The following is a 125555-nucleotide window of genomic DNA, read 5'->3' as shown; positions in this document are numbered from 1 at the left end:
GAAGAGGGGACCTGGCAGTGTCCAGTCAGATGTACTGACTGGACACCGGGTAAGCGCTGGGTGATTAACCTGCACCAGCCTCTGCTCGGCCGGGGCTCCCTCCTATCTGCAGCCAGGCTCCTTGTCGGGCTTCAGCAGTTCCCATCCCAGCCCCGGAACAGAGGGAGCCCAGCTTGGGGGGAGAGGGAGGTGGAGATGGTCCAGAGAGGAGGAAGGGGCGGGCAGAGCCGTGATTTACAGGAGGAGAGGGGAAGAGGTGGAGCAGGGGCAGGGCCTCAGGGGAAGAACCAGAGAAGGGGGCGGGGCGTGGGGGAAAAGGTGGTGCAGGGAGGGGGGTTCGGGGGCAGAGGTGGGGCGGGGGCAGCGCCTGGGGGAAAAGGCGGGGCAGGGGTGAGGCCCGGAGGGAAGAGGCAGGGCAGGGGCAGAGCCTCAGGGGCCCAGTTATCAGCCATTAGAAAATTTGCAACCTTAACCTTTGGCCTTATGCTTACAGTTACGTTAAGGATGAGTTCACACCAAACAATCTCAATGGGGTTTTAATTAATCCAGCTCATGACAATACTTTTGAGGATTTGGCCCTTTCTCCTAAACCCAGCTTTTCTTTTCAGAGCATTGCCCAGCCGCTCGCCTCCTGGCCCTATCTATGGTGCTGCTAGGGCCCTCATCCCCACCATCTAGCTGGGAGGCAGGGCTATTCTCCCCATTTCACAGATGGGGAACTGAGTCACAGAGAGACTTGCCCAAGGTCACAATGAGAGTTTGTGGGAGCAGAGATGTGAACGCAGGTCACACAAGATCCATGCGTTCTCCCTAACTGCTAGACCACGCTTCCCCTAAAGCTAACTCCCTGCTGGCATCTGTAGTGGCCTCTGTGTCATTGCCCCAAAGCAGTGTCAAACTCAGTCAAGAAGACAGAAAATTCCTCCAAAGAGCAGGTTTGCAGAGCTGAGAGTCGCCAGGCATAACAGGGCCAGGGTGTGATCCACCCCGGGCTTCATTTTAAAGAGACAGGAGGGCATTTGTGGTGGGCCACTGCACTGGGTCACAGCAGCTGAGAGGGTTCCCTTGTGGGCAATGCAGCTAGCGAAGTGTCTGTTGACCCTGGCTGACCCAGGACAGTCCTGGTTTCCCTGTGTCTCGGGAGCAACTCCGGGGACCCTGGAAGTACCCTGGTTTTTCATTTCAACAACTGAAACATTTTGGATATTTTAATACTAAATGTTTGTCCAAGAGACGTTTGCACCGAGCGGCACTGGCTCGGCTCTGCCAGGAGCTTGGAGCCCAGCGGAGGACTGGAAGGAGCATTCAGCATGGGTCCAGAGAGGAGTGGAATGAACATAGGTGTCAGTCTTTCGCTCAGAGTGGCTGTAAACCGCCCTTGGTAAACTCATGAAGTTGGGGAGGATTTTCCTCGCTTGGAGAAATCTGTTCCTGTCGCTGGGGCTGCAGCTGTGTGTGATTTTTTTAAAAGGGCACCTCTGTCTGCAGGGAGAGTTCACAACCCTACAAAGTGGCCCTTCAAATCACCCAGGGGTTTGATCTCAAAAATAGGATCCCTTTAGCAATCAGGTGTCATCCTGGGACTGTCATAGAGGGGGTGAGTCATCCCTGAACTAGCTGATTAAGCCACAGGCGGGGATGAATCATTCCTGTGTTAGGCTCCTGCCAATCCATGAGCTGGTCTGGTGGCTCTCAGGGCAGGTATATAAGCCTCACAGGTGAACCAGCTGCTCAGTCTTATCAATGAGGTTCTTCATGGCTTAGAAGGGATGTCGCCTCTGCTGATAGCAGGGACAGCCTCCACAGGCCTCAGCCTGCTCCAGCCAGGCTCTGGCTTCCAGCCCTACTCTGGCCTCGTGCCAGCCCTGCTCTTGACTCCTGGTTCCAGCTCTGACCTGTAGCCCGCACTGCCATTGCTCCAGCTTGTAGGCCTGACCATCTTCGCCTCAGTTTCTGGCAGAGAAACCCAGAGGAAAAGGACAATTTCAGAAACACCATGGAGCTTAATGAGGCCTCCTCCTCCCTGGCCCTACATCTTGTGCGGTCACTTACACTACTGCAAAGCACTACCGTTCTGGTAGCATTTTATAACCGATTTGTACTGGTACAAAGTGTGGGCAAATGTTGACTCCAGCCCGGCTACTTTACCTCCTGAATGGAGGCAGGACATAATAATAACAACAACAATAATCCTGAACTCTTCTCTGGTGCTTTTTAATCAGTAGGTCTGAAAGTGCTTTACAAAGCATTAGCCCCATTGTTTTACAGCTTGGGAAACTGAGGCATGGCGGTGGGGAATGTGACTTGCTCAAGGTCACCAGCAGGGCCACGGCTGAGCTGGGAGTAGATCCCAGGTCGCCTGAGGCCCGGTCCTCTGTCTACTAGGCCACACTGCCTTGTGTGTACTTATATAGCATCAGTCCTCCAAGAATCTCAGAGCCTTATTAATTCAGCTTCACAACCCTTCAGTGTGGCGAGCTGTATCGTTTGCCCCATTTCACAGAAGGGGAAACTGAGGCACAGAGACGTGGAGGGGCTCGCCCCATCTCACCCACTAAGTCAGCGATACAATTATATCCTGTCTCTTCCCTATCAGGCTGGTGCTCTAGCTGTTATTGTTTGTATTACAGTAACACATCCAGGGCCCGGCCCAGCAAGGGTAACCAGTCTGCTTGGTGCTGTACAAACACTGATAGATTATTGGGGCCATTACAATCATGTAGGGGACAGGCCCTGCCCTGAAGAACTTACAATCAAAAGAAACAAGGCAGGCCAAAAGAACCAGAGAGAAACTGAGGTCTCCTAATTCCCAATTCTTGTGCCCCTACCCACTGGACCACACTGCCTCTTCTATCCATCAGCACCACGCTCTAGGCTTTTGCATTTGTTGGCTACGGGCTGTCATTTCTATTACATAACATGAACACAGTATAAATAAATGAAAAGGTCTGAATGGGCATGAGCTAAGTGGCTTTTGTTGTTCCCTCTCTCTCCTTCTAGAAGGAGCATTCACTGTATCAGATGCTGACACCAGAGGAGGTTGGGAGAGGAGCTGGTCAGGGATTTTTCAAAGAAACTTTTTCCCATCAGAAAATGCCCAGACGTTGGACCAGAACTTCTCCGCAGGAAATGGGCCGATTTGGCAAATTGCTCAACTCGAAAATCTTTTGGAAAAGACGTTGTGACAGTGTCGGGATGTTTTGTTTCGAGATTTTTCTAAACAAAAACAATTCCCGTTGCCCTTCGAGTTAGAGCAGCTGCTTTGTGGGTGACGATTGCTGCTTCCTCAAGGCAATTTCTTCCCATATTAACGCGGCAGCTTAATAGCTGCCACCAAGATGTTAGATCTTAGTGTCTTGGTCCAAATATGCACCTGGAGTTTGCAGGCCTGGATCGCTGTGGACCTGCACGTGTCATTCACACTGATGCACAGCAAGTGTGAAATGCCACCAGATCTGCAGGGTGGCGTTTTACCCCTCCCTGGCCTGGTTGTAAATGATGACACAAGTGGCAGGGTGACAGCGAACCAGGCCCGTGTAAGTCTATCATTTCACAGTTTAAGGCCAGAAGGGACCATCAGATCATTGAATCCGACCTCCTGCATAGCACAGGCCTTCAGTACCCCGCGATGAGCCCGATAACTTGAGTGGGACTGACCTGTGTGCCACAGGCAGAGACCCAGGGGCCACCAATGCCTCTTGCCCCTGCAATGGCAGGGAATTGATTGCATGAGATGTACACAGATGATACCAGCCGGCGACCCACACACCATGCTGCAGAGGAAGGTGAAAACCTCCCCAAAGTCCTTGCTGCTCTGACTTGGGGGGAAATTCCTTCCTGACCCCAAATCTGGTTAGACCCTGAGCACGGCACACCAGCTTGGCATGTAGAAGGAGGATTCATTGGATCACCCCAGTGTATCCCCTTCCCTGTGTCAGGCCCCCAGCTATGGGGGTCCGTGTTGAGGTGGAGCCTGGGTTGGGGTGGACATGGTCTGAGTTCAGTCTAGGGTCAACACTCCGTACTAGTGTCACGCTGTAGGATCAGGCCAGAGTCCAAGTCAGTGAGCCGCAGCAGGTCAGAGTGAAGTGAGTTAGTCAAAGTAAGGTTAGCAGAACAGAGGCAGGATGAGGGGTCAGGGGCAGAGCTAGAGACTAGAGCGGGGCCAGGTATCAGGAGCAGAGCTCGGGCCATTCTTCATCCTCTTATACAGATTTGAAACATGGGCATTGCTTAAACAAGACATCAGGCACCCGAAGGTATTTCATACGTGTTGCCAGTGGCAACTACTGGGTATAAAAGGGTTTGCTTTGATCAGTAAGAGGGATATGTCATTGAGAACTGGCCTTGAGAGGATTAAAGTCACCATCAGTCACCGCTGGCTGGCACTTTTTGGTCACTTAGCCCATCTCAGAGACAAAGCCCCTGCACATTGAGCCCTGACGTTAGGACTCAAAGTCAGAGGGAGACGTTGCCCAGCCATAGGCTGGCAGCAGCCATGTGGTTGTCCACAACTGGCGTGGCTGATTCAAATAAGCAATTCCCTGGTGGAGCTTTCAGATGCCTGAAACAAAGCCAGGTCGTGTGGCCGTGGCCATTCAGCACACCGGACCCTTGTCTAAGCATGTTGTCGTTGTTGCTAGGGCTCTACCCAGGAGCAAAGTGAGGTATCAGGAGTGCACAGCATGGTCTGTTTGCAGTGGCAAGCCAAGGATGCACTAGGTGCACAGACAACCTCCAGGCACAGGTGCTGGAAATAGGGGGCTGCTGCACCCCTGGCTTGAAGTGGTTTCTATCATATGCAGGGTTTACAGTTGGGTTCAATGGCTCTCAGCACCCCCACTACAGAAATTATTCCAGCACTCCTTCCTCCAGGGATTTTCCCTAGGGCGTAAATCTTGTACCTGGGCCAATCAGGGAACACAGCAGGCTCTGCCAGGTGGAGCCTCTGTGGGCAGGACATCCACTGCTGCTTGAACCCATAGGGCGCATAAGCTACTGTTCCCCACTTCACCAGAGCTGTCGGGCAGCAGCATGGACATAGCTGGCGCCCAGAAACCAGCAGACCCATCTTCCAGGCCCATGCATCCTCACGCCATGTCCCATCTCCAGCTGTGGCCAATCCCTGATAGGAAGCACTGCCCCCCACCCCAAGTGTAGCTGGCCAATTGTTCATCAGGAAAAAAAAATCCCGCTGACCCCTGCAGGTGACCGCATACTCTTACCTGTTTGAGCCTTTCGCATGAATGTTAGCTTGAAACCACATTACCCAGCTGGTTATTACATGCTGCTTCCCTTGCTGCTGCGTGATTCAGCTCAAGGAAAAGGATGAAACTTGTGTTAAAATTGCTGGGGCCACACTGGACACAAGCAGAAGTGCATTCAGCATAATTCCATTTGCTCAGGGCTGCAATGCAAAGTTGAATCTGCTGGCTCAGCCGGGTTTCACAGCCCCCGCTACCACAAGGAGGAAAATGGAAGTGCTGCTTTGCTTTTCATAGTACGCTCCGCCAGAGGGCAGGCAAACACACCGTCCCACACCTAACATGGGGGATGATGATGATGAATTGTCAGTGGAGGAACTATCCACAGTCGGCAGGAGCTGCATAGTGCGGGTCAGGATACAAACTGCCCCAAAGTTCACATCAAAGTAGAGTGACCAGACAGCAAATGTGAAAAATCGGGACGGGGTTGGGGGTAATAGGAGTCTATATAAGAAAAAGACCCAAAAATCGGGACTGTCCCTATAAAATTGGGACATCTGGTCACCCTACCTCAAAGACCCATCTCTGATTTACAGTCCTGCCCCTTCATCCAGCCTGGCTGAGTGAGACAATTTCAGTCCCCTCAGGAAGTGCTTGGTGCAAAGGTGGAAAATAATCTTAATAAAACAGAGAATCCAGGAGGACTGAAGGCATGAGGGGTGCCGTGGGGAAGTGTGGATCAGGACTGAGGGGCGTCAGCAGAGGCAGGAGGGAAGGGGGCGGACTGGGATAACAGGAGCAGGTCGGCTCAGCACAGAAGTGCCTTGGCACAGCTCTGTGAGGTTGCAGGCCAAGAGTTTATCACAGATGCTATATTGAGTAACAGCCATGTTAGTCTGTATTCGTAAAAAGAAAAAAGAAAAGGAGTACTTGTGGCACCTTAGAGACTAACCAGTTTATTTGAGCATGAGCTTTCGTGAGCCACAGCTCACTTCATCGGATGCATCCGATGAAGTGAGCTGTGGCTCACGAAAGCTCATGCTCAAATAAACTGGTTAGTCTCTAAGGTGCCACAAGTACTTCTTTTCTTTTTTCTTTTTGCTATATTGAGTGTTGAGGGAGGAGTCTTTTCGCCCTGTGGGACTGCATGCCCATGGCTCAGTAATGGGGTATGGAGCCTTCCGCCTGTAGGTCACCGGCACCGCTTTGGGCTCTGTATTAACTTCCAGTGGGTGGCGTGTAATGAGCTCCCTGTCTCAGTCCAGGTGCTCAAGGACACCTGTCAACTAGCACTCCTGGTAGCTGGCCTGTGATGGGGTAGGTGGGCCCCATGCAGCCAATAAGGCAGACAGGCTCCCCGCTGGTGAGGAGAGGGTTAAGGAGAGCCTGTGGACCCATTTGACCCCACCCTGCTTAACCTGCAGCCAATAACAGGCATGGAGAGGGGGTGAAAAGAAGGAGACCCAGCCCCGTTCAGGGCTGACCAGGATGGAAGGAGACCAGATCTTTGCTACTTCCTAGGGAGGGAAGCCCAGGACCCAGCTAAGACAGCTTCCGTTTGGTGGATGAGCCGACCAGGCCCGGGAAGATGGACAAGAAGGGTTTAGCTGCTCAGAGACAAGCCTGGAGCAGAAGGGTGGGTTCTGGTCAATGAAGCCGCAGATAAAGATGATTTTTTATTTCTCTGTTTTCCTTTTCGTTTTGGACTCTAACGGCCTGGAAGGGGTCGGACTCCAGTGTGTATTAGCCAGAGGGCACCACGGCATTGCGGGCAGCACCCGACTGTTGGGGACCCACAGAAGGGAAGTGATGCCATGATGGGCCACAAGGGAGTGCTGCCTAGACAGCCCAGTTACACGGCCATATCTCGGTTCCGGGGCGTCGTCCGGCTCTTTGATGGGAAGCCGGCCCTCCTAGGCAGTGGACTGATTCCAGGCTCTCCCTGCTTGTTGTGTGGAAAGAAACAGCTAATTGCATGCTGCTGCTTAGTGCCTCTTCCCTGAGCTGCAGGCTGCCTTCTCCACCCACCTTCCTTCCTGCTCACCGAGCCAGTGTCAGATGGTGTAGGGCTGGGCTCTGAGGCTACAGACCCGCCTGGGGGGACACAGCCATTATAGACTGCCGCCCTCTAAGGAGGTCACACACCTGTTCCCTGTGAACCAAAGCCACTGGGCTTGGCTGAGAGGCACCCAGAGAAATCCCTGGGCTGCTGCTGAGATCCCTTCAGCCAATCATTGGTACCCAGACACTGAAAGCCGCAGCTGGGACCAGACTTCCAAGGAAGCCCAGCACTCTGAGCCCTTTGGGAAATCTGGCCCTGAATATGGGCACTGAGCTGCCTTGAAAACCTGACCACTAGAGCTGGACCATGTAGGAGATCCAGCAATGCTGGAGACAGTAGGTGAGATCCTCACAGGTACTTAGGCACTTAACTCCTATTGAAATAATGGGAATTAGGCACCTAACTATACCAGGGCTAGTTCTGCTAAGGCCTAGAGAAGCTTCCTCCCAATTGAGGGGGTGGCTGCTCTCACCGAGATGCTGCACAGCCCCTGAGCATTCTCTGTGCTTTTGCAACATCACCTGAGGCCCAGAGAGGCGAAATGACACTCCCAGGGTCACCCAGTGAGCCAGCTGCAGAGCTGGGAGCAGACCCCAGGAGTCCTGGCTCCCACTCACATACTCAAACCACTAGACCCGCCTCCCTCCAAGGGTTCGGAGCAGGGTGCAGGCTGTTGAGACGCCCAGTCCCCTACTCTCAGCACTGAGAGCCGCCTTTTCTAAACCACCCAGATCCCAACATGTTGAGTAGTTTCTACATCTGGCTGCTTGTTTTGGAGGCTAAAGGAGAGCTGAGTGTTCTCTGAAAATCTGGCCCTGTTTGCAGGCCCCAAGCACTTGAAAATCTGCCCCCCCACAACCCCGCCTGCCCTTTCTGCAGGGTAAAGCCACACGCTGCCTCCTGCATGTACTCCTCCCCTGTAGCTTGGCCCCAGGATGTTGAATGTTACACATTTTTAAACCATATTTTAATCTTACAAATTCCACAGAGTGGCCTTGAGTCTTTAATCTGCGGAGAGCTCCTTGGAGGTGCATTGCTGTCACTTGCATGCTGCACGCAGAGTTGGGTGACCAAATGTCCAGATTTTATCAGGACAGCCCCTATTTTTGGGTCTTTTTCTTATATAGGCTCCTTTCACCCTGTCCCAATTTTTCACACTTGCTGTCTGGTCACCCTAATGCAGAGGCATGCGCTGGATTCGGCGTTATTAGAGCAAACCTTTCCAAGGTCCCCTTTTCAAACACTGGCCCCATTTCTCTCCTAAAGCTCCATCAGAGACTCCTGTCGGCAGGGCTGGGGATGAAGTTATTTAAAACATGGAATCAACTGTGTGAATCTCGTCTCTGCGAGTGTGTGTGTGTGTCGGGGAGAGAGTTAAGAGTGCTGGGGTAGCTTAGGAAATGACTATTTAGTCAAAGAAATTAAACCTCATAGGGCCCATTCCTGCAACCCTTCACTCATGCAGATGGTCCTTCCCCACACAAGAAGTCCCTAGGAATTGGATAGCCTTATTCACAAGAGTAAGGATGTTGCCACTGAGTAATCCACTGAAAGCCAGGTCACAACAAAGGAGAAATCGCTTTAAGCTCATACATGCTCATTCCTTGACAAACAGATAGTGGGTCAAACTCTGATCTCAGTTATGTGCTCTAAATCTGGAGTAATTTAAAGTCATTTTTCCCTAGAATAAGCCTATGCTTGCCCACCCCTGTGGAAAAGAACATCTGTATCTTCCACATTTATGTTGCTGAAAATCTATTGCTAGCATCATACAAAGACACATTTCTCTCTGTATTATAGGGAGGAAGGACTGACTTAAGGGGGGAGGGATAAGGTAAAAAGTTTGGGGTGGGGACCCCTGACTTTCAGCATCCCTACTGTAAAAAATGTTCCAGCACCACTGGACTTCTCCACAGAACAGGAATGGCACCCAAAAACATAGATGCTGGAACTAGGGGTGCTTGGGGTGCAACAGCACCCCCATCTTGAAGTGGTTTCCATCATATACAGGGTTTACAGTTTGATTCAGTGGCTCTCAGCACCCCCACTATACAATTTGTTCCAGCACCATTGCCCAATAGTGTTGATTCTCTCTCTGCTGCTCTAACCACTAGACAGAATTCCCCTTGTTAAGGCAGTCAGTAGAATCACTTATAAATACCTTAGATAAATAGACATCCCTCCAGGTAGCATGGGAGCAGGGGTGATCTTATGGCTAAGGGACAGGATGGGAGTCAGGAGCCCAGCATTCCAATTGTCTATCACTGTCACATGCTTCCCATGGGAGCTTGGCACTACCACTAACCCCAAGCGGTCAAAACCCATGAGACAGGCACCTAAAATCATGAGATTGGGATTAAATATAGTAAATATCAGGTTATTTTATTTGCTGTGTGTGTTTGTGTGCGTGATGGTTTCAAGCTCTTCTCCAAAGCCATGGGAGCTAGAAACTTACTTTTTTCTACCACAGTGGGGTCCTCAGCAATGACTCGGGCTCCTAGGTGCTACGGTCAGACAGCTAATCATAAAGCTGTGAGAACTAGCAACACTGCTGTCAAGGTCCCTCCCCCACTCTGAACTCTAGGGTACAGATGTGGGGACCTGCATGAAAAACCTCCTAAGCTTATCTTTACCAGCTTAGGTCAAAACTTCCCCAAGGTACAAAATATTCCACCCTTTTGTCCTTGGATTGGCCGCTACCACCACCAAACAAATACTGGTTACTGGGGAAGAGCTGTTTGGACACGTCTTTCCCCCCAAAATACTTCCCAAAACCTTGCACCCCACTTCCTGGACAAGGTTTGGTAAAAAGCCTCACCAATTTGCCTAGGTGACTACAGACCCAGACCCTTGGATCTTAAGAACAATGAACAATCCTCCCAACACTTGCACCCCCCCCTTTCCAGGGAAATGTTGGATAAAAAGCCTTACCAATTTGCATAGGTGACCACAGACCCAAACCCTTGGATCTGAGAACAATGAAAAAGCATTCAGTTTTCTTACAAAAAGACTTTTAATAGAAATAGAAGTAAATAGAAATAAAAAAAAAATCCCCCCTGTAAAGTCAGGATGGTAGATACCTTACAGGATAATTAGATTCAAAACATAGAGAACCCCTCTAGGCAAAAACCTTAAGTTACAAAAAAGATACACAGACGGAAATAGTTATTCTATTCAGCACAATTCTTTTCTCAGCCATTTAAAGAAATCATAATCTAACACGTACCTAGCTAGATTACTTACTAAAAGTTCTAAGGCTTCATTCCTGGTCTATCCCCGGCAAAGACAAAATATAGACAGACACACAGAGCCTTTGTTTCTCTCCCTCCTCCCAGCTTTTGAAAGTATCTTGTCTCTCCATTGGTCATTTTGGTCAGGTGCCAGCAAGGTTACCTTTAGCTTCTTAACCCTTTACAGGTGAGAGGAGATTTCCTCTGGCCAGGAGGGATTTTAAAGGGGTTTACTCTTCCCTTTATATTTATGACAACTGCCTTGGACAAGCCACTGAACAAGTCACTGACTCTCTGCCTCAGTTTTCTCATCTGTAAAAGAGGGTAACACTTCCCCCATTGATAGTGGTGTTAGATACGGTTACATTAACTGATGGTTGTAGAGTATTTTGTAATCATAGGAGCGGGCATGGGGTCCACCTATTCCGGCATCCTGTCTCCAACAGTGGTCAGCACCAGCTATTCGCTTCTCTGAACGTCCTTATACTACACTCATTACCAGGCTAGCTGAGTGCCTTCTAGGTCACACATTAAGCAGCATGACCACACAGATTCATAGATTCATAGATATTTAGGTCAGAAGGGACCATTATGATCATCTAGTCTGACCTCCTGCACAACGCAGGCCACAGAATTTCACCCACCGCTCCTGCGAAAAACCTCTCACCTATGTCTGAGCTCTTGAAGTCCTCAAATCATGGTTTAAAGACTTCAAGGAGCAGAGAATCCTCCAGCAAGTGACCCATGCCCCATGCTGCAGAGGAAGGCGAAAAACCTCCAGGGCCTCGTCCAATCTGCCCTGGAGGAAAATTCCTTCCTGACCCCAAATACGACCCCAATTCAATGTCCACAAGACCACCCACCCCACCCACACACAAGGCACGAGCACATGTCTGCCACATGTCAGCTGCTTCACAAGGTTAGACACTGAGGCATGGTCAACACCTAAAACTTAGGTCAACCTAGCTACGTCACTCAGGGCTGGAAAAAATTTCACATCCCAAGGGCCGTAATTAGGTCGACCTAGCCTCCACGGTAGACTTGGTGAGATCAACAGAAGGATTCTTCCATGGACCTAGCTAACGCCCCTGGGAGGTGGACTAACTGCATCACCAGAAAACCCCCTTGTGTTGCTATAGGCAGCATCTACACTATGACGCTACAGTGGCACCGTTGCAGCACCATAGCTGTGCCACTGTAGCTCAATAGTGTAGACACACACGAGCTGTTCCTGGAAGCAGCAGGCGTTTAGATATTAACCATGTCATGGAAATCACAACACATTTCCCCACAACACATTTTCCAAACAAAAGGAAATAAGATCAGGGTTGGAAGAGACCTCAGGAGGTCATCTAGTCCAACTCCCTGCTCAAAGCAGGACCAACCCCAACTAAATCACCCCAGCCAGGGCTTTGTCAAGCCGGGTGTTAAAAACCTCTAAGGATGGAGATTCCACCACCTCCCTAGGGAACCCATTCCAGTGCTTCACCACCCTCCTAGTGAAATATTTTTTCCTAATATCCAACCTAGACCTCCCCCACTGCAACTTGAGACCATTGCTTCTTGTTCTGTCATCTGCCACCACTGAGAACAGCCGAGCTCCATCCTCTTTGGACCCCTCTTCAGGTAGTTGAAGGCTGCTATCAAATCCCCCCTCACTCTTCTCTTCTGCAGACTAAATAAGCCCAGTTCCCTCAGCCTCTCCTGGTAAGTCATGTGTCCCAGCCCCCTAATCATTTTCGTTGCCCTCCGCTGGACTCTCTCCAATTTGTCCACATCCTTTCTGTAGCGAGGGGCCAAAACTGGACGCAGTACTCCAGATGTGGTCTCACCAGTGCCGAATAGAGGGGAATAATCAGTTCCCTCGATCTGCTGGCAATGCTCTTACTAATGCAGCCCAATATGCCATTGACCTTCTTGGCAACTAGGGCACACTGTTGACTCATATCCAGCTTCTCGTCCACTGTAATCCCCAGGTCCTTTTCTGCAGAACTGCCACTTAGCCAGTTGGTCCCCAGCCTGTAGCGGTGCCTGGGATTCTTCCATCCTAAGTGCAGAACTCTGCACTTGTCCTTGTTGAACCTTATCAGATTTCTTTTGGCCCAATCCTCCAACTTGTCTAGGTCATTCTGGACCCTATTCCTACCCTCCAGTATATCTACCTCTCCCCCCAGCTTAGTGTCATCCGCAAACTTGCTGAGGGTGCAGTCCATCCCATCATCCAGATCATTAAGATGTTGAACAAAACCGGCCCCAGGACAGACCGCTGGGGCTGGGGCACTCCACTTGATATCGGCTGCCAGCTAGACATCGAGCCGTTGATCGCTACCCGTTGAGCCCAACGATCTAACCAGCTTTCTATCCAGCTTATAGCCCATTCATCCAATGCATACTTTTTTAACTTGCTGGTAAGAATACTGTGTGAGACCATATCAGAAGCTTTGCTAAAGTCAGGATATATCACGTCCACCGCTTTCCCCATATCCTCAGAGCCAATTATCTCATTACAGAAGGCAATCCAGTTGGTCAGGCATGACTTGCCCTTGGTGAATCCATGTTGACTGTTCCTGATCACCTTCCTCTCCTCCAAGTGCTTCAAAATTGATTCCTTGAGGACCTGCTCCATGATTTTTCCAGGGACTGAGGTGAGGCTCCCAGATTCTCCTTCTTGCCTTTTTTTAAAGACGGGCACTATATTTGCCTTTTTCCAATAGTCTGGGACCTCCCCCAATCGCCACGAGTTTTCAAAGATAATGGCCAATGGCTCTGCAATCACATCAGCCAACTCCCTCAGCACCCTCGGATGTATTAGATCCGGCCCCATGGACTTGTGCATGTCTAGATTTTCTAAATAGTCCTTAACCTGTTCTTTCATCCCTCAGGGCTGCTCACCTCCTCCCCATACTGTGCTGCCCAGTGCAGCACTCTGCGAGCTGACCTTGTCTGTGAAGACTGAGGCAAAAAAAGCATTGAGTACTTCAGCTTTTTCTGCATCATCTGTCACTAGGTTGCCTCCCCCGTTCAGTAAGGGTCCCACACTTTCCCTGACCTTCTTGTTGTTGCTAACATACCTGTAGAAACCCTTCTTGTTACCCTTCACATCCCTTGCTAGCTGCAACTCCAATTGTGCTTTGGCCTTCCTGATTTCACCCCTGCATGCTCAAGCAATATTTTTATACTCCTCCCTAGTCATCTGTCCAAGTTTCCACTTCTTGTAAACTTCCTTTTTGTGTTTAAGCTCACGAAAAATTTCTCTGTTAAGCCAAGCGGGTCACCTGCCATATTTGCTATTCTTTCTGCACATCGGGACGGTTTGTTCCTGTGCCCTCAATAAAGATTCTTTAAAATACAGCCAGCTCTCCTGGACTGCTTTCCCTCTCATATTAGCCTCCCAAGGGATCCTGCCCATCTGTTCCCTGAGGGAGTCAAAGTCTGCTTTTCTGAAGTCCAGGGTCCGTATTCTGCTGCTCTCCTTTCTTCCTTTTGTCAGGATCCTGAACTCGACCATCTCATGGTCACTGCTGCCTAGGTTGCCACCCACTTCTACTTCCCCTACCAATTCTTCCCGGTTTGTGAGCAGCAGGTCAAGAGGAGCACGGCCCCTAGTTGGTTCCTCCAGCACCTGCACCAGGAAGTTGTCCCCAAAACTCTCCAAAAACTTCCTGGATTGTCTGCGCGCTGCTGTTTTGCTCTCCCAGCAGATGTCAGGATGACTGAAGTTCCCCGTGAGAACCATGGCCTGTGATCTGGAAACTTCTGTAAGTTGTCTGAAGAAAGCCTCGTCGACCTCCTCCTCCTGGTCTGGTGGTCTATAGCAGACGCCCACCACAACATGACCCTCGTTGCTCTCGCCTCCAAACGTAATCCAAAGACTCTCAAAGGCTTTTCTCCAGTTTCATGCTGGAGCTCTGAGCAATAGTGCTCCTTTAATTTTCTTCTAAGGGGGAATCAATTTACACAGGGATATCGATTAGCATAACTGATAACAAGGACAAAGCCAGCCAGTCTATTTGAAGCTAGATGGGACAAAGGGCTGGATAGTAGAAAGTTGGGAGCAATCGTGAACTGGCTGGCGAGATGGATTAGGTGGGACCAGAGCTGCTCAAAAACATGGCCGGGAGGGCTGCAAGGGAAAAAACAACCCACCAAAAATTGTCTATTTTTTTTCACATTTTAAATCTTTTTTAAAATTTTAAACTACTTCTAGTAGGGGGCTTATAGAAGCCTTTCCTCTAACTTCTATGGGCCTACAGTTCAATCAGTCATATAAACCCTTGTTCTTTCAAACTATGTAGCATAAAATACTGTGTCTTCATTATTCCCGCCTCCCCACCCCATTTCCCCCCTGGGTGGTCTTTAATTTTAATCACAGCTATGATCCAATCTGAGCCTTAGGGTTGGAATTTTGATACTTCAACAGGATACAAACGATGGGCTGGAACCAGAACCTGGGGTCCAGACATTCCTGCATTTGGGGAAAAAATATGGATCGGCATCTGAATTGAACCGCTCAGGCCCATCTCCATCAGAAACTACAACTAGGAGTTCTAATCAAGGACCAACACTCCATGGTGCTAGGCACTGCGCAAACACAACAAAAAGACTGTCCCTGCCCCGGCAATCTTACCATCTAAGACAAAAGACAGCAGAGGGATAGGCAGATAGATGGGGGAGTATAAAGAAACAATGGTTGATAATGCCACCCTTTTGGTTTTTCCCCTAAGAGGAGACAGGCTGTTAGCAGTAATTCTCATTACGATGCATTAGCTGTTTGCTAATTTGTTTACACTGGGTTATAAACTGCAGTGCCTTCTTGGGGATCTTGTATTGCTCATGCCGGAGCCCATAACTGAAATATGAACAGGCTGGGGTGAGGTAGGTGGAGATATTGGCACAAATGGTAACCTTTGCCTCCAGAGGATGCCTGCTAGAAATGTACATCAGCAAAAGCAGAAGGTGACATTATTTATAACATAAAATCAGGGCTGCTAGTGTCACATAGGAACAGAAGTGTAGAGCTAAGGGAAGGCTCTTGTACATTAACCTGACAATGAGTGAGATCAGGGTCTTAATTAGGGATGATCCCAAGCAGATTTCACACCAACCAAAGTTTGGGAGTGGTGTGGCATCCAAGATATTGGTTCTATCCCAATTGTTTAGAAATCTTTATAATGAGCTGAACCAAATAGGAAAGTCTGTGGCCCATCTCCATCAGGAACCAAAGCTGCCAGGTTCCTCAAAATGTAGAGTGTTTTAAAACCAGATCAAGTACAGTACTGGATCCAAGTTTTGTAATCTGAGCCAACCCGTGTTTATGGGAATTTGGCCACAACTGGGTCTGGTAGCTCTTCTCTCCTTTGTAAGCCTGTTAAGGTTGTTGACCTATGTCTCTGTGTCAGGGAATATTTTGATCAAACCTTCAGCTTGAAAAGGGAGGAGAGTTTTGTAATCTATAGAGGAAAAGAAAAATTGGGGTTTTGCCCTTTTTTGTGATGTTTAAATACTTTTAAAATCCAAAGTAATTCCCCCCATCTTTTTTTATATTAAAAATGTCAGGAAAGTGAATTCTGATTTTTCCAGAAGCCTCACTGTAGATCTCAGATGGGGATTGAGGGCTTTCATAGTCAATCCTTAAAGGTTTGATCCTGCCCCTCTGCCAGTCAATGTGAGTTTTTTCATTTATTTGAATGGGGGCAGGAGCATGCCCCAACTGAATGAACAGGGGATGACGACTTTATAGGTGATCTGAATAAAACAAAGCAAGTAAACAAACAGAGGACCTGCATCATTTCCTCTCTCAATTAAGCCAGTTTCACTTACAGTTCCTCTGATGTCACAATCTTGTTAGTGCTCCAGCTGTACATAGATTCCTTCAGGCAAAAACAGGGTAAATAAGACCTGAACCTTGTCAAAAACATGTAGAAACAAAAAACAAAAGGTAAAAAATTGTTCATCCTTTCTTTATCCATACAAAAGAAGCCAAGGAGGACACAGACTTTTTTACCTGTAGAAGGTCATCTTTAAATTCCTGTCCTTTTGGAAGAAAAGGACTGGATGGAAGAATGGGCCCTAATCATGTATTTCTTAACTCCACATTTCCCTTTACTCTGTCACTCTTTATCCAGAGCACCACCTGCCTTGTAAAAGAGACATCACCTACTCTGGAGAGCACGGCAGCTTTTGTCCTGTGCATGCACAGTGGGTGATGTTCCATATTATTTTCTGCTTTGGAGAATTGCTAGCAGTAACTCTGATCAATAGGCTTAACACACAATGCCACTCAATGGGAGAAGCAGCATTACATCTGCACTGCATACATCTCTCCTCATGGTGCTTTGCAGGGCCAAGATTTTCAAAAGCAGCTAGTGATGGTGGGTGCCTCAGAGTTGAAGTGCTGTCATAGACTCATCATTCTGGAGTGCTCCCTCTTAGTGTGACCTGCCTGGCATTTTAGCAACAACGCTCTGAACCTCAGGATGTCAGTGTAGATTTTCGACCGGAATATCCGGTCAAAAAGGGATCCTGGTGGCTCCGGTCAGCACTGCTGACCTGGCCATAGACTGTCCAGTTGGCGGCGCAGTGCAGCGGGGCTGGCAGGCTCCCTGCTAGCCTCCGTGCCACGTAGCTCCCAGGAAGCTGTGGCATGTCCCTCTCCAGCTCCTACGTGTAGGGGCAGCCAGGGGGCTCCACACACTGCCCCCACCCCAAGAGCCACCCTCACAGCTCCCATTGGTTGGGAACCACGGCCAATGGGAGCTGCGGGGGCGATGCCTGCAGACGGGACAGTGCGCAGAGTCGCCTGGCTGCGCCTCCACATAGGAGACGGAGAGGGGACATGCTGCTGCTTCTGGGAGCTGTTTGAGGTAAGTGCCACCCGGAGTCTGCACCCCTGAGCCCACCCCACCGAGCTCACTCCATCTCCCCCCGCCCTGCCCCAGCCCTGATCGCCCTCCCGCACTCCGAATCCCTCGATCCCAGTCCGGAGCACCCTCCTGCACCCCAAACCCCTCATCCTCAGCCCCACCCCAGAACGTGCACCTCCAGCTGGAGCCCTCACTCCCACCCGCACCCCAGCCCCCTGAGCCAGCCAGGTGAAAATAAGTGAGTGAGTGAGGGTGGGGAGAGTGAGCGACAGAGGGAGGAGGAGATGGAGTGAGCAAGGGCGGGGCCTCAGAGAAGGGGTGGGACATGGGCGGGGCCTCAGAGGTGGGCAGGGGGTGGGGCAAGGGTGTTTGGTTTCGTGTGAGCAGAAAGTTGGGATCCCTACATCAGAAGTCTAGTATAGTCATGGCTTGGCCCTCCATCCAAGTCAGGTTTCCCTCCTTCTGAGGAATCAATGTCCCTTCCACCCTGCCTGGCTGCCACTTCAGTTGCCCTTCTTCTGGAGTAGCAGCTCCCAGGGCTTCTCTCTTAAGTCCCTCGCCAAAACCCCCAATCAGACAAAATACAAACTAAGCAGCTTTTACCCATCTCAGGCTTGAGCCTTTAATCCCTTTTAGCTACTCCCATTTCTCTGCTCTTCTACAGAACACCAAAGCACAGGGATGTCTCCCTGGAGTCCTGCTCCTTTTTCAAGGGCCGCCACAGGAGTTCACTCCACTCCTGTAGCTTTCCCACAGTTCTGCATCTGCCACGTTCTTGTCAGGCTCTTCCCACAGACCAGGAACTCCCAATGCTCCTGGATCTCCCTCCTCCAAGGACTCTAAACTCCTTCCTTATACCTCCTCGCTGAGCCGAGGGCTCCAGTTAACGCCTTCTCAGCCAGTGCAGGATTCATATACCCCATGACAGGTGCCCAGTTAAGACATCTTAAAGAGGTCTGATTTTCAGAAGGTGAAGGCTCAGCATTTTCTGAAAATCATTCTCCATGAAAGTGACCCAATTTAGGCACCCAAACATTGCACTGCCCAAAGCCACTAGTCACTTTTGAAAATCTAAGTGGCTCCAGGGGCCACTTTATGTGTACATTTTTGGTGGGGTTTAACTATGACGTGCCATTTATGACTTAGTGTTGTGTGTTTGTGTAACCCACACATCTCCTGGGTGCGGTGTTCTGTCCCATCTAATGGACTAGATGACCTCCTGAGGTCCCTTCTAACCCTGATATTCGATGATTCTATGGCACCGAGACCACTTCGAGAGCAATTCATGAGTCCGCTCTACAACCTTAGCTAACAGCCAGTTGGCTTTTAGTTCATGCTGCAGAGGCTCATGCACTAAGCTCCAGAGATCCCAGGTTTGATCCCGCCCACCGACTGGGGTTTGTCAGTGTTACATTTGCACAGTGTGTAGCACAAGGCGGTCCTGATTCCGAGCAGGATAATAACAAAATAATAATAAAATAACAGCAGCACAACTGTGGCTTTGAAGCTGTTGAGTTTAGCTGCGGCTGCTTTTGTATCCACCACTGGCATGTACATTTGTGCCTTTTACACCCTCGGAAACTAGCATTTTGGCCCCACCTGGATTCTTCATCTGCAGGAGCGGATTTGGATTATATTTATTATGTTGTCAGTGTTGCCATTGGTATTTATTACTACAGAACGGATTACAATATCATGCGTTATCACGCCCCTGTTATGATTATGAATGGCACACTCATTCATCCAGCCCTTACAACGTACCAGGCACCTGACAGGACACCCAAGAGACCTGGCGCTCCGGCCACACGGCCGGCCGGCCCGCTCTCAGGCCGGGAACGGTGCCTAGGCCACAGCAGGGGTAAACGAGCTCAGCTTTGCTCGCAGCAGGATGGTGGGGCTGCGGGGGGGGGGAAGGGGGAGCGTCCCCGCATCGTTGTGCATGAAGGGTCCCGATTCAGCAAAGCGCCTAAGCACGTGCTGACGCACACCCCTGTTCAGCCAGAGCTGTACGGCCCTAAAGCGAAGCAGGTGGTCGGTAGGAGCAGGTGAGCCTGGGGGGGGGTCACCGGGCTGATCCCTCTCCACGCCCCAGGAGGGTGGGGGCCAGGGGGTGGTGAGCAGCGGGCGCTGTTCCCCCCCCCCTCGCCCCGCCCCAAGGGCTGCTGGCCGGGTGACGTGCGGGCAGCGGCGGGGAAATCACCGCTGGGGGGCGGGGTCAGGGTCAGAGGGCGGGGTTAGCGCCCCCCCGGGGCCGGGGAGGAGAAATAGGCGCGGCTCCGGGACCCAGGGGCGGAGCCAGAGGGAGCAGTGACGCGGCCTTCGGGAGAGTGGGCGGGGCCAGACGGACGGGGTGTGGGCGGGGCGGAGGGGGCAGGGGCGGGGCTAGCGGCGGTGAGGGCGTGGCGCGGCGCGGCGCGCCGCGCGGCGGCCCGGAGTGGGCGGGGCCGAGCCCTCAGCTGACCGGCCGCCATTTTGTCAGGCGCTCGGCGGAGCGGAGCCCGGAGCGAAGAGATCGCCGCCGCTGCTGCCTCCTGCGTCCCCGGGGCGCGCGCGCCGCCCGGCCCCGAGCGGGATGTGAGCGGCCCGGCCCGGCCCGCCTCGCCCGGACACACACGGCAGCGGCTGCCGCGCCCCGGCCCGGCCCCTCAGCCCGAGCGCAGGCCCCGCCGGCCCGGCCCGGCCCCGCCGCCGCCGCCGCGATGGCGCTGAAGATGGTGAAGGGCAGCATCGACCGCATGTTCGACAAGAACCTGCAGGACCTGGTGCGGGGCATCCGCAACCACAAGGAGGATGAGGTGGGCCGGGGGGGGAAGGGGCCTGGGCGGAGGGTCGGGGAGCAGGGGCCGGGGGGAGGCCTGGGCGGAGGGTCGGGGAACAGGGGCCGGGGCCCGGGGGGGGGGAAGGGGCCTGGGCGGAGGGTCGGGGAGCAGGGGCCGGGGGGGGCCTGGGCGGAGGGTCGGGGAGCAGGGGCCGGGGCCCGGGGGGGCCTGGGGCGGCTGAGGAGGGCAGCGTAGGACCTGCTGAGAGTCATGGGGAGGGGAGCGGAGGGGAGTGGGCCGGGGGGTAAATTCCCGCTGTAGGATCCGGGGGTGGGGGGTGGGGATTGTAGAGTGGGAGGTGAGTCTGAAACAACCCCCCACCCCACAGCGAGCTGAGGAGGGCTTGAGATTGCTCCCTCAGAAGAACTAAACCCAGGCCTTTCCCCTCCAGGCTCGGGGTGTGTGTGGGGGGGGTGGAAGTCCCCCTCCTTTCACTTTGCCCCCCCCCCGTAGAGTTTTGGGGGCGGGTGGCAGCTCCCTTCCTTCTCCTCCTCCTCCTCCTTTTCTCTCTTTATCTGGGGCTGCCCCCCCCCCCCCAGTAGGGTTTGGGGGAGGGTGATGACTCTCTCCCATTCAGACCAGGGCTGCCCACAAAGAGAATAAAAATCTAGTGGGAAACTCTGGACTTGTTCCCTGTGCATGGTTCAAGAGGGGGTGAGTCACATCTGCTGCTCCTCTGTGGGCTGTGAAAGAGTCTCTTTCTCACACCTCTTCTCCCCCCCGCCATATCAAAATAAAAGGTGTGTTTTTCATGCAGAAAAGGGGATTTTTTCAAGGGCGAAAGTGCAAGTAGACATGAAAATGAGGAAAGAGAGTCTTGTGGGGGTCGGCCAAAGCGGAGAGCCAATTCAGGGAAGCTGCCAGAAACAGTGGGGAAAGAGTGTTAAAAGGGAGAGGGATCTGGCAGGTGGGAAATCTTTGTTCTTGGTTTAGTATTTGGTTATATTGTTAGGGGAGATTGCTTTGGTGTTTGGTAAAGAAATTCCTGTCTGCTGTCTCCAAGAGATATGTGACTAGTTTCTAGGGTGCGATTGAAGTATAAGAAAATAGAGTTCAAGTGTACTTAAGCTTTTTAGTTAATATTATTTCATTTAGCTTCTGTCTAAAACACATTTCCATAGATGCCCTAATTCATAGGCTTATTTAAGGTAGAAAGCCTTGGATGTCACCACCTGATAAATTCTGCTATATTTGAGTAAGATCAGGAAACTGATGGAAAGTAAATAATTGCCCATCAAGAACTGGTTTATGTGAGAAGTGAGAATTCTTTTATCAATTGTTGTCATGTGGTATACGTTAATCAGGAAGTCCAAGACACTGAGGAAGTCCTTGGAGGCTTGGCACAAGCAAACTTGATGTTGGAAACTTTTATGTGAACAACTTTCATAATTACCTTTTTGGCAGAAAATTAGTAACTTGGTTGGAGTTTAGTATGATATCATATCACAACTTCAAACTACAGTAAAGAGCAAAATAGTACTGATTGTGGAAGGGATTAAGAAACAAATGTAGATCTTGTTTCTAGAACAAATATTTAGGTTGTAAAACTCATTTGTGTTGTTTGTTCTTCATCACTTGCTGATGTCAGGATGAAATGCAACATTGTTTCCAATAGACATTAACTTTCAGATCCCTTTAGATTTGGATATTTCACACTGATACTTACAAGGCAGCATTTACTAAAGCCACATACCACGAAAAACTACTGAATTCTTCAATTTCATAATGTAGTTTAAATACTATTTGGTATTGCTTTGGTGGCATAGGAAGATGTAGTTGCTATCAAGGACTTAGTGCCCTGGACAAAAATAATAGCACCTAGCAGCTTCTAGTATTTAATGAAAGACAGCTTTTGTTCGATCATATAAGAAATTATTTACAAGTGTTTATGTGAATGTTTGTTGTGGAGATGGTGGTATGTATATTAACCTTTTATTCATGCCTGTGTAGTTCATGCTTTGAGCTATTATTATTTCACACAAAACTGGGATCGATAAACACTTGATGAATAATTCTGTGGAGATTTCAGTTAGAAATTTCCTAGAGGACATTTAGGCCTACTAAGATACTGAGCACCATATTATTTGGCAGTAGATCTCTGCAAATATCAATGCCTTTATAGTCTTCATGCAGGTCCTATGCCTTACTTTGTGACTCCCATGATCTTTGTCGAGAAGGACTGAATATATTACCTTCAGTTCTAGAATAAGTACTTGACAAGTAAGTCCTTTTGTAGGGATCTAGATAGTCAAAGAATGAATAGTGTAACTCTTAACCATTTAAAACTAGGTAGAACAACTTCTGTTCTAGATCTTCACATGTGCAGTAGGATAAGAACTGATCAAGTTTCAGCAAACATATATAGGTTATTGATTGATTTAAATGCATATTTCCTACTGGTACTGTTCTCTAAAGATTCTCCACAATATACAGTCCCTCTGGAGGGAGACCATCAAAGATGCTACTTACTCATTGAAAGAAATTGCTGTTAAACAATGTAAGGTATTTTCTCTTCCTTCCTTCCCCTGCCTCATCTCACTGCAGAGCAGTTTAAACACGTGCTAGTTTTGAGTGAGGTATTGGGAACTGAACCAGAGCTTCCCAAATGATGATGGTAAGCACTGTATTTTTCCAATCCATAATATTCAAAATAGTACTTTAGGAATGGCAATTAAAAACTCTTCTGTTCTTCTCCATGTAGTCCATTGTTCATAGTGTTTAGGAAGTGTCATTGAGACACTGACAAGTCTGGTTGTACATCTTCAGATTGCTTTGAGACAAGACTATCTAAAAGGCAACTAAAGGGTTTGGCCTGTCCAAAAGAGCAGATATTTACTAACACAGACTTGTGAACAAATATTGACACACACTTTGTGCTGGTGTCTATTATTGTGTTTGCTGTTGAATAGCAATTAGTGTTATAAATCATGGATGCCTGGCAGTGACTCTTAGGCCTTGTCTACACTAGGATTTCTCTCCCTAGAACTTCCCACCATTAATAACTGCAATTTGTCTCCACCCTGGGTAGCAATGGTGGAAGCATTACTATATACAAAGTTTGCTGGTGACTGCCAGCATCTTTAGCATTGCATTGGCTAGACCTACTTAGAGCCCCTTCTATGCCAGAGCTCTTACTAAAAGGAAAAGGAGTCCTTGTGGCACCTTAGAGACTAAGAAATTTATTAGAGCATAACCTTTGGTGAGCTACAGCTCACTTCATCGGATGCATACAGTGGAAAATATATGGCTATATTTTCCAATGTATGCATCCGATGAAATGAGCTGTAGCTCATGAAAGCTTATGCTCTAATAAATTTCTTAGTCTCTCAGGTGCCACAAGTACTCCTTTTCTTTTTGTGATACAGACTAACACGGCTGCTACTCTGAAACCTGTCAGAGCTCTTACTGTTGCTGCTGGAGCTGAACTATTGGGATATACTAGGAAAAAAACTAGTGGAAACACACAGTGAAAGCAAATATTAAAATGGAAAACCAGATGTTTCTTGCCTTTTGTCTTCACGCGGGTTTTGTAATGTTTTAATGGTTGTATTATAATCAAAATGAATGGACCAGTTAAACTTTCCTTACTAGATTGCTGGCAGACAAAAGTGTCTATTGGACAAATCATCCTGGAAGTGGTGACTCCATGGCCCTTGCTTTGTGTGCATGAAGAGGTTTGTTTCTCTGGGATTTTCAAAAGAGTCTAAGAGTTAGGCACCCAGCTCCTATTGAACTTCAGTGGGAGTTAGGCATGTAAGTCAATTAATCTCCTTTGAAAATCCCATTTCTAATGACAAAGCCCCTGTCCATATTGGGAGCAGGACCATACCAGTGACAAAAATGTTTGAAAACAGTTGTTCAGCAGTGATCTGGGGAAAAAGTGGCTGTAGCAAGCATACTTTCGGTGTCCATTGTGGAAAAGCTTTCTAATTAAAAAAAAAAAAAAGCTTTATTCTATTCCCCCTTAGCAAGGCTGGCGTCTTATACTTTATCTTTTAGTTTCATGGCTTTGTATACGGTACTTTGAAGCAGGCTTAATTTGTCTAATTCTGGTTTCACTTACTTTATTTTAACTGTAGTAACATATATGCATAAATTAGGGGAATTGAAAAATGTATTGGGAAAGTATAAAAGCATTTCTTCCCACTGACTGTGCTGCTGAACAGACTTCCTCATTAATATGATCAGGAAGATAAAAGTATTACTGTTATAATGTTGCTTATTGAATAGCTTTTGAAGGTGAGATTCCCTCTGTTTTCATTTTGTAGCATTAACTTTTTTGTTTGGCATTACATTATATTTTCATCTAGTTTCTGCCAAAACAAAACGTGTGTAATATCAGCCTATTACAAGTAACCTGCTGCCTAACCCTTGAATCATTTTTTAATTTTAAATATATAAGAACTTTTTCTTTACCATACATTTGTAGTGGAACATCCTGGGTATGGTACACTTTGGCCTGCTTCCATAATTCCATCTGTGAGAAGAAGGTATAATGGATGTTAAATAAAAATGTATGAGATTGAATGAAAAATGTTGTCCTGCCTTTTATCTGTGTGGTCAGTTACACTTTATGAAGCATGTTTCTTTCTTGGCTAACTTTCATTTTGTGTTGATACTTGTCTTCTGCGGAACAGTGGGTTACATGTAAAATCAGCATGTAGCAATTCCACCAAGCAACACTTTTCTCTTCAAATTTGTGCAGTGTTTTCTGGTTGAAATAAACCTTATAAGCTTCCATCTTTCCAGTTCTTAAATATGACAGCTCCCCTGTCCTCTGCAGGAGCTGACATTTGCCATCATAAGTGCAATTTAATTAAGTAGATCAGTTCCATTAGTAAACACCGTAAGAACGGCCATACTGGGTCAGACCAAAGTTGCACCTAGCCCAGTATCCTGTCTTCCAGCAGTGGCCAGTGCCAGGTGCTTCAGAGGAAATGAACAGAACAGGTAATCGTCAAAGGACACCATCCCTGCCCATCCTGGCTGATAGCCATTGATGTACTATCCTCCATGAATTTATCTACTTCTTTTTTTGAACACTATTATAGTCCTAGCCTTAACATCCTCTGGCAAGGAGTTCTACAAGTTGACTATGCGTTGTGTGAAGAAATACTTCCTTTTGTTTGTTTTAAACCTGCTGCCTATTAATTTCATTTGGTAACCCCTAGTTCTTATGTTCTGAGGAGGAGTAAATAATAATTTCTCCACACCGGTCATGATTTTATAGACCTCTGTCATATTCCCCCTTAGTAGTCTCTTTTCCGAGCTGAAAAGTCCCAGTCTTAGTAATCTTTCCTCATATGAAGAAAAAAGAAAAGGAGTACTTGTGGCACCTTAGAGACTAACCAGTTTATTTGAGCATGAGCTTTCGTGAGCTACAGCTCACTTCACGAAAGCTCATGCTCAAATAAACTGGTTAGTCTCTAAGGTGCCACAAGTACTCCTTTTCTTTTTTCTTTTTACGAATACAGACTAACACGGCTGTTACTCTGAAACCTTTCCTCATATGGAAACTGTTCCATACCCCTAATAATTTTTCTTGCCCTTTTCTGAACCTTTTCCAATTGCAATATATATTTTTTGAGATGGGGCGATCACATCGTCACACAGTATTCAAGATGTGGGCATACCATGGATTTACATAGAAGCAGTATGATATTTTCCGTCTTATCTGTCTCTTTCTTAATGATTTCCAACATTCTGTTAGCCACAGGGGGCTGAGGGCAGCGAGCAGGGTCTTGGTGGAAAGGGGCGGGACAGGGGCTAGTCTCCCCAAGGGGGAAATTCACCTGCTTCCCGTGCCTTAGACCCCCTCCCTGCTGGGCAGAAGCCCCTAGCCCCACCACCTTGCTGGAGCGCAGAAGCCCCAAGCTCCCCCACAGGCTGGTAGGCGGAGAATGCAGGTCTGTGGGTGGCTCTGCGAGCTGCACTTTAACTGTAAAAGAGCCGCTTGTGGCTCACGAACCATGGTTGGCCACCCCTTGCATATCATCTTTACTTTTGAGGAATACATGCAGTGGCATGATGATCTCTGCAGCATTTCCCTGTACCAGGATAAAATTTTAGGGAAAAGCACGCATACAAGCAGGGAAGAAAAATAACAATCTGTCCCATTCTGCCATGCCAGTCTTTTTCTGTCTTGTTTGTGATTCACCAGGGAAACACATCCTACTGGCGGTGAGAGCGGTGGGCAGAAGTAAAACTTAATTTTATCCTTTGTGGAAGGTGAATTTATACCATATGGAATAAGTTATCACAATAGGTGTCCATTTCTTGAGGATTTGCAGCACAGCTGACTAAAGGAAGAAGTGGGTTGCTGTGTCTGACAAAACTTTTCAAGGAATCTGTGCACCATATGATATGAAAATGTATTGAATGTTTGCTCTGGGCCTTCCTAGCTGGGACCTGATGTGATTAAAGGTACGTGGTTCTGTACTTGAAATCTGCTTGCAGGAGGCTTTTGGCACTGCAGTTGTTTAGCTCTTGCATATCACTTTGCATCTTCAGTGTGTTATAAATATTGTCACCCCCATGAGAGAGCAGTATTATCTGGTACTGTGATAGATACTGTGGTGAGGGGTGCCATTATATAAATCTGATTAGATGAAGCAACTGGGGCAAAATGGTAAAGAGACTTTTACTGAGGAGTTTTACACTCTGACCATGTGTGTCTGTAATTCAGGTACTTAGGTTTATTGGAGTGGTCCCGTGTATGTGTGGCAAAATCTGCACAAAAATGTCTGAAGGCTTGTCATATAACTGGTGGATAAAATTGCTCTTATGCGCTGCCTTTGTTAGGACAGACTTGAATGACAGGGTTAGGACTTCATATTTTTTTCAGTTGACAGCCCTAAGAAAAAACAGTTATATGGAAATAGGATCGATTTGGCCTTGATTGTACTCTAGAGCTAGTCAGAAGCCATCTTTCATGTCAGAGCATGAATTTTCTTCAGTAGGCAAAACTGAGTTATGAATCCTTCACATAATTTTTCTCAACATAAAAAGTATTGAAAACACATCTTTTCATGCATAATGTAAAGTGATAAGTCAACAATGAGTAATCTGAGGAGTTGTAGCTCCTGAAAGAGACAGGGTACAAAGTTACAAAATCCTTTACATAACCATCTTAAGAGGAAGGGAGCAATCAGTTTCTGGGTGGAAACACTTAAGATATGAATTAGAATCAACCCAATGGTCAAATGCAGGGGTTGGCAACCTATGGCATGCGTGCCATCATGAGCCGATTTTTAATGTCACGCTGCTGCCTGCTGGGTCCCAGCCGCCAGCCCCACTTAGCCCGCTTCCGAACCCAGGCTGGCAGCGGGCTGAGCGGGGCCAGGGCCCCGGCAGGCAGCAGTATGCCATTAAAAATCCTGCCCGCCCTGGCCCGCTCTTCTCCGCCCCCCCGCAGAAGCTTGGTCTGTGGCTGCTGCTGCAGGGCAGGCAAGCTCTCCCCTCCCCTGCCTCTTCCCCCAATGTGCTGGGTTCCTGCCCCTCCTCCTCTCCCTCCCTGCAGCCCATCAGCTGATGGCCCTTGCGAAGGGGGAGAAGGGAAGCTGCAGTGTGCTCCCTGCTCTGGGGAGGAGGTGGGGAAGGGGCCTTTGGAAGAGGGGGTGGAATCAGGGCATATCCCCTCCAGCCCCCTCCTGTGAGCTGCTCTCAGCAGGGGGCTGGGAGCACCCCCATGACCCTAGCCCACACCCACAGCCCTCTGCCCTGACCCCAGCCCCCCCCACACCACATACCCTGACTCCTGCACCCCTCTCACATGCCCTCTGCCCTGACTCTTGCACCCCCCCATTCCCACCCCCACCCTGAGCACCAAATGGGAGCTCCTGCACACACACACCCCCACATTCCCACCTGCACCCCTTGCACCAAATGGGAGCTGCCCAGGTAAGCACTCCACACCCAAACCTCCTTCCCCAACCCTGAGCCCCCTCCCTCATTCTAGCTCTTGGTCAGGCCCTACACCCCAATCCCCAGCCTACTGCTTCACCCCCAGCCCTGTGTTCAATGCACTCCCACTCTCAGCTCAGTGCAGAGAGAGAGGAAGAGAATGGGATAGAACCAGGGAGAAGGTAGGTACCCACTCTATTTGGGCAGGGTTGGAATCCTGGACCCGCAGCCACTCAGCCCACTGCTGCTCTGGGGTCCCGGCCGCTGGCCCCGTTCAGCCCGCTGCCAGTCTGGGGTTCTGGCTGCTGGCCCCTTGCCAGCTGGCATCCCGGCCACAGGCCCCACTCAGCCTGCTGCCGGCCTGGGTGAACGGAACCCCAGACCAGCAGCGGGCTGAGCGGGCCGGCGGCATAAGATCAGCATTTTAATTTAATTTTAAATGAAGCTTCTTAAATATTTTGAAAACCTTGTTTACTTTACATATGACAATAGTTTAGTTATATAATATATAGACTTTCTAAAAAATGTTAATCTATTACTGGCACACGAAACCTTAAATTAAAGCAAATAAATGAAGACTCGGCACACCACTTCTGAAAGGTTGCGGACCCCTGGTCTAATGGGAGTACTCCACACTGAATGGTGGATTTAATTGCCAGAAAGAATTAGGTGGGTTGTGGTGAGGCTGCTCCCCTTCTTGATGTGTATTTGGAGACAATGGATTTGCCTTTCTCAAAAGCCACCCTTCATGCTGAATAAAGACCTGTATTGACTGATTGCAAAGTTTAATCCAATTGTCTTCAGATGGAAAAATGCCAGACTTAATAGGGAGTTCAGAGGCATCCTAAATTATAAACTCTTTGGGATGGGGATTGTCATTAACTGTTTGTGGATCTAGCACAATGGGGCCTTGGCTGCTTGGCCTCTGGGGACTACTTTATTATAAATGTTACATAATAAAGGGCACAGGGTGGGGTATAAAAAGGGAAACTGAGGAATACTAGAAATATGACTGGAAAAATATTACCAGTAGGAAATAAGCAATTTGTCTGACATGTCTGTACTTAAGTTCACTGATACTTGATCAGTTCCTATCTGTCATATCATATGTCTTAAGATCTTTGAAGGAGATCATTATTCCATCTGCTCTTGACTGGGCTGAGAGTTGCTGCTATTGTTAATTATTTGTATTTGAAGCCCTGCAAAAGGCAAAGGAGTTACTAGTCAAGTACTTTATCCCAGAATTGGAAACACTACACAAAAGAGAGTTTAAGGACCTGACAATCTGCAAGAATCCTGGTCTCCACCCTAGAAGGGACAAGTGGAGCCAGTGTCCCTACTTAGCTCTTCTGTGGCATTGGCAAAGGGGAGGGTTCTGGGAACAATAAGAAACAAGTGACTTTGTGTTGTATAATTACAAAGGGTAATGTAGAGTTTAGCCTTCACTGCATTTCTGCTTTCATTCTATGTTGAACCTTGTGTGTGTTGACTGAGGCTCAGCTAGTACCCATAACTTGCTCTGGCCATACAATAACGATTGCTTTATCAGGGAGTAAGAGCCTTGAATCAGCCGGGCTAATAGATCATTTTGAAGCTCTTTCTCCTGTGTATTTAAAACAGCCTAGCAAAATAAATTTACTCATAGATTAAATAAAGGTGGTTCTTAGGCAAGCAGGTGAGGAGAGCTCTGCAAAACTTCTTGCTAGTAGCTTGTTTTAAGAAGTTTGGAGAGCACTTAAGACAAATTTTGCAAGCTGAGGAGAAAAACCTTCCAGAAACTTTCAACAAAAATAAGATGTCAACTATACCGTGAATACTTAGTACAACGGCATTTCATTAATTCATGCTTTGTAACCTCCCCCTTAAAAACTAACTTCTAGACTTGTGATTTATTAAGCACAGATCTGCAGGATCCTGGTGGGGCCGGTGTAGGTGATTACTGCATCCAGGGTGCCATGCTGCCTTGTATACACCTCCATCATTTGAAGTCCCAAAGCAGGTCTACTTATGTTGCTGCTCCTGCATTCTCAACCTTCTTGCTGGTGTTGCTGAGATAGACACTGCATCCATGGCTGCTCTTAAGGAGAAGAAAAGGCGTACTTGTGGCACCTTAGAGACTAACCAATTTATTTGAGCATGAGCTTTCATGAGCTACATCTCACTTCATCGGATGCATACTGTGGCATACTTTTAGTAAGTAATCTAGCTAGGTACGTGTTAGATTATGATTTCTTTAAATGGCTGAGAAAAGAACTGTGCTGAATAGAATAACTATTTCTGTCTGTGTATCTTTTTTGTAACTTAAGGTTTTGCCTAGAGGGGTTCTCTGTGTTTTGAATCTAATTACCCTGTAAGGTATCTACCATCCTGATTTTACAGGGGGGATTTCTTTATTTCTATGTACTTTTATTTTTATTAAAAGTCTTCTTGTAAGAAAACTGAATGTTTTTTCATTGTTCTCAGATCCAAGGGTTTGGGTCTGTGGTCACCTATGCAAATTGGTGAGGCCTTTTATCCAACATTTCCCAGGAAAAGGGGGGTGCAAGTGTTGGGAGGATTGTTCATTGTTCTTAAGATCCAGGGGTCTGGGTCTGTAGTCACCTAGGCAAATTGGTGAGGCTTTTTACCAAACCTTGTCCAGGAAGTGGGGTGCAAGGTTTTGGGAAGTATTTTGGGGGGAAAGACGTGTCCAAACAGCTCTTCCCCAGTAACCAGTATTAGTTTGGTGGTGGTAGAGGCCAATCCAAGGACAAAGGGTGGAATATTTTGTACCTTGGGGAAGTTTTGACCTAAGCTGGTAAAGATAAGCTTAGGAGGTTTTTCATGCAGGTCCCCACATCTGTACCCTAGAGTTCAGAGTGGGGGAGGAAGTGGCAGTTTCCACAGTATGCATCCGATGAAGTGAGCTGTAGCTCACGAAAGCTTATGCTCAAATAAATTGGTTAGTTTCTAAGGTGCCACAAGTCCTCCTTTTCTTTTTGCGAATACAGACTAACACGGCTGTTACTCTGAAACCTTAAGGAGAAGCTGCACATCCAAGTTCGGGAGTAGGGAGCCTTTAGAAAGGCGGTAGACTCAGTTTTGCTCTTCAGTGATGGCTCTTCAGCGAGCTGTTTTGTGTTCCCTGTGGCTTGCTGATGCAGCCACAGGAGAGATTAAAGATGGTAGCTGTCTCTGCTCTATGTTGAGAGAGAGGTTCTGTCGCTTCTGATCTTTCTTCGTATGGCACTTGTCCACAAACCTCATTAAGGCTCCTCCTCTTCGCTGCAGATTAGAGAAGATCTTTCATGTACTTAGATTACTTTAGAGTAGTTAGTATAGAAATGTTCTTCAGCAGCATATTGCGTTTGTGTGGCATAATGAGCAGCAGGGGAGGTATTAAACTATTTGCATGCACCAAAAAGACTGAATCATGGGACCAGTCATAAAGAAGCCTGTGTGTTCACTAACTTATTAAAAGCTGACAGTATCTATTTTGAAAGATGGCACTGAGGTATATTCTGAAGATAATTAACGTGGTGTGTGGTTAAATAAAAGTGGTACAATTAAGGAGATATTTGAACAAGGAAAACGTACAGGGAGTATATGGTTAACAGCACACCAGTGATCATTCATTGTAGTAGAAGCTGATAGTGGTATGTTCTTATGAGAAAACACGTTTAAAATGGCAGTGACATATATAGCAATATCCTGCAATATCTTTGAGAGACATTACTGAATTAGCTTTAAAATAGTTTGAGTCCATTGTACTATAAATGCAAAGTTTAGGTAGTATTATGGGATTGTATGTAACTTGTATATGGGGGAAACATGACCAATGTAAACTCTGGGAAGTGTTATGAGTTCCAAAGGACTATTTGAAACAATGTGCCAGGCAAGAATGAACTTTTGGAGCAAACAGGTGGGTTTCCTAGGAAATCTCTAGGGCAGGGGTCGGCAACCTTTCAGAAGTGATGTGCCAAGTCTTCATTTATTCACTCTAATTTAAGGTTTTGCGTCCCAGTAATACATTTTAATGTTTTTAGAAGGTCTCTTTCTATAAGTCTATAATATATTACTAAACTATTATTGTATGTAAAGTAAATAAGGTTTTTAAAACATTTAAGAAGCTTCATTTAAAATTAAATTAAAATGCAGAGCCCCCCGGACCGGTGGCCAGGACCCAGGCAGTGTGAATGCCACTGAAAATTGGCTTGCATGCCGCCTTTGGCACGCATGCCATAGTTTGCCTAACCCTGTTCTAGGGTGAGGTGTATGCAAATACACGCCTTTCAGTTATGCAAAGACTTAGCTTTTCAAAGTTTTGCCCTAAGGAGGGGACCTTTGTCTTGTCATCTTCTGTTACATGAGGACAAAATCAAAGGCACAAACTGTATAAAGTTCAAAATGAACTATTCATGGGGTTCTTGTTCTGTGCTAACAGTTGTTATGAACTTGCAACCACAGGAAAAAGCCCTTGGTGGGATTTGAAGGACTGATCACCTTCAGATCTCTTGTTGGAATTGGGGGTGATCTCTGGTTAGCTTATTAGTATCCATTTCGGTTCATTTATTTTTAATGTCTTCTCTGTAGTGCTTTCACTTTAAGAATAAATGTGCTTGCTTAGAAAGGCTGTGTGGTGTCTTAAAACTAGAGGCAATTATGCTGTTTATAGCCTCTGAGGAGAAAGCAAAACAGGCCTCTTAGGCAGTTTGACTTGCTGGGGGACTCATGGTAGGTGGGGGGACTGTGCGGCCAGGAAAAATACTGGTCAAGAAGGAGAGAGACATGGGTCATCACCCAAGATGGCTGGCAGCTGAGGAGCTGGGAGCCTAGAGTCCTTGCGATTGGTGGACCATGAGCAGAATATACAGGTTCAGTTGCCCTAAACTGTGAAAATGGCTATGGCAATATTTTAGAATCACGTTAAATATATCTGAAAAAGGCTTCAGGAAAATAATATCTAGGTGACTCTAACCATTGGCCAAAATGTCAATTACAGAAATAGTTCATGGAACACAGTTTAGCGCTATTATTTTACCCTTTATCACGTTTCTTTGTTTCGTTACACAGACAGCGGAGGCTAATTTGTTCAGATGAGTCTTTCTTTGCATTGAGTTTTAGATACTGTTGATCTAATAGTTAAACTTCACTTTTCCATCCCATGTAGGTTTGTATTTGATAAAATGTTAGTCGTAAGTGCATGTTAATATAGCTGGATAAGAAAGCTCTTTAGTTTTTATTGTTTTTCACAGTAAACATAAGCCTGAATGAATTGTATCACTTCCAGCTATAACAAGTGAGTGACTTGTCTTCACTTTATTAAGGACTAAAAGTTTGGTTTGAACAGGTGAGATAATTGTCCATCTCCTTGTTCTACAGACTTGAATTGTAGAACTCAGCAAAAAAGCATTTGTAGTGGATAATAAAGAACAGCCACTTGACATGAGCCATTCTTATTTTCATTGTCCAGCTCAGCTTTATGGTTTACAAAATCTAGTGGCGTAGCATGTATTTCAAGCAGTTGTGTGATGAGAACAATATAGATTACTTTTTTGGACGTGATCTTTTCTGCACCCCTAACAAAAGGTTTATTTGTATATGGCTAAGCATACTTTCACCAAAGCCTGATATGCTGTACAGAAGTGTAGAAATCTATCTGGCTCCATGCTGCTTAGTGGAAGGTTCAAGGGAGTCAGAAAACTCTGATATGTGAAATGGTTTTTCTTAAAAAATCCATCCACAAATTGTTGCTCATTTGGGAAATACTCAGTTTGATTTTCTGTTGGCCTCGAAGTTGAGTCTGGAGATGGAGAATAGCTGTTTAGTTTAAAAAAAAAAAAAAAAAATTCACCTCTGTAATATCAGGCATGTCAGGTCTTGTTGTCGTCCTTTTGTAGAGGACTCCTTGGTGGACCCAGAGAAGCTTTCCCAGGCCTTGATTGATAGCAACTATAACTGAGGTCTTTTGTTATGCTTTTGGGTTAAATAAGGCATTTAGAGCTTTAAAGTCTGTGTGATTTTTTTGATTCAATCAGATTTCACTTGCTTGGTAACTATCATAGTCTATTACTTCCTCAGTTCTCCATAGCCTTCCCAGAAAAACAAGAGAGTTGTAACCATTTAAAATGCTTCACACAAACCCTTTTAGAAAGAAGCAAAGAAGGTAAAACTAACTTTTGCCTTTAATCTGTTGCCTGAACTGAAATGGGTTTTGTTCTTCATTTCATTTTTATTTTACCTACCAAAATGAGCAACCTGTTGCCAGTGAGACATTGGGATATTTGTGAGAGGTAATTGCCATTCTCAGTTTCTTGAATTATTTTTCCTGAGCAGAATGATAGTTTCCTATATTGGTTTTTCTTCTGTAGTAAGTGTGGGCATTTCTGGTGTGCTAATTTTACTAGTTCTGCTTTGTGTCTTTATACAGTGTTTGTCTTTGCATTTTTTACTGTTAAGGGTTCATTTTGAGCAAATGTGCTTATTTGTATAAACTGTACTGAATTTATAAACTTATTGCTTCTACATGTGGACATCTTTGACTCTGTAAAATAATACAGAATTAACAAATATATGTCTGAAAATACTCTGTACAACCACTCATATTCTTCTGCAAAATATTCCAGAGATCAATTAAAAGCTTGATCAAACAGATGTCTACAATGGTAGGTGCTTTCATCTGCCACATATTTGGAAGGTTTTTTCCTGCTCTAGTGCAAAGTGGGGAACAACTAAGACTCTTGAGAATTGTCTAATAGGAATACTGATCACTAAATCAATTGCTATACACTCAAGTTGACAGCTATTGGAGACTTATCTGTGATTAAATGGTATATCCTAAATTTATTTACAGTGTTCGTTTGCAGACTTATATTACCAAAAATGACCAATCAGTATATTCTTAATATGTCCATGAATCTAGGCCTCAACACATAATATGGCAATGGGCAACTTAGAAATGAAGATGATACATTGTGAAAAATAAGAACATCCTTCAATTAGACAAATTACTGTCTTTTAGGAGAGATTACATAGAGGTTAATGTGATGGATATTTTAGAAATTCATGTAGGTGGATGATTGTCTAGCGAGGTTGGTGCCATATCCTGTTGCCATTTATAGGAAAGAATATATTGTGAGAGCTGTTACATGGCATTTAGATAACTTTTTTTTCCTCTCCATTCAGAAGAGAATCAGAGAAATAGAGGTGGAAGATACCTATTAGATCATGTTGGTGTTCTGTGACCAGTATTATCTCATTGTTTCCTTGTAATCCCGTCTGTATCTATCTGTTGTCTCTTGTTTTGTACTTAAATTGTAAACTCTTCAGAGGAAGGACTGTCTGTTTGCTCTGTATTTGTACAGAGCCTAGCACAGTGAGGTCCTGGTCCGTGACTGGGGCTCCTGAGGGTTACGATGATGATGATCTTGTCCATTCCTTTATTAGAATTGTTCTCTATCTAGATCACAGATTCTTGTGCTTTGTCCAGTTTATTCCTAAAGTGCTAAAAGACGGGGCTTCCAGCCCTTTCCTTTGGATAGTATTCCACAATCTTAGAGCTCTTTACCTAATTTTCCTTTTTTTCGTAAAGCTTGGAGAAATAGGATTAATAGCATTGCTGTGTTGCTCAGACAGTATAAAAAATCCACATCCCTGAGTGGTGATGATTAAATTGACCTAATCCCCCGTGTAGACAGTAGTAGGGGGAGGGGTGGGCGGAGGGATAGGTCAGTGGTTTGAGCATTGGTCTGCTAAACCCAGGGCTGTGAGTTCAATCCTTGAGGGGGCCATTTAGGGATCTGGGGCAAAAATTGGGGATTGGTCCTGCTTTGAGCAGGGGGTTGGACTAGATGACCTCCTGAGGTCCCTTCCAACCCTGATATTATATGAATGGAAGAGTTCTTCTGTCAACATAGCTACCGCCTCTTGGGGAGGTGGAGTGCATATACCCACAGGAAAACCACTCCAGTCAGTGTAGGTAGTGTCTACACTGAAGCATTACAGCGGCTCTGCTGTAGCCCTTCCAGTGTAGACAAGTCCTTAGCCTAAAAGCATCCAAGCAAACATTTAAAAGTATAGAACAGCCTTGGAATATTGTGGTAGGCCGAAAAGTCACTAAATGAAATAGCCTGTCAGCCAATGTCTTTTATACTTGGAGGATAGAAATACCTTTTTAATTAGGCATTGGATAAAATGTGGCATTGGGAGGACAAATATGCCTCCATTTTCCCCATGTAATTCAGAGCCTCAAATGTGTATTGTTACTGGCAGAACTTGGAGCCTTACACTTAGCTCAGTGGCATTCCTGTTTGCCAGTATGTAACACAATAAGTGGGACTGCCATACCAGATCAATTCTGACACCTCAGGGAATGTTCTAAGCATCAATGGGGGAAAATGGGAGACCTATGAAGCCTTTGCCAGCTATTTAACACAACCACAAAGAGGTGGTGGAGAGTGTACAGCTGCAAGGTATCCCTGGTGTGTGCAATAGGCTCAGCCTACACAAGCTGTTAAATAGTATGTGACTTCCCCATCGTGCTTATATCACTATTTGTATATTGCTTTTCATATTAATATTGGAATTGTCTTGTTAAGAATTATTTTGCCTAGCATATTCTCACTTGATTTATTAGTATTCTACAAATATTTTGTGTTTTGCCTGTTCCACAGGTGTGTAGCAGTTTGGAAGATTCCTAATCAGCCTCTTTAAGTGGGAACTGAACTAATCTTTCACCTGCCTAATTGTCTCAAATCTACTGTTGGGAAAACATTAGTGTCTGTAAACTCTTGACTTTTCTTGCAGGCAGCTTCTAGTTTACAAGATACTTTAAGATAAAATAGTTTTATAATGAAATATTTGTTTTGATTGAAATTTCACCTGGGAATCAAATAAGCAGTTCTTGTGTAAACTAGGCCATTTGTTGTGTGACTGCAGACTCCAACACCTGTTTTAAAAGGTAACACATGTGCTGTCTTTTATAATGGCAGGTGGTCCCAACAATCTCACTTTATATGGTCTCTGGGTTTTTAGAGTAACAGCTGTGTTAGTCTGTATTTGCAAAAAGAAAAGGAGGACTTGTGGCACCTTAGAGACTAACCAATTTATTTGAGCATGAGCTTTCGTGAGCTACAGCTCACTTCATCGGATGCATACTGTGGAAATTGCAGAATACATTATTATATACACAGACACCATGAAACAATACCTCCTCCCACCCCACTTTCCTGCTGGTAATAGCTTATCTAAAGTGATCATCAAGATGGGCCATTTCCAGCACAAATCCAGGTTTTCTCACCCTCTGCCCCCCCACAGACAAACTCACTCTCTTGCTGGTAATAGCCCATCCAAAGTGACCACTCTCTTCACAATGTGTATGATAATCAAGGTGGGCCATTTCCTGCAGGAATCCAGGATCTGTCACCCCCTCACCCCCCTCCAAAAACCACACACACACACTCTCCTTACAACGTGCATGAAAATCAAGGTGGGCCATTTCCAGCACAAATACAGGTTTTCTCACCCCCCCACCCCCATACACACAAACTCACTCTCCTGCTGGTAATAGCCTATCCAAAGTGACCACTCTCCTTACAACGTGCATGAAAATCAAGGTGGGCCATTTCCAGCACAAATCCAGGTTCTCTCACCCCCCCCCCCCCCCACACACACACAAACTCACTCTCCTGCTGGCAATAGCTCATCCAAACTGACCACTCTCCCCACAATGTGCATGACAATCAAGGTGGGCTGGAAGTGGCCACCTGGATTTGTGCTGGAAATGGCCCATCTTGATGATCACTTTAGATAAGCTACAGCTCACGAAAGCTTATGCTCAAATAAATTGGTTAGTCTCTAAGGTGCCACAAGTACTCCTTTTCTTTTTGTGAATACAGACTAACACGGCTGCTACTCTGAAACCTATATCATTATAGTAAAAGTAAAACTGGTCATTTTTAGAGCAACATGCCAGGAGTCACATTATTGATTTACAGTACAGAAACTGACATGCTAGCTGTCAAGATGTAGTTGTACCTTTAAAAAAAAAAAAATAGTACTGAACATCAGTTTGTAGGTGAAATAAATCAGTTCTTAGAACTTGGCTTCACTTCCTGTGCACCAGGAATTGTGATTAAGGTTTCTGATGCAATCCTGAGTGGTGGTTGAAACATTCAACGCTATACTTATAATATAAAGTTAAATGTAACGAGCCATGCAAATGTTGGCTTCATAGTGACCACAAATTATGCAATACAGCAAAGATGACAGCCTTCCAGTTTTTAGTGCAGCTGCCTTTCAGGAAGACACCTCTTAAGTTCTCTAATTCAAAATCATGCTGTATTTGAGAGAGAGGATAGAATGAAGCTATGTCAACACTTAAAGCACTACAACGGCACAGCTGTAGAGTTTCAGTTTAGACAATACAGCGACAGGAGGGGTTCTTCTGGCACTATAGGTAATCCACCTCCCTGAGATGCATTAGCTAGGTTGACAGAAGAATTCTGCTGTTGATCTAGTGCTGTCCATGCTGTGGGGGGTTAGGTCGTCATAACCCTCACTTGGGTGAGGATTTTTCAGTGTAGACCAGCCCTGAGCCTGCAATGTAAAATGGCAAAGGCTGACCTTTAAGTATCAAACATTGATCACTGAAATATAATTCCTCAGTGTACTACAAGAACATTATATTAATGCAGAATATTGAAAAATTCTGTAGGGCACATGAATAATTCCCTGAGATCCTAAAGATTAATTTTGGTAGCAAACTCAGACCTACTGCAAAAGGTACAATAATATAAAATATTTCTCCCCTTGGAGAACACAAGTGTGGCCTTTTTTAAAAAGCCCTCTCCAATCTGAACAGAAAATCTAAGGTTTCATTGATTCGGCTTGTTTTCCATCGGTTCACGTTGACAGCTTGATGCTAGTCTAAGGAATTGATGCTGCTCCATAATTCTACTACATTTATGTTCTATCAACTTGCTTAAAGTTCCCTGAAAAGTATAGTAAAGTTCCTGTATGTATCTCTGTGGTTGGCAAATAACTTGTGGTGTAGACTTTTGAGTCATAAAGGTTTCTTAAGGAAGGATCCTGTCATCTTCTTTCTTGAGGGCAAGTAGTACAGTTAATTACCTTTATTTCCAGCATTTTAAGAGGTTTAGAGGGTACCTGGAATTTCTAAATTATAAATTCTTTAGGGGCAGGGATTGTATTTCATTATTTGCATGTACAGCACAATGGGGCTCCAATCACTGAGTGAATTTGCTACTATAATGCAAATAAAGTAGTCTTGAGGCCACATCTTCAGCAAATATAAATTTTCATAGCTCCTTTGGCTTCACTGGAAGATCTAGCCCAGTGTGTGCCCAGGATGAACAAAAATTGGCAAAACTTCTCTTCAAAAGTGAGTGCGATTTTCTGATAATGCATCAAAACTAAATCAGACATAGTTGTGGAACACCTTGGAGTAAAAAACAATGAACAAATTTCTCACACAGTATAATATTTGACAGTGTTTTTTTTTCTATTTTTAAAGTTAAGACATAACTATCTTACAGCTATTGTTAATGAGAGAAGTTATTCAAACTACAGGTTTTTAATCTAATTTATTTAGCGCTGTTTGCTGTTAACTTGTATTTCCTCTGGACAATGAAAATATGCTGATCAATTACTACTTAATTTTACCTTTAGTTTCTCCTTCCCTATCTTACTGCAATGTTTCAGTTTCGAGCACTGTAGAGGATTATTGGTTTGTGTAAAACCTAAATTTTGAACCAGATTTGTTCTGATGATGATTGTGTGTCCATATGAAATGCCCCCTTCTTTGAGAGAAGCCAAGATACTTCTGTTTCAAAGGCCATACAGGCAATTTCTGCTGTTTATTTACAGCCCTGCTTCATTGGATTATCAGGCAGCAAACATTGTTACCGGCATAGATGAGACTATATTTTGTTTAAAGCAGAAGCAGTTTTGAGAGTGGTTTTGCCTCCAAGCATTGTAGTACTCTCAAATGGCTAGTATCCAAATATTTCTTAAGGCTGTCAAATAGACCCGATGATGATTTCTTGGTTGCCATTGCTATAGGCTTTTCAGAAATCATGTGATGGGTCATGTGATCTCATGAATCAAAGCTTCCACATTGCTGAGAGTCACTTTAACTTTAGACAAGTCTGAGTTCTATAGCATTTCTCCCCCCCCCCATCTAGAATTTTTTAAAATAAAAACAGATGACACATGAATGAGGTTTTATAGATGACCTCAGTTCTTTGTTCCCATCTTCCTACTTATTTCTTCCTCTCCAACTGTTGGCTGTCTAAGTCATGATATGGGAACCACTTATTTGAGAGACCATCTCACTTGTTACCATGTTCACTACATTAACCAGTATTCACTGCCCCTCCCAGAAAACAAACAACCCTATGCCAAACAGAGTTTTTCATTCTGAAAATAGAGAAGAGTCAGATACTCCATGAAGTATTGCTCTTACATGGAGGGCACTTGGATACCACACTGATGGACAGCAGTGTAAAACCCTAAGACAAATCAATAGTGGCAGATCCAATGGGGTTGGGGTCTGAAGAACTGGGGGGAGGGATAGCTCAGTGTTTGAGCATTAGCCTGCTAAACCCAGGGTTGTGAGTTCAATCCTTGAGGGGGCCATTTAGGGATCTGGGGCAAAAATTGGGGATTGGTCCTGCATTAAGCAGGGGGCTGGACTAGATGACCTCCTGAGGTCCCTTCCAACCCTGATATTCTATGATTCTGTGATACTAGGGATTAGTGCAAGACCTTGACTTCAGACCTTTCTCTGCCTCTGGTGCTTTGCCAGAACATAGCAGCCTTAAGGGCATGATGCAAGTCACACTTAGTTTAGCAACTTTTGATTGTTGTGTGGTTGCTTGTACTGTTGACTTAAAATTACTGACAAGGGTCGCATTAATGCATTAAATTTTGTGTAAGTTGCCATGGCGATGTGTGCTCTAAAATATTGGTGTCCTTTGCAGCTCCTCTGAAATACTGAGTCTTAAGCAAATGAGAATAGAGACTTAAATGTGAAGAAGCACATACTCTGGGATATAACTGTTAAATTAGACAGTTCAGTAAATGTTAATCAGCTACAAAAATTCACCTGCACTTCAGATGCTTCACTCTTGCCAGGATGAAGTGTGATATTGCAAGAAAAGTGTGACTTGTGAGAAAATGAAACACTGGGGAAATGAAAGTCTTGAGTTTGTGCTTTGGTTTCCTACAAAAACCTGTTTCGAAGGGATTGTGACAGTCAAAGATGGGATTTATGCATCCCGTCTTTGCCTCTCCAATATAATCAATTTCATTTTTCTGCATTAATTTAAAATATTTCCGCTTTCAAGATGAGTTCTTGAAATTCACAGGATTTAGGCAGTTTCTTGAATCAGTGGTTGCACATCTTTAAGTGTGGAAATAATGCTTACCGTGTGTGTGTATATATATATATATTAATGCTTACCACATATGTCTGGGGAGGTGTGTGTGTGTATACATACATAATACCCCTCTCCTAATACATATATAAGGAGAGGGCTATTCTGACTTCATGCTTTATCCCCAGTTTTGCTAAGTAATTACTGTGTACATCTTCATTTTTCACTTGAATTTTAGCTATACTGCCATGAAAATGTTTCTGCAATCTTTTTTTCCCTTCTGTTTTCTCATATGGTTCTCAGTCACCAAGGTGATTGCAGCAGTGTTTTGCCTGGGGATTGTTCCTCTTGGGATACCAGCCAGATTAAAGGATCAGAAGTATTTTTACCTTTCACTTAATATGAAGTAGTCTTTTCCCCATATAATCCAGTCAAAAGTTGAAGGATACAGATAGAAGTTGTCCATCTTCTGCTGGATTTGCAGTGATCTGCTAAAGCATAGAGGTCATTCTATTAGGGCTTGCTGTTTGTGGCTCCTCAGGTTTTTAACTGGCTCAAAGATTGAAAGGTCTATTTTAATTACTTAGTTTGTGCCCCAATATATGGTGGTCTTACATGCGGTGCCTAAAAGGCAAGATATATAAATATCATAAAAAGAAAAGGAGGACTTGTGGCACCTTAGAGACTAACCAATTTATTTGAGCAAAAGCTTTCGTGAGCTACAGCTTATGCTCAAATAAATTGGTTAGTTTCTAAGGTGCCACTAGTACGCCTTTTCTTTTTGCAAATACAGACTAACACGGCTGCTACTCTGAAAGCTATAAATATCATAGGTGTTCCAGTTTAACTAGCCAGAAAACATGAGCAGCTGACTAGCATGCTTGGATCACTTAAAAAGAGGCTTTTATGGAACCAAAAACAGAATTTAAAAATTGAAGCAGACACCATTGTTGAATATGATATTTAAGAGTGTAGTGTGTTTGCCCTCTCTTGTAGGGCTAATCTATACTTGGAAGAAGTGGACCCCAAAATAAAATGCTTTAAATGAGCTCTGCGTACTCCTTTCTGAAAAGCACTTAGCTACATTTAATGTAGAGCACCTTTGATCACAAAATCTCAAAATTGCTTCAGAGAAGTCTAAGGGTATGTCTGTACTGCAGCTGGGAGCATGCCTCTCACCCATGACAGGCAGATGTGCACTAGATCTGCTTGAGCTCATGTGCTAAAAACAAACATTATGATCGTTGCATCATAGATTAGCTGCTCAAGTACAGACCCAGGGTGTCCGGCAGGCTTGAACTCAGACTGCTAGCCTGTGCTGCAGTGTTCACACCACTGTCCTTCACACAGTAGCTCAGCATATGTCTGTCTACCTCAGGGGTCTCAAACTCAAATGACCATGAGGGCCACATGAGGACTAGTATGTTGGCCCGAGGGCCGCCCCCACCCCTTCCCTGCCCCCATTCCATCCCCTTCCCTGAAATCCCTACCCCAACTCTGCCCCCCTCCCTGCCCCCAAGGGGTACAGGAGGGGTGCAGGGTGCGTCAGGGGACTCAGGGCAGGGGGTCGGGGCACAGGGTGCGGCAGGGGGTTGGGGTGCGGCAGGAGGGGCATCCTTCTCTTACCTAGTGCTGTTCAGTGCTACGTACCCCGCAAGCTGTACACTCGGGGTTTGTCTACACACAGGGCTAGTCTACGCTGGCAACGTTAAGTGCTGCCGCAGCAGCGCTTTAACATAGCTTGTGTAGTCGCAGCAGAGCGCTGAGAGAGAGTTCTCCAAGCACTCTAGAAAAACCACCTCCACGAGGGGCGTAGCTCCCAGCGCTGGTGCACTGTCTATGCTGGCGCTTTACAGCGCTGAAACTTGCTGCACTTGGGGGGGGGGGGGTGTTTTTCATACCCCTGAGCAAGAAAGTTGAAGCGCTGTGAAGTGCCAGTGTAGACAAGCCCAAAGGTTGTACTGCTTTAACTCTACTGTTCATGTGGTAGAGGAGGAGTCCTAGTATGGACAATATGGGAGTTTTCTGTCTCTTGTGGATGTATATAGTGAATGATGGCATAGGTTGTAGACTAAATGAAATACCTTTCTGTTCACCACTACTCTTGTTCTTAAACACTTGAGGGTATGTCTACACAACAAAGAAAAACCTTTGGCTCTAGAACCCTGTGGGGCGGGAGGGTCCCAGATCTCAGGCTCCAGTCCAAGACCAAAAGTCTACACAGCAATGAAACACCCCTGAGCCCGAGCCCCACAAGCCCCAGCTGGCTGGCCTATGCCAGGGGTTTTTTCTTTGCTGTGTAGACATAACCTGTGAGGGTTAATGAAGGTCTGTATCCCTAGCTGGCAGCTTTCACTTTGAATGTGCTCCTGAGATTCTTTCCTATTCGAGTATTTTTGTTTTTAATGGACGTTTATAGTCAATTTGAAAAAAACTATCAGCAAATGGACAAAATTAGATGCACTGATCGGTTTCTTTGCTTACTACTCGTGCTAATTTGAGTTATATATAGCTGCCCGAAAGAATGGGACTTATTTGGTACTCTGAGTAACACAAGATGAACTGGGGTTTCTTTTCAAATTCTCCTTGTGGCAAACATCTTGTCACCAGACTTTTGCTGACATGACCTCTATTTGCTTCATAACAGAAGAATAAAAGCATAAATGAGCACTAAAATATAATAGCCCTGGTATTAATGGACCTCTAGCACTTTGAGACTTCCGGCCAGAAGCAAAATGAGTTGAGCTGCCAGAGGTTATTAATGGCAATTAAATATATTTCTTATCTTCTTGTCTTTGTTTCACTGCACCCTTTCATTGTTAGATATGGGTTGTGAAAGAGGACACTGACTCACAATTTCATGAGACTGAAATCTGGAACCGCAAAGTAGGGGATTAGCTTGCATTTTCAAAGATAACTTTGGCATTCCAACAGTAAACTCTTAAATCAGATGTCAAGATTCCATGGGTTTGTTTTGATATTGCCCCCTGACCTAAAAACCCCACACTTTATTTCCTTGATAAAAAACACTGAATAAACCTGAGAGTGGAAGTTGGGAGGATGAGTGAGGGCTGGCAAAGGTTTTCTGAAACAAAATACTCTTCAATAAGCTCTTTGGGGCAGGGACTGTATTTGTGTTGTGTTTGTAAAATGCCTGGGATAATGGAGTCCTACTCTATATGATTGGGGTCCCTAGGTGCTACTATAATCCAAATAATTCACTTGTAAGCATATTTATTCCTCAAATGTAAAAAGGCACACATTGGCCAAAATGAAAAGGTTGCAATTCTGTAAGTAAAACACAAGCACAATAATAGCCACTAGTTTACAAACTAGTTAGGCCTGTGTTTTTTGGACCTGCGCTTAGATTCTGATATATAGTAGACCCTCAGTGTTACGAGCACCTCGGGAATGGAGGTTGTTCGTAACTCTGAAATGTTCATAACTCTGAACAAAACATTATGGTTGTTCTTTCAAAAGTTTACACGTGAACATTGACTTAATACTGCTTTGAAACTTCACTGTAAAGAAGGAAAATGCTGCTTTCCCTTTGTTTTTTTTTAGCAGTTTATATTTAACACAGTACTGTTTGCTTTAATTTTTTTGCGGGGGGTCTCTGCTGTTGCCTGATTGCGTACTTCCAGTTCCAAATGAGGTGTGTGGTTGACTGGTCAGTTCATAACTCTGGTGTTTGTATCTCTGAGCTGCTATTGTGCTTCCAGATTTGTATGATTTTTCAGCACCTAATCTGTTAAAGGTTCAACCAAGCCAATCCAAATGTGCAAAAAAACTCTTCATTGCTGATCTGAGAGGACAGGAGTGCAAGGGTTGTAAAAATAGCCAATGTTCTGTGCTCAGTTTCATAAACTTCTGTAGCTTTCTGTCACTTTGATGCAGTGAACTACGGCACAACCACATTCACAAATATTAATTTGAGGTAGAAATCTGCGTTTTCAATTTTTAATGCTACAAACGAGGAAGGGAATTGGGAACTCAGGATTTTGTTCTTGTCAGTCATGTTTAGATTGAGCCCAGATATGTAAAAGCCTGTGTTCTTTTCTGTTTAGGAACCTGTTATGAAAACTTACCAAAGACACATGCAAGCCATTTAATCTTTCAATTATGGTTTTCTTTATTGACAGCGTGGGGGATATTGACTTTCTCACAGGGTGGTGTTAGGCTTAATTTAATGTCCATAAAGAGTTTTGAGATATTGCTAGGATGGTGTCTGTTTTCTTGGGCTGAGGAAGGAGGATCTGCATTGTAGTCCTGGCATTGAAAGCTAGCACTGATGTTGCTTGCCAAGATACAGGAACTAGATACACACGTGAAAGATTCAATGACACCTGTTCCAGCACACTGCTACATGAACATAAAATATTTAAGGCAAGGTACGATGTATGGCTTAAGAGTTCAGTTGCCCATTGTATAAGACAATCTGTCAGCATCTCCTGTCAGTGCATATTTATAAATATCAAAAGTTTTTGTTTAAACTCTTAAATTATGTTTTCTCTCCAATCTGTCTGACTGGGATTGTTTTCTATATAGTCTTTCATACTGTGGATATTTGAAATATATTTACAAAGCAATTATTATGATACTCAAAATGCTATGTATGAAGGCAGACTTGCATCCTAGGACATTAAAACAGTGTGGGTGAGACAGTGAGGTCATAATGTTTAAATTCTCCCTGGATAGCCCTGTAGACAGAGGAAACCTCTGTAGAATGAATAACTTAATTATAGCGACCCAGTGGTTAAGGTTTCAGTTGAGATTCGTGCTTTAAAGCAGGGCCAATCCCTCTGTCTTGGGCATTTATGAATGAATTTGGTCTCCAAATTTGGAACAATGATTAATAGGAAAATTTTCAGTGTAATATTACTAAGCAAATGTTGGGCAGGCAAAGGAAACATTTTAAAAAAAAACTCTCCTTTTTAAAAAATGTGCTTGACTTTGCATTTTTTGGGGTTCCTCTAGCTAAGCAATCACAGTTACCACATGCTGCAAACTTCACTCTTACCTGTTCTTGAATTATGCAACTTTTGGACTTTTTAAATTTAGTAAAACTTTTTTCAACTTTTGCTTAATTTGGACTTGTTCGTTATCTCATTTTATCAGAATAAACTTATTACAGCGTTAGGTGACATTGTTTCGGGCCTCTAGATCTTGTCAAGGTCTTTCAGCAAAGGTAGGGAAGTGAAGACCCGATATTTTGATTTTTAAAGGGAAATAAAGTACGAGGGTTTTGTTTAAGTTGTAAAAGGCTAATAAACTTTTTTGCTTCATAGTTCACCTTAAAGGGAAACTGTCAGTTTAAATCACATTATAAACACATTTCAGTACTACTGATACTAACAGTTTAGATTGAGTGAAAGAATTTTAAGTGATCTCCTTCATTATTTATGCTGTATTCTGTTTTGCATTTGTGTGGACAACGAAGTCGCTTTCACTTTGTTTTAATCTGCTTCATTTTAAAGTACTGCAAGTTAGAGGTTCCAGACAAAGCTGGGGGAAGTTGCTATATAAGATCAAAGCTTTACAGTGGGCATTTTAAATAAAAACTAGGTTTTTATTAACTTTTGCTTTTACAAAAACTGAGTTTTAAATCAAACTTGAATGTAACATCCCTTTAAAACCCCTTTGAACATAGTTACAAGCTCTAGAAATGGAAGCCAAGTTCCAGCCTTAATTCATCATTCTTTCTTTAAGTCAAGATTGTCCCTTTTGTTACTTTTATTTTAATCTTATTTTGAAAGAGAAATACTGATAGTAAAATAAATTACTAAATTACAAATGTATGCTACTGAAGCTTTTGTCTTGCATAATTTGCTTAAAAAGTATAGGGCAATTTTTTGAGATTCTTTTTTCCCTAAATGGCTTGTATATGTGGAAGGGAGATAGCATTCATTTTTCATTCCCCTCCAAACTTCTCACTGCACTACCCAATGGCTGCAAAACTGTGAGGGCTAGCTGAACTGACTAGAATCAGAAGTGATCAACTTCTGTTTTTATTTCTTGTAACTTACAAAGTTTGTAACACTTATTTTGTGAAGATGGTGAGCCAGCAGAACTATTCCCAGATGGATCTATGCTTAGTGATCTTGTATCCTGACAAAGATTTCCAATGTAAATGGTGCTATACCTTTAACTATAGTTGTGTGAATGGTCACCATAATGCTGCTGCTTTGGAATGTGAACCCCTAAATTAATACAGTTGCTACTTGCCCTAACTAGGATCACTCCATGGTTTGTTTTTGCACTACAAATGTCTTTTTCTTGTCTGGATCTGCTATTTTAGTAAAGATAATACAGCCTCCCTACTTCACTATCTAGTGATTAAATCCCATGACTTGAACCACAAGTATCACTCCAGCATTCTAAAAAAAGGCCAGAGAACCGTCAGGATTATGCAGTAATTCCAGTATAAAGAGAAGAAATATTAAGTAATGGCAGCAGACCAATGGGTGTCCATATCCAACACTTCTCAGATGTAACTTGCTTCGGAAGTAAGTCGCTAGGGGGAACTACGTATGAATACTAAATAATTCATATATCTGTATCTGTTTTTGACTAGATTCCTCTGACAGTTAATTTATATGGAATTATAAATACCCTGGTGTGCATGTGGCTTTTTTTAGGGAAGGCTTTTTTTCTCCTTTGAAATCTTGGGTAGTATCTTGTAGATGCCTTTATAACATTATTTTAATCAGAGTTAATCATCATGAATTGAAAGAATATCTGACTGAATTAAAGCCAATGTATAGAGTAAAATATCTGCTTCAACAGACTTCTTAAAATGAAGTCTGTGTGCAGGAAGGACATGGCAAGTACATGATCCTTTAGAAAGAAATAGTCTCCAAACATTTAGCTGTGATGTAACATTTGGTTCTTTGGAGTTTCTGAGATATACATATAAGTAAGCAGGTGCAAGAGATATCAAGTAATATAAAAAGGCAAAGTTATCCCTCTCTGACTGTAAAACTATCAAGGCAGTAGTCCATATACTGCTGTCTAAAGGGAAGAAATCAGATGAAATTAACAGTTGCTCCAGAATTACCTCCTAAAACTCTTGTACCTTGGCCCTTTGGTAGGAATAATGGGAATGTGGGCTGCATATTTGGGGTGCTGAATGTATAAATACGCAAAGAAAGACTGGGTTATTGGCTCCCTCTGGAGCTGGTGGCTTATTCAGGTTTACTGGGAAATCATTTGGGGGTGGGAAGACTGAGAAACAAATGCCTTAAGTTGCTCAATAGTGACCCCTTCTGCTGTGCAAGCAGTAGCATTGAAGGGCTCTAAAGTCAGTCCTGTCTAGTTTTCAGCCAGAACAATTGTGGTTGTGACATGGATAGTTAAAGATGTATCATGGAGGATTTGAAAACGGGATCCTCAATGTGTTGGGGGTTCTATTAAGAAAATATAACTGAGTAGCCTACAATTATTTTTAATCAAGGAAACTAATATTGTGCTTTCTATAGTGCCTGGCATCCTGAATTCTCTTGTCACGTAATAAATTGCCCAGTGGGGCAGATAACTAGTATGATCTGCAAATGATGAAAGTAGAATCCTGATGCTAGACTTCTGCTCCTGCTGTTATATACACAACCTCCTAAAGCTTCTTTCCTGTTAAGCTTTTAAAGAGTGGCTCAGGGCTGAATTGATTTATTCACAGGAAATTGAAAGTAGATTTGAAGAAACATTTCAGCATACTTTTGGCTGTAACATTTAGCATAATGGTTTTGATTGGCAAGTAGTTTCTTCAGAATTGAATGCTTATCAAAACAGTGGGTTATTAAAATTTGTGATAAATTGGAAATGAGCAAACAAACACTAAGGTCAGGTCCTGCTAAAGTACATGCAATCTGCAGGATGAAGAGTGGTTCATGTAACTGAGTATGAAAATAATAACTTTCTCTTCCCTCAGGCAAAGTACATCTCCCAGTGCATCGATGAGATCAAACAGGAGCTCAAGCAGGATAACATTGCAGTGAAAGCAAATGCAGTTTGCAAACTTACATATGTAAGTACCCTGCTAGGGTATAATGTAACCATACCTTTTATTTTACTCTTGCTAACTGCCAACTGACTGTGAACTGTGCCTTCAGTTACTTTCCTTAGTTTTACTTATGTAATATGACTTAAGCATATTTTCTGAAAGTGATTAAAAGGGTCACCAACTAAAAAAAAATCACTCCTCTCTGGAGAATATTTACCTACTGGTGTTTACAGTATTTTTAGTGCTACTTGAATCTGAAAGGTTAGAGTTTCTTCATGTGTTTTGACAGCCCTTTGTACATAGAAGGTTTTGCCATTTTTTTCTCTATAGTCAGTCAGCTTCTCTTTGCGTGGCCTTTCATGCAGCAGCAGGTAATAGAAAAATTTTAAATACGTAATGTAGAGTAGGTTTAATACCCGAAATTACTCTTTTTGGACACTTGCTTAATTAAAAGGGACTTTTACTTGAAGCCTTTTTACAGTAACTCCTCACTTAACTCCATCACTTGTAATGATGTTCCTAAAAAATGCAACTTTAAGTGAAACGATGTTAAACGAATCCAGTTTTCCCATGAGATTTCATTTAAATGTGGGGGGTTAGGTTCCAAAGAAATTTTGGGGGGGCAGACAAAAAGCATTATATACTGTACTGTGGTTGGGAAGTGCTCCTGGCTTACCCACACAGCCACAGCCCGCTGCAGGCAAGGACGCTAGGAAGCACCTTCCCTGCAGCAGCAGTGGCAGCTTACCTGGAGAAGAACAGGCGCCAACTTTGCCGGGGGATGCTCCAGGCCCGCTTCTTCCCACCCCCACTCCACCTCCTCTCCGGAGCATGCTGCATCCCCGCTCCTTCCCGCCCTCCCCCTGAGAATGTCCTAAGCACTGCCAAACAGCTGTTTGGCGGTGGGGGAAGCGCTCGGAGGGACGGGGAGGAGGCAGAGAAGAGGAACTTGTGCAATGCTCCCTTGTAAAGTCGCTGCTCTTCCACAAAATCTTACCAGTGGTGGACAGAGCAGGCAGCCAAACGATGTTATAAGGGAGCATTGCACAACTGTAAACGAGCATGGTCCCTAATTGACCAGCGACGTATCTTTGAAACAACGGTAAGTGGGAGGATGTTAAGTGAGGAGTTACTGTATTCTAGGGGTGGGAGAAGATAAAATTAAATAGCCATGTGACTTTTCTGCTGTCCAGAACATATATTCTATAGTAGTATTATTGTACATCTTCAACCTGTAACAGTACCCTGTTCTTTTTAAAATTTCCTTGTTGTATTGGGTCTTGTATTTTGAAGTGTGATTCTTTTTTTTTGGGGGGGGGGCTCCTTTTCCAACAGTTACAGATGCTGGGCTATGACATCAGTTGGGCCGCATTCAATATTATTGAAGTAATGAGTGCATCGAAGTTTACATTCAAAGTAAGTGGCCTGTGTATTTGAGTATTCTGGCCAACACGTCCATTATCAGCTGTATCATTCAATATAGATTGAAGTCATCCTACCTTTGCTTCTGGCAGTCAGACAGGACATAAAACATCAACATTACTTTCTTCAACCAGACATGCAGGGTGTATCCTTGTTTGTGATAGCCCTGGTCTCTATTCTTCTGTGTCGGTTGCTTAAGGCTGCTCATCAGTTGGTGTATTTTCTTTTATTCATTATATTTTTTTGGAATGTTTTTTCCACGAGTTAGCATCTGAGGCTGGAAAAGGCCACAGTCTAGCCAAGGAAGGCTGGACAAAGCTTCTAGGCTTCTAGCTGTTGCTAGAGTATTTCTCAAGAGTTAGGAAAGTAGGCCACCTCTCCAAAAGAGCACTACCATTCCAGCCAGAGTGAGGCAGAGAGTCTGAACCAAATCTGCCATATAACTGCTGCTGCTAGGCCACCAGGCAACTTTCTTTAAAGTAAATTCATTGCTGGTGAATGGTACTGAATTGACAGCCCAAGAGAGTGAAGCCCTCACGCCACCTGGCACACTGGCAGCAGAAGTGCAGCATTTCCCAGTTCCTCCTCCTGATGAGCCTGTGTTATTCTCGGGGGCCATCAACAGTTGGGAGAGTGGAGTTCAGTCTCCTTGGCTCCTTGGAGAAGCCTTGACCTCTGTAATGAGATGGACAAAGGAGACCGTGCCAATTGGAGTGGTGGTTTTAAAACCCTTGTGAGGTAGCTAAATTAGACCCATTTTACAGATGGGGAAGTTCAGAGGTAAAGTGACTGTTCTAAGTGCACACAAGCAATTTGTGCAAGGACTGCTCTAACCATTAGATGACACATTCTCAGTATATAATTCTGTAATATTCTAATTCTGCTGAAGGATTATCCAGTCCAATCTTTGGAAGATTCTGTGGAAAATCAACACTTGTGAATGACTCATTTCCTTCTGTTTTTCCTAATTGTGCAGAGAATTGGTTACCTAGCTGCCTCTCAGTGCTTTCATGAAGGGACTGATGTAATTATGCTGACTACCAATCAGATTAGAAAGGTAAGGTATTCGCTTCAATAGGAAGGAATTGAGACTGTTGTAAGGTGTTTATTCTGTCTTCCCACCTGGCATCTCAAAGCTGTATAAAATCTGTTTAATATAGAATGTAGGTATGTGAGCAAAGTAGTTGTCATTTGGCTCACATTCCAGCCTGATACCTGAGTTTGTCAGAGATTGATCTGAAAATTGACAGCCATTGTCAGATTGTTTTCCCCTTGGTGCATGCCCAACTGTCTGGGCTTGTTCAGAGTGCAAAGTGAACATGAAGACCCTAACTTTTCTTGGTGCTCCCAATATCACACATGCTAACACAAGAAGTTAATGGGTGGGGAGAGTGCTGCAGTATCTGAAAGGAACTGTGTAATTACCTAGTTACAAATGAGCTGGCTTTTTGGATCCACGAAAGGCTGCTTCGTCCAGCACTGACAGACCCTTGACCTTCTCCCACATAATTATACAGAAAACAGGTGAACAGCAGCTGTTTCCATTAAGGCTGTTTATTCTTGTACTAACATGCTCAAATGTGTTATCTTTTGGTTTGGCATGGCATTCATTTTGTTACTTGTATTCCCTTCGGAATTAATGGATCTGCATTTTTCCTGATCAGCTACTGCAAATAGAGAAGAAATCTTAAAACAAATGTTAATTTAGTTTCAGTCTTTAAAATAAACATCTTTTTAATTTGAGGACCCTAAATACTTGGACAACTTTTTCATCAGATACTAATCTGTGCTTAGCTCTGTTATAAGTGGCTGAACATGGTTTTCACTTGCTCCAGAGAAAATTAGCAGAATGGGATTGTGTTCAGACTCTAACCTAAAGAACCAGTGTTCTTCTTTTAATTATATTTTAAACTATGTTCAGGTCTGACAGATAAGTCCTTTATTTTATAACTGTTCAGCTCTTTGTTATGAAGACTCCGCTATACTGGTATTCTCTAAATCACATTTTGTTACACATCTCTTCCATTCTTTTTATGGATGTTTTTGTATTAAAACTATCTTTGTTTAGGCTCTTCTATGCTCCATTGACCTAGCAACTGTGTATTTAGAAGAGGGGACCGTCACCTTGCCCAAAGCATTAAAACCAAAATGAACTGTAGAGCTTTCACTTTCATTCATTCCAAACTGTGATTTAATATTATTGCCAGCCTAATCTTTTTCCTTCACCCGCTGTGGGGTACTGAAATGAAGTGTAAATTGCACACTGCCCCAAAGTCTGAACTATATGTCTGGAACTCCCAATCATTGGAATGGGAATCTTAAATATTAAGCTTGCAAGTTCATATGGAAAACTTCATGCATTTTTATTCAGGTTTTTATGCACGAATTGCCATATTTTTTAAGGACTGATCTTTTCATGACTGCTTTGTTTTTAAAATCCTTGTCAGAATAAATTCAGGTACAAGTATAATGCAAATCTTAAACAGTCCTCTCAAATTGGAAATATCTAAGAGTATACAATATTTAATAAAACAAAATAAAGAGAAAATCGACAAAATATGTATTCTGCAGTTTAGCTGGTATCCTGTCTTTACTGGAAAGATAAACTGTAGTTAATGGGGACTTAGAAGACTACACTTATTATATTAGTGTAGCTGTATAGGAAGGTTAAACCAGGACACTATATCAAACAATGGGCCCCACTGAAGGCAATGACAAAACTCCCACTGATTTCTGTAGAGTTAAGATTTCAGTCAGGATTTTTAATGACCCTAAACACTAGGAAAAATTTCCGTGTTTTCCAGAAGCATATGCAGCTTCTGAAATACCATGTGTGTTGTGCTCCCAATATTCTATAGTTTAGTTATGTAGATTATTACATGTATTAAACTAGTGCCTAACATCTCCGAGGATGAGTACTAATGAAGTGACAGTCTCATAAAAAAATCAGATAAGTAAATCCTCCCAAACCTGTCAGAGCAAATATCCTATAGAAAGGAAGCTCTGTTCTGTCTCTGTTAAACAGGGCAGTTTTATTTATTTATGTTTGAGATGTTTTTCTTTTACCCTGAGTTTTCTTTGAATAAATCGGAAGTTTTTAACCCTGTCTTTACTCTTTTAGGATCTGAGTAGCCCTAACCAGTATGATACTGGAGTAGCACTGACTGGTTTGTCCTGTTTTGTTACTCCAGATCTTGCCAGAGACTTGGCAAATGACATCATGACTCTGGTGAGTTGATAAAAAGTGAGCAAACCTTTTTTCCATATGATTGTGTCTAGAATATATTTAGACTATTAGAAGCATACTCTTCCTTGTAAAATTTACGAGTGTTATGCCTGAAAACTTGATAATTGGTTGTTAGCAGTTCTTGTGTCTCGGGAGCTTTACAGCTCCTGACTTGTGTAATCTCTTTCGCAGTTCATATCTCAAAGTTAGCAAACTAATTGTGCACCCAGAGTTCATTTTAGAAACTTGTCCAAGTGGGACCACAAACTACCAAGAACAAGTAGGTGACGTGCTTTTAAAGTGAGAATCATGCATTGACTTTACTATGTTGGGTCAGGTAGTATAGTCCTCTTCATCACTCCTACCACTTCACCATGCTCAGCTTGGCTCTTGAAGAGGAAGAGCAGCTTTGAGGACTTGAATAACTCAGCCAGAGGTTAGGGGTCTATTACAGGAGTGGGTGGATGAGGTTCTGTGGCCTACAATGTGCAGGTCAGACTAGATGATTATGATGGTCCCTTCTGACCTTAAAGTATCAGTATATTAGAGGTGATGTTTCTGGTATAAGATCTGTTCTTTGTCCTCTTTCACGATGCGTACTCCGTTCAAGCGTTATTACCGTTGTATGCTTCAGATGGGTCAGCAGCACTAGGTTTGCATTTGGGTGACCCAACCCCTTCAGATAGGGTATGGTAATGGAGATAAGCATTAATACATCCAATGAGATTGCTACTCCATAGGTGAAGGTGCTATTTAATGGTGAGGGAGGAGCAGTTTGGTTAAACAAGTTCTTTGATGTTTGAGACGCTGCTTCTTTCCTCTATCCTATGTCACTATATTAACTTGATTGCGTCTTATCACATCTGCCCCTGTTGGCTGTACTTGAGACTGGATATGTTTCTGCCTTGAAGATCGCTGTTTGATGCTACTTGTTAGATTGAATAATAGGACTGGTTGAGTGCAGCGAATTTAAGAACAAGGTGACTGGCAACCTCTCTTTATCCTAGGCCAGTAGGGAGTACGTGCTCTACAGCACATTCAGAGTGGGAGTCTTATGGTTGATCCTTGAACCCTGGTCTTTTGTAAATCACACATCCTTGGCCAGCCCAAAGGGACTGCTTTGACTATTTGTTTTGACTTGCATGACTGACAATGTTTTGCTTTTTATCGTAAAATGCTCAGTGCACTAAAAGAGCAGCTGCATGGAAAGACTGCCCAACAGAATCAATTTTTATAGGTATTGCTGTGGAGGCGTTGACTAAAAATGATATCTTGAAAGAAACCTCTTGGGAAAGTGAGCATGTTAAGAGTCTGTGGTTGTTTCACTAACAGATGTCTCACACAAAGCCTTATATCAGGAAGAAGGCAGTGTTAATCATGTACAAAGTGTTTTTGAAGTACCCTGAGTCCCTCCGTCCTGCATTCCCTCGCCTTAAAGAGAAACTGGAAGATCCAGATCCTGGTTAGTGAATTTTAATAAACTACTATTATTACAGAACGGGACCTCAGTGAAGACATGAATTTTTAGTGGTGGTTGATTCATGGGAGGTAAAGGAAGGTAACTGGTTACATGTTATAAATTATTGCTGTACCTGTGGGCAGGCACCTGAACACTTAAAGGAATGTGATCAGATTAAAAACACATTTTTGTGTTTTTAAAAAAAATTAAAAAGCCATTACTTGTTACTAGGCTGAATTAATGGATTAAATCTTAGTGACGTAAAACCATTCTTACATTTTGTAGTTCACATAGCTTGGCTGCTGAAAATACAGTAGTCAACTTCGGGTTTTTTGCTTCTCATGCCCTAGCCCAGGGGTGGGCAAACTACAGCCCCCGAGCTGTTTTAAGCCGGCCTGCAAGCCACACCATGCGGCTTGGCCCTGCTCTGGCCGGGGTGCTGGATTGGGGGCCACATCACGTGGCTCCCAGAAGCCACGGCATGGCCCCGCTTTGGCTCCTACATGCTCCAATGGGAGCCCCAGGGGCAGTGCCTGTGGAGGGGCAGTGTGCAGACCCACCTGGCCGCGCCTCCGCATAGGAGCCGGAGAAGGGACATGCCACTGCTTCCGGGGAGCTGCTTGAGGTAAGTGCTGCTTGGAGCCTGCACCCCCTAAGCCTCTCCCCTAACCCCCTGCCCCAGCCCTGATCCCCCTCCTGCTTTCTAAACCCCTTGATCACAGCCCGGAGCACCCTCCTAGACCCCAAAGCTCTCATCCCCAGAACCCGCACCCCAACCCCAATTTTGTGAGCATTCATGACCCGCTATACAATTTCTATTCCCTGATGTGGCCCTTGGGCCAAAAAGTTTGCCCACCCCAGTCCTAGCACAAAGCTGCAGTGATTGGGTTGTAATATCTGGATGTAAACGGAACATTTGAAATATTTCTCATAATATAACAGGAATCTCTTCCATATTTTTTTTAATGTTAATACTACAAGACAAAAGGTAAAATACTGTGGCTAAATTCTTGGAGAATGTGTCATAGCTAAAGCTACGTTTTAGTCACGGGTATTTTTAGTAAAAGTCATGGACAGGTCACTGGCAGTAAAAAAAAAATAAATAAATAAATAAATAAAAATTCATGGCCGGTGACCTGTCCATGACTTGTGCTATACCCCTGACTAAATCTTGGGAGTGCTACTGTGGGGGGGAGGTGCAGGTGGTGTGGGGGGCGTGCTGTGTCCAGTGGGGGCGGAGGCAGCGCGCTGAGCTAGGAGCTGAGGGAGGGACATGTTGCCACTTCCAGGGAGTCCCCCCAAGGTAAGCGCTGCCCAGAGTCCTCACTCCCTCCCGTGCCCCAGCCTTGAGCCTCCTCCCACACCCAAACTCCTCCTGCTGCTGCTAGAGGAGGGGGTGCGATAGCCTGAGACTGCCCCAGCAGTGGCCAATGCGACTGGCCCAGGGGCTGCGTGGGCAGCCCCGGAGCCAGCCACACTGGCCTCTGCAGAATTCATGGAATTCCGTGACCTATGTGACAAACTCGCAGCTTTAGTCATAGCTAACACAGCTAGGAAGCTTTCTTTATGTCGAGCAACTGTAAGAATTATTGTTCACATTTCTGTAGCCAAACAGTCTTCCCAGAATTTATTTAGGATGCTTATTTTTCCCCACTGGATGGAAATGCTGTATATTCATTTTGAGAGTTCCATCTGAGACTCAAGCCTATGACTTTCAGCTGATTTTTGTTTAAAGAGGGAGAATGTAAATAGAGTCACTGGACTGATTTGATTAGGGTAAGGCAAGACCTGCCCTCCAGTGAAATAAGCAAGAAAGAATCACTCATGTTAAAAGGGAACCTGCAAAGGGGGGAGGAGGGAGCTGTGATTTTGCTCTTTTTGAGGTTTTGTGATGGATAAACCATGAAAGGCTCTTCAAAACATTGCTTGTTTGTTTTACATTAGGAAATCAGGTTCTGTCTAGACTGCAAAGTCTGTGATCAAAAACCAAGCCTGTGGGAGTTGGAATAAATGAAAAGGGATTTTTAGTCACTGTTTACCTTTCTGTGTCGCGTATAACATCTTTTAACTTAAAGAAAAGGAGTACTTGTGGCACCTTAGAGACTAACCAATTTATTTGAGCATAAGCTCACGAAAGCTTATGCTCAAATAAATTGGTTAGTCTCTAAGGTGCCACAAGTACTCCTTTTCTTTTTGCGAATACAGACTAACACGGCTGTTACTCTGAAACCTATCTTTTAACTTAATTGCCTAATGGATACTTAGAAGAAAGGAAGCTTTTTGTCAAATCTTTAAGGTGTGAGCTTTAATAGTGGACATCCTGTGTACCGCCACACCCCCTGAACAAATCCTCCAAAAGACACAGGGAAGACCAGAGCTAACATTCATGGTACTTCTAAAGGTAGAAAACATATACAGAGGGGGAAGAAAACTTTCATGCCCTTTTACATTATAAAGCAACCAAAAAAGGCACAAGCCCAGTTTCTTAAAATCATTTGCAGGTTCCATTTAAAATACTTGGAATATAATTTCTTCCATAGGGTAACTTTGCAAATGAGGATAAGCAATAATTCCAGCTCCGTACTAGTCTAATCTGTAGCTGCTCTTGTTCTGTTCATTTTGAGTATGAAAATCAAGCTACAGTTGAATTGTTGATTGGACCCCTTTTCTCCCACTTCTGTTTCCCAGGTGTCCAGTCTGCGGCAGTAAATGTTATTTGTGAGCTGGCCAGACGCAATCCCAAGAACTACCTTTCCCTTGCTCCGCTCTTTTTTAAATTGATGACGTCTTCAACCAATAATTGGGTCCTCATTAAAATTATAAAATTGGCAAGTATTCCAGTTCTTCTATGTTAGCTCTTTTCCAGGGCTGGCGTGCTCATTAACAGCACCTTGGGTGTGAAAATAAAGCTATCACTTAGAGGGATAATTACTAGTAAATCCAAATGACAAGGAAGAGAAGCAGACATCTGTTATAATGGGTGGGAACATAACAACCAAAAGGGGAGAAAACATCTCCTTTTAATTTTGTTTCGTTGTGTTGTGCCACATAAATGACGATAGTACTGTTTTACCCTGGCGAAAGCTAGCTGTTAAAAGAATTTCCCTTCCTCCTTTTCTTTTCAAATAGTTTGGTGCTCTTACTCCATTAGAACCTAGGCTGGGAAAGAAATTGATTGAGCCACTTACCAATCTCATACATAGGTAAGTCTGAAAATATACTTGTTTCACCTCCTTAATTCTTCAGCATTGTTTGTGGTAGCATGAATGGAGTCCGCCTAGGTTTACTGCATATAGAAATGTTTGGCTCCAGACATCAAAAGTTAAAATTATGTCACTGGAACGGCCCCAGTATAAAATATCCTTTTAAAACTTCTTGTGAATGTGACTGGCAATTGGAAGAGACCTGAGAGAGGCCATCTAGTCAAGTTCCCTGTGCTGAGCCTAGAAAGGTGTGTAAGTTTAGACAAACTGGAGAAAGTCCAGAGGAGAGCAACAAAAATGATTAAAAGTCTAGAAAACATGACCTCAGAGAAAAGATTGAAAAAATTGGGTTTGTTTCTTTTGGAGAAGAGAAGACTGAGGGGGCATGATAAATCTTCAAGTATGTAAAAGGTTGGGATGAAGAGAAGGGTGAAAAAACTGTTCTCTGTATCCACTGAGGACAGGATAAGAACTAATGGGCTTAAATTACAGCATGGGAGATTATAGGTTAGACATTACGAATACTTTGTAAACGTGAGGGGAAGTTAAGAACTGGAACAAATTGCCTAGGGTTGTGGAATCCTCATCACTAGAGGTTTTTAAGAACAGGTTAGATGAACACCTGTCAGGGATGGTTTAGATAATACTTAGTCGTGCTTCAGTTCAGGGGACTGAACCAGATGCTGTATTGAGGTCCTTTCCAGTCCTGCCCTTCTGTGATTGGGAACCCCTGTTTTAGAGGGGGTGGGAGAAGAGGATCTTTTCTGTTAAGGCTCACAGTAGTCATGATAGGATTGATTGTTTATGTTGAGGAGAGAGGAAGTGAGCTGTGAGTGAGCAAGTTCTCACACATGTACAGTATCATCTATAATAGTGGAGGGGGTGGTGCCCAAACAAACCACTGTTTGTCCATTTAACATTCTTTGAGACTGCTCCATGGTGGAAGCTTAATTTTGTGTTAACAAGACAGTTAAAGGCCCATGGATTATAAAGAAATATTACTTAAAGTTAACAGTATAGCCGATAGTAGGGGCTGGTCAAATGGCTCGAAAAATTTGTGCACAGACCTAGATTTCACCCCACTGGGGCTGAGAAGTGCAGCCGGCACCTGTTATGTCTCCAATGGATGCCGAGTCCCAGAAAGATTCTTTCCTGAGAGGTGCAGGAGGGAAGTCAGGTCACATTGCTGCCACCACCCTCCCTCAGGGATTCTGCAGAATGAGCGCTAGTTTTCTGAGAGCTCCCTAGAGGTCCCAGGCAACAGGGATGCTCTGAAATGGTCCGTTGCTTGGTCAGTATTGCCTGCTTTTTGAATTGTGGCAGCTTCCTTTAGACGGTCCTATGGCCACCCAGAAAGGAGGCTGCAATTGCTTTGTGCTGTCAGTGTCTCCCTCAAATAGGCGTTGTCACCATGGGTTCTGTGTCCATCTATGTGCACCCTGCTCTTATTTGATCTCCCAGATTTCATAGATACTGTGGAATGCATTTTTGTCAGATTCCTCTTGCAGCCATTTACTAAGGATACCTCTATTCTAGAGGGTTCAGTTGAGCCCTAGGGTAAACAACAAACATGTTTGGAGTGTCCAGAATAGCATTTACAAAAAGTTAAATTGAATTAATTGGCAGTCAGTTAACTCAAGTTAAAAGTCTCAAGAGCAGTCAGACCCAAAGTGTTGAAACTCTGTATCTAGTTCACCGGCAATCATTGTCTTAAGTGTAGTTAGTAACTTTAAATTAAAGCATTACCTCAGTTTCCACAGTTCATGCTGCTAGAAGAGAAGCCCATTTGTTACTAATTATAGACTAAGGAACGAAAAGTGTCTGCTGTAACCCATCTCTCTCTCGAACAGCCAGCGGGCTTGCATCCAAATACCTAAAGAGGGTTCAGTTCATTGCAGCACTGGCAAAAATAAAAATTTAGTACTACTTCAAGAAAAGCAGCGAGATGGACAGTATGTATATCTATACCCCCTCTCCATCCCACGTCCTCATCCTGCTCCTGCAATAGTTATTCATTTAATTAGTTGTGAGGACTTTAACCTGAAGTCTGGTTGGTTTCCATCATATTAGTCATGATGTTCCTGGGCCAGTGTTATCTAATGCATAAGGCAAGAAACCTGCCACCAACTGCTAACAGCATAGACAATAGAAAAATCTTATCCTGGACCTGGGTGTACTGGGTTTTAGATCCTTTGTGCTTGTGCCTGGCTGTACTGGGTTTTTAGATCCTATGTGCTGAGTCATCTTTATAGTGTCATTTGTGACTGCTACATCAGGAATTAACTTGGTAGTTCATTACCTCAGTGGATCATCCCTCTGGGTTCTACTCCTACCATTATCATTCTCACTGACTCTGGCAAGTCACTTCACCTCTGAGCCTCAGTTTCCACCATGTGTAAATGAGGACACTAGCTGTGTAAAGTGCTTTTGAGACACTCAGTTGGAGATAGCATGCTGCGTGCAAAGTATTGAGAGCAAGCAGAAGTTTTGGGCGCGGACCCAAGTAGAGATACATTTTGGGCAAATGATTTTTAAAGAAGCAGATTTTTCTCTAGTAGAGGTGAGTAATGGACACAATCCAGTAAATTTCTGAAAGGATCAGTTACTTGAGCAGCATTTAATGGTCTTGGAGGAGAGAGATTTCAGGGCTTTCTACCAGCCCTTTGTTTCACATGCATTAGTGGTCTTAATTTGATCCTACCCTTATATTTGCTTAGTTCTTAGCCAAGTTTGGGTCAGTGGGCTGTACTTGATGCTGAGATCTTGAGTTTTTAGTTTCCCCTTACCACTCAAAATGGTGCTATTGCTTCCTTGTTTCCCAGAGGAAAAATGGTGTAAAGTAGAACCATGTGGATTTCTCAGGTGTCAGGAATATGGATTGAGAAACTCGTTGTTTACCACCCCACCCCCATAAATTTAGCTGGATTCAGTGAAGACTGGGTATTGAATGTTTTGAAGAATAAGAATTATTTCATCTAGTTCAAACATATATGGAGGAGGGAGGAAAAGGTTGGTAATTTCTGTGTAATAAAAGGTGGTGTTTTTGAGAACTCTTCATAACGTGATATTTTTGTTCTTTATCTGAAATACTTGATTTGTTTCTTCCCTGTAGCACCTCAGCCATGTCTCTTCTGTATGAATGTGTGAACACAGTGATAGCAGGTGAGAACTGAAAGTCAGCCTAAAATAGAACATGTTTAACTTTGGCAGCAGTTAAATAACGTCCGCCATAAAATCCATTTTTACCTGCCGTTTCAATTAACTTAGTATAACCAAATTAAATCGCTTAGTGAACTTGGCTCACCACGTAATTGAAACTGAAATCTTCTGCTGTCAATATATAGGGGATAAACTAACAAAACATAAATCAAACTTGCTAAAGGTAAAAGCAAACAAAACTTAGCTAGCAATAATAAAATAATATACACACTCTTTTAAATAATGCACAAACTGAAACCCACAAAACCCAGCAAATACAGTATGAAGCTATGTACCTATATGCAGCACCCTCCCATACCTCCATGCTCACAGACCCTCAAACTAAGCCAACAGTTCTCTTGATGCATGAGCCAGAATAGAATCCAGCACCCTCTCCCAGAAATGTTGGCTCTGCAGGGTTAGTGGGAGTAAAGAGAAATAACTCTCAAGTGACTAGAGTCCACAGATATGCCTGAATATTCATAGGGAACAGACTGGCTGAGTAAGAAGGAGCTTTCTCCCTGCCTTTTAATGCCTCTTCTGTTGCCATGGACATGGATGCACTTTATGACAGGAGGCATGATGACTGAGTTGTTTGCCATGGAGTCATGCACTGCCAAAGCTGCACAAATGTCCCCTGTAATCAACAGTAAAGCCTGCCTTGCCCTCTGAGGCTCTTGCTAACTTGATTGGGTTTGATGTAATTACTCTGAGTAGGATTCACTGCTATGTCATCTTTTCAGGGAACTACAGACAAAAATCCAGTGGTACAGTCACTGGTGACCTTTTAATTAGTGTCCGGATTGCTAGACTGAAACTGTAAAAGAGAGACTAAAGCTACCCTGACAAGAGCAAAGCATCATGAAAACAGAGCTCTTTGGGAGGCTTTGTAAAAGCTCCCCCATATGCCTCCCTTTGTTCTGCAACATCACACTCCTCTGTTCTTGGGGCCTTGCTAGAACAGACTTCACAGCTGTGTTGACATTGTACCAAACCATGCTCTTTTGTGAGTGGCAGCCAGAAAGCAGTAGGGCGAGACCACCAAACATATCTTCATGAGGGCTAAGCCAGATATCATGTATTTAAGTTTTATCTTGTTTATACTTCGTTGTGTGGAACAAATGTAACGTTAATGCTTGTGTATTTCAGTTTTGATCTCTTTATCCTCTGGGATGCCCAATCACAGTGCCAGCATCCAGGTACAGCACTTCTCTTAAGGTTTTTATTTTGCCACATTATACCTATTTATTCTGGAAACGGGGGGGAAGAAATACTCCAGATATTTGAAGTAGGAGCCTGCTGATTGGACAGCCTTGCTTATTATCTGGCTTTTATTATTTAGTTATTTCTCAGATAGGTTCCTAAACTTCCTTTCCTCTAAAACTCAGATTCTGTGTGCTGTCTTCTGCTTCCCCTATCCCTAAAGGATGTGTGGAGCAGGGAAGGCCAGATGCCTAAGAACAAGATTCAGTTTCAGAGGCTTTGCTACTGCTTTTGATCAATTGCTGCTCAGAATACAATTACTGGAGCTCCATGTTCCCTTCATCTTATGATCCGTTAATGTAACAATACTGTCTTACCGGTGGTCACAGATCCTGGTAACGCTGCTTTGTCATGTATTGCACCCACCCAGTATAGCAAGTAATCTCCATTAACGGAATATTTTAAATAGTAGTCTTCTCAAAGCTCATGTTAATCCTGACTTGCACTTTCTTCCAGCTCTGTGTTCAGAAGTTAAGAATACTAATAGAAGATTCTGATCAGAACTGTAAGTGTTGCTTGTCTTCCTTGAGGCTTCAGTGGTCAATCTGATGGGGCTAAGTGGCAGTGGTATTAAACACAATGAGCAGTTCTAGAATACAACCTGTTCAGTATTATAGAATGCCCAGTATTGTGTGAATTGGTACATGTGTACTAAAGAATTTCATATTTATGATTTTCGCTATTCATAAATATCATGTACAACTAGCTGTTCTTTAAGTAGATGAGTAATAGTGCCATTTATGGTATGTTAAATCTAAAACAAAAAAAATTTTCTTTCCATCTCCTGGGTTTTCCCTTCATAGATCTTCCAGTGAGGAAGCACATCCAAGAAACACTAGCTATTCCATAGACTAATGGTAAAATCCAAGACCACCAGACTTGCTAGTGCTGGGAAATGCACTGGCATAAGTTACTTGTAGCTAACACCATTTAAATCCTTCTTAGTGAAGAACCTTTTCCAAGCATCTGTAGCGAGAATATAAATGTCATCTTCACCTTCAGAAGAGAACATTCCCTTTTCCGTATAGTAATTCTGTTTACCTGATGCTGCCCTGGCAATACAGATGCTCCTAGCACCATAGTAATTTTCAGTACAGAGTGATCTTGCTATGCCCGTGCAGCCTGAGTCTCTTACTATCTGCAGCAGTTAATTCCTTTATGGTACCAGCTACCGGTGCTATTTATATCAGGCACCTCTCCAGCAGCAGTTGGGGGGAATGGTTACTTCCTTTGCAATAACTGTGGTTCTTTAAGATGTGTTTTCCACATGGAGTTCATGACCTGCCTTCCTCCTTTGCTGCTATGGAGGAATGTTGGACCTGCTTTGCCTTTTCTGTCTTTGAGGGTGACAAAAGAAGGTGGTCAGGGCATGTAGGGTGCAAGCACTCCAACCGACACTGCTGGCCAAAATAATCTAATCTTGCACACACAGAGTGCGTGCATAGATCTCCGAGCCACAGTGACTTCCACTCTTTACAGATGGTGAAACCTGAATGGGTGTGGCTTGGCTGAGAGTACACACGGGGCTGGGGGGGGCGCAAAGGAAGAAATAGATGCTTAGGCTGTTCTTTTTGTTTTCTAACTGGTAAGTGTGCTCCCTCTGTCAGAGTTTATCCCAAACAATATATCTGGGATTTGAGGTTAGATGGGAAAGTCAACCTGTCTTAAAATCCCCTGTGCTTGCAAGAAACAGTACAGTATTTATGTATGTGGAAAAATTTTATTTTGTTTTTTTCCCCCCACAGTGAAGTACCTGGGTTTATTAGCAATGTCCAAAATCCTGAAAACTCATCCTAAGTCAGTTCAGTCCCACAAGGATCTCATTCTCCAGTGTTTGGATGACAAGGATGAATCCATCCGACTCAGAGCTTTAGATCTCCTATATGGCATGGTATGTTTCTGTGCATTCCTCCTCCCCTCCTTACTTAGCACTTACAAAAAATCCCTGGGGTGAGATCCTTGCCCTTACTTTGGCCCCTTTATGCAGGGTGAAGGGGCTGGCATGACATGAAAAGATTCCCTTGATCACAGGCACTATAGAAGACATCTATAAGGCTGCCTTCTGAAGACCCCTTGCAAACCTTGGCATAGACCATACCAGATAACCAGCGGGATGCTGAGGGTGAGGGCTTTGGAAATTCCAGGCACCACTACTGTCTGTACTATAGGTGCTCTAACTCAAACACTACTCCAGGGCTGTCTAAATTATGCTGAAGTTGAGAAGCAGCATTAGATCAGGATGCAAAGTTGGCTTTGAGCTATCTTAGTATGCCATGCCCCACCATGTCCTTCTGAGGCCCTGAGGTGCGACACACAATCTCACCCCAGGTGCTTGTGCCTCTGTTCCTTTGTACGTGTGTTGTGTGTTGCTACTTTTCAAGGAAGTTTTAACAATGCTGTCTAGACTGAAGAAATACAGCTTAATGGAGATAATCTTGTAGATTTTTGAAGACACTGTGGTTACAACCTTGGTGTATAAAGTGCCTTTCATCCAAAAAGCTCTATGAAAATACATTCACATGGGGTGGATCGTGGCAGACTTCATTCCTAAAATGCTGTGATATTTTGGCAGTGGAGGTAAAGAATATTGTGTCCCGTTTAAAGTGTTTTTCTGGTTGTTTCATAGTTGGGCAGAGAGTATCTAACCAAGTTATAATTGCTTGGGAGTCTTGACAAGAGGTCAAGATGTTTTTTTACATATTCAAAAGACAGCCCTTCCAGCAATGCTGCGTAGCATTCTGCTGGAACACTGACTCAGAAGGAAGAGTACCATATACTAAGTCATCAACGGCACTTCTGCAATACCTACGCTTCCTGGAAGGTCTCCATCTATATACTGATCAAGCCTGAGATGTGCTGTGATCGTAGCATGAGGTGATATGGCTGCAGACACTGGTGGTCACAAATTTGCACTGAATTCCCTACTGCTTGCTACATGTCAATATATTAGGTTCCCAGAGCATGTTAAAGTGCAGTTATGCTCCGATAAGTGACTTATAAAGTTAGCATTGTTTGGGTGGGAGGGGTGTTTTCATAAGTCTATCAAACTTGCTCAATTTACAAGTGTAAAATAGTCTTTTCAAGCCATCAGCATGGCAACCGTCAGCTGTGTTCCTTCAGGTTTCTTTGTCATTGCCATACTGTAATACTAATTCTGAGTTCTGTTACGGCTCGCTATTGCAGAGCTGTATTGGATCTACATTGCTAATAGGAGTGAGAAGTAATAGCCAGATTTTGATTTTCAAATATGACTCTGCATACATGCATGGGGCAGATCTGTTAAAGAAGTAGTATCATATTTACATAGTCACACTTCTGCTTATAATGCACTTTAAGGGGTGGAAATCTGAGTGAGCAGTCATTGGGAGAATATTGAAAATTAAAAATGCTCTTAAAGCGTATAGGGTTAGCCTCATATTTAAAATGTGATTTATGATATCCATAACATATCACCATAGTATCCTTGCAGTTATGGATTGAAAATTATTCTGATCTAGTGGTCATGGTCTTACCAAGTTCAGTCCTGGGCTTGTGCAAATAAACCTCTGCTAGATCAAGTGTCCAATGACAGGTGTCCGGCCATTAAACTGGCACAAATGCTATCGAGACGTGCCCCAACAAACAAATTCAGTCTCTGGCTGCAGCTAAATTGTCCAGCTGTCCAGAGCCAGAGGTGGTGTTAGTATCTCTGTATTCTTAATACCTGTCTCACCCAAAGACAGATACAGGTACAGCTAATAAGTATCTACTACTTTCCTCAGCTTTTATGAAATGGGTAACACCTGGCAGCAAGTCTGCATTACCTGTCTGTGGCTCATGTCTCATTTCACTCTTAAAACAGGTGTCCAAAAAGAACTTGATGGAGATAGTGAAGAAACTGATGATTCATGTGGACAAAGCAGAAGGGACAACATACAGAGATGAGTTGCTGACCAAAATCATAGACATATGTAGCCAATCCAACTACCAGTACATCACAAACTTTGAATGGTCCGTACTTCTGCATCTAGACTTTGAAATAAGTAGTGATGGCACTGTCTGCTTGCCTGCTGTTAAGAGTGTATGACTTTCACCTCCTGTAGGTACATAAGCATCCTGGTGGAACTGACCCGGTTGGAAGGTACTCGGCATGGTCACCTTATAGCAGCTCAGATGCTGGATGTAGCTATCAGGGTTAAAGCCATTCGTAAGTTTGCTGTTTCCCAGATGGCCATGCTCCTGGACAATGCCCATCTGATAGCCAGCAACACCCAGAGGAACGGCATCTGTGAGGTGCTTTATGCTGCTGCCTGGATATGTGGGGAGTTCTCAGAGTAAGTGCAAAGGGAAAGTTTTTAAATCACGTTTGAAAGGTGAAAAGCAGAATGTTTGCTGATTGAGACTCCTCTCACTCGAAAGTGAAGGTGTCTTGGGTGATGGAAGCTCAGAACATGCTCCATAGAGCTGACAAAGCAGTATTTCAGAGTGAGCACTGCTTTTCCCAGACTAATGCAGCTGCTCCTACCCAAGATGGTTACTACATGTGAAAAGCTGTTGGGCTAGTCCGTGTCTCTTGCATCCATATCCCTGCCAGTCGAGAAAGTAAGGGATGGATGTGGGTATAAGCGATGTAGCAGAGGTAGCATGCACATTCCCTGGGAAAGGTGGTGTTAACTCAATAAATCTTGGTCTGATTTAAATGGATTCTGTCAACTCAAATCTCAGAGGCATAAGAGGTAATAGAGAACACTTTCCTGTTCAGTTTGTAACTTCCTGCATTTCACAGAATTTTATGTATAATTTCCCCTACGCAGTCAGCCAGCTTCTCTTTTTTGTACAAGTCTTCCACACAGCGGTGGGAAGAGACTCCCTTTTAAAAAAAAAAAAAAAAAAAAATAGGAAAATGTAACTTGACCCACAAAAACTGGCAGTGTAAGAGCTGGATTCTGTTTTTGCTTCTGCGTTAATAATACCACTTACTAAGTTCCATTCTGTTTAATAGGTGTGCACAGGTATAACCAAACCTTGGTTACTGGCGATGTATAAGATGGAAAAAACATAGCTTTACTGCTGGATCCTAGGCTGAGTCTGCAGAGCAAACGCTTATTTATTTAAAAAAAAAAAAAAAACTATTAAATTGAGCACGCTTTTAATAGAGATCACTGAAATGGAAACGAAAATGTAGATTCATAGATATTGAGGTCAGAAGGGACCATTATGATCGTCTAGTCCGACCTCCCGCACAACGCAGGCCACAGAATCTCACCCACCCACTCCTGCAATAAACCTCTCACCTGTCTGAGCTATTGAAGTCCTCAAATCGTGGTTTAAAGACTTCAAGGAGCAGAGAATCCTCCAGCAAGTGACCCGTGCCCCATGCTACAGAGGAAGGCGAAAAACCTCCAGGGCCTCTTCCAATCTGCCCTGGAGGAAAATTCCTTCCTGACCCCAAATATGGCGATCAGCTGAACCCTGAGCATATGGGCAAGATTCACCAGCCAGATACCCTGGAAAGAATTCTCTGTAGTAACTCGGATCCCACCCCATCTAACATCCTATCACAGGCCATTGGGCCTATTTACCATGAATATTTAAAGATCAATTAATTGCCAAAATCATGTTATCCCATCATACCATCTCCTCCATTGTAACAATACCCATGACTAAATCATAGCCTTAGTCATGAGAGTCTGAAACAAAAATGATGCTGTCTGACTAGGAGTAGAGTTAGGCCAACACAGAGTTTTGCTGAAAATATTTTAATGTCTAAGTAGTTTTTGTATATTTACATGAAACTTGGTGAAATGTCAAGCTTTTTAAATGGACTCCGCTCTCTTTCTGCCTTCATTTGCATCCATTCAATGTCTTTCAGACACCTTGAGGAATCAAACCAGACCTTAGAAGCAATGCTGAGGCCTAAAGTTACCACTCTACCAGGCCACATCCAGGCAGTTTATGTCCAGAACATGGTAAAGCTTTATGCATCCATCCTACAACAGAAGGAGCAAGCTGGGGAAAAGGAAGGAGCCCAGGAAATTACCCAGTTGATGATCGACCGTTTGCCTCAGTTTGTACAAAGTGCGGATCTAGAAGTACAAGAGAGGGTAAGGCAGCAAAACTATCTTTGGTTTTGTCAAAATGATCTTTAAACCTCTACTATCGGTTTAATTTGTGATAGTGAATTAACATCATCTTGCATGGATCATACATGTATTTTATATAAATACCTGTCATACAAGATCTCTGCTAGCATTCTGTACCTTGCACACCTCAGTGATGCAGGTGCATAAACAATCCTTGTTTTATAGACGTGGATACTGAGACACGGGAAGATTGAATGACTTGCCCAAGATCGCTTGCACAGCAAGACTGTGGCAGAGTCCAAATCTGACTTGCAATCCTGTGCTTTAACTGTTAGACGGAACTCAATCTATATAAATAGTAGTTTGCAGTGTTGTAGCAGTGTTGGTCCCAGGATATGAGAGACACAAGGTAGGTGAAACTTCTGTCAGTGGAAGGTACAAGCTTTGGAGACCCGAGGAAGATCTCTGTGTAGCTCAGAAGTTGGTCCAATAAAAGACATGTAAATAATATGCAGTTACATCCTAAACCAATCATGCAAAGATCTAAATCTATAAATGCCATGTTCGTGTTTGCATATTGAGCAGCATCAGTCTCTGTGATTTCATACCATGCCACACTTATCACCCTATCTGAGCACCTTTGGGGTGCAACTCTTCATAGGAGGCCATTCGAAATAAGAGGTGACTGATGCGAACATTGCATTAGTGCGTATTCCAGAAAGAATTGCTACAAATTTTGATGCCTGAAGTGGTTTGTCAATCAGTGTTCTAAAAACTCTCTCAGCCTCTGATGGGGTGTACAAACCCCACACTGGGCAACAAAGGGGTTAAGGGATTATTTTGGGCTCAGCCGGCCCTTCCCCTTTCCGTAATACACACATGCAGCAAATGCTCCATTTGCTGAAGGAATTAAAAGGCAAGGAATTAGCTCATTTGGGTAGCAGACCTGCAGCCTATGGCTCCAGCAGTGCAGAGAGGAGGGAAGCTTAAAAGCTCTGACACAGCTGACCAAAGGGGCCCTCCCTGAGGAAAGGGAGGACCCACCCCAGAGACAACCAGAGGGGGAAGTATCCTGTGGATCTTGGACATTGGTAACCCCCTCCCTGCCCCCTTTTCTTATTTTGGTTTGGATTTCCCTATGTTACAGATGGGGGGGCGGAGGCACAGTTTGGGTTGTATGCCCAAGGTCACGTACTGAGTCTGTGGGAGAGCTGGGTAAGGAGTCCTGACTCCCAAACCCCTGCTCTAATCCAGCCGCCCACAGTGCCTCCTGTAATCCTCCTCTGCCAGTCTCTGTAGCTTCAAGGATGTCTGTACAATTATAAAATGCTAAATCTTACTGCAGCTGTCTACTCTTTTTTCTGGTTCAGTGACTGTCAGTGCATTGAGACTAGTTCTTAAACCATTTTTTGTATTTGGTTTTCCAGGCTTCTTGCATTTTGCATCTGATTAAATACATTCAGAAGCTACAAATGAAAGAGGTGCCTGTAGCTGAGGAAGTGATAGCCCTGTTCGCAGGCGAACTGAACCCAGTAGCTCCTAAAGCACAGAAAAAAGTCCCAGTTCCGGAAGGGTAAGATTTTTTTCTCCCTCCAGTCTTTTAATTGTAAGCTCTTAGAAAATGGGAGTATGCCTTCCTACATGTCTGCAAAATGCTTAGCACACTGTTAAAAAATTCCAATAATAAAGCTTACTTTGAATGATTAGAAAGACTACACATGGCTATGCATGTGGACAAAGCTATATGTTGTAAGTAAATATATTCTGACCTTCCAGTCTGAGTCTATGATTGTTGCATTTGTTGCCAGTTTGGACCTTGATGCCTGGATCAATGAGCCTCCATCAGATAGTGAGTCCGAAGATGAAAAACCCAAAACAATTTTCCATGATGAGGAGCAAAGGCATTCTAGACATAGACAGCCAGAGATTGATGAGGAAGAATTGGCCAGGGTAAGTGAACATAAAAATACAGTTTATGTATTTTAAAAAATGTGATAAAGTGGTATTGCCAACATCATTAGAGAAGTTGGAAATGTTGCCATAGCTGCATAACTCAGATGGGAGCTATGCCTTTCTCCCCACTTGGGAACATCTTATAAAGCGAGTAAGGATAGAAGTCATTGCATTCAACTGCTTAATCATTGCAAACTGCTCCAGAGCCTGTATGCAAATCCATATTTCTAATAATAATGTTGTCTTGGTCCATGCTGCTTTTCTCTTTCAAGCTGAGAGCAAAGTTTTGTTTTGTTTTTTTTTGCAACAGATTTTCCAAAGAACTCAGCAACCAATGTGCGGAGTTCTTCTGAAAGTCTAGTGGCTTGCTTTTGTGTCTAAATGGGAGCTGAGATGTCTCCCAAACTTGGCCCCAGTTGTGAGTGCTGAGGTCTTCTGAAAAATCTAACCAGTAAGCTCTGCAGGTATATATTGTACTGACTTCTGCCAAGAAGATGGACAGACTTTAAAAAAAATTTAAAAAAATAAAATCAAAGAAGGAAATGCCTAGTCACTCGATTGAAATAGGAGTGTAGGTTTTATTTACTGTAGATGTGCAACCCTCCTCAATTTGCAGTTGACTTTGAGGCTTGTAGCATTGTGCGAAGTCTGTTAGAGGTGGACATGATCAATATTGGGAGTTCTGTGTTGGGCTTTGTTACCTATGTTTTTCACAAAAACTGTGCAGGAGAGAGTACACACACTTTTGGTACACCACCCATCTCTGCAACATGTGCTATTTGTACCATAGGAAGATGCAGGGATTAAATAGGAGTTGAAGCCAAGGTGCCTCCTCTGAAACCTGTCCAGAATTTGCCAACTCTTAACAATTCCTGTTTGCAGTGCAGCTGAGAACTGTCATGCCTATAACTCCCTGCTTCTGGCATTTTTCCATTTTGATCAAGAATTACTTTTTAGGCTGGAATAATTCCCTCTTCCCACCACAACTGCAAAACAGGGATAGAAGCAACCTAACTGACATCAAAACCTTGTTGCCTTCAGGAAGTTTACATCTCTCCTAGCATAGAAGCCAAAGAATAGAGGGCAGGGATATTTGTAGGTTAGTGCTCCCTATCAGCTGTTTCCTAGTATCTATTGCAACTACAAAACTTGAGAACTAGATAGCTTTAGACCCCAGTTATTTTCCCAGAGCCTCTTGAGAGTTGTTTGCAGTGCTACCAATATGCAGCAAGAACACACTTTGTAATATCTGGAAATAAAGCAGAGAAAAATCTTCAAATTTATAACTACAAATACTTTTTTTAGCGCCGAGAAGTCCGGAAACAGGAACAAGCAAACAATCCATTTTATATTAAAAGCTCTCCTTCCCCACAGAAGGTAAGTCTAGCTTGTTAAAAAATTCTCTCGCTGTCTGTGTATGTAACAGTACAAGGACCCTCGACTTTCATAGCCGCATCTTAATAGACTGTCTTGTGGATCTCTTCCCCCTCTTTGGGAGCACTCCAACAACTTCCTCTCCCCCATTTGTGATCTCTTAACAGGTTAACATCGTTGTGGCAACTGGAGCAATTGCTTCCATGGCAGAGTATCATAAGGATGATATTTAATGTCGGGTGATCTTTAATGCAAAATTTTTAAATTACCATCTCCTTTTGGTCTCCAGATCTGCCCCTCCCGCCTTGGCTGGTCCCCTTTCTTGTTCCCTTCTTGTGTTTACTTGGTCCTCTCTCCCGCCTCTTCTCTCATGCTTTACTGTGGTTTGGGTCCCTTCTCCCCTGCTGTGTGCATGCTGCCCTGCCCACTTCATCGTTTACTCCCACTGCTTTGTGGGCATAATGCTCAAATGCTGTGTCTGCTTCTCTTCTGAATCACTGTTCTCTCCTGCTAGTAGCTTTGGTTCCTGAGGGCATCTCCAATCGGTTGCTTTAATATAGCACTGGCCTGTAGTCTAGAGGCAGCTGGGACTGACTCCTCCTTGTCTCCAGCTATTTATAGGCCTACTTTGTGTTGAAGAGCCTGAAAACCACTAGAATCAGCTGGCTGAAACAATCAGCACAGTGTGACCAGCCAGTGCTCCGTGGATCTCCAGTAGGCTGCAGTTTGGGAACTGCTGTAGCAGTAATTGCTGCTGTTCCTTTTAGACAGAAGTTGAGAATCATCTTAATAACTTCTTAAGTAAAGCCTAGAATTTAGAATCCAGCTCGGAAGAGCAGCCAGTAAAAGTGGAGTAAATAGCTGCAAAGAACACAAAATAAGACCAGTCAAGTGAATCCACTGGCTTGGTGATTTGGATACATGTTTTCCTTTGTAGATCAGGATAATTGATTTAATCTAAACTCCTTTCCCACTCCCTCCCCCAAAAATTCCTGTGCAGGCAGTTGGACGTTCTGTTGAAAGCAATGAAATGATCCAGTGAATACACTTGGCAACATGGCAGCTATGCAGATAGCCAGAAACTGAGCTTGGTGAGCAGTGGAGGTAGGGGGAGGTAGATAAGTGCACCTGGTATTGTCAGCAGCAGTGAACTCAGCAGTTAATTCATCAGACTGGCTGGCTTGAATGCACACACAATGTGTCTGTTCTCTGGACCAAAAGTGTCAAAGAAGCATTAATTAAATTGATTTGCTGCCTCTCCCTTCTTTTAGTCTCTTCTTTCTTTCCCCCACTTCTCCCGGGCTGGGGCTTTCTCCATTTCCCCATTTCCCATGTCCTGGACCTCAGCATTTACCTTTGAGGTGGTACGGAATAGAAACTTCCTCACGTGGTTTTTCTCAGTCAGTTCAGTGCTTTTCTTGGATGTAACAAGTAATGTTAAAACAATCACATTTCATATGCACCTATTGCTACTTGATTAGCACCAATGAGCCAAATAGTTTTTCAGGAGGTCTTATTTAATCTGCCCTTTGAAATGTTCACTTCACAGGTTAAACTGTTGTTTATGTTTACTATTTCTATATAATGGAGACATTTTCAAATGTTGAAGATACTCAAAATGTAATACATCAGAATTGATTTCTTGTTTGGTTGCATATGCTGATGTACCTAATCAAGCTTTGAAATGAGGACAATAACTCAGTATGCTCTCCTGTTGTAGAGTCAATACTAATGTGTCGAATCTTCCATTTTCCCAGCAATACCAAGACACCCCAGGTGTGGAGCATATACCTGTGGTCCAGATAGACCTTTCTGTTCCCTTAAAAGTTCCAGGTGAGCACATTGACCAAACCAATTTCAAATTGGAGATGAAGAATTTAATAATTCAACAACAAAAGAATAGTAACTTCCTCTCCATTTTAGAGGATAGGGAACAGCTTTAGTCTTGCATGTCAAGTTCCCACATTGCCTGTCACTTCTGAGTGTGCTGGAAGCTACAGCTATTAAACTTAGAACCATAGTTTCCACTGTCCTGTGCAATGTAAGGCAAGCCTTCCTTAAAGTGTTAAGTTCAGACAAATAATAAAATAACCCTACCATTAGGTGTAATACACAGGCTGACTGCATAATATGAGAACAAACCAATATTCTGTCAGGAAACATTCATCTTCAGAATGTCCACGCTCTGCAATTTAATATCTGAGACAAAAGGCTGTGACCAGAGCTGATGGGTTGGAGATAAAGTGAATTTGAGCTGTAGGCCGCTTCTGAATGGCAGGCGGATATAGAACTGAAAAACTATGGCGGAAGTGCAGCATATGGTAGAGAATTTCTAAATACTCAGCAGCCTTGCACAAGTGACTTCTTTCATACCAGTTTTACAGCCTTAATGTTTGCCTAGGATTCAGCAAAGGGTTTCCCAAGGATGAAAAATGCTGTCAAATGTTCAGATTGAGAGTAGTCTCAAGGCCAGATTCTTCCTTCAGTGATCTGTCTAACTCACAATAAAGTCAGCAACAGTTGTGGATGAGAGTGGGAGCAGAATTTTGTCCACTGGCTTACGAAGGGGTGTGAAGTTGGTTGGAGGAGGCTTTTATTGAAGGCACTGTGGACAGCTGGGAGGTGAAAGGGTAGTGTGGGGCTTTGATCCTTTGGGATTCCAAGTCAGGGGGCAAAACAAATGTTACCTCCTAACTTTCTAATGCGATGGTCAACCTGTAAGCAACTCTCACCTGAGAGCAACTTGTGTCCATGTGTTCAGGAATGCCCATGTCTGACCAGTATGTGAAACTGGAGGAGGAGAGGAGGCATAAACAGAAGCTAGAGAAAGACAAGAAAAAGAAAAAACAGAAAAAAGAGAAGAAAGGCAAACATCGCCGCCATAACTCCCTGCACACAGAGAGCGACGAGGACATTGCCCCAGCCCAGCACGTGGACATCATCACGGAGGAGATGCCAGAGGTCAGTTGCCTATTCAATCGTCTGAGCTGTGGGACTTGTTTGCATCCCACCAAGGCATATGTTAAGGTTCCCCATTTCCCTAATGTCAGCCTCACTGGGTCATTGTGACGTGTGGGTCCTGACTTTTCTTTGCAAAGCTGCTTGAATAGCAACATATGTTGCTTCCCCAGTGAAACCTTTACCTGCCTGTTAAAGGGATGGGAAATCTATTGGTGCACAGAGCCAAAGGCTGCAGTTGACCCAACAGAAAAACGAATGACTGATATTAAACCCACAATACACGTCTGCTGTAGAAATAATGCTACCCACGTAGCTGTTTCGTTTATTGTGCCTCACTGCTTCACTCTGAGTTTAACTCTCATCCCAGTCAGCAGGCTTTCTGCTAATATAGTTAATTGTACCTGCTTGTGCCTGTAATCTGTGTTCCAATCAAAACCAAATTCATCGGTAACTGAAATACTGGGGTTTATGAAAAATAGCTCTACTTTAAATTCATCTGATAAATGCCTGAATGCAGGATTAAATTGTACAATTTGTGACTCCTCATGTCTAACTGTGTAAGGAGGCCTGTGTCACTTGTATCAATCCGGTGAGATTGAATTTGGGATGAGACTGTTCTAGTTTTGGAATTGTGCTCTGCTTGTGTCTTCAGTGGACAGTCAGTTTTTCTTTCCCTCCTCACCCAACTAGAATGCGTTGCCCAGTGATGAGGATGACAAAGATCCCAATGATCCATATAAGGCACTTGATATTGATCTGGATAAGTAAGTACAAAACTGTGATATGTGGGTTTTCTTGCCTGTTAGCCTGGTTACATGAGGGTCTTGGAGGTCAGTGCAGACCTACAAAGGTTACGGTGATTAAAGCTCCTACCGTAGGGTCTAGGTTCTGCTCGCACTAAATGCGAAAGCCAGTGTGGCAAAGCCCATCAGTCTTCACCCACCCCGGCCTAATCTGTGCACGTCGGAAAACCACCACACATACCAATAACTTGTTTCTTCTGGGATTTCAGAGACCAGGTGCAAGGAACGTAGTGAATCAGCTCTGCCATTAGTAGTAGTTAAGAGCATGGCTGGATTCCTGTTTGGGTGCTGGGAGGAATGGGAAATGGGGAGAGTCGCACTTATAACTACTACACATGTACTAAGCAGTTGCTCTTCCTTTGTGTGTCTTCCCAGTAGTTCTTCAAAATGCTTTATTGGAGAGCAGGTCAGCGGATGGGGCTGGCAACTCCTTCCACCAGCCAATCTATCCCAGCCCATTGACTAGGGAGCAGTAGAATGCTGGGATCCTCAGGTGCCCTGCTGGAAATCTTAAACCCCCAAAGGGCATGTAATAGCTACCATCAGAGGCCAATTATAAAATGTTGCCTGTGGCGGTTTTTCTGCTGTTCTGGAGAATCACGATATTGGATTCGTTGTAGTTGCTGGTTTAGGACCCACTGATGCCTCCTGCAGAACGTTGACGGCTGTTCTGTTCAGAGCCTGCTCTACGTTTCCCTCTGGGACAGTAAAAAAAAATGGGGGAGAACAGACTTCTTAAGGAATTCATCTGTTTCTTCATGAAGTAGTCATCTTTCTGTTTGACTCCAGGAGGAATAAGTAGGAAATGAATTCCTAACAGGAAAGATCCTGGTTGCATGCACAGGCTAAACAGACCAGTATGGAAAACACTAAGCCGAGCCGTTTCTAACGGAGTGTTCCGGGAGGTGTCATTGGGCCGTCACACCATTTCTATTCATGCTCTTCCCATTTACACACAGTCATTGTGCTCTTCTGTCATGTTTTCTCATATCTCTGTCCTCTCTCTCTTTCTCCCTGTGCTTGCACTGCTATGTCTGTGCCACTCACACACACACAGTCTGGTTTCAGGGAAGCCTACCAGGTAAGCGTATCTCACAAAGTTGATGGTCTTTGAAAGGTTGGTTGATATCAGTGAGCAGTGTGAACCTCTCCAGGATCATGGATGTATTAAACCATTGCCTGCAAAATATGAATGAGACTCCCCCAGGAGGTCAGACTAGATGATCATAATGGTCCCTTCTGACCTTAATATCTGTGAATCTATCTGTGAATCCTTACTGGCTTTCTTTGAGCCTTGACCTCTGTCACTGTACAACTACACATGAAATTGTTTTAAGACTGAGATCTGTTGACTGCTTGATCAGACATGATCCTGTTGCTTTACAGTGTCTGTGTTTGAAGTAAAGTTAGATCAAGTCCAGTCCTTCGTCCAGAATCTTCCTGACCTTGTGCTTGCTGCTCAGCAAACATGCGAATCAACATGGAACAAAAACACAGATCTGAATGTAACAGTCCATGTAGAGGCGATGTATGTGGGGGTCAGGTTCCTACCCAGATATGCTGCTTGGCTTGTACTTAGCATGCTCAGTAACACTGCAGAAGCCGGCTGCCCTCACCCTGCCTCCCCACTATCAGCAGGCCCTGGTCGTCTGAGTCCGTGGACTCTCTCTCAACTGTCTCACGTTAGTATGACAGTACCAGGGAAGCTGATATTATATTTGTCTCTGGGCATAGAATATAAAACCAAGCTATTCAGCTCAGTTCTGTTGCGATATGGGTGTTCCAGTTTAGAGTGCAAACTCATTTTAATTTTAATGCTGGGGCTTGTGATTCACAGCACAACCTTCCAAAGTGAAATTGCTTCTAAGTAATGCTAAGAGAACTCCAATTGCAATCATAGTGATCCTGTACAGAGGTTCAGATACAAGAAACATTGAGTCCTTGTCCTGGGGATTTGTTTGAGTCAGGCTATTGCTTCATAAGATACAATTCATTGCTTGGCTTGTCACGTTTCTATTGCAAATGTTTCTTCCTATTTTACATCTTCACTGGTTCCTCAAGGATAATTTCATAGGTTTGCAACATAATGTGTGTGTGTGTGTGTGTGTGTGTGTTTTTTCAATTCTTCAGTAAGCATTATTTAATCTGCAAGTGCGTCACTGTCTTTTAAGTGCCCAGGGCTGACAGCTCACAGTAGCCAGCAAAATATTTTAATCTAACTTTTGATGCCTGGAGGCATGGTCTGTGTGGTTGCATAAATGAGCCTTTATTGGGATTCTGAAGTATGGGTCAGTTGTTTTTTTTTTGGTACGTGATCTTAAGAGAATTCTGCATGATCTTTTTTGAGGTGGAGTGGGCGTGAGCGTGATGGGAGGGGAGGAGAAACTTGTCTGGGAATCTAGTAAGTGCTCTGTGCAACAGGTAAACTGCCGGCCTTCACTGGAAGGTAACTAATCATCTTTTTTTAAGACCCTTAGCGGATAGTGAGAAGCTGCCTGTGCAGAGACACAGAAATGCTGAGAACCTGAAATCGCCAGACACAGAAGCTCCCTTAGTAGGAAAAAAGAGCAAGAAACCCAAAAAGAAGGAAAAGAAACACAAAGAAAAAGAAAGAGAGAAAGAAAAGAAGAAAGAGAGAGAAAAAAAGGTGGCTGAAGAAAGCAAAAAGGTAATCATCTAAGAAATGTCCTGTTTCAAAGGTGCTGCTGTAGACCATATACTGCCAGGTATTTTCCATGTCAGTGGTCAGTTGTGACTGGTACTAGAACACACACAGCTGATTATTTTTACTTTGTTTCACTTCCTTGGATTTCTACAGTAATAAAAGCCATACCTGCCTAGGTGCCCCTGCCACAAGTTACAAGTACAAAAATAAAGTAAAGAGCTACTTGACAGCCTGCAAAACGCTCCTCCTGGCAGAACTCACCGAACTCCTCCCCAACACAGATCTAATGAAGATATGTCAATACAGTGAGCTGCTTTAGCAGGGAAATCACCACTTGAACCCCACTTTTATATTTAGAAAATTAAGTGAATTTCCTGCTGGCAAAAGTTGACGCCAGTTGTTGGCTGCTGCTCTGAAGGCTCAAATATTCCCTGCACACACCGGTTTACGGTGAGAACAGCAGTGGCACAAGCTTCCCCAGACATGGCAGCCAGTGTCCCTGGTCTGACCTAGAGAGACCACTTGTGGGATAAGAGGGTACTCCTGCCTGCAGAGTGACTTGTTCCTAGCCTCTCTGCTGAGACTGCGTACAAAGGTGCTATTTAAAGCTAATTGTGCTGATGGCTTTATGAAGTGGAAACACATCTTCTAGAAGCTGGATTTGACCAACTGATTTCATGGGGGCCATCAAATGATAGATTTGTGGTTACTTCCAACCAGGGCCAGGTTTGAAGTGTGAGCTAGAGGTGAAATGGGTCCTGAACTCACTTTAAGGCCCCAGAGCCATCTGTTCTACCCATTTTTACACCTATTGCAGCATCTTCCATTTCAAGCAACTTGCTCTATGGCTGTACATGAAAGCAATACAATGCAAATGTTAAAACGTAAATCCACAGACTAATGTTAACGCAGTGGTAAAGGTTTGTTTGCTTTGGTGTGTGTCAGGGGGAAGACTTGGATTTCTGGCTCTCCACTGCTCCACCACCCTCCTCTATTACACAGACACAGGTAGGTCTCTTAGTAGGCCCCTCAAAAAAGCTTTTCCTTGCGGTTGAAAGTACAGTTGCAAGCTCTGAAATGAACTCCAGTGTTAGTGCAAAGAGGGAAAGGAGATGAGGGCTCCAGCTCCTTCTGATGGTCCTACCAGGATCCCTTTGCTATAAGGTAGTGGAAGTTAGTCCCTTCCAATTCACAATTGCTCTGTGGGGTGAGGCTTCAAGCCCAACTACAGAGGGAGATCTGTGGGTTTGAAAAGCACCTGTAAATGCATGGAAATAAAGGGGTATGCTGAGTCAGCTACCTACATTGTGTACAGCATGTCGCTAATCCCTCCAGACTAATTTAATGAGCTGAGAGTGTCTGGAAACGTGCAGGTCAAGGAAACCTGGGTTTCTAAGGTGGGTTCCATCCTCACTGCATCCCATTCTTTAGGGATATTGCAGTGTTCGTGGCATGTCTAGATCCCCCAGAGCTTAGCAGTAACAAGACAAAACAGGGAGAGGGGTTGCCAATCCTAGGCCGTAAAGAGTTTGCCATTAGATTACTGGCCAAAGCCTTGCTTTGCAGTGTGGAATCAGAGCTAGCAATAGTAACGGCTTCAGACATAGGCAAGGTTTTGAAAAAGGAACCTACTGTTACACTTTCAACTGACAGCTTTAAGGAGGGAGAGGAATAGGGATTTTTAGCAGGCTTGTTTCTAGGATGAGACCTTGTGTGTCTTGTCCTGGAGCAGCTGCCTTGTCCCTAAACCCCTAAAACAAACATGTTAGCAGACCTTTAATAACAGCAGCTCTAAGATAGTACAGCAGTAATTGATCCATTCTACCCAGGACTTAATTGTTTGCGTTATCTGCATTCAGTTAGTATCATAGCCCTTCTGATTGCTTCCTGTCCAGACTGAGCCTGAAGGGAGCCCTGTCCTAGGTGAACCTGAGGAGAATGAAGACGCAAAGAAGGAAGAGCAAGAAGAGGACGATGATGAAGGAAAGGTGAGTGGTTAAAGAATTGACACCAGCAGTCTTGATCTCAACGTAAGTACTACCGGACTGGATCAAACCACTGCTCCATCTGGTCCAGTATCCTGCAACCAACAGTGACCAGTACAGCTGCTTCAAAGAACGGTGCAAGAAGCTTTGCGGTAGACAGTGATAGGATAACCTGCCCCAAAGGATCTCTGAACCCCCAATAGTAAGTGGCTGGGTTATGCCTCGTAGCAAAGGGGCAATTAACTGACCGTGTTCAACACTGAGCTTCCACCCGTGGCCATATGTTCCAGTTTTACAGATTCAGACCTCTGCTTGTACCACACTGCCTTGGGTTTGAAGCATTTGCAACTAGGAGGCAGGCAGCAGTGGCGCCCTGAGGATTATTCCTGAGGTGTAGAGCAGGAGCCTAGAGTTGAAGTATTAGTACTAAGGAAACAATGATAGTTTTTAAGAGCACGTTGCTGACGCTTGTTTCCGTTGCATGGTAGAAATCCTCCAAGCATAGGAAGAAAAAGCACAAGAAGGAGAAGGAGGAGAAGTCCAAGGACAAAAAGAAATCCAAGAAGAAGCATCATCACGGTGAGGAGGAACCAGCAGAGTCAGTACAGAATGGAACACTAGATGATGAACCACTACCGGTGAGGAGTTGTGCAGCTCTGGCTTTAGGGCTGAGAGGGAGGTGTGTTTGCTACATTGTACCAGAGCTGCGCTTGTACCTATTTCCCCAGCATCTTATATTTCCCCATGTCTTATAGACCCTCCCATAGGCAATCCAATGACCTTGTGGCAACTACAGAATTCCCTTCTATGGATAATTAGAGGGTTTAATGTATTTTTAGCTGTCTCTTCCTACAAAGTGAGGAGGAGCCATCATGAGACCAGCCAGCTGTCCACAGACCGTAGCTTGGGAACCACGCCCTGGTGCTGTTCTAGCCGAACATCCTTTCCTCCTCAGAGTTAGAGGATGTTTCAACTAAGCAAATGTTTCCCATTTGGTGCTTGGAGAACTCACTTCACATTGGAAATAGAGAGAAAAACTAGGCCTGAAAACCTTGGTGTTCAGGACTGCTCAGAGGCATGTGGAAATGAAGCGGCGATTTCTAGGGCTGGTTGCCAACAATATCTGCATTAAGCACTCTTTTTCTGAGGGGCTTTTGCTGAGCTGGTTGTGTTAATCAGTGAGCCCATCGTAGGTGGCTTCCCTTGGGGTGTGTCTCCTATTTCAACTACTATTTCTGCCTCTTCCAACATGATTAATATGAGCTCTTGATTTGCTTTACCTCTCGGGGTAGGACTACACTTACAGCACCGTATAGAGTATGGACACTGCACACCCAGACAAGCATGGGTATAAATAACAGTGTAGATGGTGAGGCAGTGCGTAGGTGAGAAGAATACATACACACCAGATCCCTGTGTACTCTTCATGACTCTCTAATGCCTCTCATGTCTACACTGCTATTTTTAGTGTCCCACTGCCGCAGGGAAAGGCTCTGACACAGGAGGCAGCAAGGAAAGGCTCCAGCAGCTCACTTCTTCTGGAGCCTTTCTCTCCTGCCTCCCCCACCAGGTGCCTTTCACTGTGGCGTTCAGCTGTGCAAGGGAAATCGGTGAATTAATTTCTTCATATTAGGAGCCCCTTAAATTTAAACAGAGGTTTCTGTGCTGCCTGCAATAGTTGGCTGCTGTTGACACTCGAACTTGAACTTAGATATTCTCGTACTCTGGCAGAGCTATTACAGTTAAGTGCAAGCAAATGCCCCTCTGTTCAGAATTATGCCTGGGAGGGAGGTCTGCTTGCTTTGTAGAGTTCTCTTTCATACACATGGCTCTTTGTATAACTTTGTGCTTGTTTTTCAGCCTATGTCCAGTTACTGCCTTCTTGCTGAAAATTCATACATTAAAATGGTGAGTAACTCAGTTGTTAGTGTCTCTCTCTAACTTCCCTCCCGCTTGCAATTTCTCAGCACTTTTGAGAGAGAGCCCTGGGACAACTTACAGATGCATTGGTTTTGCTAAGCAACATTTAACTAGAGAACCATCCCAATTCCTGCAGCTAGAAACTATCAGGCAGATATGTCCATAGCAAGATCCATCCCTGTCCTTTTAGTTATCAGCGCAAAAGTATGGGTAAATCCTACTGCTTGAATGTCCTGCAGTGCAGTTAAATGAAGCCTCAATGCTGACCAGCGGTAGGGATGTGTGTAATCCCTAAATTTGTGTTTAATCCACTGCTCTCTGGAACCTGTCAATGTGTACTGTAGGCAGCTTCTAAAGCTTCCCTGTGATTTCTTCTTTCACAGACATACGACATTCAAGGAAATCTCCAGAATGATAGTCAAGTCACTGTCTCCGTGATCTTTGAAAACAAGAGTACTAGCTTCCTGAAAAGCATGGAATTAAATGTCCTGGACTCGCTCAACGCTAAAATGCTGCGGCCAGAAGGGTCATCGGTACATGATGGGATACCTGTGCCGTTCCAGCTGCCCCCTGGTATGGCCAGTCTTCAGCTCTGTCTGTGGGTCTCAGTATGTCTAGTCCCATGCTGCCCTCTCGTGGGGAGACTAACTGAGCTACTTGCTACTTTTCAGAAAGTAGCTGGTGGTGATGCTTAGTCTGCATGCTAGGTAGACCCTCAGCTTGACTGGAGATGTGCCCACGCTCCAGTAACTGTACTTACAGGTAATGGTAGACTGTGCTCCCGAGTGGCTAATACATAGGACTGGGAATCAGGCTACCTGTGTTCTTTCCTGGCTCTGCCACAGACGATGTACTGTGGATGTCATCAGGGCTGCCCACCTCAAACACTCAAAAATGACTTGGCTTAAAAATTTTTTTTTTTAATAATACGGGGCTGTTTGCTTTCTGGGTGCTGAACCTTTAGGTTGCACGTTCTCAGGCTTTTCTCTGCGACCATGAAAGCTGAGGTTCTCACCTAATCACCTGAATCCAGGTCTTAAATTTACACCGAAGATTGCAGATGCGTGATAAGATCACAGGGGTTGGCTGCTCTGAGGCACTGAACTGCATTGGGCCTCAGTTTCACCCCTGGTAAATTGGGGGTTAATTCCCTCACAGGAGTATTGAGGATTAGTGAGACTACAGTGCTTTCAGATGAGTGAATGGAAAGCGCTATTGAAGGGCAAAGGAGTAATACTGTTACATACTGTTAACATGCAAGCGTATGTAGTGGATTTTTTTAATAGCTAAGCATGAGAAATAGGAACATCCCTCTCATATTTAATATTTGTAAAGTGCTTTCACTGCAGAGTATTACATGTAAATAAGTATAGGACAGTAGATTCTGCTTAACAACTCCTCGGTTGCCAGCAATAAGGTTGCTATTATCAGGCAGTTGCTAATTGGCAGAAGGCACATTTGCAAGGTAGCAGTCAGGGAAGGAAGCTGCAACTCAGGGATGTGACTTCCCTAGGTGCAGCCCTGCAAACCTGCTTGTGGGTAGGGTAGCTGCAGGCATGGGTGCTGCAGCCCAGATGCTGCGGCTTTCTATAGGGAACAGGGATGATGGGAGCGCATGGGGGCTGCACCGTACTTCTCCCTACATTCTCTGGTGGTCAGAGCTCAGCATGTCCCAGTGCTTCCTTCACTGTGTGCTGTCTCCCGGCAGGGTGCAGCCTGGAGAGTGCAGGGAGAGGTCCCATGCAGCTCCAGTCTGGGATGCAGTCCTGCTGTTGCCCTGCCACAGCCTCCCCTCCCAGCCTGCATCCCCTTACCTCCTGTGTGGTTCCAGCCGCAGGCAGGTTTGCCAGGCTGCAGCCCCAGAAGGAAGCACTGGGAGGGTCTGAGCACCAGCTGCAGACAGGTTTACAGGGCTGCAGCCAGGGAGGGCACATCCCAGCACTTCTTTCCCTGGCTGTAGCCTCACAAACATGCCTGCTGGTGAAGCTTTTTTTTTTTTTTTAAAGTAAGTTGCGAGTAAGTGGCATGCCATCACCAGTATCTGAATCCCGTTATAACACTGGCAGCAGTATGTTGCCAGTAAGTTGAATCTACTATATCGCCATTGTGAAATATTCTGCCAGGAGGGGTCATTGGACAGATATCAGCTAATGGTGGTAATCGGCTTTAGGCTGGGGTTTTCAGTGACCCAAATGAGTTAGGTGCCCAAATCCTATTAATTTTTTGTGAGTTGGCTGCATAACCCCTTTAGGCTCCTTTGAAAATCCCAACCTCAGTCGGGGTTCAGAACCAGGCATTGGTTAAGCTCAGTGCCTATCTCCCGTGCTGCTGCATAATGCTAATGACTAAAATCTTAGCCACATAATAAAGAGACACAAGTCACTTTTTATGTCCTCACTCCACCCTCTCCTCTTTTCACACTAGGAATCTCTAACGAAGCCCAGTTTGTGTTTACTCTTCAGAGCATTGTTATGGCTCAGAAGCTAAAAGGAACGTTGTCCTTTATAGTGAAAGTAAGTGCAGCTTTAAACTCCCTACTTCCGCCTTCCTTTAGAACTGCGTAAGGGAGCCTGACATGGACAGAAGGCACTGCTTTAGGGCTCCTCTGAAGCATCATTTCACTTCTGCTACACCAGCCCATTGTGCAACCTGAGAAGTATTTTACATGATGTGCAAAAAGCATCCTGAATATAAAACGAGCATGTCCTGAAGTGTCACTCCTGGCAGCGTGTAACAGTTTTCAGATTGCGTTGTCAGCTAGCGGCTTGCTGCAGGGAGACATCTGCCTGGGAAGGAGGGGAGGTCAGTCTCAATGTCACTGGCCAGCCAACAGCAGGAGATGCAGCCCAGGGGCTGTTCTTTCTGACTTCAGCTTTCCCTGATCAGTTCTACACTGACACCTAGGCTCCATAGCTCTAAGGGCTGGAAAAATGGCTAGTAATTGGGTGTAATGCTGAGAGCAAGAGTGGAGCTGGCTGAAGAGGTTTAAGTACCAAGCTTTGGCCTTTCAAAACATGCTGTTTCTACTCTAATGGCAACAAATAGTCACATTAGTGAAGTATTTGAACATAAAGCTACAGCCCCAAATCCAAGTAGACGGCCAACTCTGAGAGAGCCATCGTTGTCTCAGTTTTCTATTTTTTATAAGCTTTGTTGCAAATCCACCCTTTTCCTAGGATGGGGAACAGGAAATGTTAGTTTGCTTCTCAGGCTGCTTCCCACATTGTGAAAGTTGATCTCAGTGTGATAGACCAAATTCAGTCTGTTCAACCTTTATTTCAGCGGGACATGGAGTTTCAAACTTGGCCAGATCTGTCTGGTTTACTGTGTTTAAACTGTCCTTTAACTCCTCTACGTGCATAGACAAAAAATTCAAACTCCTCTCTCTAAATACGCTGGGTGGCCCAAAGTCAAATTCCCTAATCGTGGCAGTAACTCCACCCCTCAGTCCCCAGGTAGCCCTTCAGGCGTGAGCCTTAATGGGATGCTAAACCTGAGAGAGAGTCAGTGAAATCTCATCCAGGCCTCTGCGTGGTAGGTTGGGGGTAGGCGCCTTCTCTCGCTGTCTCCGGGCTCCCCTTCATCTCCTTTCCTTTGACCTGTTGCAGAATGATGAAGGTTCAACCCATGAAAAACTAGATTTCAAATTGCACTTCAGTTGCGCTTCATACTTGATCACAACGCCTTGCTATAGGTAAGTGCCACCTGAGGGGGCTCCAACATCCCCTCTGCACCTCGTGGCATTGGGGCCTTTGCCACCCACGTGAAGCTTTGGCTGTGGGCCGGCTTTGCAAGAAGTGCAGCATGTTCCTGACTTTCCCAGCCAGTGGTTGCTTCTGTTCGTACTTTGTTCTGGGGAAAATGTACCCTACTCCTTACTTAAAACATATGTCCTCCCACCCCCCATTATCCCGACACCACAACATGTATCGTGGTGGGCTGGCAAAGTAGGTTGCTGAGTAAGCCTTGCATTTTTCACTTTCTCCCTGTTTCAGAGATCATAGGGATACCCTGAGACAGACTGGAGGGTATATCCCTGTTCCACTCCTAAACCTGAGTCTCCTGCTAGATCTTAATTGTATATGAGCTGCCTCACTATTAGACTTACTAAAGCCTGCATGGTGCTGTCACGAAAGAGTTTAATATGGGCGTGTAGCCTAAGTGCATACCATGATCTCTCCTTCATGTTTTTGCAGTGATGCTTTTGCCAAGCTGCTGGAGTCTGGGGATCTGCATATGAGTTCTATAAAAGTAGATGGAATCAGCATTTCTTTCCAACATCTACTAGCAAAGATTTGTTTTTATCATCATTTTTCAGGTGAGTTCCTAACACAGAACCTGCTGCAAGGTTTCTTGTTCCGAAATTACTGCTTAAGGGACTAGCTTGGCCTAGGGAAGGTAGATGCTGTTTGGCTCTAGATCATTGATTCAAATTCAGTCCAGCTGAAACCAGTTTGGAGGAAGGCATCTTGGCCCCATTTTAGTAGACAGGTGTCCCTGTCCAGAAGGAACTAATTAAAGCCTGAACAATTCGAAATGAGCTCCCATTGGATCCATATCGTTTGTCCAGTTCAGTGAGGCACATTGGGAGCCAGTGCTGCTGGCTCTGTGGAGAGAATACCTCAGCCTCCAGTGCTGTCAATCTGATCTTTCACCAACACTAAATTTTTAATTGGAATGGGAAGAATTTAGCTTTATATATTGGAGTAATTGCACATTCTAAATGACTAAACTAAAGTGGAATGTCTTCACCACATCCTGGGGCCCAGCAATTCTTCACCAAAGCTGCTTGGCTTTAAAATGGCCAGCATTGGTTAGGCTAAATTAACAGCTTTTGGATAAATCTGCTCTTTGCTGCAGGAAGGTCAGTTTTGTGAAGTCCCATCATCATTAAACTTAATATACCAAAATAACCCAAACATTTGAACAAGCAAATAGACAGTTAAGGCATCCAACCACCGTAACTCCTGGGGCAGGTCGCTGTCAGCAGGATGGCCCCAGACAGCGGCTGTATTTACTCTTTGAGGAGAAGGTAGAAAAGGCTGTTAAATAAAAATGGCTGCTTTCTTCTGTAGTTGTGGAACGAGTTGACTCTTGTGCATCAATGTACAGTCGTTCTATCCAAGGCCATCATGTCTGCCTACTGGTAAAAAAGGTGAGTGCTCCATAGGGTTCTGCAATGGTGCAGTCAAGTGGAAACTAGCTTATCTGGGAGCCTTTTTACTGGTTTAAGGCAAAGGTGGAAATATTCCCAGTTCATAAAAATCTTAGAGGGTGGGATTCAGGGTGGCTTCATTCAGCCAGCCCAGCTGCTTGGGAGGGATCCTGGTGAGCCCCTTCTGCCCTGTACTGCCTGGGCTGACATGGACAAACCTCTGTCCTGTGTCTGAATGAACAGGGGCCAGTACTGTTGTGCAGAGCACATCCTATCATCAGAGGTGAATTAAGGTTTCCTGGGGCCCTGGGCCAGAGCAAGTTGGGAGGCCCCCTGGCCCCATTCCACCCCTTTCCACCCAGGGTGCCCCCTCATTCTAAAGCCCCGCAACCCCTTTTACTTCCCTCCCCCCAAGACCAGAGAAGCTCAGACTCTGACCATGTCCCCGGGATGCAGCAGGGAGTGAGAACTCCTCCAGTCCCAGGGCTGCCGTGGGGGTCCAGGTGATGGTACTCCTTCTCTCCTCTCCCCCCCCCCCCCCCCCCCCGCACTTCTGCAGGGTGCCAGGGTCAGGGTGCTGGGGCTTCTGCCTGCCCCGCAGCTTCTGTTGGGGATTGGTTGTGGGGGTGGGGGGGGTTGCGGGGGGCTTCCCTTGTCCTGCGGCTTCCGATGGGGTCTGGGGGCGCTAGAGATTCCCCCGCCTGGTGCTGCTGCCGCAGAGCAGGGTCGGGCAACGGGGGCTTCCACCAGCGGCCAGGGCACCCCAGTTGGCCAGGGCCCCTGGGCAACAGGTCCCATCGGCTCAGTGGCTAATCCGCCACTGCCTGTCACCCTCCCAAAGAACAGACCTAGGGCCTGCCTTGGCTCCCACTGACTCCACTGGGAGTAGAATTGTGCCCCTAGCCCCTTCTTTAGTAACTGACTGGCTCTTTTTTTTTTTAAAGGGAGAGAATTCAGTATCTGTTGACGGAAAATGTAGTGATTCCACCCTGCTGAGCAACTTGCTGGATGAGATGAAAGAGACATTATCAAAGTGCTGAATAGTCTTTATAAATATTGCAACTACAAGAGATGCACTTAAAGTGTAAGACAGATTCAAGTGTTACGTTTCTCCCTCGTACGCATGTACTATCTCGGGGCACGTGCTTTTCAGTTAACTCCACCATCGTTTGCAGTTTAGACATTTTAAGGCTGTATGTTACCTTTTTTATTTGGAATCTTTTTACCAACTGTGGTGTTAACCCTTTCCAGCCCAGTGAGATCCTGACATGTTTGGGGGGTTATTTATTCAGCAGTTCCCAGCAATCCAATACACCCTGCCTCCCATATGGAGCAGAATGTTATCAGCAGCACTTGTTAACGTAGGAGGTTGCCTTGGCCCTTATCTGTGGAATATGTCTGCTTTAGTAGGTGTATGTTTTTAGCAGAGGCTGGTGTTGGACCTGAAGGCAGGTACCTCCTACTCTAATGCTCACTTGGTCCTGAATATCAACATCCTTGATATCATAAGAGCTAATCAGTATGCACCCGGTAAGAGTTTGGGACACTCCTGGGTTTCTGCTTATGGTGGCTGCCTTGGCCCTTACCTTCTGTTAACAATAGCTAAAACATGGGCTGAAAAGTGTTGACTCCTTAGTCCTCTCTGCTCCTGTTCGTCCCCAAAACAAGGCCTATTAAACATCTCCCCATGAGTGATCTCTGATGTGCTTTGTAAAGTCCACTGAAATTTCACATTCCTGAAGTTAGAATGTAGCAAAGAAACTGGAAATCCAAAGGTTTTTTGTTCCTGTTTTTTATTTTGTTTATAATGTGGCTTACCAGATGAGGTTGACCAGTAGCAGGTTGGAGAAATAGCCACCTAAAATACCTCCTGCTCCAAAACGTTTGTCCCCGTGTTATCAATGTTGAGATGTGACAATGTGTGTGTTTGGTCCCTGGAACATTGTGCTGGCCCTGATTTCATGAAGATGGATTCGGACGTAGCCGGGTGCCAGCAACCAAGGTATAATTGGGGCCGTCTAAACTGTACCTGCCTAGATGCAGGAGGGAAGAGCAGGCGTGGATGGAGAACACTACACACTTGTTTGTGGTACGAGTTACTACGAGGGTCTGACAAAATGACTCCATTCTGTGCTGTTGAGAGTTCTCCTGGAATCATTGACTGGAAAGGGAGTTTTCTGTCACTGAAGTACAAATGAGGACTGTACTCTTAACTGGCATCACTTTCCAGAATCTCTCGTTTTTAAATTCTTTGTGCTGTTCTATTTCCAGCAGACTTGGAATGTACTAAACGGTTATTACTTTGAGATGTGGGTAAAGAACTGTCAATTGCTATTATCAAAAGGGCCCCTGTGGAGGAGATAGACATGGACAATATCTGCACTTAATTTTTTTGGCAACTCCCCCATCCAACAGATGTCAGTATTGCACAGTAGACTTCTGATTAAAAACCTTACAAATTGAGGACAAAGGGTGAGATCAGAACTTTATCCTGATCTTACCTTTTGTTAGACACATTGTGCCTCTTTACACTCTTCCCAGGTTAGGGTGTTCTCTGGCTCTGCTGTGGTTTTATTGCTAGGACCAGCATCGTATGCTGTCTGATTGCACTTGTGTATTGCCGGAATCCTTTTGCAGCAGGCTCCTGTGCTGGTGAAGTGGTAGTGTTTGGTAATGACGATCAACCTCCCTTGGTTAGCCAGTTTGTGTATTAGAAACTGAACATATTAAAATTGTCTTAAAGGATAATGTTCCTTAATTAGTTGGGGGCGGGGGGTAAAAATTCATGGATGAAGACTGTCACGTTAGCATGTAGTCTTCTCTTAAAGAATCCTGTGCAGTGATTCTAGACCTTTGAAACTGTATGATGTGTTATATTAAAGAATTTATTTGCTATCAACATTCCCTTATGAAGAAAGACCACAAGCTGCTGTAACAATTTTGTGTCAAGATGATCTAATAAAATTTCAAAACAAAAGTTAACTTTGATTTTTATAATCCCTTTCTGTTCTTACAGCCTTTTATTAAGAGTGGTAGATGAGGTTTTTATAAACCATTTTCAAGAGATCATTTTACCTGTCTCTGAAATTGCAGCCAGTCCTGGGGTGGAATACAGCAGCTCATTAATGCAACTGAAGTGGCAGGGAAACTTTATGCAGGCATTCGGGTGAAAAATGATTTCCTGCTATCCAGTGGCTTGATGCATTTTGATTAAATAAACCACCTTTGTGTTGAGTGTAAAACATGATGATGTATAGAAGTATAACATAGCACTCCACTGATTAGTTTCTAATGTTTAATTTCCCTTAGAGCTAATACATTCTAAGTAGATATTCATTTAAAAAAACACAGCTCAGCAGTCTATCTCACTGGTGGGGGGGATTCTGTATTTGTGCCATCCAGTAGTCCTCCTGTTCACAAGTGTGTTGTGCCAAGTCTTAGACATGCTGGCATTTATCCCTTGGAGGTAGAAGAAACCAAACAAATCCATCAGCGCTTGGACTGGTCTGAAAAGCACAGCTAGGTCCACGTGATGAACGCTGCTAGTGCAATCTGAGTACCCAGGAAAGGAAACATCATTTTGAAGCAAAGGGCTGCAATCGGCTATCTGCAGTGAAACTCAAGCTGGGAGAAAGATGGCCTGTTTACAGATGCTCCAGCTGGGAGCAAGGGAAAGCTGCACTCAAATGGCTGGAGCCTTCATAACCACAGTGCAGAAAGGCTTGTATATCTTTCCTTTGCCCTCAAAACTGAAGCCACAGTAAACAGAACTCTGTTCCAACATGCCATAAGGCAGCAGGGAAGGGTTTGATCTAGTCTCAACTCACGAAAAATCACCATATAATAAAACAGCCACAATTAACAGGTGAGGTGCGTTGGCAGAGCTTGGGGGGACGAGAGGGGCGTGGTGGCAGCATGGAGCAGGCCTCCCTGGCATCAGTCCCATGGTTAGAGGAATGCTGTTGCCCCCTCTTGTGCATTTGCAAACCAGGGCAAATGGAAACAGCATGCTGAAGCAGAACACAAGTGTAGCTGGTGTGGGATTATGGCTTCTGCTAACTGTTCTGCATTTTAAACCCAGCTTCTGCCTTTCAGGCTTGGACATCTGCTGGCTCCAGCGCCACGTACTGGATAATTTTAATTCGCTTTTCCCTTAGGAAATACCCTCTTTGTGGCCTCTCTTCTGCTCATTTTTATACTTCAACTCCTGCTAAGGCCTCTCAAACAATGGCAAAACACATACAAACCACTACCTTCCAGGAGGCTGAACAAGGGACCCCAGTCGTCGTCCTTGTCCCCCAAACATCTGCAAACTGCATCTTCCACTGCTCTGTGCAGGCCAATAATCTCCAGCAGTAGTGCAGATTGGAGAGCGCTTCCCGTGGTGTCTACGCTAGCGATTCTGCTAAACATGTATCACCAGGCCACCCCCATCTAGGGCCAACAGAACCAGCACTGGCGCCATCTCATCTATCCCTGGTGAGATAGATCCACCATGGTTAGAACGCTGGCAACCACCAGCTCCTGTCTTTAGCAGTGCTGCTTCGGGCCAGGGAGAGCTGGAGGAAAAAGCCAACTGTAGCCACAGCCCCAGAGCAAACCTGCCCCTTAAAGCTATAAGAAATCCTCTATTTGCAAACTTACTTTTAAAGTTTAGCATTGCTGGGCTGTAGGGAAGGGAGAATAAAACATTCAAGATTAATCATTTTCTAGTAAACGAAATACTGCAGGAGCTGAAAGGGGTGTGCTCTCTGTGGAAGGAAATACACTAAACACAGTCCCTATTAAAAGCAACAAGTATCCAATTTGTGAAGATTGTTTTCTACCTCCTTAAATCTAGGGGCTACAGTGAAGGGGGAGGAGGAAGAAGCAGGGAGGAAAATCTGAAATAATTCAGTGGGGTTGTGTATAGTTCTCTGGCTTTTCTGATTTATGAGGAGAGGTTGAGGGAACTGGGATTGTTTAGTCTGCAGAAGAGAAGAATGAGGGGGGATTTGATAGCTGCTTTCAGCAACCTGAAAGGGGATTCCAAAGAGGATGGATCTAGACTGTTCTCAGTGGTTGCAGATGACAGAACAAGGAGTAATGGTCTCAAGTTGCAGTGGGGGAGGTCTAGGTTGGATATTAGGAAACACTATTTCACTAAGAGGGTGGTGAAGCACTAGAATGGGTTCCCTAGGGAGGTGGTGGAATCTCCATCCTTAAGAGACTTTTGAGGTCAGGCTTGACAAAGCCCTGGCTGGGATGATTTAGTTGGGGATTGGTCCTGCTTTGAGCAGGGGGTTGGACTAGATACTTCCTGAGGTCCCTTCCAACCCTGAGATTCTATGATTCACCATGCCACCTCAATACTAAAGTAGGCTGGCCTGTTCTCAGTTATGAAAAGTTGCACAAAACTGTACCCCCGCTGCTTCCAAGGATGGTTGCAATGTGCTTCATAGGACAGGAGCAAGGTGGGAGGGAAATAATATTAATCTAGATCTTATATATCCCCATCCCCTAGAAAGGATTCCCCTCAACACTGAGGCTTTTTTGCTGAAAGAGCAGGAAGCTTTATGGGAAGCTTTGGGAAGTTTATGCCCAAATTAACAATTCCCCTTGCTGGTGCCTACTTACCTGGTGGATGTGCAATTGCTGAAAGACAAAGATGATTATTAGAGAGCTGGGTGGTAGCTGAGCACTGCTGTCAAAACCCAACCCCTGCCCCCCGCCCCCCAATCCTTTGAGCCAGAAAGCTAGCTTGCTTTCACCAGAATAGGATGGAGGCTAGTTGTCCTGGGATTACAGATCAGTTTGGTGGAGCCCCATCATGCTGTATGGTGGCAGACAGTCCCTGTCCTGAAGAGTTTACAGTCTAAATGGACCCTGGGTGGAAGGGGGAACAGTCCCAGAGAGAAGTCCCTTGCCCCAGCTGTCTCAGTAGCTCCCTGGCAGAGCTGGGAATCCCAGCCAGTGTCCTACCCTCTCGAGCATGCTGCTTCTGCACTGACCAGCCATACACAGCACCGTCATAATAGGAATCAAGAAGCGGAGCAGTCACTGCAGGATTGAAAGGCCTGGTTCTAATCCCACTTCCCAAAGCAAGGGGAGGTGAATTTCAAAGCCGCGCACGGGGAATGTAGCTGTGCCATGCCTAGTAGTGGCAGTAACAGCTAATTTCTCATCCATGGGCGTTAAAGGGCTGAGCCCAGGAGAAAAGAGCACTTAGCCGCTTTAAGAATCAGTCCTCTTCTAAGGAACGGGGTGTGTCTCAATACTGGAGGAGCGCTCAGCAGCCAAGGCCTGGCACAGGCCTGGAGTGCTTCATGGGATGGGATTCTAACTGTAACTCTCCGTGGCAGCTGGCTCCCTAGGCTGTGTGAAAGGACTCTGTCCTTCAGGGAGGCCATTTGAAGGACTGGGTCCCTGACGCCCAAACAACTGGCGCAGAACAGACACTCACTGGAAACCTGGGATCCTTCTCAAGGCAACTATCCAGCTTGCTGATTGCCTGAGAAGAAAACATGAGATTAGAGGGCCTTCAGTGCAGGAAAAAGCATACAGAATTCATCACTGAGCCAGGCTGTAAGGGCACTACCAGGTCCCTCGTCAACAAGGGGTTAACTCCAGCTCAGCACCTCTCCCCCCATTGCCACAGGAAGGGCTGGAAGAGGGGTTGCTTAGGAGAAGGGGTGCAGCTCCCATCCAGGCTCAGAGGGTTGAGCCCCCAAACTGGGGAGTTTCTCCTTCACTTGTGCTGAATCTGCCATCACGTTCAGAGCACTGCTCCTGGAAGAGGCTGCCTGCAGCCCTGAGTTAATGGCAGGTTGTGCCACCAGCTGACACTGATCAATGCCGGTAGAGCCCTGCTACTACCCCCACGGGGCCTACGGCCCTGCTCCTCAAAGCTGTTTAGGCCCCTGACTCCCACTGGGCCAGAGAGAAGTGATTCACCCAAGGAGAGAATTGAACCCAGGTCTTCAAAATCCTAAGCTAGTGCCCTGACCGCCAGGCTCAGCCCAATTCAGCTCTCACTTATCCTGGTGTAACTCAGTTGCAGTCAATGGAGTTACCCCGGATTTATAATGGTCAGTGAAAGGAGAATCTGACCCCAAGGTAGCAGCCCTTCTGCAGCACAGATGCCTTCAGTTTCCCAGTAGACACCATCAGTCTAGGGATCAGAGAAAGGGCTGCAGCATTTCACATCCCTATTTCCCTCCAGGGAGTCACTAGAATGGAAAATATTAGAGGTAGATAGAAAATATCTGCTACTGGTCCTGGTCCTGGTCCTGGAGTCCTTCCAAGTGGTAAGGAAAAAATGTCTCACTTACTGGTCTATTTTGTTTCTGAAAAAGAAGAAACACAGTGAAATGGGAACGTCAGGGATCCCCCAGCTGTCGAATGGTGGGTTCTCACCTCACCCTCGCTCTGGGACTCAACCTTATCGACGGGGTCTGAGCCAGCCCAGCGTGGTGCCCGAGTGAGCACAGTGTGAAAGGGCTGGGCGGGAGGCAGTACACAGACAACCCAATACTGCACTGATGGCTGCCAAGTCAGGCCTCCGTAGCAGCCAGTGGAGCAGAGCTCTGAACCTGGGCAAAGGTTTCCAGCAGCAAATGTTAAACTAACACTGTCATTCTCGTGCTCCAGCAGAGGAAACCCAGAGCCTTCCACGCCAGTGCAGCTATCGCTACAGAGACAGAAGACACCGGCCCAGCATGTGCCGTGGGGTGGGCAGCTCCTGGGCAGGAAGCTCTGTGCTTTCCTAGGCATGGCGCTTTCAACATCTTTCCTCCCCTGCAAAAGTATCTGAACAGGGCTGCTGCCTCCCTGCTCCCATCTCAGAGCCACGCAGGGTTTCATGTAGGGGGCCATCATTTCCTCCCCCTGTCCTCAAGCCATCAGTGCATGGCTCTGCTTTCTTGGCGCGAGGGCCAGTAAGCAGGCAAAGCTACATCGCTGCACTCCGTGCAGATGCTGCAAGCAGAAACCAGAACGGCATCCCCACCCCCTTCGACGCCCACCCTCTGTTAGATGAGGGTCAAAGTAGCTCTTAAATCTGGGTCCTCCCCCGGTGCATTTCCCCCGAACTGCTGAACCCTGCTGGTTAGGGTTTTCATTCTCCACCACTGGCAATCTTTCAAGCAGGAGTGGATGTTTTTCTAAACGATCTGCTCAAGTTCAAACAGGTCCCATGCAAGTTAAGAGGGTTACTCATGTGAGTAAGGGTTGCGGGATCAGAGCCTTGTATTGTATTTGGAAAGCTGATTAAAAACCCTGTGTAACGAACTAAAAACCTAAACCAACACAATCCATGAGGCCTTGTCTTCACTAGGAAGATGTGTTTTTAACCCCTTTCTCCTAGTGCAGACACGGCCTTAGTGACAGACCCTGGAAAGCCGAACACTGAGCTGACACTTACATGTAATCGAAAAGGCCTTTCAAGGCTGCTTCCCATTCTTCTGATGACCTGTTGAAGAAAGGGAAGGTTTGAACACACCTGTGGATAGGTTGTTGGTTAGAGGGGTGAGGTAAGGACTTTTTGTAGGTTTCTCTTATAGTGGGGGAAGAGGAGCCACCTGGTTAATCAACAGCCCTGTTAATAATCTATTCTCTTTAAAGAAGACATATATTTCCTCCGCCCTCTCCTGGGGATAACACAGCCACAGGGCAGCTCTCTCTCTCTCACAAACACACACACACACACTCCATATAAAGACGTGCTCCCTACTCGCAGTTATAGCCAAAGCAAGCTGGTCTGGAGAAGTTACAAGTCAGGCAGGAGACAGCGTCATATCTAAAGATTCCTGTAACATACAAGAGCGGGGAAGTCGCCTGTTAGCCACATGTGCAGTAACCTTTGGTCGCTGCTGGAACAGCAGAGATTATATGTTGGGGGTGAAATCCCAGCCCCCCGCCCCCATGAAGCCCATGGGAGTTCTGCCTTTAACTTTAATGGGACCAGGACATCCCCTCCAGCTTACTCGGGTGGATTCACTGTCATACTTTTGGGTCTAGATCAGGGGTCTCAAAACAGGACCTGGAAGAGGTGTCTGGGGTCACACCCTCCCTGCTTTCCCCACATGGCTAACTGGAAGTGGGGGCTGCAAGGTGGAAAGAGCTGAGAACCACAGACCTAAACCATTAACAATGAACCCCACAAACCCCCGACTTACCACAGTGACGTTCACATTCCAGTCTGCCTAGGGAAGGCGGGGAGAGTTCATTAGGGTTAAAGAGGCCTTGTTTCAACTGCTCGCCATTAACAACAGGCACTAAAGACACCATTGACTGTACTTATCTGGCCCTCCTCACGGCAGCACCTGAGTGCCTCATACTCTTTGCTATATCCTTCCCACCCCCCACCCCCCGTGTGGAGCAGTGCTACTATCCCTGCTGCACAGAAAGGAAACTGAGGCACGGAGGCTAAGTGACTTCTCCAAGGTCACAAAGGAAGTTTGTGGCAGAGCAGAGAATTGAACCTGGGTTTCCCAAGTCCCCAGTTAGTGCCCTAACCACTGGGCAATGCTTCCTCCGTGCTCGCTGGTGTGAAAAGCAGGACCTGCTACTCTGCCCATGATCTTATTTATCCCCTTCCCTCAAGCACTGTAACACCCTCACTTCTCGTGGTGTCAGGCAGGCAATTCAAAGTGCAGCTCTGCTTCCCCTTAGCCCTACCGCAAAGCTGGAGACCATCCCCGGCCTACTCAGAAATTTCTCCCCTGCGGTCCAGGATGACACCTCCCTTCTAGGCCCCATGATCTTCTGTGGACTTGCTGAGTCCCGTCCTGCCCTGACGGCTCCTCCGTCCCCAGCCCACTCAGCGATTCACAGATACTACGTGCCATCCTGCCCCTTCCCCACCGCGCTCCAGGAGCTCTTGCTCTGAAATTGCCCTCACTGTCTGATAAAACCTTCCCACCGGGCCCTTGCCCTGACAGCCTCATGTCAACACTCCTTTGACCCCAGCCCCCTCCCTTCACAACACTCGTGAACCCTACAGTTTCCCCGTGTTCAACTTTGCCCTTTGCCCTTTTTTCTACTCCCTCTTTACCGCAGCTACAGTGCTACCCACAGAAACCAACGCTGAGGGCGTGGCACGCACAGAGGAAAGGCTCACTTTCAATGATGGCTCTCTGTAGTGTCTGGATCTGGTTCTGGAAAATGGACTGCAAGAGCTGAGGGAGAACACCTTCAAAAGAGAGAGATGTAAGCTGTTTGGGGCAGGGACTGTTATTTACTAGGTGTGTATGGCACCTAATGCAGTAGGGTGCTGACCTGCTTAGCGGGTAGGTGCTATCACAACATACATGTTAAATCATACGTAGGGCCCTACCGAATTCACGGCCATGAAAAACGCATCACAGACCGCGAAATCTGGTCTCCCCGGTGAAATCTGTATAGTATAGGGTAAAAGCACACAAAAGACCAGATTTCACGGGGGAGACCAGCGTTTCTCCAATTGGGGGTCCTGACCCAACAGGGAGTTGCAGGGTGTCGCAAGGTTATTTGGGGGGGGGGCGGTATTGCCACCCTTACTTCTGCGCTGCCCTCTGAGCTGGGTGGCCGGAGAGCAGAGGCTGTTGGCTGGGCACCCAGCTCTGAAGGCAGGGCCCGGCCAGCAGCAGTGCAGACGTAAGGGTGGCGAGACCATCCCATGCCACCCTTACGTCTGCGCTGCTGCCCACAGAGCTGGGCAGCCAGAGAGTGGGGACTGCTAAGAGCCCAGCTCTGCAGGGAGCAGCGCAGAAGTCAGGGTGGCGAGACCGTACCAGGGCATCCCTTCTGCGCTGCTGCTGGCGACAGATCTGCCTTCAGAGCGGGGCTCCCAGCCAGCAGCCGCCACTCTCCAGCCGCAGCGCAGAACTAAGGGTAGCAGCACCGCAGCCCCCCCTACAATAACCTTGTGACCTCTCCCCCCACAACTCCTTTTTGAGTCAGGACCCCAACAATTACAACACCGTGAAATTTTAGATTTAAATAGCAGAAATCAAGACACTTACCATTTTTAAAATCCTATGACCATGAAATTGACCAAAATGGACTGTGAATTTGGTAGGTCCCTAACCATGTTTGAGCTCCAGGGGCTCACATATTTCTGGCTATAATTCAGCTTCGTTCCTGGATCAATATGGCTGACTCTAGCTGACTTTATTTCCCTTTAGTTTTTCTGCCAGGTTTTTAGAGGTCATCAGAAAGCGCCTCTAGACAACAGGGAAGAACTCAGCTCACTCTCAGGCCATCATTTAAACAGGTTTATAACGCCTATAACTCCCGACATGCACGTCACCACCGGGACATGAAAAATATTACTGAGTGAAAGTGGGCCTAAGAAATTTGGATTCTCTCCCCAAAAGTGCAGGCTTTAACCGGAATTCACAGCACTGCAGACTAGGTTTGCTTCTGTCAGATCCTATGGGGAAAAATATTCTACACTTGCTTTGTATAGTAAATTAGCTCCCGATTCTGCAAAAATTCATGCATATGCTTAACTTTATGCCTGTGAATATTCCCATTGACTTCAGGGAGATTATAGAAGTTGAGTGCATACATGGTGGCAGAATCAGGGCCTCATTCCCCTCATGGCTTTTAGCCATCCATCCAGATCCTAAGCAAAGTACCTCGCATTTCTGCTACGCTTTTATCCTTGGCCACTGAAAGAAAGCTGTGTCCTTCTCAGGATGCTTACAAAGCTAGTGAAATAATGACAACGTTGGCAGAAATTCACTTTGTTTTGTTTCAATTAATCTGTCACTTTTAGCGATCCTGTTAGGTGAGAGTACAAAACTGACCAATATTGTCTTATTGTTTCCTTACTCTTCTCCATCTGTCTGCCTGTCAGCTCTTAGGGGCAGGGCTGTCTTTTCAGTCTGTGTTTGTGCAGCGTCTAGCACGCTGGGCCCAGGTCCATGAGTGTGGCGTCTATGCGCTACCATACTACAATAATAATAAAAATAGAACTTTACTGCAGGCTAATATATAATTTACGGTAAATTACAATAATAATTTATTATATCTCCAGTAATCCCAGTATGGCAAATATTTCTGCATTGCCTTGGATCTGTATTAAAGGTGACCTGCACAAACTGGATTTGTGGCTCTTTATGATGAATCTTTTAAATCTTAAAAGTTTTAAAAATAAAAAGGGGGGAACTCCTGCTTCCTTTTAACATTGGAAATGAATATTTTGTCATCTTGTTTTCCTAGAAGACCATACAGATGTCTGGGGGACCAAGCTATGATATCAGAAATCATACAGAAGTGAAACCTGATTAATTGAGGGCGGGAAGTGATTTTTATTCAGATGGTTTAAAACTCGTACTTTGTTGTTGCTAAAACCTATTTAAGGAATCTCTTGAGAAATAACTGTGAAAAGGTGCCTTAAAGCTCCCACCTCGCATCATCAATACCTAGTCCCATGAATCTTCTAGCAAAACCAGATGTAGGATTCCTGATCTTTCCAGGGTGAAAAAACAAACTTTTTTTTAAAAACACTCTTTGGCTGTCTTTGGACACCATCAATAAAAAAAATGGCATAAAACCATTTTTTTCATCCATTAAGCCTCACACTGAAATGATCCTCATTCAAGTTATAACACTCATGCTTATATTTGGTCAACAAAAAGGCACCCATGAAATTAAATACAGAACATGGCCCTGATCCCATGAGGTCTGTGGGAGTTTTGTATTCGACACCTCCCAAGATCAAGCCCCAACGTCTATTTTTTCCATTTTAATATATTTTTCTCCCAATTCTTTTCCATCCAGCTGCTGATAGTCATCACCACTTCCTGACTTAACGGCAAGCCCTGCAATGGAGACCCATTCCACTTCTTCACTAGGCAACAGACATCCCACATCACCAACCCTTCTGGCCGACGCATCCCCCTTTTTGCAAGTCAGCTAACTTACCTGGTTGGTACGTTTTCCCACTCAACATGATGTCAAGTTTTTCGTACACTTTGGCTGCAATTTCATGCAGCTTATCCAGAGCTGGGAATGTAGAAGAGAGAAAAGGAATGCCTTGAGGTCACTAGAAATATTGAGCACTTTGGCACGATCCGTGAAATTGCTGTTCAAAGTGACCGTGGTGCAGGCTACAGAATCTAGAAACATTGTTTAAAAGTTCTCCATCTGAAACCCATTTAAATGCTGCATTTGGGGCTTATGTGATTTGAACAGCCTTGTGTGAGTTCTCTGTACTGGAATCAGTTTCACTTCGAAACTACAGCAAGTTGGTTTTCAGACAAACCCTTCACTTTTCCAGCACTGTCAATCCCAAGCGTTCAAAAATCTGGAGTGAGGCACCTAAGAATCATGAGATTTTTTTTAAAATAATACACTTGCGGTTTTTTTATTTGCCTTATTTTGTGAGCCTTTAGAGTACCCCGGAACACATTGATACAACCATAAGGGCTAGGAACATATTTTTAAAAAACCACCAAAAGTGAAAGCAGAGATTCTCCCATATTCATACGACCCCAGGAACTGACGCTTTGAACAAGAACAGCAAATATCATGGCAGCTGGTAACACTGTTTTTATGAACACAGCATTGGCTGAATTAAAGATATCTAAGCCAGTCAGAATGCAAATGAAATGACGAACACAGAGACCATTACAGAAATAAAGACAGGTGATCAGGAATATTTTCATAGAATTACCACCTCTGACTTAGAAAATGTGGTGTTGCTTTGTATTTTTAACATGGCTCATTTTCACCTGGGAGATTATTTAGCAGCCAGGAGGCCATTACCTGGCTGTGGCAACACGGTATTCTAACAATATCATCCTATTTTAATTAATTAAGATTCCGAAGAATAACCAACCTTTTCTGATTCCAAAGAAATGAAAATGACAGTGGAGCGGTCCCTGGGAAGTAACGTTAAAAGCTCAATTTAAAATAGAAATGCTCTGCATGCTACAATTCGTCAAGTTCAAAAGCATTTAACAGATTCCCAACTTTTAAGAACATAAGAACGGGCACACTGGGTCAGACCAAAGGTCCATCCAGCCCAGCATCCTGTCTACCGACAGCGGCCAGTGCCAGGTACCCCAGAGGGAGCAAACCTAACAGGTAGGCATGAACCTAGTAAACTAGTCTCTCTTTGCAGAGCCCGGTGAAATTTCCACATGTAACTATTCCTGTTGGATCTGTGCTAACGAAGCGCAGACACAATAAAAGGCTAAGGGGCAAGGTAAAACAAAAACAATCTTCTCTCTCAAGAGTTGTTCATCTGCTCCTTGAATTAACGTCCAAGGTACCGGTGGTTGGAATAGGAAAGACTGACACGCATGATGGCAAATGAACTGAATGGGGCATGGGGAGGAAGGGAAGTGAGATTAAAATGAAACAAACATACATCGAAAAGTAGAACCATAGGCCCTGATTGTCTTGTTCATTCTGTGCCGCAGAAGATTACAGCCCCAAGAGTCATGGGCTCAGATCTTCAAAGGCAGTGGATATCGACCAGGGGTACGCATACCCCTGGGGGTACAAGAGCTCTTCCAGGGGGTACATCAACTCATCTAGAGATTTGCCTAGTTTTACAACAGGCTACTAGCACGAGCCAAGCCAGCACAAACTAAAATTTCAGAGCAGTATAAACAAGTCATTGTCTGCATGTGTACTATACTTTGGAATGTAAGGACACTATTTATATTCCAGTTGATTTATTTTATAATTATATGGCAAAAATGAGATCAGCAATTTCTCAGTAATAGTGTCCTGTGCCACTTTTGTATTTTTATGTCTGATTTTGTAGGCAAGTAGTGTTTAAGTGAGGTGAAACTTGGGGGTACGCAAGACAAACGAGACTCCTGAAAGGGGTACAGGGTACAGTCGTCTGGAAAGGCTGAGAGCCACTGTTCAAAGGTATGTAGACTTCTAATTTCCATTACATTAATAGAAGCTAGGAACCTAAATACCCTTGAGGATCTGGGCTATGGAGCTTAAATTCCACAGTGCATAGATAGATTGGGAGTGTACCCTACATTTTCCTTATCATAGCTCCATGTGATGGCTACTCATCCTACCCTTCCACACACCTTGGAATAACACAGATTATTTCCAAATAGCATAAATTCCTGCTAGATCTCACTAGTCTGGAGTAAATTTTAAGGTCAGGATTTTTAAGTATTCCAGTCGTATAAGAAGAGTTTGTCACTTTTCAATGAGATATTTAAAATTCCTCGGTTTGTTTCAGAATCTCCTTCATTTAAAGTCCCAGCAGCAGAACTTCGGAAATTCACATCCCGTGTAAAATGCTGACGTGGTTTTGCACAACCTCCACTGTCAGTTCAGTTTCAGGGTTTGGTTTTTTATTTCTTCCTAAGGGACAGATACGGATCTTTTCCCACCCAGGATCTTTCAAAAGGTAGTGTGGCCTATTGAGTAGATTGTGGGGCCAACCTATGGCCCACAGGCCGTGCATGGCCAACCAGAGCATTTCATAAGGCCCACAGCCTGCTTCAACACAATATACTAACGGCCAATTTATTAGCGTTTTGTCATAATTTAGTTTATATAAGTGTGTAAATAGACATAGAAACAATATATCTAAATAGATACGAAACAAGCTGAACGTAAAATATAAATCAATACAGATGACTTTAAATCTTATTAATATATGTAGAATCTGTTTGACCCACACAAGGTTGTGCTTAGGTTTATGTGGCCCTCCTGTGTAATAAGGTTGGGCACCACTGGGGTAGACCATTGGACTGGGATTTAGGAGACCTGGGTTCAATTCCTGGGTCCCCCACTAGCCTTTTTAGCAGTTGTATCACATTGTTGACTCTCATTCGATTTGTGATCCATTATAACCTCAGATCCTTTTCAGCAGTATTACCACCTAGGCAGTTATTCTCCATTTTGTAGTTGTGCGTTTGATTTTTCCTTCCTAAGTGTATTACTTCGCAATTGTCCTTACTGAATTTCATCTTGTTGAGTTCAGACCAATTCTCCAATTTGTCAGGCTTGTTTTGAATTCTAATCCTGCCTTCCAAAATTTTACGAACCCTCTCCTCTTTGTGTCAACCACAAATTTTAGAAGCATCTTCTCCACTCCATTATTCAAGTCATGAATGAAAATACTGAATAGTATTGGACCAAGGACACACCTGTGGGACCCCACTAGATACGTCCCCTCCAGTTTGATCACTACTCTTTGAGTATGGTCTTTTAACCAGTTGTGCACCCACTTTATAGGAATTTTATCTAGACCACATTTCCCGTATGAAAATGTCACTAGGGGCTGTGTCAAAAGCCTTACTACAATCAAGATATTCTGAACCATGGAAGGATTATAGGATTATCCTCCCCAGTGTTGCCATCTGGCATGAGATTTTGTCTTTTTCTTAAAGCCCCAGCTTCTGGAGTCCTGGGATAGGAAGAGAGTCGCAGCTTTCTTCTTCTTGCTTCTCTTTTTTTTTTTTAAAAGTAAGTCTCTAGCCTTTCTGGTTGGGGAGAAAATCTTGAAAACGTGACTCCCCTAACGGCAAATAAAAAGAACCTACCTAGCATTTATTATTCTTCAAAAAAACCCTCAATTTTTATGCCAATCTCATACTTTTGGGGGTCTGAATTATAATTCTGGAACACATGGGGTTGGCAATACTGAGCCCCTATGCAGTCAGATGGGGCTGCTCACTGATGGGGGGAGGGAGGCTGAACAGTTGCCTATGGGAGATGTCCATAGGTTCTGTAACTAGGGGGGCTGGGGGTGAAGCTTGAAGTGGTTTCCATTATATACAGGGTTTACAGTTTGGTTCAATGACTTTCAGCACCCCCACTATTCAAATTGTTCCAGCACCTCTGGAGGTGTCTAGAGGGTCTCTTTCCTCTCTAGAGCATTGGTTTTCAAACTTTTTTTCTCGCAACCCAGTTGAAGAAAATCGTTGATGCCCGTGACCCAACGGAGCTGGGGATGAGGGGGTTGGGGTGTGGGCGGGGCTCAGGGCTGGGGCAAAGGGTTGGGGTGCAGGGGTGAGGGCTGTGGGGTAGGGACGGGAATGAGGGGTTCAGGGTGTGGGAGGGGGCTCTGGGCTGGGGGTGCAGGCTCGGGGACTGGAGCCAGGGATGACGGGTTTGGGGTGCAGGAAGGGGCTCTGGGTTTGTAGGGACTCAGGGCTGGGGCAGGGGATTAGGGCGTGGGGTTGGGGCTTACCTCAGGCGGCTCCCGGCCAGCGGCGCAGTGGGGGTGCAGAGGCACCGTGGACCACGCTGTGCCCCGGAAGTGGCCAGCAGCAGGTTCAGCTCCAAGGCGGAAGGAGCACAAGCTGAGCTCCACACAGCTCTCACCCGCAGCTCCTGGCCAATGGGCGTGCAGAGCTGGTGTTCGGGGCAGCGGCAGTGCGCAGAACCCTGTGGCCCCCCACCTAGGAGCCGGACCTGCTGCTGGCCGCTTCCAGGGCGCAGCGCGGTGTCAGAACAGGTAGGGACTAGCCTGCCTCAGCTGGGCAGCACCACCGATGGGACGTTTAACGGCCCGGTCGGCAGTGCTGACCAGAGCCGCTGTGACCCAGTGCCTTACAGTATTGGGTTGCGACCCGCAGTTTGAGAACCCCTGCTCTAGAGGATCTGAGAGGCACTTATTGATCTCAGTGCATAAAGCCAAGTGGCCACAGGGGGTTCCTATCTTGAGAGCCTAGGCATGGGGCCTTTCTCACTGAAGGCCTAGGAAGGAAGGATGGTGCCTGGACCCTTGCTTTCTCAGGGCGCCCGGAGGGCTCGCAAGGGCTCTCCCTTCAGCGGGGCTGTGCTTTGGGGTGTCACTCCTGGATCCCAGGATGGCTGAGAGGAACCCCCTCTCTCTGGGACCTCAGAAAGTGGGCAGATCGGAGAGGGCTCCCGGGGACGCTCTGCTGGAATCGATCCGGGATTTCGGAGGAGGGGTGCCTGAGGGGACTGTGCCTGGGGGTGTCACTCGGGGGGGCAGGGCCTGGGGAGGGGGGTGTCCTGGGATCACTCTGGGAACTGGGCAGGGCCTGGAGGGGGGCAAGGCCTGGAGGGGAGCAGGATGAGTAGGCCGGGGTGGGGGGTGTTCTGGGATCACTCGAGGAACCGGGGCAAAGCCCGGGCGGGTGTCCCGGGGGTCACTCGGGGCAGGGCCTGGGGGTGGATGTCCTGGGGTCACTCAGGATCCAGGAGAGCGAGGGGTGTCCCGGGGTCGATGCTGAGGGGAAGCCGGGGGGCGGGGTCCCGGGGTCGATGCGGGGCGGAGGCCGGGGGGGGGGGGGTGTCCCGGGGTCGATGCGGGCCAGGCCGGAGTCCATGCGGGGTGGAGCCGAGGGGAGCGGGTCTTGGGGTTGATGCGGGCCAGGCCAGGGGGGGGTGTCCCGGGGTCCATGCAGGGTGGAGCCGAGGGGAGCGGGTCTTGGGGTTGATGCGAGCCAGGCCGGGGGGGGGGGGTGTCCCGGGGTCGATGCGGGGGGGAGCTGGGGCGGGGGGGGGTCCTGGGGTCAATGCGGGGGGAGCTGAGGGGGTTCCCGGGGTCGATGCGGGGGAGAGGCCGGCGGGGGGGTCCCGGAGTCGATGCGGGGCGGAGGCCGGCGGGGGGGGGGTCCCGGGGTCGATGCGGGGGGGAGCTGGGGCGCGGGGGGGGGTCCCGGGTCACTCACGGATCTCGGCGGGGATGCTGAGGCGCAGCCCCCGCACCGTGTCCCCGGCCCAGCCCCGGAGCAGCCGCCCCGCGGCCGGCACGTCCCCGAGCCCCCAGGCCTTGCGGCTGAGGCGGGGCCGGTAGGAGGCGAAGCGGGCGGTGAAGGCTGGGTCGCAGTGCAGGCAGCCCCGGGCCGCGCCCAGCGCCAGCGCCGCCGCCAGCCACAGGCCGAGCAGCCGCCGGGCCGCCCCCATCGCCGCCCGGCCCGGCCCGGCCCGGCCGCGTTCCAGCCCCGCCCGGCCGCGTTCCAGCCCCGCGGCGCGTCACAGAGAGCGGGGAACCCGCGGGGGCCGGGCGGGACGCTGGTGGGGGCAGGGGGTCGCCGGGGGGCTGGGGGGCGGTTTGGGGGCGGGGGTAACCAGGAGGATGGGGGTGCCAGGGGGTTGGTTTGGGGGCAGAGGGGGTAACCAAGGGGACAGGGGGTGGGGGGTACCAGGGGGTTGGTTTGGGGGAGAGGGGGTAACCAGGAGGATGGGGGTGCCAGGGGGTTGGTTTGGGGGGAGAGGGGGTACCAAAGGGACTGGAGGTGGTTTGGGGGTGAGGGTGGTAACTGGGGGGCTAGGGGTGGTTTGGGGGATAGGGGGTACCAGCAGGTTGGTTTGGGGGGAGAGGGGGTAACCGGAGGGCTAGGGGTGGTTTGGGGGAGAGGGGGGTTAGGGGGTACCAGGGGGTTGATTTGGGGGGAGAGGGGGTAACTAAGGAGACAGGGTGGTTTGGGAGGAGAGTGAGTAACTGGGGGATAGGGAGTCCCTGGGGGGAATAGGCAGTGGCTGGGGGAGTTGGTTTGGTGGGGAGAGGGGTGGCTGAGGGGTTGGTTTGGGGCAGAAGGGGGAAGCTGAGGGATGTTTGGAAGAGAGTCAGTGCATGGGGGTGGTTTGGGGGAGAGCTAGCAGCTGGAGGGGGTTGGTTTGGAGGGATGACAAGTAGGTTTACAGCGATAGGGGATAACCTGGGGGGATTGGTTGACGGGAGAAGGGGTGCCTAGGAGTAACAATATCACCAGCCAACTCCAACCGTTTAAAAGTCACAAGCCGGGTGCCTGAAAATTGTGAGATGTCTAAAAAAAAAAAAGTTAGGGTCTTTATTTGCCTTCTGATTTTTTTAATGAGTCCTATTTTAAGCAGAGCTGAGATTCTCTTGCAATCACAGGACTCCAGGAGCTAGGGCTTTAAGAAAACCACCAAGTAGCACAAAACTCCTGATAAATGATGGAGAAAGAAATCCAGAGAGTTTTTAAAAAAATATTTTCCTGCTTAGATCCTGACCCTGTTGAAGTTAGTGGGAGCTTTGCCATGGAAATGGGGACAGGAATTCACCCGAAGAATATAAAGTCTGGTGTTCATTGGTGACATTTATCTCGGCCGCAATGCCTCTAAAACAGTGGCCAGGCATCGGCAATCTTGACTCTATCAAGGTGGGATCCGTATCTAAGTTATGGACATGCCAGCAGGTAGCATTAGGTGATTGGTATTTGTTACCTCTTTCTGGAGATTCATAAAACCACTGAAAGGCAGAGGAAGATGGAAAACCAAAGGCTGCTCTTGCATTTCTCTGTCCATTGGAAGCAGCAAAGGTCTCCTTTTTCCTGTGGGGCAGCCACCAGGCAGAGAGGACAAAATGTGTAGTTTACATTCTGAAAGACTGGATGGAAGAAAGAAGTGTAGTGGGTGCATCCCACCACCTGCAATTTACAATGCTGAGCTACAGCCCGCAAGACAGCCCTTAACTGAGGAAGATGGGGGTGAGCAGAACTGGACAAAGAGTTCTTTTCTCCCAGCAGTGTATGCAGCTTTTTGAGTTAAATCAGTCATAAGCAAACAAAAGATAAAGGGTGAAATTCTGGCTCCAGTGAAGTCAATGGCAAAGCTCCTTTTGACTTCAGTAGGGCCAGGAGTTCACAAAAGAGTTTTAAACAGTCTGAATACATCATCTTAATTTTGGTTTAATTGCACAGCATCTCTTATGTCATATGTTCTTTGGTCTTCTGTAGAGTTTATCAGGAAAAGTGGAGGAGACAAGATCTGGATTTCTAGTGAAAGAAACAAGCAGAAAAAAAAAACATGGTTTTTGGTACAGGGGGAATTTTTTTTCAGGCCTTTTTGACATTTCATAAAGCAACCCCAAAGGGCACAAACCCAGATTGTTGTTGGGTTTTTTTTCATTTATAGGTCCACCTTCTCTGAGTCCAGATGCTGGAAACCTGTGCTATCTGGGCAGGAGAGGAGAAGAAACTCCATCATTTATGCGCCCTGCACAAGTTTTCTGTCTTTATTGGCATGAGTTGTTCAAGCTTAGATCCTGAACAATCTCTGGAACTGAGAAGTAAGTCCTCATAGTTCCCATGAAGATTTTCCCCTTATTAATGATTCCTTATAATTATTTACTAATGGTATTTCAGTTGTGCCTGGAGACCCTGAGGGCATGTCTACACTGGCAGAGTTACAACGCCGGCAGTTACATCACCGCTCAGAGAGCGCTGAAGGGAAACCGCTGTTGTGTGTTCACACTGTCAGCTGCCTGCACAATAGCGTGTTCACACTTGCAGCATTTGCAGTGCTATTCAGAGTGGTGCGCTCTCGGCGGCTATACCACAGAGCATCTCTTCCTCTTCTGCCTCTAAGAGTTGTGAGAAGGCAGAGGGGGTCGTGGAGCATCCTGGCTCCTGTCCAAATGCCCCGTGATGCATTGCTTCGCATCCCAGCAATCTCTGTGCTTCCGTCTGCATTTGGTGCCATCTTTCAACGGTTTGTGCACTGCGCGCTCTGCCTCTTCGGTCTGCAGGAATGGATCCCGCACTGTTGACCAATATGCTGCTCACTCTCACTAACACGTCAAGAGTAGCAGTGGAGTTATTCCTTAAGCTACAAAGGCAAGAGGAGTTCGACATCTCGCCACGTGTAGTAGCTATGACACAAGATTGATTGTGGCATTCACGGACATGCTCACCACTGTGGAACGCTGCTTTTGTGCTTGGGAAACAAGCCCTGAGTGGTGGGATCACCTCGTCATGCACATCTTGGATGACCAGCAGTGGCTGCAGAACTTTCAGATGAGGAAAGCCACTTTCATGGGACTAAAGAGAAAAGGAGGACTTGTGGCACCTTAGAGACTAACAAATTTATTTGAGCATAAGCTTTTGTGAGCTACAGCGCACTTCATCTTCCTTTCCAAATGCAAACAGATGGACATCATACCAAAAGGACTGAAGGTAAAAAATCCACTACAATCTACATACCACACAGACTATGCTGACAGCTTGTGCCACACGCTCTCAAAGAAACTGCGGAACCACCTGATCAACATCCTCTACAGCAAACAGGGAAAGATTAAGAATGAGCTCTCAAAACAAAAGGAATGCATCCGATGAAGTGAGCTGTAGCTCACGAAAGCTTATGCTCAAATAAATTTGTTAGTCTCTAAGATGCCACAAGTCCTCCTTTTTGCGAATACAGACTAACACGGCTACTACTCTGAAACCTTTCATGGGACTGTGCGATGAGTTCACCCTAGCCCTGCAACGCAAGGACACGAGAATGAGAGCTGCCCTGTTGCTGGAGAAGCACGTGGCGATTGCACTGTGGAAGCTGGCTACTCCAGACTGCTACCGATTGGTTGCTAACCAGTTCAGAGTAGGAAAGTTGACCGTTGGACTCATGTTGACCGAAGTGTGCAGGGCCATTAATCACATCCTGCTCCGAAAGACGGTGATTCTGGGCAACGTGTGTGACATTGTGGCTGGCTTTTCACAAATGGGCTTCCCTAACTGCGGAGGGGCGATAGATGGCACGCATATTCTAATTCTGGCACCAGATCATCTAGCCACCGAGTACATTAATGAGAAGGGGTATTTCTCTGTGATTCTCCAGGTGCTTGTGGATCACTGTGGTCGTTTCACAGACATTAACACAGGCTGGTCCGGAAAGCCACATGACGAACTCATCTTTCAGAACAATGGGCTGTTCAGGAAGCTGCAAGCAGGAACTTTCCTCCTGGACCAGAAGATCACCGTAGCGGAAGTTGCAATGCCCATTGTGATCCTGAGGGACCCTGCCTACCCCTTAATGCCGTGGCTTATGAAGCCATACACTGGGCACCTTGACAGCAGCAAGGAGCGGTTCAACAACAGGCTGAGCAAGGGCAGAATGATGGTTGAGTGTGCTTTTGGCTGTTTAAAGGCCCGCTGGAGCTGCCTATGTGGGAGGCTGGACCTGGCCGATGACAGTATTCATATGATTATAGCCACGTGCTGTACACTCCATAATATTTGTGAAGGGAAGGGTGAAAGCTTCACTCAGGGCTGGACCTCTGAAGCTTAGCACCTAGAGGCTGAATTTGAACAGCCAGAGACCAGGGCTATTAGAGGGGTGCAGTGTGGGGCCATAAGGATCAGGGATGCCTTGAGGCAGCAATTTGAAGCTCTGTTAAACGACACTAATATATGTTAAAAGAAAAGGAGTACTTGTGGCACCTTAGAGACTAACCAGTTTATTTGAGCATGAGCTTTCGTGAGCTACAGCTCACTTCATCGGATGCATGCTGGTTAGTCTCTAAGGTGCTGTCACGGAGTGTGGGGGAGTCCAGGCCCTGCACCCCTCTTCCTGGGATTCACTGAGACTCTCAGCCAGCCAGTAAAACAGAAGGTTTATTGGACAACAGGAACACAGTCCAAAACAGAGCTTGTGGGTACACCCAGGACCCCTCAGTGAAGTCCTTCTGGGGGAGCAGGGAGCTTAGACCCCAGCCCTGGGGTTCCCTGTGTTCCTCCACCCAGCCCCAAACTGAAACTAAACCCACCGAGCAGGTTCCCTGCTGCAGCCTCCCTCCACATTCCTGGGCAGAGGTGTTACCTCCCCCTCCCCCTCCTGGCTCAGGTGACAGGCTCTCAGGTCTCCCGTCCCCAGGGCACATTCCCAGGTCAACACTCCCCCCTCCCTGCTGCGTCACATCGTCACATCTCTCCCCCCTTCGAGACTGAACTGAGCGGGGTCACTGTGACCAGTGACCTGGGGAAGTTCGGGGCCCCCTCTCCGGGACAGCGCATCCGCTATCAGGTTGGCACTTCCCTTCACATGGACCACATCCATGTCGTAATCCTGCAGGAGCAGGCTCCACCTCAGGAGCTTGGCGTTGGCTCCTTTCATCTGGTGCAGCCAGGTCAGGGGAGAGTGGTCGGTGTACACGGTGAAGTGTCGCCCGAAGAGATAGGGCTCTAGTTTCTTGAGGGCCCACACCATGGCCAGGCACTCCTTCTCGATGGCCGCGTAGTGTTGCTCTCGGGGTAGCAACTTCTTGCTCAGGTACACGATGGGGTGTCTCTCCCCCTTTTCATCCTCCTGCATTAACACCGCCCCCAGTCCCGTGTCGGAGGCGTCGGTGAACACCACAAAGGGCTTGTCAAAGTCTGGGTTTGCTAGAACTGGGCCACTGACCAGAGCCTCCTTCAGCGCCCGGAAAGCCTCCTGGCACTGCTCGGTCCAGACCACCTTGTCTGGCTTCCCCTTCTTGCATAGCTCAGTGATGGGGGTGGCTATGGCGCTAAAGTGGGGCACAAATCTTCGGTAGTATCCTGCCATCCCAATAAAGGCTTGGACCTGCTTTTTGGTGTGGGGAGCGGGCCAGTCTCTGATCACCTCCACCTTGGCCGGTTCTGGCTTTAGGCGGCCGCTCCCCACCCGATGGCCCAGGTAAGATACTTCAGCCATCCCCACCTTGCACTTCTCCGCTTTGACAGTCAGCCCAGCCCCCTGGAGTCGGTCCAGCACTTGTCTAACCTGGGACACGTGGTCCTCCCAGGTCTGGCTAAAGACACAGATGTCGTCAATATACGCCACGGCAAAACTCTCCATCCCCCTCAGGAGCTGGTCCACCAGGCGCTGGAAGGTGGCCGGCGCTCCCTTGAGGCCGAAAGGCAGGGTCAGAAACTCATAGAGCCCCAGAGGGGTGATAAAGGCCGATTTCAGCCGGGCATCTGCATCCAGCGGCACCTGCCAGTAGCCCTTTGTAAGGTCCATGGTGGTAAGGTACCGAGCTCCTCCCAGCTTGTCTAGGAGCTCGTCCGGCCTGGGCATGGGGTAGGCATCCGATACAGTGATGGCATTGAGCTTCCGATAGTCCACACAGAACCGGACTGACCCATCCTTTTTGGGGACCAGCACCACCGGCGAGGCCCAAGGGCTGGCCGATGGCTGGATCACCCCCAAAGCCAGCATGTCCCGGACCTCTCTTTCCAGGTCCTGAGCAGTTTTCCCTGTGACTCGGAAGGGGGAGCATCTTATCGGCGGGTGCGACCCTGTCTGCAGCCGGTGGACAGTCAGTGCGTCCAGGCTGGTTGGAAAACAGCTGTCGGTACGGATGCAGCACCCCCCTGACCTCAGCTTGCTGGGCAGGGGTGAGCTGATCCGAGAGGGGGATTGTTTCCAGGGGGGAACCAGCTCTGGTCCCAGGGAATAGATCTACTAAAGGGTCATCTCCCTGCTCCTCCCACTGACCACACACAGCTAACACCACATTCCCCCTGGCATAATATGGCTTCATCATATTCACATGGTACACCCGGCGGTGGTGGGCCCGGTTCGACAGCTCCACCACATAGTTTACCTCATTGAGCTGCTTGACGACCTTGAACGGGCCCTCCCAGGCGGCCTGTAGTTTGTTCTTTCTCACGGGGATGAGAACCATCACCTGATCCCCGGTGGCGTAGGCACGGGCCCGCGCCGTGCGGTCATACCAGACCTTCTGCTTCCTCTGGGCTCTGGCCAGATTCTCCCTGGCCAGGCCCAGGAGTTCAGCCAGTCTCTCTCGGAAGGTCAGGACATACTCCACCACTGACTCTCCATCGGGAGTGGCCTTCCCCTCCCACTCGTCTCTCATCAGGTCCAGGGGGCCCCTCACCCTCCTTCCATATAACAGTTCGAAAGGCGAAAATCCGGTAGACTCCTGGGGCACCTCCCTGTACGCGAACAGCAGGTGAGGTAAGTACTTGTCCCAATCCTGCGGGTGCTGGTTCATAAAGGTTTTCAGCATCATCTTTAGCGTCCCGTTAAACCTCTCCACCAGCCCATTGGACTGGGGGTGATACGCTGAGGCCCAGTCATGCCGGACCCCACATTTCTCCCACAAGCACCGGAGCAGGGCCGACATGAAGTTGGAGCCTTGGTCTGTCAAGACTTCCCTGGGGAACCCCACTCGGCTGAAAATGGTCAGGAGCGCATCTGCCACGGTGTCTGCTTCAATGGAAGCTAAGGGCACTGCCTCGGGGTAGCGGGTGGCGAAATCTACCACCACCAGAATGTATTTCTTCCCCGACCGGGTCGTCTTGCTGAGAGGCCCCACGATGTCCATGGCCACCTTCTGGAAAGGCTCCTCTATGATGGGCAAAGGTCTCAACACCGCTTTCCCCTTGTCCCGGGCCTTCCCCACCCTCTGACAGGGGTCACAGGATCGGCAATACTGCCGGACGGTGGTAAAGACCCCGGGCCAGTAAAAGTTCTGTAGCAACCTCTGCCGGGTGCGCCGGATTCCCTGGTGCCCTGCGAGGGGGATGTCATGGGCCAGGGACAGGAGCTTGCGGCGGTACTTCTGGGGGACCACCAGCTGCCTCCTGATCCCACAGGACTCCCCTTCCCCTGGGGGAGCCCATTCTCGGTACAGGAACCCCTTCTCCCACAGGAACCTCTCCTGGCAGCCTCTCCTCATGGTCCGTCCCTCACTGAGGTCGGCCAGGTCCCTGAGCTTCTGCAAGGAGGGATCTTTCCTCAACTCGGCCTGGAACTCAGCGGCTGGGGAAGGGATGGGGCCCGGTTCCCCCTCCGTGGCCAGGTCTGAGGCCGCAGCCTCTCTGAGCTGTGCCCCTCGGCGCTCCCTCCCCACCCGAGTAGGGTCTCGCGCCTCCAGTGTGGTACCCTCCCCAGGGTCAGGTCGCAGTGCCCCTCGCCGGCTCTGGCTACGGGTCACAACCAGGGCGGTCTGGGGGTCGCTTGGCCAGTCCTCTAGGTCCCCCCCCATCAAAACTTCTGTGGGCAAATGGTGGTGTACCCCCACATCCTTGGGGCCCTCCTTGGTCCCCCATTTCAGGTGTACCCTTGCCACGGGCACCTTAAATGGGGTCCCGCCCACCCCCGTCAGGGTCAGGTAGGTGTTGGGCACCACCCGATCTGGGGCCACCACCTCGGGCCGGGCCAGCGTCACCTCCGCGCCCGTATCCCAGTATCCATTGACCTTCCTCCCATCCACCTCCAGGGGAACAAGGCACTCTCTCCGGAGGGACAGCCCCGCACCCACCCTGTAAACCGAGCACCCTGAGTCCAGAGCCTCCAGCCCTCTGGCGGGGCTGGCTGGGGTTACTCTTCCCTCCTGAGCAGGTGGCAAACTGGTAGCCCCCCTTTCCTGGGTCGCCTGCCCCTCGTCCAGCTGAGTCCCTACCCAGTTAACCCTGGGTAGGTTGGGTCTGCTCAGTTTGTCCCGGAGCCCGGGGCACTGGGCCCGTACGTGGCCTCTCTGGCCACAGTGATAGCAGCTCAGGTCACGTTGGTCCCCTCGAACGGGTCGGAGGGGCCCGACACCAGGCGTTCCCCTTTGGAGGGGGTTCTCCCTATTTCCCCGCTGGGAGGCCCCATGGTGACTCTCTCTCTGCATCGGGGGGGGCCTGTTCTTTTGGGACTCCTCCCGGCTACCCCCTGACCGACTGTTCACAAACTCGTCAGCCAGCTGCCCTGCATGCTGGGGGTTCGCGAGCTTTTTGTCCACCAGCCACAGCCTCAGGTCGGAAGGGCACTGTTCATACAGGTGCTCCAGTACAAACAGGTCAAGCAGGTCCTCTTTAGTTTGGGCCCCCGCTGTCCACTTGCGGGCATATCCCTGCATCCTGTTGACCAGTTGTAGGTAGGTGACCTCAGGCGTTTTACGCTGACTCCGGAACCTTCTCCGGTACATCTCGGGGGTCAGCCCAAACTCACGCAGCAGGGCCTGTTTGAACAGTTCATAGTCCCCTGCCTCTGCCCCTGTCATCCGGCTGTAGACCTCCACGGCTTTGGGGTCCAGTAAGGGGGTGAGGAACTGGAGCCTGTCTGCAGGGTCAACCCTGTGCAGCTCGCAGGCATTCTCAAAGGCCGTCAGGAAGCTATCTATGTCCTCCCCCTCCTTCCGCTGGGCCAGGAAGCACTTATCAAAGCTCCTTGCAGTCTTGGGTCCCCCCTCACTCACCGCAGCCGGGGCCCCACTGCTCCTCAGCCTGGCCAGCTCCAGTTCATGCTGTCTCTGTTTCTCCTTCTCCTGCTGCTCATGTTGACGTTCCCTCTCCTTCTCCTCCTGCTCATGTTGACGTTGTTTCTCCTTCTCCGCCTGCTCATGTTGACGTTGTTTCTCCTCATGTTGACGTTGTTTTTCATGATCCTCCAGCTCCCTCATTTTCCTCTCCCTCTCCCATTCCAGCCGCATCCGCTCCAGGGATGGGGAGCTCCGCTGGGAGGATCCCCTGCTGGCTGCTGGGGTCAGGGGGCCCTCGGTATTCGCTGGGCTTCCCACAACCCCTCCCCCAGGCATAGGTAGGAAGGGTCTCGGGGTGTCCTGGGCAGCAGTCTGACCCCTCCCAGCCTGGTCAGGCCCCAGGGCCCACGCTGCGTCCGCCGGGCGGCTTCCCTCAGGGACAGGGATCGGGTCATCCAAGCGATCCCTCTCCTCCAGCTGGGCAATCAGCTGTTCCTTGGTGGACCTCCCGACGCGCAGCCCCCTCTGCCTGCACAGCTCCACCAGGTCGCTCTTAAGGCGTTTAGCGTACATCTCCCGGCTGGCCACTCGCAGGCCGGGCAGCTGTCCACGGTTTCCAGGAAAAGCCCCTAGTGTGCCAGTCCTTCTTGAGGTCACCACCTCTTTGCCAGGGTCGAGCTGCAGACTCCTCCGCCCCTGGGACCGCTCGCTGCAATCCCCCGGGGGACCCTGTTACTGCAAAAGTCCTTCTCTCTGGTCACACACTCCCAGGGGTTAACCGCCCCCTGAAACCGTCTCTCTCTGAATCTTCAGCACGCCTGGTCCCCGTCAATCCCCCTTCGTTTTACTGTTCCCCAGTCACTTACTGCAGGAAGCGCCGTTCACGGGGTGCAGTAGATCCCACCACTGCCACCAGTTGTCACGGAGTGTGGGGGAGTCCAGGCCCTGCACCCCTCTTCCTGGGATTCACTGAGACTCTCAGCCAGCCAGTAAAACAGAAGGTTTATTGGACAACAGGAACACAGTCCAAAACAGAGCTTGTGGGTACACCCAGGACCCCTCAGTGAAGTCCTTCTGGGGGAGCAGGGAGCTTAGACCCCAGCCCTGGGGTTCCCTGTGTTCCTCCACCCAGCCCCAAACTGAAACTAAACCCACCGAGCAGGTTCCCTGCTGCAGCCTCCCTCCACATTCCTGGGCAGAGGTGTTACCTCCCCCTCCCCCTCCTGGCTCAGGTGACAGGCTCTCAGGTCTCCCGTCCCCAGGGCACATTCCCAGGTCAACACTCCCCCCTCCCTGCTGCGTCACATCGTCACAGGTGCCACAAGTACTCCTTTTCTTTTTTCTTTTTACGAATACAGACTAACACGGCTGTTACTCTGAAACTAATATATGTTGCTATACTTGGGAGTGCAGTGCTTGTTATGCCAGGAGGTGATTGTGATTGGTGCCGACAATGCACTATGAAGATTTAAGAAAATTGCCTCTTGCTTTGCAGGGCTCTATTTGCTTTCCGTTAATGGAATAAAGATTGCTTTCAAACCAAAACACTTATTTTATTAGAAAACAACAACCGGAGGAAAGAGACAAACAAAAAAACACATCAGTGCTGTGGGGGATGGGGGAAGGGAGGATCCCAGGAGGAGGTGGGGTCCCGGGCCAGTTAGAGATTTGTGTACCGGAGGGGCAAGGGAAATCAGTGTTCCAGGACCATACTGTACACTGGGCACATGGCTCTTGGGGAGAGCCAGCACTGTGGGGGGGCCTTATAATCATTACTGTCCCCACATTTTCCACAGACTGTGTTCATTATGGAAGATATCTCGCTGCTGAGGGTGAGCAAGGAATCAAGGGAGGGTCTTCTCCAAGACTGCGGCTTCCGCCCTGGCCCTTATGCAGCTCACCTGTGTGCAGCAATGGTCCACCCCCACAGTTTCGGCAGAGTGGTGCGGAAAAGTTACCCTTAATGGGGCAAGAAACAAAGCAGCTCTGCCAAAGAACCTGCGGCAGCGGATTGCCCAGTATCTCCATGAGAGTTTCGTGGAGATCTCTGAGGCAGATTTCCATGAAGTGAGGGAGTCAATCAACACCTTGTTCCACTGCTCAGACTAGGCATATGGTGGTATGCGCATCATACAGACACAAGCCTGCTTTCTGCAACCCTCCTGTCCGCAACAACTCACTTCAGCGATTCCCAAAATCAAAGCCACTTACCAGAGGCCTCCTCTCCTGTTTGTGCTTCACCAAGCTCTGACAGTTGTGACTGGCTAGTCTCCTCTGGGGTAGAGAAGAGCTCCTGGCTTCATGCATCTCTGACCTCCGAGTTGTCCTCTGCCTCTGGGTCCTGCTACACATCCTTGTCCAAGTTTTTCTCCTCCTGGCTCGGTCCACTCTCAACTGGCATGCGAGCACTCCAAATGTTTTATGGAAATATGCTAATGAGTGTGAATATAATGTAACTGAAATATGCTTCATGCAAAAGGTCTCTTGTATAATTACAAAGCTTATAATCTACTAAGTGTGGTCATCCTATTTGTATGTATGTATCATTCTTATGTCTAAAACTAGAAATATGAAGTATAACTCTGAAGTCCTATTGTAATTATGTAAAGTGTGGGCCATTAATGGTGGTTTAGAATCTTGATGGCTCCCATTAACTCGGACAATTGATTGTAAATGGCTCTGTTTACTTGCAAGCCTTCCTGTGTTTCTGTGATTCAGGCCAGGATGAGTGGAGGCTTGGGGTCTTACAGGACATGTGACCATGTCACCTGATACTGGAATCCATCTTAAACCTGGTGATTTTCCATTGAGAAGGAGGGGTGGGAACCCAGAGAGAGACAAAGGATTCCCGCCTTGTGCCAAAGATATAAAAGGGGGTGGAACAGAACAAAGGGGGCTGCCAGTCATGAGAAATCCCCTAGTTACCATCTGAGCTGGAGCTAACAAGGACTGCACCGGGCAAAGGATTGGGCCCAGGCTAGGAAGGAGTCTAGTCTGTGAAACAAGCTTATTGGAACATCTCTAAGGGTGAGATTTACCTGTATTCAGTTTCTTAATGTATTGGGCTTAGACTTGCATGTTTTGTTTTATTTTGCTTGGTAACTTACTTTGCTTTGTCTGTTATTACTTGGAACCACTTAAATCCCACTTTTTATACTTAATAAAATCACTTTTGTTTATTAATTAACCCAGAGTAAGTGATTAATACCTGGGGGAGTAGACAGCTGTGCATATCCCTCTATCAGTGTTATAGAGGGCAGACAATTTATGAGTTTACCCTGTATAAGCTTTATACAGAGTAAAACGGACTTATTTGGAGTTTGGATCCCATTGGGAGCTGGGTTTCTGGGTGCTGGAGACAGGAGTACTTGCTGAGCTGTTTTCAGTTTAGTCTGCAGCTTTGAGGGTGTGGTTCAGACCCTGGGTCTATATTGCAGCAGGCTAGTGTGTCTGGATCAACAAAGCAGGGTTCTGGAGTCCCAAGCTGGCAAAGAAAACTGGCTCAGAGGTAGTTTCAGCACATCAGGTGACAGTCCCCAGGGGTCTCTGTGACCGAGCCCGTCACAACTTATTTGTTTCGGTTTTCAGCAAGAAGGTTGGTGGAGATTGGACGTCTAACATAGTGAATGTCAGTGAAAATGAGGTAGGATCAGAGTCTAAAATAGGAAAACAACAAGTCAAAAATTTCTTAGACAAGTTAGATGTCTTCAAATCACTTCAAATGCCTGATGAAATGTATCCTAGAATACTCAAGGAACTGACTGAGGAGATTTCTGAGCCATTAGCAAATATCTTTGAAAAGTTATGGAAGACAGGAGACATTCTGGAAGACTGGGAAAGGGCAAATATAGTGCCCATCTATAAAAAGGGAAATAAGGACAACCCGGGGAATTACAGACCAGTCATTTTAACTTCTGTACCCGGAAAGATAATGGAGCAAATAATTAAGCAATCAATTTTCAAACACCTAGAAGATAATAAGGTGATAAATAACTGTCAGTATGGATTTATCAAGAACAATTCATGTCAAACCAACTTGATAGCTTTCTTTGACAGGGTAACAAGCCTTGTGGATAGGAGCGGAAGCGGTAGATGTGGTATATCTTGACTTTAGTAAGGCTTTTGATCCTGTCTCGCATGACCTTCTCAGAAACAAACTACGGAAGTACAACCTAGATGGAGCTACTATAAAGTGGGGGCATAACTGGTTGGAAAATCGTTTCCAGAGAGTAGTTATCAGTGGTTCACCGTCATGCTGGCAGGGCATAACGAGTGGGGTCCCGCAGGGATCGGTTCTGGGTCCGGTTCTGTTCAATATCTCATCAGTGATTTAGATAATGGCATAGAGAGTACACTTATAAAGTTTGCGGACAATACCAAGCTGGGAGGGGTTGCAAGTGCTTTGGAGGACAGGATTACAATTCAAAATGATCTGGACAAACTGCAGAAATGGTCTGAAGTAAATAGGATGAAATTCAATACGGACAAATGCAAAATACACCACTGAGGAAGGAACAATCAGTTGCTCACATACAAAATGGGAAATGACTGTCTAGGAAGGAGTACTGCGGAAAGGGATCTGGGGGGGTCATAGTGGATCACAGGCTAAATATGAGTCAACAGTGTAACGCTGTTGCAAAAAAAAAGCAAACATCATTCTGGGATGTATTAGCAGGAGCATTGTAAGCAAGACACGAGAAGTAATTCTTTCGCTCTACTCCGCACTGATTTGATCACAACTGGAGTATTGAGTCCAGTTCTGGGCACCACATTTCAGGAAAGATGTGGACAAATTGAGAAAGTCCAGAGATGAGCAACAAAAATGATTAAAGGTCTAGAAAACATGACCTATGAGGGAAGATTGAAAAAGCTGGGTTAGTTTAGTCTGGAGAAGAGAAGATTGAGAGGGGACATGATAACAGTTTTCAAGTACATAAAAGGTTGTTACAAGGAGGAGGGGAAAAAATTGTTCTTAACCTCTGAGGATAGGACAATGGGCTTAAATTGCAGCAAGGGCGGGTTAGGTTAGATATTAGGAAAAACTTCCTAACTGTCAGGGTGGTGAAGCACTGGAATAAATTGCCTAGGGAGGTTGTGGAATCTCCATCATTGGTGATTTTAAAGAGCAGGTTGGACAAACACCTGTCAGGGATGGTCTAGATAATACTTAGTCCTGCCTTGAGTGCAGGGGACTGGACTAGATGATCTCTTGAGGTCCCTTCCAGTTCTATGATTCTACATGTAGTGAGAGAGAGAGTCCCTGTCCTGAAAATCTTATAATCTAAATAAAATGTGGGAAAAAGATATAGATAGGGAACTAAGCCCTGGTCTACACTACGAGTTTAGGTCGGATTTAGCAGCGTTAGATCGGTTTAGCCCTGCACCCGTCCACACTACAAAGCCATTTTTTCCAACTTTAAGGGCTCTTAAAACCGATTTCTGTACTCCTCCCCGATGAGTGGATTAGCGTTGAAATCGACTTTGCTGGGTCCAATTTGGGGTCGTGTGGACGCAATTCGACGGTATTGGCCTCCAGGAGTTATCCCAGAGTGCTCCATTGTGACCGCTCTGGACAGCACTCTCAACTCAGATGCACTGGCCAGGTAGACAGGAAAAGCCCTGCGAACTTTTGAATTTCATTTCCTGTTTGGCCAGCGTGGCAAGCTGATCAGCAGAGGTGACCATGCAGAGCTCTTCAGCAGAGGTGACCATGCAGTCCCAGAATCGCAAAAGAGCTCCAGCATGGACCAAATGGGAGGTACTGGATCTGATTGCTGTATGGGGAGACGAATCCATGCTATCAGAACTCCGTTCGAAAAGACGAAATGCCAAAATATTTGAAAAAATCTCCAAGGGCATGAAGGACAGAGGCTATAACAGGGACCCGCAGCAGTGCTGCGTGAAACTTAAGGAGCTCAGGCAAGCCTACCAAAGAACCAGAGAGGCAAACGGCCACTCCGGGTCAGAGCCCCAGACATGCCGCTTCTATGATGAGCTGCATGCCATTCTAGGGGGTGCCCCTACAACTACCCCAGCCCTGTGCATGGACTCCATCAATGGACTCTCACGCAACAGGGATGCGGATTTTGGGGACGAGGAAGATGATGATGAGGAGGAGGTTGAAGCACAGCAAGCAAGTGGAGAAACCGTTTTCCCCGACAGCCAGGAACTGTTTTTCACCCTGGATCTAGTACGCTCCCAACCCACCGAAGGCGGGCTCCCGGACCTAGAAGGCGGAGAAGGGACCTCTGGTGAGTGTACCTTTGTAAATATAATACACGGTTTAAAAGCAAGCGTGTTTAATGATTGATTTGTCCTGAAGACTTGGGATGCATTCGCGGCCAGTACAGCTACTGGAAAAGTCTGTTAACGTGTATGGGGATGGAGCGGAAATCCTCCAGGGACATCTCAATGAAGCTCTCCTGGATGTACTCCCAAAGCCTTTGCAAAAGGTTTCTGGGGAGGGCAGCCTTATTCCGTCCTCCATGGTAGGACACTTTACCATGGCAGGCCAGCAGCACGTAGTCTGGAATCATTGCATAACAAAGCATGGCAGCGTGTGGTCCCGGTGTTTGCTGGCATTCAAGCAACATCCGTTCTTTATCTCTCTGTGTTATCCACAGGAGAGTGATATCATTCATGGTCACCTGGTTGAAATAGGGGAATTTTATTAAGGGGACATTCAGAGGTGGCCGTTCCTGCTGGGCTGTTTGACTGTGGCTGAACAGAAATCATCCCCGCTGTTAGCCACGCGATGGGGGGAGGGGTGAAGCGTTCATCCCAGAGAATTGGGTGTGTGTGGGTGGGGGGAGGTGGTTAGTTGGGTTTGTGCTGCACGTTAACCCGAAAACCGCAGCCGATCCTTTTAAAGGGCCAACCCAATGGGTGATTGGTATTTGAAATGAGAGTGATGCTGTTTGAAACCATTCCCACGTATTAGGAAGGTTAAAGAAGCCAAAAGATTGTGGCTTACTATGTCTGTCTGCAAGCCGAATTCTGTTGCCCGCCGGCCCTGTGTGTGTGATCTCTCACACCATACCGGCAGGCCCTTGATATAAGTGGCAAAATGCGACCTTGTAAAGAAAGCGCACGTGCTATGTAATGTTAACAGCTTGGTTCACCGTGAAAGAGACTACCCATTGTTCTCTAAAATGTCTCTTTTTAAAGACTAATCTCCCTTTTTTCCCTCCCGCAGCTGCAAATGTTTCAACACTCCACGTATCATCTCCGTCCCAGAGGCTATCAAAGATTAGAAGCTGAAAAAAACACACTCGCGATGAAAGGTTCTCTGAGCTCATGCAGGCCTCCCACGCTGAAAGAGCCCAGCAGAATGCGTGGAGGGAGACAATGTCAGAGTCCAGGAAAGCACAAAATGAATGAGAGGAGAGGAGGGACGCGTAAGAGGACAGGAGGGACAAGCGAGAGGAGAGGTGGTGGAGGCATGATGAGAGGAGGCAGGATGCAATGCTGAGGCTACTGGAGGATCAAACTGATATGCTCTGGCGTATGGTTGAGGTGCAGGAAAGGCAGCAGGAGCACAGACCGCCACTGCAGCCCCTTTGTAACCAACTGCCCTCCTCCCCAAGTTCCATAGCCTCCTCACCCAGACGCCCAAGAACACGGTGAGGGGGCCTCTAGGCACCCAACCACTCCACCCCAGAGGACTGCCCAAGCAACAGAAAGCTGGCATTCAATAAGTTTTGAAGTGCAGTGTGGCCTTGTCCTTCCGTCCTCCCCTTCTCCACCACCCCACCCGGTGCTTCCCTCCTCCCCCACCCCTCCTGGGCTACCTTGGCAGTTATCCCCCCATTTGTGTGACGAATTAATAAAGAATGCATGAATTTGAAACAACAATGACTTTATTGTCTCTGCAAGCGGTAATCAGACGGGGGAGGGGAGGGCGGTTGGCTTACAGGGAAGTAGAGTGAACCAAGGGGGGTGGGTTTTCATCAAGGAGAAACAAACAGAACTTTCACACCGTAGCCTGGCCTGTCATGAAACTGGTTTTCAAAGCTTCTCTGATGCGCAGCGCTTCCTGCTGTGCTCTTCTAATCGCCCTGGTGTCTGGCTGCGTGTAATCAGTGGCCAGGCGATTTGCCTCAACCTTCCACCCTGCCATAAACATCTCCCCCTTACTCTCACAGATATTGTGGAGCACACAGCAATATTGGTTTCGCTGAGGTCTAACCGAGTCAGTAAACTGCGCCAGCGCGCTTTTAAACACCCAAATGCACATTCTACCACCTTTCTGCACTTGCTCAGCCTATAGTTGAACAGCTCCTGGCAACTGTCCAGGGTGCCTGTGTATGGCTTCATGAGCCATGGCATTAAGGGGTAGGCTGGGTCCCCAAGGATAACTACAGGCATTTCAACATCCCCAATGGTTATTTTCTGGTCTGGAAAGTAAGTCCCTTGCTGCAGCTGTTCATACAGACCAGAGTTCCTGAAGATGCGCGCGTCACGTACCTTTCCCGGCCATCCCACGTTGATGTTGGCGAAAAGTCCCTTGTGATCCACCAGTTCTTGTAGCACCATTGAAAAGTACCCCCTTCGGTTTATGTACTGGCTCCCTTGGTGGTCTGGTCCCAAGACAGGGATATGCATTCTGTCTGTCGCCCCATCACAGTTAGGGAATCCCATTGCAGCAAAGCCATCCACTATGACCTGCACATTTCCCAGAATCAATACCCTTGATAAAAGAAAAGGAGTATTTGTGGCACCTTAGAGACTAACAAATTTATTTGAGCATAAGCTTTCGTGAACTACAGCAGGTGTTTGCATTGACTGCTTGGGTCACAGCAAGCGCCCACAGTAGATTTGCCCACTCCAAATTGATTCCTGACTGACGGGTAGCTGTCTGGTGTTGCAAGCTTCGAGAGGGCTATCACCAGTCGCTTGTGAACCGTGAGGTCTGCTCTCATCTTGGTATTCTTGCACTTCAGGGCAGGGGAAAGCAAGTCACAAAGTTCCATGAAAGTGCCCTTCCGCATGCGAAAGTTTTGCAGCCACTGGGAATCATCCCAGACCTGCAACACTATGCGATCCCACCAGTCTGTGTTTCACGGGCCCAGAATTGGCGTTCCATGGCATAAGCCTGCCCCAGGATGGCCAAATTGCCAGGGCCCCTGCTTTGAGAGAAGTCTGTGTCCATGTCCTCATCACTCTCGTCACTGTGCTGCCATCGCCTCCTTGCCTGCTTTTGCAGGTTCTGGTTCTGCATATATTGCATGATAATGCGCGAGGTGTTTACAATGCTCATAACTGCCGCGGTGATCTGAGCGGGCTCCATGCTTGCCGTGGTATGGCGTCTGCAGGAGAGCAGAGTTGCAGGGGAAGCAGTGGTTGGACAACCATTTTTGCAGACCTACTGCACCGTCTGCTGCCAGGACACAACAGCTGAGTGGGCTGCATGCTTGCCGTGGTATGGCGAGACAGGAGCAGCCGAGCAGAGTTGTAGCGGAAGCGGCCCTGCAAGACCACCAGAAGAGCAGGAGAGCAGAGTGCCAGTGGAAGCAGTGGATGACGACGGTCATATAGAGGACCTGTGAGGTGGATTCATCGCATCAGGAGAGCAGAGTGGCAGCGGAAGCGGTGGATGACAACGACGGTT

At 46.2% G+C, this 125555-nt stretch overlaps 2 protein-coding genes across 3 annotated transcripts; one reads left to right on the top strand and one right to left on the bottom strand.

Annotated features, from left to right (window-relative positions):
• Positions 1-20033: 20033 nt before the first annotated feature.
• AP3D1 (adaptor related protein complex 3 subunit delta 1) lies at positions 20034-90210 on the top strand. 2 transcript variants are annotated; one of them, XM_074939551.1, is made up of 33 exons: positions 20034-20154; positions 49381-49476; positions 50788-50868; positions 51851-51931; positions 53996-54103; positions 55433-55562; positions 58248-58387; positions 58689-58762; positions 61875-61924; positions 63110-63159; positions 63680-63728; positions 64969-65114; positions 67065-67213; positions 67306-67536; positions 69075-69306; positions 70713-70858; positions 71094-71235; positions 72544-72615; positions 74370-74445; positions 75374-75573; positions 76264-76337; positions 77434-77457; positions 78846-79044; positions 79987-80049; positions 80937-81029; positions 81515-81664; positions 82887-82934; positions 83330-83519; positions 85371-85459; positions 86555-86640; positions 87143-87264; positions 88022-88101; positions 89046-90210. In XM_074939551.1, the coding sequence occupies exons 1-33, from the start codon at positions 20059-20061 to the stop codon at positions 89139-89141; spliced, it is 3663 nt and encodes a 1220-aa protein (XP_074795652.1). In that variant the 5' UTR covers positions 20034-20058; the 3' UTR covers positions 89142-90210. The 2 variants fall into 2 exon arrangements, with proteins under 2 accessions (XP_074795652.1, XP_074795653.1); XM_074939552.1 differs by lacking the exon at positions 77434-77457.
• A 1188-nt stretch (positions 90211-91398) lies between these two features.
• IZUMO4 (IZUMO family member 4) lies at positions 91399-106935 on the bottom strand. Its single transcript, XM_074939555.1, has 11 exons — positions 106701-106935; positions 100993-101073; positions 98201-98272; positions 97257-97283; positions 96812-96887; positions 96503-96550; positions 95412-95426; positions 94544-94591; positions 93718-93735; positions 92746-92768; positions 91399-91560 (listed from the first exon to the last, which is right to left on the bottom strand). The coding sequence occupies exons 1-11, from the start codon at positions 106933-106935 to the stop codon at positions 91454-91456; spliced, it is 750 nt and encodes a 249-aa protein (XP_074795656.1). The 3' UTR covers positions 91399-91453.
• Positions 106936-125555: the final 18620 nt, after the last annotated feature.

Source organism: Natator depressus, chromosome 25, assembly GCF_965152275.1.
Source record: "Natator depressus isolate rNatDep1 chromosome 25, rNatDep2.hap1, whole genome shotgun sequence".
NCBI lineage: Eukaryota > Metazoa > Chordata > Testudines > Cheloniidae > Natator > Natator depressus.
The sequence above is the reverse complement of the archived record's forward strand: the minus strand, read 5'-3'. Positions and strand labels throughout refer to the sequence as shown.

Bases quoted from the DNA above. Each gene is read 5' to 3' on its own strand.
- AP3D1 (XM_074939551.1), top strand. From the start codon at position 20,059: ATGGCGCTGAAGATGGTGAAGGGCAGCATCGACCGCATGTTCGACAAG. The intron at 49,477-50,787 runs GTAAGTACCCTG...CTTTTCCAACAG, and splicing joins CAGTTTGCAAACTTACATAT to TTACAGATGCTGGGCTATGA. The intron at 76,338-77,433 runs GTAAGTACAAAA...ACACACACACAG, and splicing joins CTTGATATTGATCTGGATAA to TCTGGTTTCAGGGAAGCCTA.
- IZUMO4 (XM_074939555.1), bottom strand. From the start codon at position 106,935: ATGGGGGCGGCCCGGCGGCTGCTCGGCCTGTGGCTGGCGGCGGCGCTG. The intron at 98,273-100,992 runs GTAAGTTAGCTG...TCTCTTTTGAAG, and splicing joins TGGGAAAACGTACCAACCAG to GTGTTCTCCCTCAGCTCTTG. The intron at 96,551-96,811 runs GTAGGGAGCACG...TTTCTTCAACAG, and splicing joins TGCTTTGGCTATAACTGCGA to GTCATCAGAAGAATGGGAAG.